The sequence below is a fragment of the Amblyomma americanum genome, chromosome 8 (genome assembly GCF_052857255.1).
Source record: "Amblyomma americanum isolate KBUSLIRL-KWMA chromosome 8, ASM5285725v1, whole genome shotgun sequence".
NCBI lineage: Eukaryota > Metazoa > Arthropoda > Arachnida > Ixodida > Ixodidae > Amblyomma > Amblyomma americanum.
Genome location: NC_135504.1, coordinates 32,793,749 through 32,937,927, shown reverse-complemented (window position 1 = coordinate 32,937,927; position 144,179 = coordinate 32,793,749). Strand labels below are relative to the sequence as shown.

The 144,179-nt window shown below is 46.3% G+C and overlaps 7 protein-coding genes across 8 annotated transcripts in view; 3 read left to right on the top strand and 4 right to left on the bottom strand.

The window, feature by feature from the left end:
- The first annotated feature begins 11,970 nt into the window (after window positions 1–11,970).
- LOC144102292 (speckle-type POZ protein-like) lies at window positions 11,971–13,041 on the top strand. The gene has a single exon (XM_077635595.1). The coding sequence runs from the start codon at window positions 11,971–11,973 to the stop codon at window positions 13,039–13,041; it is 1,071 nt and encodes a 356-aa protein (XP_077491721.1).
- Window positions 13,042–23,623: 10,582 nt separating this feature from the next.
- Window positions 23,624–25,509, bottom strand: LOC144102291 (fatty acid synthase-like). The gene is made up of 2 exons (XM_077635594.1): window positions 25,307–25,509; window positions 23,624–23,860 (listed from the first exon to the last, which is right to left on the bottom strand). The coding sequence occupies exons 1-2, from the start codon at window positions 25,373–25,375 to the stop codon at window positions 23,624–23,626; spliced, it is 306 nt and encodes a 101-aa protein (XP_077491720.1). The 5' UTR covers window positions 25,376–25,509.
- Window positions 25,510–26,784: 1,275 nt separating this feature from the next.
- On the bottom strand, window positions 26,785–80,623 carry LOC144101266 (eukaryotic translation initiation factor 2-alpha kinase 1-like). Of its 2 annotated transcripts, none has more exons than XM_077634362.1 (16): window positions 80,490–80,623; window positions 80,310–80,368; window positions 77,152–77,271; window positions 77,056–77,084; window positions 73,192–73,323; window positions 72,594–72,622; window positions 65,545–65,653; window positions 65,363–65,440; window positions 62,632–62,744; window positions 53,064–53,178; window positions 52,065–52,173; window positions 49,556–49,656; window positions 44,139–44,348; window positions 38,391–38,528; window positions 32,251–32,364; window positions 26,785–27,523 (listed from the first exon to the last, which is right to left on the bottom strand). In XM_077634362.1, the coding sequence occupies exons 1-15, from the start codon at window positions 80,498–80,500 to the stop codon at window positions 32,257–32,259; spliced, it is 1,461 nt and encodes a 486-aa protein (XP_077490488.1). In that variant the 5' UTR covers window positions 80,501–80,623; the 3' UTR covers window positions 26,785–27,523; window positions 32,251–32,256. The 2 variants fall into 2 exon arrangements, with proteins under 2 accessions (XP_077490488.1, XP_077490487.1); XM_077634361.1 differs by having other exon boundaries at window positions 26,785–27,473; window positions 32,269–32,364.
- Window positions 80,624–91,640: 11,017 nt separating this feature from the next.
- LOC144102290 (speckle-type POZ protein B-like) lies at window positions 91,641–92,711 on the top strand. Its single transcript, XM_077635593.1, has one exon. The coding sequence runs from the start codon at window positions 91,641–91,643 to the stop codon at window positions 92,709–92,711; it is 1,071 nt and encodes a 356-aa protein (XP_077491719.1).
- A 7,611-nt stretch (window positions 92,712–100,322) lies between these two features.
- Window positions 100,323–108,328, bottom strand: LOC144100197 (fatty acid synthase-like). Its single transcript, XM_077633212.1, has 5 exons — window positions 108,006–108,328; window positions 106,353–106,556; window positions 104,226–104,498; window positions 102,144–102,246; window positions 100,323–100,933 (listed from the first exon to the last, which is right to left on the bottom strand). Exons 1-5 carry the CDS (start codon window positions 108,315–108,317, stop codon window positions 100,737–100,739), a joined length of 1,089 nt encoding a protein of 362 aa, XP_077489338.1. The 5' UTR covers window positions 108,318–108,328; the 3' UTR covers window positions 100,323–100,736.
- Window positions 108,329–117,523: 9,195 nt separating this feature from the next.
- LOC144102289 (speckle-type POZ protein-like) lies at window positions 117,524–118,585 on the top strand. Its single transcript, XM_077635592.1, has one exon. It carries the CDS (start codon window positions 117,524–117,526, stop codon window positions 118,583–118,585), a length of 1,062 nt encoding a protein of 353 aa, XP_077491718.1.
- A 13,254-nt stretch (window positions 118,586–131,839) lies between these two features.
- The window catches only part of LOC144101265 (eukaryotic translation initiation factor 2-alpha kinase-like), a 25,576-nt gene continuing 13,236 nt past the window's right edge, over window positions 131,840–144,179 (bottom strand). The window contains exons 7-10 of the mRNA XM_077634360.1: window positions 143,716–143,824; window positions 143,534–143,611; window positions 140,247–140,359; window positions 131,840–132,022 (exon numbers count right to left, since the gene is read on the bottom strand). Of these exons, the coding sequence (XP_077490486.1) occupies window positions 131,983–132,022; window positions 140,247–140,359; window positions 143,534–143,611; window positions 143,716–143,824 (340 nt within the window). The 3' untranslated portion in view covers window positions 131,840–131,982. The remainder of the gene's footprint in view (window positions 132,023–140,246; window positions 140,360–143,533; window positions 143,612–143,715; window positions 143,825–144,179) is intronic.

Here is a 144,179-nt window from a genome sequence, read left to right as displayed (position 1 = left end):
CCACTTCGGAGGAGACTGAAGAGGCCGCCATTGCCCTAGCCATCACGCGCACGGAGGCCCGGTATATACTATCAGACTCTAAAACTGCAATACTAAATTTTGCTCGCGGGAGAGTTCACGTCCCTGGATTTCGCACACTGAACTCCCACGCCGCACAACCGCCCCGCCACATGGGGCTCATATGGGTGCCTGCCCACTCCGGGAATCCCGGAAACGAGGCTGCCAACGCTTTGGCCCGAAATTCAGTGAACTGACGCAGGCCTGTAAAGCCGAGCGTCGGCTCTACCCCCTGCACCATCCCTCCCTCGACAATTATCACCAGACACTTTGGAGCCGGCTCCAAACACGCACCTTACCCTCCCCTTATATACGCTCACGCTATTACCAAGTCCACACAAACCCCTCCTGTACCCTCTGCCACCACCCCAAAGCCACTCTCGATCATATCCTTTTCCTCTGCCCGGCGGATCCTCCCCAGCGGGGCCTGGAGCACTTTACCACTTGGGAGGCTTGGGAGACCCTGCTGCGCTCTGAGGACCCGGCCAAGCAAGCTATCGCCACAGGCCGGGCTGCCAGCGTCATGAGCCTCTGGGACATGAACGTTTGAGTGCAGTGGGGCCGTGCGGGTGCCCAAGGACCTGCGTGTCCTAACTCCCCTGTGTCCATTAAAGTTTTCACCACCACCACCTGTGCTTCCAAAACATATATATTCTCTGTTGTAAGGAGCCATTTTCTGATTTTGTAATTACCAACTCTACCTCTGAATCACTGCTCTATAACTAGAAATTGATTTTTGGGGAAAGTAATGGCACAGTATATGTCTCACACATCGGCGGACACCTGAACCGCGTCGCAAGGGAAGGGATAAAGGAGGGAATGAAAGAAGAAAGGAAGAAAGAGGTGCCGTAGTGGAGGGCTCCAGAATAATTTCGACCACCTGGGGATCTTTAACGTGCACTGATATCGCACAGCACACGGGCGCCTTAGCGTTTCGCCTCCATCGAAACGCAGCCGCCGCGGTCGGGTTCGAGCCCTGGAACTCCGGATCAGTAGAAATGATGAGGGAGTCGAAAAACATGTCGAATGCTTTATTTATTGGACGTCCCACTCAGCTGTAGTGAACATAGTGTTGCGCGCGCGCATGTGTTTCTATCTCTGTCATTAGCATATCACGCGTGCAACCTGGACACATTTCTTATTGTGTAAGTGGTTTGTGTATTACCTCTCCTCTTATCCTCCCATCCTGTCCCCTCACCTCTTCCATTTCATTTCTCCATCCTGCCTGCTATCCTTTATTTCCGCTGCCCCAACTCAGGTGCTTCAGTATCGACGGCAGATGCCGGGGCTAGGAAACATCTTTTCCTTCCTTTTTACTATTATTTTAATAAAAAAACCACTACCACTACCACGGTCGGGTTCGAACACGGGAACTCCGGATCAGTAGCCGAGCGCCCTAACCACTGGGCCACCGCGGCGGGCAAATCGGGTTACCATGGCGGACAACCTGGGCCCGCTGCTGATCAAGCCCTCAATTTTTACCTGACTGTTCGACGCTGATGATCAGCTGTGTAGTGTGACATGAGAAAAGGCATTTTGCGCCCTTCTCGGCTACGGAGAACTTCGGAGTGCACTCGATGCACATAGCTCGACGAAAGCGAACCGATGGTTAACTGGTTGTGGCGTAATCTGATGCGGGAATAGCGGCTTCAATCGGGAATTAAGCCCAAGTACTCATCACTTTGCCATAATAAAGTTTATTGCTACTATCAAACAGTGCGCAGAGAAGGCGCCATTAAAAAAAAGGATCATTTCGCCAAAACCAGCCAATCGGGTATCTATGCGAGTGTCAGAACTGCAGCCAGGCGATGCCCCGCCGCGGTGGCTCAGTGGTTAGGGCGCTCGACTACTGATCCGGAGTTCCCGGGTTCAAACCCGACCGCGGCGGTTGCGTTTTTATGGAGGAAAAACGCTAAGGCGCCCGTGTGCTGTGCGATGTCAGTGCACGTTAAAGATCCCCAGGTGGTCGAAATTATTCCGGAGCCCTCCACTACGGCACCTCTCCTTCCTTTCTTCTTTCACTCCCTCCTTTATCCTTTCCCTTACGGCGCTGTTCACGTGTCCAACGATATATGAGACAGATACTGCGCCATTTCCTTTCCCTCAAAAAACCAATTATTATTATTAGCCAGGCGATTCTCCAGGCCGCCGGCAGAAGTGACACTGCTCTCTTTTTACCGAAACACTTTTGTGAAATGGCTTTGGCACCGAACAACAATGATCCAGGCGTAACAAACAACGCTCTGTTACATATAGATCAAATCTTGCCACATTTTGCGACTGTATTATTACAGCTACATCTTAACATAACTCTGATAACACTTTTATTGTTCTGTCTGGGCCAAACAGGCACGCAAAAAAAATGCCGCTCTTGGGCTTATGTTAGAAAGCATTAACTGCTGCTTCAGTTGTGACAATTGGACATAACCTAACCATGCCAAAATTATGGAGGTGCAATGGCGATTAAAACAAAACCATGCGGCACTAAGTGTTTTTACACTTCGTGGTGGTAATAATAATTGGTTTTTGGGGAAAGGAAATGGCGCAGTATCTGTCTCATATATCGTTGGACACCTGATCCGCGCCGTAAGGGAAGGGATAAAGAAGGGAGTGAAGGAAGAAAGAGGTGCCGTAGTGGAGGGCTCCGGAATAATTTCGACCACCTGGGGATCTTTAACGTGCACTGACATCGCACAGCACACGGGCGCCTTAGCGTTTTTCCTCCATAAAAACGCAGCCTTCGCGCTCGGGTTCGAACCCGACCGCGGCGGCTGCGTTTTTGTGGCGGTACTAACTGGTATTGCTGCCATCAAAAATGTTGCGATATTCGTACTTTCTCAAAAAGAGACAGTGCATGAGGAACGAGGGCCCAGTGAGGCCAAAACTTCGTCAATAAATGTTGCGTATCGACAGAACTCCAGCAGCAGTTATGTCACACTTCTTGAACGGAACACTAAATGCATTTTCGCGCATTACTTTTAGCATATTTTTCATTTGCATTAAAAGGAGTGTAGGTGATCATACTTGTGGTGTTACTCATTATCGCAAGAACCAAGTACTGAATGCCAGCAAGCGTAGAGACTTCGTCTCCACCAATAATAATAATTGGTTTTTGGGGAAAGGAAATGGCGCAGTACCTGTCTCATATATCGGCGGACACCTGAACCGCGCCGCAAGGGAAGGGATAAAGGAGGAAGTGCAAGAAGAAAGGAAGAAAGAGGTGCCGTAGTGTTGGGTTCCGGAATAATTTCGACCACCTGGTGATCTTTAACGTGCACTGACGTCGCACAGCACACGGGCGCCTTGGCAAGTTTCTCGTGATGTCATTTCTTAGTCGCTTTAACTACTGTTCTACGATCTTTGATTGAGAATTTGATTAATAAAGAACTGTTAGGTGAGATACGTCATTTCATCGCTTCCGAGAGCTCTATTTGAGGCGAGAACGACTTTCACGATGTCAAACATGTTCGCCTTTCTGTCTGCATCTTACAAAGACTGTTAATGTTGTCTGAATAAAAAAATACTTTGATGTGTTGTCGGGGCTTAGGAGACAATGCCAGCTCTTTCAAGGCTTGGGATCAACTCCATTCTTCTATCAAAGGACTGCATGGGTTCTTTGCGCGTAGAGATAAGCCTGCTGAAGGATGCGGTGAAACTGGAGTCGTCCGCTCGAAGTTCGCTTCAGATAGAGGGGGAGTCAGCAGACCGTCGTTGCTTACCCCACCCCCTCTATCTTGTGGTGCTATCTGTGGACCCTCCATTAGGCTCTATGTATGGTAACTGTACAAAAAATTAAGAAAAAAGCTGCAGTTGCGGCTTATACACATTTATTTATCTATGATAAAATGTGTAACAAATGATTGAAATAGTGAACTGCGCTGAGACTTTGTTAAAGCTGAAATCGCCTCATTAACAAGTAAACAACTATAAGCTGGGATTTTCCTTTAGTCTTGGGATTTTCGGGAGTCCATTTTAGGGCTAAAACGTTGACCTAAGTTGGCATATCACTGCTAGGGAGGCTTTCCCGTTTTTCCGCCTGTATCGGAGGTGGTAGCAAGGTTGGTGGTAGAGGCATGAAGTACTAAGTAGTCGACCAAATGAGCTACATTTGCGCGCAAGTTGCTCGAAGTGGGTTGGAATCCGCTAACTGCTTGTGTCGCTGTTTTAGGTCGTGCTCACAGGCTGACGTTCACGCCTTTCATATTGCATTGTGGAATTCAGTGCAAAGTTCTCGTTGTCACTTATGTGAACTCTGTTCATTACGTGCTCGCATTTAAAATAACTTGTCGACAGCAATCGCGTGGGCGTTACGTCTACTGCGGCACTGCTCGTAACATGGCGGTGGTTACAATAATATACCCGTTTGTACTTTGTTTTGTAGCGAGAGCTACACTACGCTACCCAGCCGAGCATTTCGCCGTAAGCCTGGGAGGCCGATAGTGGGCATGCGCGAAACAACAGAGGAGCAACAGTTGCGCGGCGCATGACGTCAAAGTTCGCCGAGCGATACGTGTTATCTTTGTGGGGTGACAGGCGCCCTCGAGCACATATGAGAATGCCTGTACTCTCCTGGGAGGGGGGGGGGGGGGCATATTGTAGGTAGTACGGAAACCTGGGAGACCTTGCTGTGCTGCTCGGACCTCGAGTTCCAGCTCCTGCTTCTCCAAATGGCTGAAGAGGCTGTCGGGACTCAAGACCTCCCGCCCATCTTCTAAAGCGGCACCCCCTGCCCCGCCGGCCGCGTGCCGCGGGGTTGGGGGGAGTTGCCTTTCTCTGTTGGACAATAAAAGTATTCACGACTAGTTTTTCCAGGCATGCGCTGCAGGCCCATAGGTGCGTGATAATGCAGCGCTTGTAGACACCATTTCTACGTTTTCCTAGCTTCTAACAAGGCCACGGTGTTAGAATGACCACGGGCACTGAAAGAACAAATTCTGAGTATCCGGCTTGAAAACTGCAAATAAAAAAAATTAATGTGGATTAGCCCAGCTAATTCAGGATATACAATGATGATGAATCAACATTTGTTAAGCCCGAAATAAATCCGTGGTGCACGCAGGCACCAGACGGGGTGGTACCCTAGTTACGGGACCCATATGTTACCAGCAGCTCCTGGCCCCTGTCCGCCAGAGCGAGCTGAATCGGTAGGCGAAAGCGAGATTGAGGTCTCCACTTACCCACGGAGCCGGTTGTGCGCCTTTCCTTTTATGAAAATGAACGGCTTTTGCAAAGTTAACACCAATGAATTCTATAACGCCATCGGCTCACTTGTTTTGTTTGGTTTTTGAGGAAAGGAAATGGCACAGTAACCGTCCCGCATATCTCGATGGACACCCGAACCGCGCCGTAAAGGAAGAGATAAAGGAGGGAGGGATAGAGGAAAGAGTAAACTGAAAATTGAAAGTTGGATTTTGAGGAAAGGTGCGGCGCTGCGCAGCGGCAGAACACCTGTGGCTCGGTGCTACTAGTGGCGCATGCGCAATTGGGACTAGGAAGCGAGAGATCGAAATGCGCCGTGTGTCGTCACTGCTCCTCGCGCATGCGCAGCACGGCTCTCCAGGAATAACGCGAAACTGCTCAACCTGCGGCTAGTAAAGCGTTCGCATTAAAAATTAAAATCTTTTGGGGGAAAGGAAACGGGGCAGTATCTGTCTCACTTATCGGCGGACACCTGAACCGTGCCGTACGGGATGGGATATAGGAGGGAGTGAAAGAAGAAAGGAAGAAAGAGGTGCCGTAGTGGAGGGCTCCGGAATAGTTTCGAGCACCTGGGGATCTTTCACGTGCATAATAATAATAATAATTGGTTTTTGGTGGAAAGGAAATGGCGCAGTATCTGTCTCATATATATCGTTGGACACCTGAACCGCGCCGTAGGGAAGGGATAAAGGAGGGAGTGAAAGAAGAGAGGAACAAATAGGTCCGTAGTGGAGGGCTCCGGAATAATTTCGACCACCTGGGGATCTTTAACGTGCACTGACATCGCACAGCACACGGGCGCCTTAGCGTTTTTCCTCCATAAAAACGCCGCCGCCGCGGTCGGGTTCGAACCCGGGAACTCCGGATCAGTAGTCGAGCGCCCTAACCACTGAGCCACCGCGGCGGGGCTTCACGTGCACTCACATTGCACAGCACACCGGAGCCTTAGCTCGAAAATTGAAAATTGGTTTCTCAGGATCGTTAACGTGCACTGACCTCGCACACCACACAGGCGCCTTTGCGTTTCGCCTCCATCGATACGCTGCCACCGCGTTAAAGATCCTCAGGTGGTCGAACTGGGGTAGAAATTATTCCGGAGCCCTTACCTGATACAAATACTAGCACACAAAACTAACAAAACTAACACAAAACAAAAATGTTATCAGTACACACGAGCCGGGAACACTGCTATTAGCGTCTACTACTACTACTACTACTACTACTACTACTACTACTACTACTACTACTACTACTACTACTACTACTACTAGCATTCTACTGTTAGCGGTCGGCGTTCGGGCTCACGGTTGGTTCGGTGTGGATGCGGCGTTGCATGGGTCCAGTAGCCGGAGTCCAGGTGGCGTTCGATGTGCTCAAGCTGGTGGCGTCGTAGGCTGCGTCGTACAAGCTCCGGGTCCAAGCGCCCGTGGAGGTGACGACAGTGATGTTGGAGTTGGGGGCACCACCCGAATGGGTGGCAACAGCGCTGGAGGCACGCCTGGCCGTAGCAGGTGGTAGCGTCCTCCGTTGACTCCCCGGAAAGGGCTCAGGAACGGCAGGAAGTCCACGGTGCGAAGCCGCAGAACTCTAGCTCACCGGAGCAGTAGCCGGCGTTGCTCTCTTCCAGCCCCCCCCCCCCCCCACCGTGCCTCGCTCTCCCTCGCGCTTTTATAGCCTTGGCGTTAGTCCACGTAATCCTTGTCGTCGTCCTCTTCTCTTCACCAATCATCTCTTCCCACGTCACCGAATACTTCTTTATTCTTCGGTTAGTCCACGTCATCCTTATCGCCATCCTCGTCGTCGTCTTCAAACCTCTTTTGTTCATACTTTTATTTCACACTCCCTATTATATGTGACAATATATTACCTCTCCCCCTATCCTCTCCTCCTGTCCCCTCACCTCTTTCATTTCATTTCTCCATTCTGCCCGCTATCCTTTATTTCCGCTGCCCAAGCTCAGGTGCTTCAGTATCGATGGCAGATGCCAGGGCTAGCAAAAATCTTATCCTTCCTTTTTATTACTATTTTAATAAACCACTACTACTACGCCACTACAGCACCTCTTCCATCCTTCTTTAAATCCCTCCATGATCTCTTTCCTGATGACGCGGTTCAGGTGCCCGCCGATATGTGAGACCATGGAGGAAGGAAAACTAGTTTTTCCTTCCTTAGCGTTTTTCCTCCATAAAAACGCAGCCGCCGCGGTCGGGTTCGAACCCGGGAACTCCGGACTACTGATCCGGAGTTCCCGGGTTCGAACCCGACCGCGGCGGTTGCGTTTTTATGGAGGAAAAACGCTAAGGCGCCCGTGTGCTGTGCGATGTCAGTGCACGTTAAAGATCCCCATGTGGTCGATACTGCATCCCACAAATAAGGAAAACGGCAGAGATCATTCTCATCCCAAAGCCAGGGAAGGCACTCAGCCTTGAGAACCTCAGGCCCATTTCGCTCACGTCTTGTGTAGGTAAGCTCATGGAGCACGTAGTTCATACCCGCCTCAACCGGTTTATGGAGGAGAACGAGCTGTACCCTCCAACCATGATTGGATTTCGACCAAAACTTTCTACGCAGGATGTAATGCTTCAGCTCAAACATCAGATTATTGAGGCAAAAACGCGGGACACCAGAATAATTCTTGGACTTGACCTGGAAAAGGCCTTTGACAATGTCAGACATGATGCGATCTTGGAGAACCTGCATGAACTCGGGGTGGGAGCCCGCACCTTCAACTATATCCGCGACTTTCTCTCAGGTAGAAAGGCGCATTTTCAAGTAGGAGGTCTCCACTCGCATGACTTCCCCCTCGGCAACAAGGGCACCCCGCAGGGATCGGTCCTATCACCATTTCTCTTCAACGTTGCAATGTGGAAACTTCCACACCAATTAGCGCAGGTTCCGCAACTCCACCACAGCCTCTATGCTGACGATATCACCTTGTGGACCACCGAGGGCAATGATGCCGAAATCGAGGAGAGACTACAGCATGCAATAGATATCGTGGGGAACTATGTAGACCCTAGGGGGCTGCGGTGCTCTCCAGCCAAATCTGAATTTCTCATATTCCGCAACATCAGATCCCTTGCGCAAACCCCACCGGCCATCGAACTCAGTATTCGCGGAGTCCCTATTCCTCGAGTGCCCAAAATTAAAATCTTGGGCCTAATTCTACAAGAACACGGCTTCAATGGTGACGTAATTCGGAAGCTTCAGGGAACCTCGCAGCAAATTATGCGACTCATTCGCCGCATTAGTAACCGCCACTCGGGCTTGAAGGAAAGCAATACTCTCCGTTTAGTACAAGCCTTTGTGATAAGCCGCATAGCTTACGTATGCCCTTACCCACATCTCAAGTCAGCAGAAAAAGAAAAAGTGGAGGCCATAATCAGAAAATGCGTCAAACAGGCAGTTGGGCTACCCATGCACACAGCGACTGAGAAAGTGTTAGGTCTCGGTCTTCATAACACCCTAAGCGAGATTATTGAAGCGGTAACCGTCTCGCAGTACGAACGACTATCGGCCACACCAACTGGCAGACACATTCTGTCCACACTAGGCATAACATACGAACGACAAGGCGGACCCACAACTGACCTTCCCAAACATATACGCCAGCTTCTGGTCATTCCTCCACTACCTCGGAACATGCACCCAGATTTCCACGCTGAACGTCGTACAGAGAGAGCCAAATCATTAGGCAAACGCTTTATTAATGATACCTCTGTGGTATATGTAGATGCGGCAGATTCTTCGGCTGACAAGATGGTAGCTGTGGTCACCACGGAACGTGGTACACTCATAACTGGGGGCACTATACGCACTCAGCACACACATGTTGGAGAAGAAACAGCCATCGCTCTAGCCATTGTGGGATCCTCGGCAGAAACCATTGTCAGCGACTCAAAATTGGCTATACGTAACTACACGTTTGGAAGAATCTCCCCACAAGCAGCACGGATTCTGCTAAAGTATCAGCCCACGCGGCGCATTCGCCTAATCTGGACGCCTGCTCATGCTTCCCTTGCTGGTAATGAGGCGGCTCATAACCTAGCTCGAGAACTGTCCCGCCGAGCTGGGCCGTGCAGCCCACCCGCCATATACTCTGGCAAGGACAGGTTGTTTTCTTACAGAGAAATCCTGCAGCACTACAGGCTTGCAAGACTCAGATTCCCCCCAGCAGATAAAACGCTCTCCAAGCAACAGGCCAAAGCCTGGCGTAAACTTCAAACTAACACCTATCCAAATCCCCAATTGTGTAGCTTCTATTCGGAAGGACTCTACTCAAACAAATGCAAAAATTGTGATGCGAAAGCCGATCTAAATCATATGATCTGGAACTGCCCGCAGTCCCTACCCGCGAGTCACTTCATTACCGACTCTGCTCATTGGGAGGCTCTATTGCTCAGCCCCGACCCGGGGATACAGATCAAGCTCCTCCAGCTGGCTGAAGACGCCGCCGCTGCCCAAGGGATAGCGGCCGCCGTTTAAGCGGGGGGCGACTTCGTGTCGCTCCTCTATATCCGCTGGAAATAAAGTTTCACAACCAACCAACCCATGTGGTCGAAATTATGCCGGAGCCCTCCACTACGGCACCTCTTCTTCCTTTCTTCTTTCACTCCCTCCTTTATCCCTTCCCTTACGGCGCGGTTCAGGTGTCCAACGATATATGAGACAGATACTGCGCCATTTCCTTTCCCCCCAAAAACCAATTATTATTATTCTTCCATGTGTGAGACAGATGATGCACCATTTTCTTTCCCCAAAAACCAATTCATTTCATTTCTATTTGATCAATAAGTACGCATTCGACGTCTTCTGAGGCAGTCTACTCTCCCCTCTTCAGCGTCCCCTCTAAGGTTCACTTCTAACCGCTTTTGCCTGCGTCGTCTGTGTTTTCCCAGTTTAATATCTCTCATGCTTTGATGAATTAAATGCGATTCGGCAGTGCGCTCTTATATCAGACAAATTCGAATGAATTATTTTGGCAAGAATTTCAATCTATCCAGCGATTCCGCCTGCGTTTTCTGACATGACCTTCAGGCTCCGGTGAAATACCGGGAGGCTTGTCCGATACCTGTTATATCTGCTGGGGTCGCCCATTAAACTTTTTGTAGTAATATAGCGGTGTGCTTGGCTTGAAGCACGCTGGCACGGGTCGGCCTGGGGCATATTAGCGACCGCATTTTCTTTCTATCTTCGATATCTTATCCTTTGTTTGGCTTGAACCAGTAGACAGGCCCGTGATCTTTCGACCACACGAAGTTCTTTAACGTGTACCGACATCGCGCAGTACACGGGCCTCTAGCATTTCGCCTCCATCGAAATTCGAACGCCACGGCCGGGATTGAGGCCGCGTCTTTCTGGTCAGCAGCCGAGAGCCATATGGCAACCACTGAGCCAACGCGGCAGTTTCAGAGGAAATTGCTATCAAATGCTCGTAACAAACCAGTCAAATTCAGCTATATACTTCGAAATTCGCATTATCCTGATTGCGGCTTCTGCGGTGAAGTAGGTAACTTATACCACATGGCATGGGAACGCCAGAGCAATACAGATATTCCGAGAAATCAACAACCCACTAACAGGACTAGGAGGCGTTGCTGACTTGCTCACTTCCGGAAGACCAGCACGGCTGATGAACCGGGCAAGAGCGATGGCAACGCGCAATAGTTCTCTGGATTGAGGGCCGACCCAACTAACCTCCATTTATTCTATCCATTAAACGTCTTGGTTCCTCATTTTCCCACAACCTCCGCGACACTCCCAATGCTGTGCTTGCCTTGCATTCGGCCTGCGTTAATGTCGTGCTCTTGATGACTATGATCGGATGGTCGCGCCCTTTGTAGCGAGCGGGCATCTCAGACCATTGCCTGTATTATTACAATAATTTTATTTCTAAAAATTCTTATTTGGCTTACAGCCATATTCTTTTGTTTTAAACTTGCTTAGCCTGCTATACAAATACGCGGTGTTGGCAGAGGCTTTTTTTTAGTTAATTTAAATTGCCTCATTATAAAATTTGTTTAGATACTAGAAAGCTTGCCGTGACGGCACTGCTATTAAACCGCTTCATCTGAGACAGCTATGATCGCGTTTACGCCGCAAATACGCACAGTTCCTGACATCACAGGAGACAGCTACTATTGAAAGTGCGGCCAAAGCAACGAATGCGGAAAAAATCGCTACAAAACACAGCCCTTAGATGGGGCTCTTTTGCCGTCAATGTCATGTTTTAAATGACTCTTCTTCTTCTTCTTCTCCTCAAGTACTCATTAAAAGCTCTTCAACTTTCTTTTCCGTCTCGTATGTGAGGCAGATAACCTAGTTTTTTGATTGTGCGTCGGGAGGCCAACATTTTCTTGGGATTTTCGAATGCACAACGAAGAGAACAACCTGATGTCCTTTGTTGTAGAAAATGTTTATTCACTCCAATTTGAATAAAACAAAAGCACCTATCCCGGGGGTTTGGAGGAACGAGATCGTTGCTGAAGAAGTGGAAAACGAAACGGCACCCCTGCGCAGCACCGGCAGACACAACAACAACAACAACAACAACAACCGGCAGACAAGCCTTGCCGTCCGGATTCCTTCGAGAAGTAGACCGTGGCTGAGGACTGCGGTTTACTAGTGCGGTTGCAGTAAGCCACCCGGCTCTACAGACACGCGGTAAGCAGGGCTTCTGAAAAGCTTCCGACGACTGCCCTAAGCTTAGCCACAATGTCCTCAATGGAGATCGACTGCGTAACTGAACCCAAAACTGAGAAGCTCTCTTTCCTCTGGGTCATAAAAGACATCCACTTGTTCTCGCAACAGATGACTGACGGGATCTACAGCTCACCGTTTCCCTCAGAACAGGAAGGCGGCGATAAATGGTACCTCAAGATTAGGCAGCGCACGTTCGATATGAACGAACAATATCTGTCTCTGTTCTTGTTTTATACAGGCGCCTACGACGTACTTGCCGAGGCTGTATTTTGCGTCATCGACGCAGCCGATGAGGAACAGAACGCAAAACGTACAAGCCTCAAATCATTCTCAAGGCATAGAGGGGGCTGGGGTTTCGATAAATTCATCCCTAGAAGCGCCCTGGAGTGTACCAGTTGTCACAGTTTGAGGGAAGGTGACCTGGCGATACGTTGTGTGGTGACAGTCATTGGCAGTTACGTCAGCACGCCTGAAAGTCGCAGAAGCGGCAGCGCCATAGTACCCCAGTCCCGGCTCTCCGAGGACCTCCACTGGCTACATGACAGCGCAAGCCATTCCGATATCACCATTAAGGTCGGCGGAGGCGCGTACCGCGTACACAAGGCGATCCTGGCCTCCCGGTCGCCCGTATTTCGAGCAATGCTTAGCCACCAGATGCTGGAAGCTCAGGAAAAGGAGGTCGTGGTTTCGGACATTGACTACGATGTGTTCGGTGAGCTGCTCTTCTTCATCTATACCGGGCGTACTCGGAAACTACGCGACATGGCGGACTCTCTACTTGTAGCGTCTGACAAGTACGGCCTGCGGACACTCCAGGACTTGTGCGAAGGGGCCCTCATCGAAAGCATGGACGTCGACAATGCCACATCTACACTCATCCTCGCCGACCGCCATAACGCCGGCGTGCTCCGCCGCAGTGCCATTGACTTTATCTGTGCCCACGGCAGTGAAGTCACTGAAACGGCCGGTTGGAATGCACTCATGATGTACCACGCCGACTTAGCGGCGGACGTCGTCCGTGCGCTTTGCGCTCGCTGCAACAACTCGGGCATGCCACCAGCTAAACGACGGAGAACCGTCTGAAAAGACGAACTGCCAGACGCTGAGGTCCTGTCTACTGCTACTGTTGGAGTGAGTCCTCAAGACCTGAAGGAATGGTGTTGTTTCCTACCTTTTCTTCTGCACTGGCAGCATGGTTTAGAGCTTTGCTTCTGGACTCGCCTTAGCACTGCTTCGCTTGCGTTCTCATCATGCGCCTAAAAGTCTACCTCTGCTGTTTTCATTTTTGGAAAAAACCAGACCTAGAAAATGAAAAGCAAAATGGCGCCTATCTTCGTCTATTGAAAAAATTACCGGTGTTCTAAACGTACAAGTGGGGACAAAAGTAAACGGAGCAGCCTATTGCTACCCAACATTTTTCATGTTTTTCGTTATTGTAATCGGCAGCTACGGTGGCTTGCACAAGTCCGCCGCAGTGGCTCAATGGTTAAGGCGCTCGGCTACTGATCCGGAGTTCCCGGGCTCGAACCCGACCGCGGCGGCTGCGTTTTTATGAAGGAAAAACGCTAAGGCGCCCGCGTGCTGTGCGATGTCAGTGCACATTAAAGACCCCCATGGGGTCGAAGTTATTCCGGAGCCCTTCACTACGACACCTCTCTTCCTTTCTTCTTTCACTTCCTCCTTTGCCCCTTCCCCTACGGCGAGGTTCAGGCGTCCAACGATATATGAGACAGATACTGCGCCATTTCCTTTCCCCAAAAACTAATTATTATTAGCCATGGTAAGCGCATGCTGGTAGTGGAAGTCATTGCGCTTTCTCACGGAAAAAAAAGTGTTTCTTCGTTTCCGATTGAGAAAGCATGGTTACATTAGAAGGGAACAGCGTGCTTCGTTTACTTATGTACGCAACCGTACGACGGTTTGCTATGTCGGGATATACTTCTCGCACTGTTTTCGGTAGCGCCCCCTGCAGAACCATCCGCAGCAGTCACTGGCACAGTTGAGTCAGTTGTGGGGCCAATATAAATTAAGTTTGGTTTGATACGAGCTTTTCAAAGCGATTTTTTTTAAAGACTTGCGATAGTGTTGAGTATTTCTTGAAACGAAACCTGCATTGCTTTATTGGCAGAATCGCAGCTATTAACTTTCCGTTCTCCGCCCCTTCTGTAACCCCCGTACCGCATGAGGCCTACTTGCGCTCTTAGAAGACATGACGGATGAGGGTGAATTTCCAAGTGAGCTCAACTATACTAGGGTACAACTCAAGAACGCAGCGACTTTGCACCGTCAAGGGATCCCCTTCCAGTCAGTGCCGTCGGCCAATTCCCTGGCCCGTGCTAGCGTGACAATGCCGGGAGCGACACCACAACGAAAAGAGGGAACAGTCCCGGATCTCAGAGGGGAGGGATTATCCACTTTCACCTACCATCCCCTGCTTTGTCACACTAGTACTGTCATCAGAATCGGCCGACGTCACTGGCTGGAAGGGGGTCCTTTGAGGGGGGAAAACACGCTGCACTCTTAAGTTGTATCCGACTGTAGTGTTCTAGCTGGATGACATGCTTACTGACCACCATTTGAAGGTGCCTGTTATTCGGCGTACGTGAACGAGTACTCTTCTTTCGCCTTTATTAAGCATGGAAGCGTTGTGCCTTTTCCGGTGGTGGAATGCAACAAAGTGGCGACGATTGCCCCGTTTGCAAAGATTCTTCCAGGAGGGTCTTCATTGACCCTCCTGCCAATAAGCTTACGTTGACAATAAGCTTACGTTCTGCTTATTCAGTGCCGTCATGAGCATGCGATAGAGTTATTCTTCCTCACACAGTTGTTTACATCACCTCCGCTCTGTTTCTGCGGTTCCGCCAAATGAAAAAGCTGTGCCACATCGGCTCGTACTCGCGACAGAAAAGTAAGAGTTTCGCAAAGAACATCGCAGAACACGCTGAAAGATGGCGCAGAACAAATTATGTGTTAAACGCGCTCCAAATACCGCGCCGAAAGGTCGAAACTGAAGGCATCTTTGAAGCGCTGGCATCGTGAAACTTTTGTGTATTAATTATCGCTAGGAAGAAATTTGAATGGCAGTGAGTTATATGAACTTATAAACTCTGAAATTATCTGGATCCTGTTGACAACGCCCCGCATGAGCATTTAATGGTTACTGCGTAGATTTTCACGCAGAATGGCCTCTGATTGGCTGCATTTCTGGAAGCGTTAACATTAGTTTGTCGGCCGTTAACGACTTCCGGCAATGTATGAGTACAAAGCAACGAGCATGCAGCAATGTTTTGCCTTTTGTTTCTAAACAGCGAACATTAAACACGGGAACCTCCGCGGCTGAACCCGACGTAAATTGGCCACTGCCCTGCTCATGAAGAATCTTTCATGCACAATGCTCATCTTCACGGTTCTGCACCCTCATATTATGGTTGTTGGCGCCGCGGATATCGTGACGTCACCGGTTCACTTCCGAAGTGCGGAAGATGGGGCAGTAACCGGTGCTCCGTGCGAACGCATGAGAGTCCTCCAATCTCCTGGCGGCTTATGAAACAAGCACAAGTAATCCGCGGAATTTTCGTGAGTTTTGTCGCAGAAATGTAGGCTTGCCCTCCACCTCGAAATTTCTCAATACGTCTGGTGATTCTGTTTTAGTTCATTGGCTCGTAATGTACCGCTGGGACATAACGATGAACGGGAACCAAGTCTATTGAGAAGACATGCTTACACGGTTCAGTTACCGTGGGTCAGCTTGTAAGTCAGAGGCGATGGATACTGCGAAAACAAAATGCTGCGAGACCAAGGGAATAAGGGAATGTGCGCCAAAAACTGCAGCGCCTACTGTTCAGGTAAAGCACTGTGTTAGGTAAATCAAAACGCCATCATGTCACAAGGTGGCGATTTGATTTTTTTTTTTGATACAGCGATCTACAACAAGATCATAGCCGGGTGGCTATACACATCAAACATACAAGCATATAAATAGACTCAAATTCTTAACATCTGCTGGAAGTTTTCAAACATTAGTAAATAATTCTCGGTAGCAACTCGCTGTTAAGGTTATTCCAGTCAGTATTTGGCCTTGGAAAAAAATGAATATTTAAAACAGTTATTCCGTGCGTCCAAAGGGGTTAATGTTAGAACATTCCTTCATTTCGTGTTATAACCCGATGAATGGGCTAAAAATTGGGCAGTATTCACCTTATAATGACCGTTTAGGAGCTGGAAGAGAAATTTTAATCAGAAGACACGATTGTTCGCAGTCACTGGGCATAATCCACTGCTCGCTGACGAGGTGTACAGCCGTATGAATTAAAACAAAACTAGGTACCTTATGCTGCATTCGTTCCCGTTAATTAATGTTGGTTAAAAGGAAAGAGTCCCACATAATTACGGCATATTCCACGAATGAGTGAATACGGGAATTGTAGGCTAAAAGAGGAACACTAGGCGTTGATGACTTCAGTGAGCGTTCAAGAAAACAGCTTACACAAAGAATATGCTACGACAGTATGTATGTATTTCGTCGACGAAAGATGGCTATTTACCCGCATATATCTATTCCAAAAAGCGACCAGGTTTTGTGGCGCAGATTTCAAACGGCCACAGTCTCGAGCTCTGTCCTTCTCTTAGTTATAACCAGCGGTGAAACCTCTCCTCACTGCCACTTGTGTCCTATCACCAGAGCCGACTTTAGTCACACCTTTCTGACCTGCCCGAACAAATCCAGTCCCTCGTGGCAAAGGTCAGGACACCAGGAGCCGTGGGAGGCTGCTCTGCGCAGCTCGCTGCCGGAGATGTAGCTTCTGACAGTGGGCTGGGCCGAAGGGGTCGCCCGAGCACAAAAGTGCTCGGCCATCTAGAGCGGCCCGAAGGCCCGTCGTCGTCCTGATTCCTCTCCCCCCCTCCCCCCTTACTTGGTTCTTTCCTGAATCATTAAAGTTGTTACTAACCTACCTACCCACAGGTTCAAAAAATTGTACTGTGTTACTTCAGACGATGATATGTTGTCAGCACGATACACAAATGAAGAGGCCCGTCCCTGTGTGTAATTTTCAAACGCTTTTTTTTTTCAGAATTAATGGACATTAGAAACGGCCTTCGTCAGGTCGTTATTTAAACGCATCTGATCGTCAACTTCTGCCGCCCCCTGCTACACTTGCCTTCTCTTGGAATTCACTCCGTTGCCCTTAAGGACCAGCGGTTATCTGCCTTCGCATTACATGCATTGCCCAAGCCGATTTCTTCCTCTTGATTTCGACTAGGATGTCATTAACCCGCGTTTGTGGGCGCAGCTGGCAAAAAACAGGGTTAATTGGAGAAACATGGGAGAGGCCTTTGCTCTGCAGTGGGTGTAGTCAGGCTGATGATGATGATGATGATCGTCAACTGGAGAGACCTCTTCGTATAAAATACAGTCGTCTGCGTAAAGCTTCACGCGGACTGAAAGGCCAGCTACAATGTCAAAAATAAATAACACAAACAAAATTGGTCTCAAAATGAGTCTCGGGGGGGGGGGGGGGAGGGGGGTGTCAGACTAAATCTGGGCACGGGTAGAAGTGTTGTTTAAGGTGACGAATTGGTAGGCTGTGATCATTATGTCTAGTCGCTTTTATTAATCATAATTTGTGCATTATTTGTTATCACATACCTTGTCGCATGTTTTTCGAAGTGTCATGATTATAGCGTCTGTTTGTTTACCTCCATTCATAAACTGTGCGAAGTCGCACACTGTGTCAGTAAATGAGCGCTCGTAGGAAACCCGCGCTTGAAACTATGTAACAGAATATATGAAGAACCTTGTGCTCATCTAAGAAACCATATATATGTGAATTATCTACTCCAGAATTTTGCATGATGTCGATGTCGGTGATACATATCACTAATTTTCGATGCGATCTGTATCATTGCGTGTATAAAGCAATGATAGTTGCTAACTCGTCTTCCAAATCCTTTGATTCTTACTGTCAGGCCATCGACCTCTTCTTCAAGTGCTCTGTTTTGCGAGAATGTCACAGACAGACGAGGTCAGGGTGTTCTGACAAAAAATAAGCTGCTAGAGAATTTTCTTTTCTGACACGTCTAGGCCTGGTTCTTATTCGATATCACCACAATTTAAAAGATCCTCTTGGAAAGTATATGTCGCTAACACATTCCTTATACGCAGTGGACAGAGCAGCGGGAACAAAAGAAAATTGGTTGTTGCTACGACAGCAATAGGCAGATAAGTAGTCACTAACATGCTCAATGAAGCAAAGTGGGTTGCTGAGTACTGTGCCTGATGTGCTGCTGTCAAGCCTGTTTGGTGCAAGCGGCGATGGAAACATCCTTATATGGGTGACAATGTCGCCGTGATGTGACGTTGCAAAAGAGGGCAGAGTCGTAGAAACGGTGTCGGAAGGCATAATGAGGTCGTTGATCAAGCAAAGATCGCCACGTGCTGAAAGCTTGGAATGAAGTACTTACTCTCAGCTTGCCGGAAACGCGAAGCTATAATTCGCTTTTAACAAGTGGTAGGCGCAGAGTCGAACTCCTGTTTTATTTCTTTGACAATTCACTGCGCAATTTTGAGCTACATATCGCAGTTGAAAGGAAGACACAATCTGTGCAGAGTAAGTGATAGCAGGCGAGACACTTGAGGCACACAACATGACGCCAGGTAAGCACGGAGTATGTGTGAATGCCTCGTCTCCGCCTCCCATCGGCACAGAAAGCGCAGTGCGAAGTGAACGCTTGTGCAGAAACACAGCAAAAGTTGCAAGCATATCTTAATAGAGCAAAACCTGCTTCCTTTAGTGGGAATCCTCCACTGTTGCATTTCTGTCTAGCTCCGCACTTCTATAAATGCTATAAGCACGTATCACTGTTAACCCTTTTGTGCACCCGTGTGTGTTTGCTCCTCGGTGGATTTTTGATAAACCATATAAAATATTTCAGAGTGCATTACTTCTTTTCGTCTTGTTTGCCCACCGATCCGTCCGACTTGCTTTCGAGCATCCTTGGAGAGACCGGGACTGCGCCATAAAGGTGGATATATTCAGTTTTACAATGAAACTACTTCCTGGTAGTGCGCTCAAGAATAGGTACGCCTTCTCGTTCAGACATCGATGGATTGTTTCGGTTGCACGCCGATTCTGAAGAATGAAGCGTTCCTCAAAAATTTCGAAATATAGAACCGAACGCGGAGTTGTCGAGCGGTACGTGATAGCAAAAAAAAATTTCTAACTCAGAATCGACCCCCAAGAAGCCGAACGCGATCGTGTTCAAAGTAAGTTAGCCTTCCTTCACAACACCACAGACACCGTTACGCTACACACGAATAATTTTGTAGCCTTTTCCTTTTTACACAAACCAAATGCTGACTCGACTGAGAAGCTCCTCTACCTTGACAGCCACTTCAAGAACCCTGTCATATGACTCGGCGCACCAACCACGGAGCAGTTGCAACTTTTCACATGTCATGACTGCAGCGCATCTGGCACTGCGCCAACCGCTCATCCGCCTTGACAACTGATGAGCGGTGTCTCCCTGTCGTTGGTTGATTGTGGTGTGACGTCACGAACTCTGTTGACCGATCCTGAATTTGTGGTACAACGAGCACGGGTTTTCCTTCAGAACGTCCGTTTTAATGTTGTCGCCTTAAAAAAAATCTGGTCTGACAGCGCAGCTTGAATGCTTCTTAATTTTAAGGAATAATTCTTGGACGGGTATGTGCGACATCACGTGGAATTCATTAGAAGCAGATATTAGAACGAAGGCTGCATCGAAATAAACGTTCTTAATGGCGGTATTGTAGGGGCCGTGCCTTTTTTCGCATCTTTGCCATTGTTCGAACTGAAACTTTTATTTTCTATAAGCCACAGAGTCAGGTTTTGTAGGACCTGAAGCAGCATACGGCATGAAAAATAAAAGAACGTTCGCAGACTCCGGTAGCCGACAGCTGTTTCAACATCTGCTGAAGCCACTTGGCTACCGCCACCCGCTGATAGTCGGGGGAAAACATGGTGCTGGTACAGCGGGAGGCGCACTATAGGAAGTAATTTGCGCGGAAAAAAATTATTGCGCAACTGTCACGTGAACCAACTGTCTGCAATGCCTAAAGATATGAAGGGCCTTGCATAGCATATCATATCCTCTATTGCGACGGGGATGCGAGGCAGGCCTGCAATACTTGTTTCTATGAGAGCATGCATCTCGTAAATGTCTGCTGCCGGTAGTGCATGCACCTAGCAGTGTATAACGCTCACATCTTTATGGGGACGTAAAGAGAGTAAAGAGTTTGCTGACTGAATTCAATCTTGCAGTCAATCAGCAATGCTTAGGTTAGTATTCAGATCGTGACGGCATCTAGGAGCGTTTAACGATATACCATAGTATGATAAAGTGTTTCTGTGCCCCGAAAAGCGTACGAGACTGTCTGCCCTTTGTCATCCTTGAAACCATGCATAGTAATCGCTTATTTATTCACCGCCGCAAAAAAGCAGAGGCTGCGTGGTTACCGTACCATTTGCTTATTGGCCGCCTTTATTGCATGTGAGATGTAACAATGGTGCGCATTAGCAATAAAAAAACTCCAGTTCTGCGGTGCCCTCACCATCACACTCTCACCAAACGTCACAAGAATTGATTAGAGTTATTTCAAGGAAGGCGGGGTGCGTGGAGATGTTCGTGGAACCTAAACTTGTTCCCTGTCTTTTCAGGCTGCCTGGCGGGTACCTGTGCGGCCACTGATCTCTAGCAACGCGTTAATAGTGCATCGCTGAACCTCCTGCATGCACAGCACGACTCCACAGAATCGCTCGATCGCGTGCAAAACTTCGACGCCCATCCCGGAGTCCATGCCAAGGTCCACGAGACTGATGGTAGGGTTTATCGACGACGGGTCCTCGAAGCCTGCGGTACGTCAACGAAAAACAGTAATTTATTAAATGCTGCAAACTGAGGCTTCTGCTAAGACACAACAAAAAATCTCATGTGCTGTAAAGTGCATTCCATTTAACAGAAAGGGATTAGATGATGCCTGTCCTGCAGTCGACGCTTTAGAGAATTTTTTGCCTGCCGGCCCAATCTTTCTAAAACAATTAAAGCGAGGCAGTTTTCTTGTTTTAACACTAAGTACTTTGTACAGTGAATGCTGCATTGAATTTTGCTTTGCTGTAATAAAGAACACCACTGTGAGGGTAGAACAGGGAAGATTAGCATAAGAGTACGTGGTTAGAGAGCATTGAACCGAACATTAATGCCTGCAGAATTAACTGCGAGTAGCCGCATTTTCTAGCTTTAGTGAAATAATCCTCATTCATTTTTCTTCTTGGGCCGGTTGGTGCATATCGATCTTTTAAAAAGTTTAGCGCAAATAGGGAGAGGCCACTAGAAAGACGGCACCCATACTTTGTCGTGGTTTGTCCCTGCTTGCGGTAGGACGTTTTATAGGATCGATTAATTAAATAACAATGCCTAGTGCTTCTACACTACCAAAGCAGCGCTGAGTCTGGCGTATTCGATACCTACACGAGGAGCTTACCAATTATTTATCCCGTCTGTTTTATTTTGTTTTCTACCAAGAGTAGATTGGTTTCCAAGCCTCTCTGGCGGTCGCTCGGCGTCCACTTTTCTCATTTCACATCTATCGGGCTTTTATTTCGTATGATGTTCAGTTCTGGGCTATTCTAGCCGTCATAAGGTCGACGCTGGCGGGGCAACGACTATGGAACGAGGTAAGATCTAATGCATTGTAAACATTACTCAATTTGTATAGGCGATATACTGATCTTGCACAGACCACAAGCACACAGAGCAGCTAGGGCAGATTGGGCAGGATTCGCCATAACCATAACCAGGCCATAACCAGGCGGTGACTGCTTGTATTGCAAATTGCATGCGGCAAACATAGGATGACCTAAAAAATTGGGCAACTCAGTTTACGTGACATAGGTGGTTGAGGGTGGTTAAGGATAAGTTCGCGGGTGATCAGCGACGAAAAACGCCTGGTGATTCGTCTTTATCGCCTTCTTACAATGCCCGCTGTGGACGGCACTGCGGACTCCGACGACGGAGCGAAAAAAGCTGAGGATCGAGCTAAGAATGCTCTGAAACAGCTGGTACGTACCAAGAATGCGTGCCACGGAATGGAGAAGCGCTTCCTCGGGATTATTTTCAGACGTGGAGTCTTCGTCTACCTCTTGGACATCATTACGGATGACAGTTTCACTCTGAAAGAAAGCAGAAGCATGCACTTACAGTCATAAAGAAAAGCCTTTTAGACTGTGAGGCGGATATCCACCGCCTGTTGTGTGTTTGCCCGACGCTGAAGCCGACGAGAATTCGGCACCTGGCGGCGGTGGGTCTCTCACCGGACAATCACCGGTCTCTCACCCGACTCTGCTATCTGAGCGGTGGCAGACCGATCGTAGGAAAGAAAAAAGAAAGGATTGCAATAGTCATTGCCACAGTAGTCGCTATTTTCAGCGCAACGCGTTCAAAACGCCTTGCAAATAGCCTCGAACTAGTCAGCTAAAGTTGGAAAGTAATCAAAAACTTGGATTGACTTATTTTGTGTGAGTTCAATGCTCATAACCGTAAGAAAATCTACATAAAGTATGGAATAAGCAACAGGGGCTGCCATCCTGAAGATTTTTGACATCCCCCAGGCCAGTTTCTGTGCTGCTCAACCTCTTGTCATTTGTACCGTTGCCGTATGTATGTTAGCAAAGCGGATCGAAGATGAAAAATTATCTATTACACTTGAAATGCCGCATTTGAAGGGTGGTCAAGTGCAGATCACGCATGAAATTATTTCGTAGACTGACGATTTTCGGGTTCATAATCGCAGTGAAGAATGACATCATCAGGTAAACTGGTAGATTTCCATGGCACTTCTTTACAAACTGAGCCGCCTATACAATTCCGTCCCGCGGCAGCAGTTTCGGTAAAAATGTGGCCGAGAGCCATGCGAACTGAGGTTTTTGTGCTCGTAATAAAGGCGAAATCTTGCTGAACGTCATTGAAAAAAAAATGACCAGATTATGCGTTCGTCTTTTCACGGGCCTGAGAAAGCGTTCTTGCAACTTTCTAAAACAGAAAACATGATACCGAAAAAAACAGCGCACACAATACAGGGACGAAGAAAGGAAATGACAACACGAGCGCTTCGTCGCTGTATAGTGTGCGCTGATTTTTCAGTATGAGTACATACCAACTCGCCCAGTCTTCTACTTTGAGAAAACATGACTTTGTCAGTTACGTGGATAACAAGAAATTCGTCCGATGCTTTCAATGTGCATAACAATTCAGAACAACGAAAGCCTAATTTAAACCACAAATTTAAGCGTTCCTCGAAATTAAAATGCGCAACACTCTTTTACAAGTCACGGCGTCCAGCGTCATCAAAGTTTTATGGAACATCAAACCAATTCCAACAAAAATTGCTTCTATACTAGTAGTTATTTGCCAATCGTAAAGAAAAATTTAGCACTCAGAGGAGTTAGAAGTGTCCAAGAAATCATCACACACGAGCCAACGAATTTGATCAGCAGGAATCGCTGGATAATATCCTCTAATGATTACACATAACTATGTATGCAGTTAGAACAATGTTAGGTATATTCAAGGCAACTCCACGGTACACAACTGCTAGATTCACAAAACCTGTCCGATCATTAAAGAATGACTAAGCGCCTACTATGATTAAGGCGAACACTACCTGCAGCAGACAATGAGGCGCAATCTCCACCACGATGGCGTCCGGTGGCACATGCCGCAGGGCCTCGCAGAAGAGCACTGGATTCAGGAAGTTGTTGACGAAGTAGTCGGACGAGCACTGGTTGACGGCGGCCTCGTTCCAGCGACTCTCTGGAACCGACGAACTCACCCAACGCTTGGTGCGAGGCTTAGCTTCTGGAAGCACCTGTGGCATGGTTAAGCAAGCATTGTGCACTAAGTGTAGGTGCCGATAATCACATGCTTCTGAGGTTATCGGCAATACCACCTGATTACTTCACTGATTGCCCGCATTGAGGAAGCTTCTGCGCCTGACTGCGCTTGCGTACATGCCCAATAACTCTTCACGCTTCTGAACATGGCATCAACTGTTTTTATGCGTTTGAACATAACTGTATTAACCTCCTAACTCAGAAGCCACGGTTGTCGTTTTTGCTAAATTATTCATGGTACTTTGATCTTATGCACTTCCATGTGGCAGAGATTTAGAGGAGTGTTTTTCTCCAGAAGTTACAAGCGTGCAAGATATATCAATAGTTTTAACTAATAATAATAATAAAATCGGTTTTTGGGGAAAGGAAATGGCGCAGTATCTGTCTCATATGTCGTTGGACACCTGAACCGCGCCGTAAGGGAAGGTATAAAGGAGGGAGTGAAAGAAGAAAGGAAGAAAGAGGTGCCGTAGTGGAGGGCTCCGGAATTGTTTTTGGCACAACATGGCATGCGCAGTAGAACACGTTCCAGGGCAAGTTGTGCGCTTCATCTATTTAAGCTATGGCATGTGCAGAAGATGGTGGTCCCGTGCTCCATCCTAGTGGCCAAATTTCATCCTCACCAGGCGGCAGTAATTGCCGTTACTCATGATTGAGGTTTGTTTGCTTTGGTTTATGAAGGTTTAACGTCCGAAAGTGACTCGGGATATGAGGGACGGCGCAGTGAAGGGCTCCAGAAATTTCGACCACCTGGGGTTCTTGAACGTGCACTGACATCGCACAGTACACGGGCCTCTAGAATTTCGCCTCTATCAAAATTCGACCACCCGGGATCGAACCCGCGTCTTTCGAGTCAGCAGCCCAGCGCCATAACCACTGAGCCAACGCGGCGGCGGAATGACGTTTGTCATGACTTGTAAGATATTATTGGCAAACGGGATTTTCCATAGAGAACCGTAACCAGCTTAGGCCGAGTTACAAAACAACAAACTCAATGCTTTTTTGGTTATATTTTGTTACCGCTACAGATAATGCAACCAGTAACTGCTCCATACTAGGTGGATGCTTTAGTAATGCGTTACTGGTGCAATGGCCCTGGGAGAACTTGGTCAATGAAAACAATGAAATCTCGCATTCTTATCGACAATAATGTCTTCTAGAATTTGCCTATAGTCGGATTTTGAGAAGATCGCTGATTGAATAACGGCATTCGTGAAGTTAGATACAGGCCCAACTAATGTTCGCCTTGCTGAACTTTTACCTGCATCAAGGTGAAAGGTCGAGTTCGTTGGCGACAACAGTCTTCTCGAAGATGAAGCAGCGTGGAAACGTAAGAAATAAGTTAAGAAGGAGCACGTGCGTGTGTACGGCGTTGTATAATACGTAATGCTAAAGCACTGATGTGAGAGTTTGTTTTTCACCTTTTTGTACTCTTCTCTTAAAGCCGGCGCCACGCTGCTTATCAGCTTGCTGTGGAACGCCACGCCCATGCTGTCCACCTTCCGGGCGAACACGTTCTCAGCTGTGAGATCTTCGACCAGCTTGGCCACGGCCTGGGCTGGTCCAGACACGGTGACCGAGTCCACCGCGTTGTGACACGCAGGTTGCACTCCGTCGGAACACCGCTTCTTCAGAAACTACTTTTCCACCAATGTTCTTTTTTCATTACTTTGAAATGTATTTTAGCCTGAAATAGCGATAACATTCTTACTTTTGTGCTTCTGTGCCTAAGTTTGATGTAACTATATTTTTGCACCGTTTTGTACAAATGATTTTTCTATATCGTACTAACAATTTATTCATATTGTTTGTATCAATCACTCTTTTAAGATTTGGAACATTGTGCACTCAATTTAACTTGATGCCCCATTCTTCAAATTTTATTTACGCACTGTAGCCAACAGGAGATCCCGCTTATGGTCACCATGAGACCTCCTTCTGTAGTTTTCGCTTTAAGCACTTCACATGTTCTGAATCAAGAAAGATACAAAAAAATGAAACCAGAGCAAACAAACCAGGATTTCCGAGATATTGGAATTTGCAGCTGTCGCCGTAAATTTGCACTTCCCAACAGAAACTGACCAATGGCCGGTGGTTAGTAAGTCGCTGGGAGTTGGTAGCAGATGTGCTAGCATTGGGCAATGGCTGGCCAACTGCTGTGTCGGCTAGTGGTTGGCAAAAGGCAAACAACTGAACACTGGCATAAGTTGGCTGCCGATGCATAGGGAAAGCAAACAAAGGCAGGCACCAGGCACCCCCTGGCCACCAAACACGTGTTATATTTTGAGACAGTTGCGCATAACTAGGTCACAGCTCCGATAGTCTAAACGCTACATGCCATATCTTGACCGTATGTATAACAGCCAACAGAACCTTTTAAAAATATACGGGAATATCACCTTCATGACACGCGCATAGCACATGGTCGTGTTTGAAAAAACGTTTTGTTACGTTTGCACGAGCCCTTCTGGTTTGTATAGTGCTTTTAGAACTTTACCTGTGTGTCGTATCTGCATGCCATTAGACGTCAGTCTTAGTGAGCGTGATAATTTTACTATTCATATTTCACCCATAAATATGTCGGCACTTGGCCAATCACCTACTCCGTTGTTATCAGCTCCAGACCTTTTTTTTTACGTCTAAATTACGGAATATGCAAATTAGGCTGTCAGATTATTTTGCATGTATTTTGTACAGCTGCCATTCTATTGTACTCACTAGCAGTACAAAGGGTCATTTATTCTTAGGCCGTTGTAGGGCAGAGCATGGCCCGGCATCAGCAAGTGAGGATCGGCTCTTGTAAGGTCAATGTCAATCCCCAACCATAGCCCGAGCTGTTTGCTCGGGCCATGAACAGCCTGCTTGGACAATAAATACAAGTTGGTCACAACTCGAAACGTCGCGGATAAAACTTTATTTTTCACAAATGTAACACAGAAAAGGAAAAAAAAGCATGAAGTAGCTTGGTTGAAAAAGCAATGTTAAAATTTGTTTCTTTGGTCCCAAGCCAGTTTATTTAGATATTTAAAATACTGTGGTCTTAAATATAACATGGCAGCTGGGTATACACACACTTGCACAGTAACACAAGACAAAAAGAAAAATACAGCAGGTGAGACCAAACCAACTACAAAATTACCACACCATACAACAACAGTAGTCAAACATTAGAAAACGAGAACACAGTGGTGCCATCCTGCTTATGCCTTCCTACACCCTCACCATGCCCTCCTCCTTCCACGGTAATCCCCAGGAATGGTTCCAGTGGTAACCACCTACCGGTTACGCATTCCGCTGCTCACGTCATACCCTAATCCTTCCATGGTAAACACCCTCCGAGTGCTTCCTATGGCAACGCACCCGCCAGTTAGGCTGACTATCTCGTTTGAGGCACTTTCATCTAGTTCCCTCTACCCAGACTGTCCAGCTCCAACATTCCTTCTTCCAAGGCAGCACTCCACCCGATCCCCGACTATGCCAGCGAGCCTGAGCCTGATGAACGAGTGGGAGTCCAGCTTCGCTTACTGGGAAGCTGGCTGACGTGTTGCACCAGTGTGATCGGCTTGTCACTTCTCAGTTCTTGGGCACCTGCAAGTGATTGAACATGTGCATGGTTTGTAGCACATAAACAGCAAGGCCTTTCACATCGCCCCTGCCCCCCACACTAGATTAGAAATTAGAAATACCTGCCTCTTTATAATGAAAGCTGCAAATTTAGCGCGAATCCGGCAACTATTACCGACATTGAATCGTGCAGCAGATGCTTTTCTTTTTAAGAAAAGTACCTGTACAGTCAAGTGGTTGCTGCTGAATAATGTTTCCACGAAGGCTTAAAGGGGTTGTGAAATAAAAAAGGAGCTGCCTGGCTGTAACTTTAATTGCTTTAATAAGCGTTAGACATGCTGATTCCTAAACGTTTCGGCACAATACTGTAAAACCACGTTAATCCAAAGTCAATGAGACCCCGAAAAATATTCAAATTAACTGACCACTGCAAAACAATCGAACCCAGGCAAAAAATTTCTTTGTGGAAATGCCCTACCTGCGCTAGACGAACATTGCGATTACCGTATATTGCTGCATAACAGTCAAACATTCAGCCCGTAGCCCTTGCTGACCAAAAAAAAGTTAACTCCAAATATAAGTTGACGCATACCCCCTCCATGCCCTGTGCTTCGGCCCGTCGCTGCATTTTGTTTTGTAGTTTCCCACATGATGGCATCATGGCGTGCGCACAACTCCGCACGAGAAATTCGTAACGATGTAATCACAAGGACAGAAATTTGAAGCCGCAAATGGAAATCAAAAGCGAAAAAGCTGCTTTTGCACCCTGCCTCCACACTTGCGTAGTCCTGACTGACTAGCGGAGAACCGAACTGCAAACGATCCTGTAGTTTCGGATGGCATAGCGGTGCATGCCCTGGAGATTATCAAAATCGGAAGCTTGCTCTCAAGCAACCTACCGCTCATCCGAGGAAGCGACCAGCAATGCGAGCAAGCCGGGTAAACGGCGAGCAATTCCATTTTTTTTTTTCAGCGGAACCGATCTGCATACGAATGAACTTTTTTTGAAGCATGCGGCCCGCCAGAAACATGCAACTGCATGGAGCGCATCTACCTGCTGCTTGAACACTACCTTACACCCCGCAAAGAGGTCGGCTCCGGGTAGACTGACCCTAATTTTAGGAAGGTCATTTTTTGAAAAAAGGTCGACCGAACCCTTTAATCATGGCACACTACTCAAAAAAACAGCACAGGCCTGTATAGCATTCAGACAACCTGTTGTGGGGCACGCATTGACGCTGTTGAGGGTGGGAGCTGCTTCGCTGCTAGTTTCCAAATTGCAGTAAACCTTGGTCAAGTCATGGAAATGAACATTTTTACGCGAGACAGGGTTTCATGATAAGCGAAGCCAGGGTGCTGAATCCTGAGATGCATTTCCCCCATTGTCGTACTCTGCACTCATTTCTATATTTTTCAACAATGCTCTGGTAAACATGCCCCCTTTTCTTGCTATAAAAGGCGAGCTCGTGCAACAAACTACAGTTGCAGTAAGCGCCTTGTCCGTGTTCGTTCTTCATTTGTCCTGTATATTTTTGTGCCTTGCATCTTCGAGGCATGTTTTAGCCATGAATGTGCTGTGCTGTGTAGGGTTTAATGGCGCATAAGCAACCAAGGCTATCATGCGCCAAGCTCAAGGTATCAGGAATTGGTTTATGCAGATTTTTACAGATAAAATCTTATGGCTAAGTAGATAGCTTGAAAAGGTATTTTAGCCATGAATGTTAAGTAGAGAGTGGCCATCTGCATATATGGGAATTAACACTTTACACTATTGCACCATACCCTTAAGGCAGAGCTTAAGTGTCCCCTACAATGTTTCTTCGATATGTCGAGGTAGAGAATATGACAGCAACCTCATATCTGTGTTCTAGACCACACTTTTTAGTTCCACACACATACTCGTTTCTTGACTAGCTCTCCTCTCCAGTACACCGCTCCAGGCGTGTGGCACCACCGACCCACTCATCGCACAGCACACTTCACAGCAGCTGCCGCAAATAGACCGTGCTACATATTTCTGCTCTCCGAGCACTGTCCTGCTTCCACTGTAACCCTCCTCCTTCCAGAGTGCTTATCTCAATTACCATTGCAACCACCTTCCTCTTGCACCTTAAGCTGTTTGCCATACCTTTATCCTTCCATGATAAACTTCCTCCTGTTGGCAATTCATCCGCACTTCCCACATTCTCCTTCCATGGTAACCACTTTTCAGATGGTTGCCATGGCAACCACCCATCAGTTGTGCCTTGTTGCGTTCTCACCATTTCTCCCACCCTCTGGAGAGTTCCAGTGGTAACCATCCATCGGCTACGCATTCCTCCGCTCACGTCATACCCTAACCCTTTCATGGTAACCATCCTTTGAGTGCTTTCCCAGAGCAACGCACCCTCCTGTTATGCCAACTACGACATACTTCTACTACTATAACAACATGACACCCCAGAACGGACGTTTAACAGCTGTCACTGTAAAAATAATTTTGCCAGCAGGGACTGAACACTGGTCTTCTACGTGCAAAGCGCATCCACTAACCACTACACTACAGAGCATTCCCGCTCCGCTGTCTCCAAAAAGGCATCCAGGGAAAGCTAATACATGCAGCGCTCCAAGCAGAAATGACTTTTTTTTGGCCCCAGTTTCAGGCTCTCATTTGTGGCACTCTGTTCCAATTCACTCTCACCAGACTGACCAGCTCCAAAACTCCTCGTCTTCCGGGGACAGGCGTCCATCACCTCCCTGGCTGCCACACTGACTAGCGAGCTGCCTGAAGCATTGCAGCATTGTAAACTGGCTGGCCGCTCGTTCCGGTGCTTGGGCTTTGTACGTGCGACTGATGGAACACGTGCATGGTTTGTTGCACATAAGCAGCAAGGCCTTTCATACCCAATGCACTAGGTTACGAATGCCTGCCTTTTTACAACTAAAGCAGTCTTAGCTTCATTCCAGACATTTAGGGGGCAATTGAACAATCGTAACGCGTGTACTCTCTCTCGTTGACAGGAGACGGTGAAACACGGAGTACCACGTTCGTATTCCCCGTGCCACCAGGCTTAGAAGATATATGGCCGCCGTGGCACAAAGTCAACACAGGACACATTATAATTTGCAGGGACTTCTCATGGAGCAGTGGGCGTCTAAAACCTCTGGACTATTCTCTAGGTCCCGCACCGCATTCATGCCTGAGATGTTGCTTGAACGAGTTACAAAAGTTATTGTTCCCAGTTTGTTCTGAGTGTTCGTTCACGTTACCTCCGAAGTTAGCCATATCAGCTGTGCAGAAGCCTGATTGATTACTTATAACGACGTTGTGAAGGTGGATACACAGGGAACCACGGATGCAATTACAGTGAGCTTCCAAATTACAAGCGGAGCGCATAGCTCTGGCGGAGATCGCTCCCTCCCATTCTATGAATGGAACGCGTGCACTTCCGCAGGAGTACTTAGTGCAAAAAAAGCTTTATGTTCAGGCAACATGGCGGCAACTGTCAAAGCGAGGATGGAGGCGAAATGCTAGAGGCCCGTGTACCTCACGATATGAGTGGACGTTAAAGAACCCCAGGTGGTCGAAATTATCTGCAGCCCTCCCCTATGGTGTTCTTTCTTATAGCTTGAGTCACTTTGGGACGTTAAACCCTTTGAAACCAAACCAAACCGAGCAGGTACAGGTGAGCATGCAGCAAAGAAGCTTTAAGAAGTGTCATTCGATCAATCCAAGTCTGCTAACCCGAACAGCAGGTGGGTACAAAGCAGGCATTACCCATAATTGCGGGGAGTCTGCTTTTCGACCTGGCTGCGCGTTGCACGCGTGCCGCGGCAACTAACAAACACACCAGAGCCACCGAGCGCTTAGGCTGTGACGACCATCCACGGGCTCAGCACGCGCCACCATGGAAGCTTACGCAACGATCACCGCAAGAGGTAGCAAACCCCAACACAAAAGCCTGGTTTTAGCAGAACTTGTTCATGCATCGTGCCCACCACAAAGTGGAAGCAGAGAACCTAACGTTCACACACTGAGATTCGCTCTGGCAGCACAAAACAGACAAACACAGCTTGAAATGCCATCGAAAGCCGGGTACACCGCTTAGCCGCGTCCGCTGTTATGCAAATCGTTGGCCAGGATGTCGCAACGCCTCCGCACCACTGTGGTCGGCACATGTACTAGAGCACTAACATTATCTGCGTGTGCTCTCCGCTGTGGCGGCCGGTCAGCATCAACATTCATATATATTGTTACACTGTGGTTTTATCCTACTATATAGAATGAAAGGTCAGGGTTCCAAATACATGTCGTTCAAAATCATCGCAAAACATTTCATGACCACTTATACATGTTTTAAGTCTTTAAAACATCAAAAACGTTGCCCATCAGTAGTCCTTCAGATGAAATTGTCGGGGCTGAAATGCGCACTGTAAACCATCACAGCCACTGTCACAGCCTTACCATACAAAGTTCGGACAGTCATTCCTTCTTGAGCTCATATTTTGGACAGAATGTATGCAGCTTTATTTTGCCTTTGACCACTCAGTTCGAGCGCTGTAGTCAACACAATATTTTGTTGCTTTCACGTTTTCTGCCAGCATGTTGTGCTTTACAGTGCATATGGATATTCTATTGCCCTTTTGCAGCAGTTATGTGCCATGCCAAATGCACTGCTTGACTCAGCTAATTTGAACAGAAGCTTGGTGGGAGATGCTGGACCAAGCTGGGCGTATCAACTCACATGTGGTACAGGTGGCGGCCATATGGCGGCGACGTCGTACGTGAATTTTGTGAACAGAGAGATTTGATAGCATTTACTTCCAATCAAGGACTCACCTTGTCCTTGTCAACAAACAGAGTTGAATCCAGAAGCTTTTTTGCACTGGGTCTTTTTGTAGGATCACTGTTGCATATGGCCAAAATTGCAGACTTCTGTAACACAAAAATGCACACAAATGTTGAAGCCTCCAGTTTTCTTTTTACTTGGCGACTTCAATGCGCATATGTTACACACTTTGGTATTAGTATTTGTATACTAGCCATACCAAGCCTTAAAATCACTTGATCTTTACCCCTAGTGAGAGAATCAAGCACTTTTCCAATACATGGACCAGTCTCTACTAGAACACCCATTTCATATTTTGGATAAGCTGTTCATGATAGTCACTGTGCTAGTGGATGACGGCTTGGAAGAATAGAGGCTGGCTTAGCTTAAATGAGTATAGACACCTAATTTTGGTGGCATGGTTATTTCTCAACAATGATGCGGTAGACACTACTGCACATGAATCACCATGTGACATTCGCCTATGACCACGAAATAATTTATAATTGCATTTTTTTCTGTCATGCTGTTTCGGTTTCAACAGCCGAACGATTGCTCTGACATTAAAGAGTGCTTTTCTGTCACGTGAGACATGGAAAAATGTGCATATAATCGCTGCTTCATCATTCTGATTTACTGCAGTGCTGAAGCCAGCCTTCCTCAAGAGCCAGAATGACAACGAATGTGGAAGCAGCGATTATATCGCAGTTTTTTCATGTCTCACATGACCTGTGAGGATACGTTGACGTCACAGTCCTCATTCGGCTGTTGAAACCAAAACCGAAACAGGACGAGAAAGAACTGGGATTATAAATTATTTAGCGGTCGTAGGAGAATTCCAGGAGGTAATCCATGTGCAGTAAAACCTCGTTTACCTGGATCTCGATAACTTAGAAATTCGGTCAACACGGACATGCACCGCGGCGGCAAAAATGTGTGTAGTTCAATGGTGTTAAACGCTTGTTAACTCGGCAGCATTTAGCCGCGTATCGGTTAACTCGGACAACCCCGGCGAGAGCTATCACAATGCCCATACTCGGCGGCCCGGACGTTCAAACACCCCTAACAGACGACAAAGCCGGAGCAGCCGAGGAGAGCCGCGCAAACAAACAAGACGAGAAACGGCCGCAGGACGCGGGAGATGCGATGATGATAGTGAGAGACTGATCAGTGGCCTGGTGGCGCCAGCCACCACCCAGCGAACTGGTTGAGCATCCAGCAACCACTAAAAGCTGCAAAAGATTATGGGACGGCTTGGTAGGCTTACTTTGTCACCGGGGCTACGCGCATGCTGCCCATGCTATGCTGACACTGCAGCTACGTTCTTTTGTGTTGCGAGTGTGTGAAAAGTCATGTTGTGTGCGGACTCGTGCCCGTTGCGTTCGACTGCCGGTGCGTGCTGTCACTGCCGCTAAGTCTACGCCGACGCTGCAACTGCTTTGTTGCGAGTGTGACAAGCCGAAATGCGCGTGAACTGGTGTGTGCTGTCACTGCACTCACGCTTTGCTGTGATGGCGGCTGCTAACTCAGCGAAGCGGCAACAGCAGCCGGCCAATAATTTAGAAACGAAGGTGGAGATATTAAAGGGGGTCGGTGAAGGCGTTTCTCGGCAAGAGATAATGAAACAGTATGGGATCAAGAGAAGCACATTGAGTGACTACATGAAGAACAAAGAAAAAATTCTCGAAGCATTTAACAGCGGCAAGTTAACCGGAACAAGAAAAAGGCTCAGGACGGCAGCGCACCCGGCGTTAGAAAATGCACTGCTACGATGGATCGCAGGCATGCGCAGCGGGCAACTTCCTCCGAGCGGGCCACTGATCTGTCAGCAGGCTGAGAGATACACAGCGAAAATAAACGTTGACTTTATCAGTGCGTCTGAAGGGTGGTTTGCATGCTTCAAAGAATGACATGGATTGGTCTTCAGGAATGTGTGCGGTGAGAAGGCAGCGGTGGATGAACGTTGCATCACTGATTGGAAGTCGACCGAGCTTCCCTGATACCTGGCTCGTTATGACCTGCCGTCTTCAACGCCGATGAAGCGGCACTTTTTTTCAAGGCCTTGCCAAAAAAAATGATCACGTTCAAGGGTGACCCGTGCTCCTCGCCACAAATATGTTGGGCAAGAGGCGCCTACCACTTCTTGTAATAGGCAAAGCCAATCACCCTAGGTGCTTTAAGAACGTTCACCGTCTGCCTGTAGAGTAAAGAGCAAACAGAAAGGCATGGATGACCACGGAAATTTGTCAAACCTGGCTGCGGCAGCTCGACCGCCGCTTCTCCGCCAAAAAACCGCAAGGTTTTGTTTGTCGTGGATAACTGCAGCGCACACACCAATGTGACAGGGCTGGAATGCATCGAGCTTGCATTCCTGTCACCAAACACGACACCTGCTCTACAGCCGCTGGACCAGGGCATTATCCACCACATGATAGAAAGGATGCTGCTCAGCGAGAATACGAAATAAACCTCCTCAGCGCAGTCCATATCTTAGCACATGTCTGGAGCAACATGTCGGCGGAGGTCACTGCGAACTCCTTCAGGCACAGCGGGTTTGTCCGCCCTGACGACTGTGATGTAGATGTGTCTCCCGAGGGCGCTGAAAGGATGGGTGACGAAGTGACGGATGACAGGAGCTTGGAGTTTCTCCTGCCTACTGATGTCCGACTACACTGCTATTGATGATGGTGTTGCTGTTGCTGCCCAGCTGACTGACGATGATATCATATCGGAAGTGTTCGACATAGAGGAAAATTTCCGATGATGACAATCGAGACCAGCCACCGTGACATCGCACTGTGCAGGAGGCCGCCGAGGCTCTCGCCGTTCTCTAGGAATTCTGTGTACTAGAATCCCGCGACAGTGAGCGTGCACACCATCACCTGATGGGGTTGAAAAAGATCGTTCTAGCGCAGATTCCGGCAATGAAGCAAACAAAAATAACTCAGTTTTTCAAAGCAATAAAAGTATGTTCACGCTGCGTACATTTTTTTCGCGTTTTCATGGTACATTCGATAATCCGGAATTCGGTTAACTCGGACATTTTTCCCACTCCCGTGAGATCCGGGTTAACGAGGTTTTACTGCATAATAATGCCATACGCATCATTACAAACAAGAAAACACACTCAAAAGTTAGGTCTCTACTCCTTTAAGGAAACCATCCTCCAATCCACAGTTATAAGAGGAGGCATACAGTTGAACCTCGTTACAACGAAGTTGAAGGGGTACGGCGATTACTTAGCTATAGCCGTAGTTTCGTTATAGCCCGTGTTGGCCGAGCTTCCGAGAGGAATCGTCATTCGCTCGTTATATCCATTATTTCGTTGTAACGAGGTTAGAGTGTATACGAATGAAGGGACAAAGATGAAGTTCAGAAAGAAAAAAAAAAAAGGTGCAGCAGACTTATTTTTCCATGCAGTCTGTTGAAAATTTTTTTAGATGTTAGAAATGGTTTCAAAGTTCACAAAATCTTAGCATTATACCTGAACTTTTTCTACAATTTTTTTTTCTCCTACGTTTTGTGAAAAGCCTGCAGAGTATAAAATATGGTAGAAGAATGGTTGAACATTTAGAGCATTTCTAAACGCATGCGATGTGAGAGGACAATCTTAGATTTTTTTTTCTGCAACACAAATATTTTCGTTTTAATTTTCTAGAAACCAATTGGTATAGGCTTTCTCCACTGCTGTCTTGATTTTTCATTAACGCAGCTCGTTCATCTGCCTACGCGATCCACTACTAGTACTGCTAACATTCTGGACCTTGTGTTGACAACCAATCACAACACCTGCTCCTACTTAAATCATCTAGACAGACTTTCTGATCACGCCATTATAACCGGCAGTCTTTCTTGCTCTTTTAATCAAAAGAGGATAATAACCAAGCAAATCCGATGCTGCAACAAAGGCGACTACGCAACTACTAGTAACAAGCTGCAGCTTTTTCTCTGCAGTTCCTGGATGATTATCTCATTCTGTCAAAGATAACTGGACACCTTTCAAAGATACCCTGACTAATCTTATCAATACATTTATTCCAGTAGTTACAATGAAAGAGAATAAATCTGCACCTTGGTTCAATAATCAGCTTTTTTTTCTTCTTTGCGTGCTGCAAGAATGCCAAATAAAGTAACAGTAAATCTTGGTTGCTGCTAAAGTTTGTCTTAACATAAAATTATGTGAAGTGGTCCTGCCCCCCTTAAAGTTCATGACAGCTCAACCAAATGCCAAATGGTTACCATGTTCTATATTATATCCAAACAATGGCCTGTGGGGAGAGCTGGTTTTGCATGATGAAACGAACGGCAGCACAACCTTTTCTTGTGCCGCTGTCGTTGCACTGTCGTTCATCTGATTATATCCGAGAATCTGTCTCGGCCAAGTTTGTCGCAACAGAAATGTATTGTAAAGACAATCCACAAAAAAATTTTCTGTGCCAACAGCAACACCATAACTCGTAGCCCAGCGAATGAAGTAGTCACATTACCTAGTAGGCAGGGGAATCAGCACTAAGCAGAATTCAGGGCTGTTTTGTGGTTCAATATGCCAGATCTACACGCAGCATGTCTCAGCATGACCTGGCCATAATATGCACTCCAAAATATCAAAAGCTACGAATAGCTTGCATGCAACATTGCGGAACCCAACATGTTGAAACCTGGAGGGCCTTTCTCCAAATTCAATTTGATTCAGTCCAATCTAAACACTGCTTTTTTTTTTTTTTTCCTGGCTACCATGTGTGCTTGTGACTACATCACTGAGTTAAAACTTCCTTAGCCCACATGTGCTGAAACTTCAAAAGTTAGAAAAAATTAATTTTTTTTCCGTTTATATCACTTCAGAATCATTCTTTTATTGATGGAAATATTTTTCACAACACCGAATTTTGAGCCGTCCTGCAACACAGCGCACTAGGAAAATTTGCTACTACCGGTTAGGTGTGTTAAAGCTTCCAACATTTGACATCGACATTAAAATCACATTTCTCCTCACATGTGGTGGTTGCCCTGTGACATCGTGCAAAAATTATTTGTTTCTCTTGCAGAATTACAATCTAGTCGATGGGGCCGAATTTAAAAAAATGGCATCCAGAGAAGACTGGTAGATCTTTCTGAATGCACAAAACACAATCCTTGAACAGGAATAGTTCAGACCCTTTTGAACCTGCGCTAGCGGGCGAAGCCTTTATGCAATAAACTTAGATTTACTGCACAAAAAAGCGGTGCCCTACATGTAGGACACTAGGCATATATCGGTTAACCAGCTATGGTGAAGCTGTCACTCGTTAAGCAAAGAATCAACTACACTGCACCTTTGAGCAGAAACAGTAACAGCTTTTTGCAGTTTCCTGGCTAGCTGTAGTGCCATGTCATCTGAATGCTCTTATCCTGACTACAGCACTTCATGGGCCTTGTTCTGAGGCACAAGCCCAGCTCTCCAAGCTAGACACGAGGCATGGCCCAGGCCTGGCCCATTTTTGCAGCAGCTTAAGAGGTAAACTGCTCTTTGCGTGGACGTAGACTTTTATACATAAGTGAAGATGTGGAAGGCCTCTGCCTGGTTCTTCTTTCCCAAAGTGCGATAGGCACAGAGCTGCTTGCATGTATTTGGTCAAGAGGTAGTTGCCAAACAGGAGGGCTGCCTTTCCCTTAGGCTGTCCTCCAGAGCAGCGTAACCAGGCACAGCTATCAGGAGACGACGCGGCCTGAGCGCTTTCGCGCATCGATGCAGATCGATTGCGCACCCTCAGAGTTCAGTATATCCAATGTGCGGTTCATACTTGAAGGTATGTTTCACATGAATAATGATGAAACAACTTCAGGTGTTCGATATAAATTGAAATTTGTTCTACCCGGGTTCGTTATAATTGCGCTGAATGTACTTACTTCACCAAGCAATACTGAATCAAAAGCCGGTCACAGGCATTCTATGCACAGGCCCAAGGCCAGCAAGGGGCCTTGCAGCTTCAAGGCCAGCCCCGACCCAGGCCCTGTGAAACTGCATTTTCCAGCCCGGCCCTTGGATTTTAGGCCAGCCCATACGGTGGTTTAATCACGACAGTAAACATGTTTTAAAATCATCCACCTGAGAGAGAAAAATCATCAATGATTCAGTACAATGCAAATAACATACCACATGTTGCGAGTGTTCCTCTAGTGCTGTAGGTAAAGTGTCGTTACGAAGTTTTGAGAGCTCCTTATAGCGTTCACAGTCAGTTGAGAATGAGCACAGGAGCTCAGCAAGCACAACACCTAGGCTGTATATGTCCACCTGAAAATCAAGGAAAGGCTAAAAGTAAAAACACTGCACACAGGAAGATAACACGTGTGAATCTGAATTACTACAGCACAGTTGGCGTTGGTGTTGATGCAAACACAGAATCTACACGCTCACTTTTCACAAAATTAGATCGTAATGCATCCGCTTTCTCTTAAGTTTCCGCACCATTGTCTCTGCTTTCATTTCTTATCTTTCACTGTGCTATGCCCAACTGTCTGATTCATATCCCTTTCCTTTTTCTTTATATTGCACACGTAACATCATTTCTTGCTTACATATTTTAGGAACTACGCCCTGTATCGCGTGCATTGTATTGTGTTAGGCTCTTACCTTTTGCATTTCATGTATAACACCCCAACATTGCCGTCTATATGTATGTATCCTGTACAATACTTGTTGCCGCATTGAGTGTTCTTCCTATATTTTTTCAATGCTGCTGAACTGTACCCAAGGAGGCCGGGCTTCGTCAAGCTACGCATGTGCAGTTTTTTTCCGTCGCCCCCTTTCTTCTTCTCGGAGAAAATAAATTTGACTCTGAATTTGACAGTTAAATAGAGTAGCCAACCAATTTTTTGAACTCCAATAATTCAGACTTGAGTGATATTTGTGACTTCATTGAAGAATCATCATGAGGGAGGGAGCTAGTAAGCGTGGGAGCCCAACCACAACAAAACAATTATGTCCAGCAATGCGCGCAACATGAAAGCTAAGACCTGCACAGCAAGCAGCATGAACAGCAAGAACTACGTCTTTAGTATCGAGCTCTTGAGTGAGAGAGCCGAACTGCAATAAAACAAATACGTCCAGCGATGCACGCAACATGCAAGCTAGACTTGCACAGTGAGCAGCGTAAACAGCAGGGCTCAAACAACATAAAGCGCAACTTTTGAGCCGAGCCTGCAAACGAACTGATATGCCATGCAATGCACGCAACATCAAAGCTAGGCCTGCAGAGCCTACCAGACACAACATGAAAGCTAAGACCTGCACAGCGAGCAGCATGAACAGCAAGAACTACGTCTTTAGTATCGAGCTCTTGAGTGAGAGAGCCGAACTGCAATAAAACAAATACGTCCAGCGATGCACGCAACATGCAAGCTAGACTTGCACAGTGAGCAGCGTAAACAGCAGGGCTCAAACAACATAAAGCGCAACTTTTGAGCCGAGCCTGCAAACGAACTGATATGCCATGCAATGCACGCAACATCAAAGCTAGGCGTGCAGAGCCTAGCAGACACAACAGCGTGAACGGTGGGGCTAAGAAATGAGAAGCACGGCTTTTGTAGCCCGCGAGCTAACGAGTCCATTTACAACCATGCCAAATGGCACTTACTGCGAGGAAAAACTGCAGTCGGTCACGCTTGACACCAAATTCCGAAAAAAGACAACTGATAACTGAAGAATGTCCACTTACAAAGGCGCGGATACAGCAGATTATCAGGGTTTGCCTGGCAGATCCCCCAGCCAAACCTTTTGGCAAGCCGCGTCGTTTTTTTTTCTGGACAGAATGACCAACAGTCTTTTCCCATTGCCTCCTGGATTGTTGCACCCATAAACACAACAAAAGCTCGGAATCGCCGCAACGTGCAGACGCCGTAAAGGCTGGCAGAATGCTTCCTGCCAAAACTATCGCACAAAAGGAAAACATAGCTTGATATCTACACCAAGCAATGGCACTGGTGCCTGCTGCAGAGGAAAAAAGCGCACACCCACTATAGCAACTCACTGGTGTGAGGTGCACAAAAGATCCTCGGAGAATTTGTGAACGCGGTGCATCGAACAGCGGAATGCTGCGTGTGCCAGCCCAGCGTTGCGCATGTGCGCGTGCAAAGGGTGTGTGCGAGGCGACGGCAACAAAGAGCGTGGCAAGCATGAGGAGCGGTGAGCTGACGTGTCAGAAAACAGAGATGTTAAGGAAGACAGCGCGGCGGAGTTCGTGGCATTCAAGTGTTGAGGTGGCAGCCGTCGGACGTTGGGTCCATGCTGCCGTGGCCTCCCTTGGATCACCGACGTAAGCCTCCTGCGTTCTTTGCAAGTGTGAAGGTGGCAGCCGATGGACTGAGGGTCCGTGCTACGGAAAGGCACTCTTGGATAACCTGCCTGAAGACTCTGGCGTTTCGTGACGCCGTCGACGGAATCTGGCTACGAATCTCCTGCTGCTGCCAAGTTCTTCGGGCTCTTGACGGGAGACCACCGGCATCTCTCTGTGTTCCTCTCCGCTCCTAATACCACCGGGCTCTGTTTCACTGCTTCCGTTGACGCAACGCCAGCGACGCATAGCGCTACATCCAACCAGCGTTCCGCCCTGTACCTAGTGAACTCTTTATTTTTATTCTGTAGTGTTGTACGCGTGCTGAGTGTGTGTTTTTCTTGTTTTCGTGTGCGTTTCTTATTGGCCCCTTTTCCTTTAAATTATAAATATAGCTTCCTTTTGTTTCATCTCTTCGTTCTCTTGTCTTATTCGAACCTGCACGCGATAGCGTTCCCCTTCGGAAAGTCGGGGACGCACTACCAATTCGCGACAACTGGTTGCAGCTGTGGTAGCTGCGTGACGTCTGTAAGCATACAATCAATAGCTATCTCTTAACCAATATACGCAGATGCGCGACAGGAGAGAGAGAATTTCAAAAAGTCGCCGTAAAGGGCTCGCCAACTGTATTTCAAGCGATTGTGGGTTCTTTATTTCGTGCAGAAGCGTATTCTTTGGCTCAGGTATTCATGAAAACACAATGTATTGATTTAATGAGTTTAAGTACTTTCCTCAGAAGGTGTTTCAGGGTCCCTTTAAATCAAATCAGCGACATTGTGCAGAGATGTAGCAATATGATGGGATAAACTGATAATGGCTGGGTTTCATTGCAAGATGGCACTTCTGTTTGTTAATTTAATTTTCGGTGCCAAATTAAAATTATATATCCTTATTTCTTTGGCACTGCATTGCTCAATTTTTACAATATGAGGAAGAATCTTTTCAGAATCCACCACAATTTCAAGATTCGTTTTGGTCAGTGGTCTGTCTCTTAAAAAAAAAAAATCTCTTTGCTGAAAAAAAAAAGCTTGAAAAAAATTGCAGGACGGTTACGAGCAAGTAACGCAAATGTTTCAGTGTTAGCTGTGGTGTGACAGCAAATAATTTTTCTTTATACAGTAAAAGCTCGTTAATTCGAACTCGACAGAGACCGGAAAATTGTTCGAATCATCGAATGGGCGCTAGAATGAGCAGTCATAATGCCCCGCCACACTGGCAGAACCCGCACCAGTCACATCTAGACTCGTTATTGCGAGCTAGGCTCTACTACACGTTTGTGGTGGGCATATTCTGAAAAGTTAATTCATACGGTCCTAATGGCAAATTAAATAAATTGATCGGCCAGTTATGTGCCAGAAACAAGTACTGGAATGCATTCACGTGAGCAGCAAGCTGTAGGGCTGGAATATATGACACTATTTATGCTCCAAAACATGTTTATTTACGGGGAAGGGTTGTCAACATTTTAAAAGTAATCGGCGAAGTGCATTTGCTTGCGTTTCTTCTGCCGAGACTCCATCAGCATCATCTGCAGTTTGCCCAAATCTCCTGCGCAACGCCAGAGTTCTCATTGACAGAGAAGTGGCGTGCTACAACATCGAGCGCCGATGCTACTTCAACTGCACTTGGCGGTGGCATAGTCTCGTCGCTGCCGTCGGACTCATCATTGTCAGCTATATTCACCGCATGTGAGCCTTGCGACGTCTGCTGGCAGCATGCAGACTCAATTATATTGGCGTCACTCAAGGGCTCCAACGTCTCCACGCTGCTGTCCATGTAGCTCGCACTTACGGCACCAACAAAAGCCGTCATCGCCCGAGCCGCCATACTAGGATGCTTACACCACGTGATCGCGACCCAGCAACCGCGGCACAATGAAAACGTGGAACGGCTCACGCTGAAGCATTATGCTCCGAAGCACCAGCGGTGCAGGCGAGTGCTCCGGCAGCGAAAACCTGCTACGGCATGCACCGGAACGCAGGCTCCGTGAGCCTCGTGTACTCGGCTTTTCTTTTCTTTTCCTATGTTTTACATCGCTGGTAAATTTGGAGCGTGTTTTACTTGCTATGGGTCAACTTCTATCTACGAGGAGCGGTGTCAGCCAGTTGCTCCTAATTCGAATTAACTGTAGCGGATGCCAACTTGTTCGAATTATTGGGAGTTTTCCCCCATTGAAATACACAGGGCTGTGCCGGGACCCGGACGTAAGTTCGAGTTAACCGTAAGTTCGAATTAACCAAGTTTGAATTGACGAGCTTTTACTGTATCGCAGAGTCAGACAGCCGGTGGTAAATCTAGACTTCCCAGAACTGCGGCAACAATCTGAAGTGAACTTCTTTCGAAAGATCGCTTACAGCAGCGACAGTCAACCTGCCTGTCTGTTTAGACATGCTGGTTAAAGTGTATGAACTTGAGCTTAAACCCCCAGTGTGAACATAGTAACACGAACCACCTTTGCAGGCTGAGGTGCTCGAAACTGTGCTTGGCAGGGCTCAGAGGGGTTTGTGAAGCCACTTCCAAGTGCGCTCCCTAAACAAAGCCGGGCGCCGATCCACAGATGCTAGCACTAATCCTAGTCCAAATGTGGCCTTCGAACCTACCCCCCTCACACAGCCAAGGAGGATTCCCAAGCCACTAGGCCATCCGAGCAGAAAGATAGGTGGGCGGATGACATTAGGAAGTTTGCGGGGATACGGTGAGTGCCGCTGGCACAGGACAGGGTTAATTGGAGGGAGAGATATAGGAGAGGCCTTCGTCCTGCAGTGGGCGTAGTCAGGCCGATTATGATAATAACTATTTATTGGAGATAGCATTTCCTTCTTCCAGCACAGCTGTAAGTGCTTTGCCAGTAAAAATGACCACTTGAGCATTAATTCCTCCTAATTCAAACGCTCAGGCTGACAAAAATGCTGAAGTAAGTCCAGGTGACCTCTAACCACACAAATATACTGCATCATAACAAAAAAAATCCTCTAATTTATCCACAGAATAATTGCCAATACAAAAAAAAACAAACTGTGTTTTGAAATGAACACCGAAAAAAGCACACCAAGTTGCGAACAAAGCCAGAGGATAAGATGTAAAGCTGAAAAGATGAAAAAAAAAAAATGAACAGAACACGCACATTTCTGCACACTACTACTAAGCCTGACAAGGCAGAAGCACGAATGGAATGCCCAGAAATGAAACCAAAAGTGCAGCAAAGAGATGCGGTGCCACAGCAATATGCTGCCAAAAAGAAAGAAAAATGCGAAGGGGATCATATGATGTGCTGTGACAATCTGTGTCAGCAGTATTCATTTACTTGTTTTGCACTGACCGCCTTCCCATTGCACCTTTCAACTTGATTTCACAATCAATTTTTCATTTCGATGCTGCAGAGGCTTCTGGGGATGGGTGAAAGCTTGTAAGGGGGAAATGCATTTTTATCAGTGGGTGCCCAGACGTGCATCTACTGGAGGGTGTGTCTGCAGGGTGGAAGCTTAACATAACTGCCTTTTTGCCGAAAGAGGACAAAACTGCTGACGACGTAATAGCCGACAGGATACAGATGCTAAAGCAAAAAGACAAACCTTATTGTCATAGGAGGCCCGTTCCTGTTGACCCTCCTGGCCCAATTGCTCTGGCGCAGCATAGAGGCTGGTGCCCACACCCTGTGAGTGGCCCGATCCAGATGTTCCTAGGGAGTGGCCTGACGGCCTCGATTGATTACTCCATGTGGCTAGGCCAAAGTCTCCGAGTTTCACAAGTGAACCTTCTTTATCAATCAGGATGTTTTGAGGCTGCAAGAAATGAGGGAAGAACTTGTTTACACTAGCATTTTCACAGATTCTTAATTTGTAGAGAGAGCATTGTGTTGGTGTTATGTTTTTTCCTTTGGAATAGTACACGAGACTATGCTACCCATGGACAGCATCGATGTGTACCTGTAATATATAAAGATTACTTTTCATTTGTTATCATTTCAGCTTGTCCAACTGGCTGGCTTTGGCTGAAGAGTTGGACGAAGCAGCAGTTAAGCTGCACCTTTTGAATAGCCCATGTAACCTCAAGTCTTCTAGCACGTCACAGCCACCGCTCAGCTGTTGAAACCAGAACAAACACGAGAGGAAATTCCAGTTGAAATTATTTAATGGCTGTAGGTAAATCCCACCACTAGCGGCGATCCATGTTTACCAATGTCTTGAGCATTATTCCAAAAAGAAAACACACACTACTCTTTTAAGCAGTGGTACATCTGGAACTACATAAGCAGTCTCTCAGTTCTAGATTTAAGAACACTTGGGAACCTAGAACTTCAAAGACAAAGTGTTAAAATGGCTTCACAGCAGAGGTCAGCTCCATTTACGTAAAATTACGTGGGAGGCAATAGGCCAAGGCAAGGTGCACAAGAGAACAGCAGCAAAATCCAGGCCACAGAGCACACATGCCACCAAGACCCTTTGTTCACATTGTAACCATACACATTAACTACAGTGGACGCCCAATAAACGAAACTCGGTTAAATGAAAATTACGGATAAACAGAATTAGGCAGGGTTACTTGGTTGGTTTCGTATATCTGCCACAGTAAAATTCTTCAGTTAATTGGAACACCACTAACGTGTTACCCTCGGCTAAACGGCACAAAAGGTAAAAATTTGCAATCCTCCCGAGCGTATTTGTGCTCGCATATGTCAGCGGCAGTCTCGCAACCAGGAACAAATTCTTCGCAGCAATCCAGTAAGTCGTTTGATCAATTTTGTTTTTGTTGTCCTTCTGCGTTAGGCCTACGTGCGATCAGTGTTGTCGGTGTGTCGAAGTGATGGAGAGCGTTAAGAAATGGCCGCACAAAGCGCTCTCGCTTGAAAAGAAGTTACAAATTCTGCAGGAGCTTGAGTGAAGTTCCCTTTCTAAAACAGAAGTAGCGAAGAAGTTCAACATCCCGAAGTCAATGCTTTCGCGGATCACGAAAAACAAAGACACCATTCAAGGAGCTGTCAAGTCTGGGGCCTTCGCTTCAAACCAGATGCATATGAGGACGATGCCGTATGAAGAACAAGAAAAGGTTCTTTTTCTGTGGTTTAAGAGTGCGCGGAGTGTCAGTTTTCCCATAAGTGGACCCATTTTGGAGCAGAAGGCGTGGGAGATAGCCCTGCAAATGGGGGTTGAGAATTTCAGCGTCAGCGATGGATGGCTTAGCAGATATAAAAAGCGCCATGGCCCAGTCTTCAAAACCATCTCAGGTGAAAGTGCTGCAGTGAATAGAGAAGTCTGCGCTGACTGGCAACGCGGGCGGCTGCAGGAGACTTTAAACAGCTATGAGCCAAGAGACGTATTCAACGTCGAAGAGACGGGCCTCTTCTACAAGGCGCTTCCATCGAAGACTCTCGCCTACACAGGCGAAGCCTGTACAGGTGGGAAGCGCAGCAAAGAGCGCATTACCGTGCTGGTGGGCGCTAACATGGCAGGTGATGAAAAGCTAAAGCTGCGGGTGGTAGGAAGATCGAGACACCCATGTTGCTTCAAGGGCATTCGAAACCTTCCTGTGGCGTACACTGCGAAAGAGAGAGTGGATGGCAATGGCTGTTTTCAAAAATTGGCTGTGGGAGGAGGACGCCAGGTTTACGAGGCAGGGCACGAAAGTTGTCTTCATCGTAGATAATTGCCCTGCCCATGGCCAGGTGGAAGGGCTGAGGTCCATCAGCCTTGAATTCCTCCCTGCCAATGCAACTGCTGCCATCCAACCAATGGACCAAGGTGTCATCCAGAATGTCAAGGTCCACTACCGCCGCCAACTGCTTCACCGCATGCTGCTCTGTGCTGACAGTGGAAAGGATTATATCATAGACTAGCCGTCTGCTATCCAGATATTGGCCCACGCCTGGGAACAAGTTCAGGCAACAACAGTGCACAGGTGCTTCCACCATGCAGGCTTCGAAGCTCACGATCCAATAGCCCAAGAAGAGGCAGGTACTGCTGATGAAGAAGCAGACACTATATTTAATCAAACAGTGGCCTCTGCCCCTTTCTCACGACAGGACCATAAGGACATGGATGCAAATGTACGCACCTGCCGCGAGGAAAGCTTTGAAGAAATTATTGCAGAAGTGCAAGCCGAGGACCACTCTTCCTCCAGTGATGAGTGCGAGGACACTGTGCCCAGTGCAGTGCCAGACAGCGCAGCTAGGGATGCAGTTGCACTTTTGCAACACTACTTTGAGCATGAAGGGTGCACAGAATTTTTGCAAAGCCTTTCAAATATGAACAGTTACTTTGTGAAACTGAAGAATGTAAAACAGGCCACAATTGATTCCTTTTTTTCTTCACGCCCAGATCAGTAAGGGCTGGTGCAATGTAAAGAAAAATTTCTTCATGAAATATGTGTGCTTTGCTTAAATGAAACTACTGATAAATGAAACACTTTCTGAATCCCCTTCAAGTTCCGTTTAAGAGGAGTCCACTGTATCGCAAAAACATTGTTTCTGTTAAGATTAGGGCATTGCAAAGCATGATGAAAGGTAGGGCATGAAGCGAGAGACGTGTATACTACATGATGCTGAGTCTGATGGGAGGTGGTCTCTGAGCAGGACAAACCAATTTCGCAGGTGAGTGCCGATTTGGAGCAGCACATGGTACGGGACAAGATAATGAGACAGAAGTTTTTCAGAGTCCGATGCAGTGAGATAGCATCAACAGCAAAACGAGGAACCCAGGGGAAAAGTCGGCCACGCGGCGACGGCAGTTATTGGATTCCTACTTTGAGGCCTGCGAGGATAGTAGCTGGGAGTGTGCTAGTTGGTCAGTTCAGTTAGTACGGGCAATTGCGTCGTGGACATATTCAGAAGGTGGAACATCAGGGGAAGGAAGCATCATGTCCGGCTCGCGGCCACATCACAGGTAGAAAGGTGAGCAATTGGCAGTGTCATGGTGGGAAGAGTTTGCAAAGCCCCAGATGTCATGAGATAAGATGGACGTGAAAACGTTTCCTCGCACCTGGCACAGCGCAAGCTGCGCGCCAGAGAGTGGGATCTGAACATCCCTCTGCGTGAAATCCTTGGCAACCATTCCATGTCCAGCTTGGAGTGCGCAAAAAAAAATAAAATGGAAGATGAACAGTGAATGGTTGCTAAGCGTTTCATGCTATCATGTTCGGATCTCAATGGGGATACGAATGAGTTGTCACAGTTTCCGTAGCGTCACACCAAGGGGAACTGCAACAGTGTATGTTCAGAATCAGAGCAAAACAACAGGACGTAGTGAAGAGGACAAGGGATGAACAGTGAGCTCAGCTGTGAAACTTGCTTGGCGACTTTACCGATTTTTACAAGCAAACCTCGTTATAACGAACATGGATATTATGAATTAGTGGCTAAATTGAACCTGCACCTCCCCCCCACTTACAACGGCGTTGTGCGAGATGCAGTGATGACAGCGAAGGATGACGACTACGATGATGATGATGATGGCGGTGCTGCTATGGTCACATTATCGTCATGATCACAAAATATTTGTTTCCTTTTTTAGGACTTCAGTCAACAGCTGTGAAACTTGCTTGGAGACTTTACCGATTTTTACAAGCAAACCTCGTTATAACGAACATGAATATTATGAATTAGTGGCTAAATTGAACTGTTTCTAAATATATTTTTGATGAATACATGCATTTCTTACCTTACGTATCGAATGCGGTTTGCGATAAAATGGATATATCGAACTGCAAAGCAACAAACTGTGCTTGCTCGGATGGCAGGCGGCAGGCTTTCCTTCACTACACGGGTGACTGGTGGCGGTGCGGCAAGCATTCGTGCCATGGTTGACGCTTAGTATCGCAATGGCCAACAGTGTCACATAAGATAACGGTGAGATCAGCTGGTCACCAGGCAGACTGCCTGTGTTTGCGCCTCTTGCACCAGTTGATAGTGCCCCTAAATCTGCAGCACTTTTGGTTGTTGTAGCTGTTCAGTAGCCATCCTCTGCTCAAGTCGACTGTCATGGAGCGGAGGCGGTGAAAATGGCAATAGGTCTCGTCGTGGAGTCTGATTTTGTATGCGAGACAGCTGTATTGCGAGAAAGCAACCCTAGCTGGCATTCGACCTGCCATCGCTGCACGCTGCGGTGCTGTGCAAGGAAGCCAACCTAACTGGCATTTGCCTCTCGGTTTCTTGCGGGCTCCACAATCACCGTGAGCAGCTCCGAAACTGTGCTAAGACTATGCAAAAGGACTCCCTCAGCTCCTGTTCTTTCGCTACTAAATTTCACTTCTCCAGCGCGAGTTTTTGACGAAATTTTATGTTAAAAATTTTAGCTATGTTAACTGTTTTAAGATTTTTTACCATTCACTATGACGAGGTTTCACTGTATTTCATTTCATTTAGTTTCTGCTTTGAACTGCATGTAACGATAATCTGCATGCAATTAAAAATCGTGGACTTCTTTCAATTTCACTATATAGTCAGATTCAAGTTTACTGAGGCTGCAATCATGGCAACTTTCCACAGGGGTCTTCCACAATGGCTAAAATGATGTATGCATCGATATGTGAGACAACATTTGGCACCTTCTTTACTGTGCAGAATCACAACAGATAGCTTTCATTGAATACACAGCTGTTCCAACAGGTAATTTGTTTATACAAGAGTTAAGTCACATTTAATTGTAAAAAGAGATAGAGAATACGAGCAGCTACACAGTAAAATCTCGTTAATTTGAACTTCGAGGGACTGGGGAGAATGTTCAAATTATGTGAAGGTTCAAATATATGACAGTGGCATGATCACTTACTACGTCGTTCATACAGCAACACAACCTCCAGTCGGAAGTGCATTCGAATTGACCGGTGTGGGCCAAAGAGCGTTTGAATTAATGAACATCCAACACCATAGGCTTACACGGCCGTCGGCCGGGACTACATCAGCAGTCCGAATTATCTGGATTTCAAATTAAGGGGGTTGAATTAATGAGGTTCTACTGTATATATAAGAGCAGAAGAACTAGCCTGTTCAATTTACCTTAATATCTCTGTGAATATATCCTTTGGAATGCACATAGTCTACAGCTTTCAAGACTTGCTTCATGATATCCATAACCTTTGAAAAGGCGTCACTACTACCTGTAAGTAAAAAGAATTACCACATCAGTTTTAGAGGCAGAAGGATCCCAAAGTTACACAGTTCATCATGATTTTACAACAGCAGTATGAAAGGCTACAAACATTGAAATTAGGAAATGTTACTCGACTCCGCACTGTCAGATTCAAAAATATAATGCAGGAACACAACAATGTGCCCCATTTGTGAGGCTGTGTAACTAGTATGTACCATCGTTACTAGGTTAGGGGCTCAATATTACCCAATATTTCCACCCGGAACATATTTCATGATAATTGGGCTAAACGCACTTTTTACCCGTAAATGCGATGTGACAAAGAATACAGAGGCTTTCTGAGCATTTTACGGGCAAATAAAAAGGAAGAAAACTTAAGGGGAAAAAAGACAACGAACCACTGTTCTGTGAGTGCCTGTGATTTACAGCGGTTCTGCATAAAAGCTTTCTCCTTCATGGCTTATTGAAATCAAAACTAAGCGAAACCGCAACACACCGTGCTCCATGTACCATGCGATATTCTCTGCCGCATCCGCTCTGCGGTGCTCGCCACTTCCCTGCTCCAGCGTGCACATTGTTCAGTCGCTGATGAGCGTCACCTCGGGCGAACGGCCGGTACGCTTACAGTCCACGCTAGTCTGGCTCCATCCGTGGTGAGGGACACACACCTTACCGATGACTTCATTGGCAAGCAGACACTGCCGTGCAACCTGCCTTTACGCTCCCACCATACCCTCCTCCGTTTTCCTCCTCGCCCTCTCTTCGCACAGTGTCTCATCCTCCGCTGCACTTGGGGCTAAGTCACACCAATGACGGTGATGCTCCAAGAATTTAGATATTTCGAATTATTATTCTGTGCACCCGATTTTCCTATTACATCAGATTAAACGCATCAGCTCTCGCCCCCCTTTTTTTTAACTGACCTCCAAAAGTAGCAGTCAACCAATGCGCTGAGTGCCCTTCAGCCAGTCGCATGGCGGCTTGCCGCTCTGCGATCTGCGGAGTGATATGTTGTGTTGTGTTTAATGGCACATAGGCAACTGAGGCCATCATGCGCCAAGAACAAGGTATAGGAAAAGTCTTTTGTTGAATATTATAGAAATGTTAGAATCATCCCTGCTCTAGCGGCCCTCAAACATTTATATTACCCAGTGAACACATACACAAATTTTATAAATGGCTACAAGTAAAAGCTTTAAAGAGGGCCGGGTAACCTCAGTAGCCTTCCTTGGCTGCGGAAGGATATCGTGGCCCCCAACCAATCAAAATAAAATCCTCAGCTTTCTTCTCAGGCATTAGAAATTGGCTGAGGTGTACTAAAATTCAAACAAACCAGTGGGTAAAAAATTTATAGTCTCTTGAGAAATCCCGTTTCGTTAAGAAAGCTAAAAACACATGATATATCAACAATTGCATCATTTCCTAAAAGCAGTGCGGGATGAAAGGGAATGCATTTATTATAAAATTCAGTAAAATACGTTTTTCTTAGTTCTTCCAGTTCCACACAAGAGAATAAAGTGTGGCTAACCGTGAGTTCATCTCCACATTCTTGGCAAACAGGTTTGTCTTGTTTTGTTATTAGGAAGTTGTGAGTAAGGTGCATGTGGCCTATTCGGAGACGGCATAAGATCACTTCCTTGAAACGTTCTTGGTGCACACACGACTTAAATTCACCTAAAATTGGTTTTACCAAGTGTAGTTTATTTTTGACCTCACTGTTCCAAGCCGACCGACATTTTTTTCTTAGTTCCCTTGCTACTAATTTCATGCAATCATTAAACGGCATATTTACTTTCTTTATTTCTTTGCCACGAGCTTTACCAGCACACAAATCTGCTCTCTCATTGCCTTTTATTCCCACATGACTCGGGACCCAGCACAGTTTTATATTTTGTCCTTGAGCTGTGGCAGTTACTATGTTGTGTATGATGTCACCAAGCAGAGGGGAGCTTGCATTTTTAGAATGGAGAGATCTAAGTACACTAGGAGTTATATGCAGTAATACGCAGAGTGATGAGCAAAAGCAAAGAGTCCAAGCGTATTTTTATTTCCATGGGACTGATTTGCGGCTATGTTGCCTGGGACAAACTATTTATTCACGAAAACCTAAAAACAAAATAAAAGCGAGAATGAAGCAGCCACGCGACTTGCTGAAAGGCACCCCAAACGTTGGTTGACTCCTCCTACTTTCAGAGGTCAGGCTAAAAAAGAAAAAAAGGCGGGAGCCAGGACGTTTAATCCAATTTAATACGAGAATTGGCCGCACAGGACAATAATTCGAAGTTTGTAAAAATGCTTGGAGCGTGTAGGTTGAGTTCCCACGGTAAAAAGATGAGCTTAGGATTCTCTTTAATGCACCTCTAAATTTTGTCAATGCACATGCTTAAGAATGGAAAGTTGGTAGACAAGTCTCACCTGATACTTCAACTTTAAGTTCAGCTAGTTGCTGGTTACGCTTTTCCAACCACTCGGAAAGATTCTGCTGACACAGCTCCATTTGGATGTACAGCACACAGCCAATGTTCTTGAATTAAAAAATCAACAGTGCAAATAAAATGAGACATTTTGGCACGGCTGATAGACGCACTAATTTGTTGCTCCTACCAACAAGTTTCAGCCAAACTACTGAAAAAGGCTCACGACTCGCGTAAAGAAAAATCCATTTTGCTCACTAATCAGCAAAAAAATTTTTTTAGTTTGCACAAGAAAATTCAAACTGCCCACCGGGCACAGGAACATGCCGATAGGAGCCTTGTAAAGTATTCCGCATTGTGGCATTTTCAGTTACAAGGCAGTGTTTGCTAGAGAAAAGCTGCGTCAACAATTTGAAAAAGGCAAGGCATTCTCGGAACCAGATCACATTTACATTCTCTACATAGCACAACCAAAAATGATCATCAGTGACATGTACGTTGGCAAATAACTGTGTTATTTTATCATGATGTTAAGCCTGGCACCTAACATTACAATAACAAATGAAAAGGAAGGCCTAAGCCTTTTCGGGACATCTGGCTGCGCAACACTGACAAAGTGCTATCCGTCAATTAATGAATTCCTAAACAGAGTTCAATTCCTTTCTTTGATTCCTGCTGAGATTGATCGTTAACTTCCCGACATGTTATTGTTTTGCTTTCTAACAATGCAGCAATGTTTTCTGTGATGTTAACTTCTACCCAAGTACTGAGCGAGCCCAGTACTTGGGCAGAAGTTAACATTTACATTTTCAGTACACAGAAAACATTGCTGCATTATTTTCTTCTTTCACACCCTCCTTTTTCCCTTCCCTTAAGGCGCGGTTCAGGTGTCCAACGATATATGAGACAGATACTGTGCATTTCCTTTCCGCAAAAAACCAATTATTATTATTAACTTCTGCCAACCTCCCTAAGGCTTTGTCTGTTTGTGAGAACTCACCTCTTTTGCAGAACCACCAAGTGCTGCCTTGCAGCCAGAGCATAAGCTGTCATTGGGGCCCAAGCAGGCGTTGTAGCCCGAGCCGTCGTCAGAGCCCGAGCCGTCGTCATCACGGCTGTGAAAAGAGGGAGAGACACCCGTGTAGTCTTTTCACACACAACTTCACATTGCCAACAGAAAGCAGCATGCCGGTGTCACCAAAGACTAAAAATTAAAAACCAATTTGGCAGAACCCGCTTGTAACGAAATTACAGGACGTGAAGGATACACTTGTTATGTACAGCAGTTCTACGCAGCCAAAGCTGCATACCTTGATCCTTTGTTAAGCAGGAAAAGGCAAAAAAGGTTACATACATTCAAAAAGTGCATTTGTAGCAAACAGTACGGCTTCTGGAGCTGCGTGTGCATGCAGCCAAAATACAAAAACACAACAAACACAACAAACATGAAATGATACTCTTGTGTTGGGTTCTGGGTTTATGGCAAGGAGGCAACTAAGGCCATCATGTGCCAAACACAAGGTTTCATATGTTTATTTGGTGGGAGGGAGTTAAAGTCTTAAAAATGCTGCAACTGGTTTAGAAGCTTTGAGTCTTTAAGAAGATGCAATGCAGAAAATTTCAGAAAATGAATTTTCTCCCATGAGTAATCTAGGAAGGAATGGGATGTGTTTATAAAAAATTGTGGGAAATGTTTTTTCCTCTCGAGCTGTGTACATGAACGCAAAATGTGAGTTACGGTGATAAAATGGTGAGAAAACATTATATCGCGGAAGAAAGTTTGGCAAGAGTGAAATTCGATGCTTGGTACTAATTAAGTGCTTAGCCATTCAGAAAGAAACTATGGCACCAGGATAAAAGGCACAAGTGTAAATCGCAATACCGTAGACTCCCATGAAAACGAAAAGTACACCTTGGCGCAAATAAATTCACACAGACAAAAGAGACAAGAAGACAACGGACAGGCGCCAACTTCCAACTGTTTAGTAACTTTTGTAGGGACCTGCAACTGCCGAACCTGGCCAATGATATCGCGAAAAGTAAACGGAACTCTCTTTCAGTTTTCTTTACTGCTGAAACCCACAAACCTGACATACCGTTCCGGACTATAGTGAGCGAAAATGGTTCCTGGCAGCATAATGTTAGCCGTTTCTTCCAAAGGAAGATTAACTTTCTTAAACTGGATGACCCTTTTCGGGTAAAGAACTCACTGGAGGTTGCTCATTATTTTAAAACACATCCAGAAATTAGATCCGCATTTTCAGTAGGCATAGAGGATTTGCTTCATTCCGTCCCGCATGCTGAGCTGCTGGCATCTGTTATGTTGTGTGTTGAAGGTCCAGGTGAAATGGCCTTCCGGGATGCTGCCGGCATGTCTATGGAAAATTTTTTGAATTTATTCGAGTAATATCTTAAGGTCACTTTTACAGTTTTTAATCAGCAACTCTACTTACAGAGAAAAGGTATATGTATTGGTTCCTGTGTCGCCCCTGTATTATGTGAAATTTTTATAGCTGCTTTAGACAAGGAACTTGCACAGTTGTTTTTAGGAGGACCTGTAAAATTTTTAGATATGTTGACAACTTTTTTATCCTTTTATCCACTGGTTTTGGCAATTCTTTTGAAGCTAATGTGTCCAGGATTTTAAGTGTTTTTAACCTCAAAGGGCATGACCTAGTTTTTACGCATGAACTCCCAAGGAAGAAAAAAGCTGCAATTTTTGGACCTAAGCTTATTAGCGTTCCGGGAGGACCATTTATGCTGGGGTTACTTTCCCCGTACTAGCAAAGAACTGGTGCCCTTCAATACGGCGCATTCAAAAATTGTGAAGTGCACCGTCGCCTTTTTAAGCATTGAGTCCTTGCTTTCAAAGTCCTGTCTACACCAAATGCACGATAGCCTAGAAAATCAAGTTGGTCGCCTTTTGGCTGCTGGGTTCCCCTCGGTGGTGTTGACTGCCCTCGCTGAAACCCTCCTCCAAAAAACAAAACACTGTAGCTGTCCAAAGAATATAGAAGAAGGGGGCCCTGCGGTAAAACCTGAAGTTATGCCTTATGTGCACTAAGTGTCACACAATCTGAAGAAGGTGGCTAACAGACACAAGGTACCGCTGGTTTTTTCAGCCCCAAACAAGTTGAATGAACTTATACCCCGGATTTGTGGCACTAAGCACCCTGGGTGCAGTATAAAACATCAGCGCACCTTCATCCGCTGTATGAAAAAAGTGGTGTACGAGATACCCCTGGCCTGTGGAATGTCCTATACAGGGCAAACGGGGAGGTGCATCAACAAACGCCTTTGGGAACATGGCAAAAAGTACAAAATAATAAACATAAATATGCCAATTTGGTCAGCCATGTTAACACGTGCAAGTGTGAACCTTGACTGGAAAAGGCGAGGATTGCAGGCAGGAGCAAGGTTAAGCAGGCGAAGCTGTTATTGGAAGCCTTTCACATAAATAAAAAGGCAGCCTTGTGTGTGAGTGATACTTCAGTTAAGCTGTATGCGGCGGAGTACGATTTTCTGTGTGAAGCTGATAATGCGAGGCGATAAGTAATGGCTGTGATAAGGAACGTGGAGTGAAAAAGGTGGGCGCAGCCTGAGGCTATAAATCTGTGCGCTTTTCTTGTGCAATAAACAGTGGCAAGTTGGCGCCTGTCCGTTAGACGTCTCCTTGTCTCTTTTGTCTGTGTGAATTTATTTGCGCCAAGGTGTATTTTCCTAGTTTCAAAATGCTAAACCAATTAGCCCGGCAACGAGCCTTACTAGCCATGAAAACAAACTCTTGAAAATGAATTCTTGGATAGAAGAACAATAAGATGACATTTGGTTGGTTTCCCACAGACTTCAATGAAGAAAAAAAGTGTTTAGGAGAACTGTCTCACATGCCCTTCGGAAACGACAAACTTTCCCAGTGACCGTGACCTGTGGCGACTCCGCGCAACAGTACTCACAGAGCGTCAGTGGGACATTCTTGAGGCAACACAGAAAAAAGAAAAAATTGAGCGAACACTTCTTCGCAAGTAAGCATGCCCCTTAAAAGCCCTGGATGCTTTCCTGCATCCAATGCTCATCCTTCACAATGCGCCATTCCCATGCTTTCATGCAAAGGTGAGAGGAAGCATTCTTGCGGGTAGGAAAGGCAGGCACATTAGCGCCGGTGTCCATGTGGCACAGCGATCGACTTGGCCAGATCTCAACATTGTGCGCATGTCACGTGCTGCATACTGCGTCTGCTGAACAAAAAAGGCACACAGCCACAGAGCAAACCTGCTAGTCAACTTAGTGCTTACAGAATTAGAAGTCGAATTTTAAACTCGCCCTGTGGCTGCGGAGGACAGAAACATGAGGTGCTCGTCCCTGTATGTGACAGTTCATACTTGGTCATCTACATCCATACCTGATAACTGCAGAAATGGGACAAGCAAAAGAGAGAGAGAGAGAGAGAGAGAGAGAGAAAGAAAGATGGGTACATGTCACTGACAAGTTGAAAATTATTTTGTTGTCGTATCCTTTGCACAGTTTGAAAGAATTGCATAAAATCGGACCAGTGGGTTGCATTTAACTCCAAAAGCTGGTGCTGCAACAATTGCTTCGATGCTTATGGCAAAACTATCTTCCATTGGCACAAGGACATGCTCCACTGCTGGAGTCACCTGCCGGAGTTGCACGCCGTGACAAATACATTGATGAGACAGTGGATGTGCGAGACGAGTCATTGTTGCAATGTTTTGTTTATGGTTTAGGGGGCTTTAACGTCCCAAAGAGACTCAGGCTATGAGGGACGCCGTAGTGAAGGGCTCCGGGAATTTCGACCACCTGGGGTTCTTTTATGTGCACTGACATCGCACAGCACACGGGCCTCTAGAATTTCGCCTCCATCGAAATTCGACTGCCGCGGCCGGGATCGAACCCGCGTCTTTTGAGCCGGCAACCGAGCCCCATAACCACTCAGCCACAGCGGTGGCTTCATTGTTGCAGTGTGATTTGCGAAACGGCGCGAGTCTTTTCTGTTTCACGACCAACTCGTGGATAGATAGTTCACACCGTACCACAGCTCACAAAAATGTTCACTGTGCCGATCATGCCGATACAAGCACTTGCCGACTCATTACCATTCCTACCTTCATTTTCAAAGATCCTTATCCTCTTTTCTGATGTGCTTAAGAATTTGTCAATGCTTTCAATGAAGCTAGGATGTACAGCCGACAAGTGTTAAAGCTGGCTCACATGCAAGCGAATGAGCAACTGAGCGGCATGTCGCAGCGAAACTTTAAAACTTGTTGGAACCTCGCCACTCGCCACCGCGGCGGCAGGATTCAAAAGCGTTTTAGCTGGCGTGTGAAACAGGTTTCAGAAGTGTCGCCTTCGTCAACGTTAGGCTTAGTTGCTGCATACAACTCCAATGCATGCTGCTATATTTTGCGGTAGATTACTTAAAGCCTCACTTCGATTGAAACTTCCCATATCGAAAGTCTCTCTTCTTTTTGGCAACCATCGAAACTAGAAGTAGAAAGATATGCGAAAGCTTGTGGAACATGTATGCGTAGCAGAAACAGCACATTGGCTATGACCACTTCCCGCGCTAGCAGCCAAAGGTAAGGCCGAAATCGCACCACATCATTTAAAGGTCCAGCAAAAGCAGTCGGCTTTGGCAGAGAAAACATATTACTTCTGGGAAGTGAGAAGTGGCAAAGCTGGCCTTGGGGAGAAAAAGCATAGGCCTACCAGCCTACATAAGCCCACTGGCATGCGACACTGCAATTTGATGCATCGCTCGCTCGAAAATGGGTCACATCTGCACCTCTCTCAGCTGCCGTACGTAATGCAACAGGGTTTTTAAAATATTTTCTCGACCATTTGTGGCTTTGATTTTTATAAATGAAAGAGAAGATCAAGGCTAATAAAACAGTCAAAAACACACAACTAATTTTTAGAATAAAAATCGCCATATTGAGCCCTCGACTCTCCTGGAGTCGCACACACAGACTTGTGAGTGGTTTGTGAATTTCCAATGCCTCTGGTGATGTGGTTGGTGAACCCCGAGATTGATAGGCGCATGCCTTAACTAAAATTTTTTATATGTGCCGCCTGCTACAAAGTGTGCGAAAGAAAACATAACTACGAGCATTTAATTCAAGAAAGATGTGCTGCAAAGAAAAATGCCGTAATTTTTGTGTTCAGTAAATGGAAGGGCTTACAGGTGTTAAGGTATAAATGCATATCATAGTCAAATTCCTGGCCTTTCTGCTATCTTGTGTTGTTGAAAGTCCATGCCAGTTTACGTTACCTATGACCCCCAAAATACAGTGAAACCTCGTTCTAACGAACAGTTAAACATAGGAAAATAGTTTGCTATATCCATAATTCGTAATATAAAATTTCGTAAAAGATACGTGCAAGAGCAGCAAAATTCAATCAGAGAAGGCACAAACTTGGAGGGTGCTTACTTGGATCACGTCCATTTATTTACGCCCAAAGAACTGCATTATTGTGGCCTGCTTTTTTGTGTTGACCGCGTTCCGTATCATGCCGTTCCACAGCTTGAAAACACTCAACAACGGCAAACCCAATGCCCTCAACAGCACTGCAGTGGCAGCGCAGTAAATCCAATGCAGCAAGCGCGTCTTGTGAGGTCGGAATGTTCTCATCGTCTGCAGGATCAGCCTGAGCTTCGCATGCGGGATGCTCAGAGACTTCTGTAGCGATTTCGGCGTCCGTCAGTACAGCCATGGTCGCTGCGATGTCGTCGCCACCTATGAAGTCTTCTACAGTCATTGTTGCGGGCATGTCACCAACAAAACGCGAAAAATTGTTCCAGGCCTCATCGAGCTCACAGAGCTCTGCTTCTGCTTTTGTCGGGATCGTCACCATCGTCACTTGATGCACGGGCCTCTGCTGGAACAAAACCTGCGTGCCGAAAGCGGTTGGCAATCGTTTCACCTTTCACGTTGTCCCACGCCGCTTTAAGCATCTGGATTGCTCCCAGCAGGTCAATCTTGAAGTCCTGCTTCATACGAAGCTTCACGAGAAGAGTGTCAATCAGTCTCCTTTTGTAAACTTCCTTGAAGGCCCTGATGACACCCTGATCTAAAGGCTGCACCTTGGCTGTAGAGTTAGGCGGAAGAAAGCGAACTTCAATGTTCTTGAGTGCGACATCTGTGTTGTGCGCGGTGCAGTTATCGAGGATGCACACTTTGCGACCCTTGCGCACAAGCTCGCAGTCCCAAGCATGCAGCCACTTCGCGAAAAGTTCATGCGTCATCCAATATTTCTTGCTGGAGGCATACTCTACGGGCAGTATGCGGCACCCTTTCATGCATCTTCGGGGTTTGAAATCTTCCGATGATGAAGGGTCGCAGTTTCACAGTGCCTTCCATGTTGGCGGCAAGCAAAACAGTGATCCAGGCCTTTCCTTGCTTCCCGCCATGGCACAGCTCTCCACGTGCGTCAAGGGTATGCCTGGGTAGCACCTGCCAAAATAGGCCTGCTTCATCCACATTAAAGATGTCCTTGGGCTGACATTTTGCAAGGATTGGCGGCTGCTCCTCTTCCAACCACTTTCTGATGCTCTCGCAGTTAGCCGTCTCACTTTCGCCAGAGATCATTTTGCCCACGATGTCATAGCGTGCCTTAAACCTTTGCAGCCGTCCGGAGCTGGTGGCGAAGTTTTCGGCACAGAGGATACAGGCAAAGTCTTTCGCTTTTTGTTGAAGCATCGGTCCCGACACTGAACGCAGGGGGCCGAAGACGCTGTGCACTTGTCCGCGTGGTCTCTTGCTCTTGTGCCTTGATGACAGCTTTGTTCTTCAGAATGGTACTTAAAGTGCTCCTTGGGATGCCAAATAAGTCCGCAAGAACGCACTTCTTTTTGCCGTTCTCCACACACTGAATTATCTGGAGCTTGGTCTTTAATGTCAGTGCCGCTCTTTTTTTCACGTTCACCACCAGCACAGCACTACGCAAACCCGTGCACCACACTCGACATGACCACCGACAGAGCCTCCACAGAACGCTACGACGGCCACACCGCTGCTAACACTAAAACGCAAAAGTGACATTCGATCCCGCCGCTGCCGAAGCGGTGCTGTCAGCAGTTGTGAGATGCGGACGTCGTCTTTGGCTGTCAACTCTCAATGCCGGCGTGGCATCTGTGGCGCTGTCCACGCCTGTGAGGTAGTCCTGAATGTTTTCTGCGCTGCACAACACACTTGTAGTGCAACGAAGCCTGCTGCCTGCTGTTAAAGCGAGGTAGGGCTTGGCGTCGCGAAGTTTGTTACAGTTGAATCACGCCACAACGAAATCGACGGGACGCGCGAGAAATTTCGTTGTCGCGAAATTTCGCTGTCGAGAAATTTCCAGCAAAACATAGTTTTATTGCCAGAAATCTGTCAGCTTAGCCTGCTTGCGTTTCACTGCCAGCAGCAGCGTCACGTGACTCTCGCACTCTGTTAACAGCGACATCGCAACGTCGTCATCGTGTGTGCCTAGGAATTTTCTAATAACGTCGAAGGCATCCAGTACCTGCGATGAGGCTGCAGGGGCAGGTAAATCTTGAGCGGAGTCGTCTTCATGATCGGACGGCTCTTCCGGCTCGCGAACACATTTGATGATGTCTTCATCGCTTCGTTCCTTGTGGACAATCACGTCCGCGTCAGCGTCGAGGAAATCGTCCAGCGCTATGTCAGCAGGGACGTTTCCAGCTTCCTGGAGCGATTTCCAAGTAACGTCAATCCCCGGAGTCGATGACGATGGTACACTTTACGCGGCTGCAGTCATGCTGGTCGCCTTGCTGTCGACAAACCCGGCGTGCTTGAAGCAGTTGCGGATCACGCTGCACCGTGTTGCTCTCCATGCTGCAGACATCATTTCTAAAGCCATGAAAAGATCGAATTTCGTCTCTCTACCAGTGTCGGTGTTCAGGAGAAGCCGTTGGATCAACCTCTCCCAGTAGGAAGACTTCATGCTCCGGATGATGCCTTGGTCCAGGCGTTGCATGACTGAGGTACAGTTCGGCGGGAAGAACTTCAGCACCATACTTGAAAGTTTGACGTCGTCAATGCGCTGCGCTGAACAATTGTCCAAGAGTGAACAAACCTTTCGATTTTGTCTGCTCATGTCACTGTCAAGTGCCACCACCCAGTCAGCAAAAATGGCACGGGTCATCCACGACCGACTGTTTGCCACGTACTGTTCTCCTTGAAGCAGCGCGGCTTTGCACTTTTGCCAATAACCAACGGGGGGCGTTTGTCAGACCCATCCACATTTGTGCACAGCAGCACAGTAACTCGTTTCTTGCTATGTTTGCCTCTGTGGCAACGCTGCCCTTTAAAATCAAGCCTCTTCGCTGGCAGCATCTTATAGAAGAGGCTCGTCTCGTCTGCGTTATAAATATCAGACAGAGCGTAACTGCTCATTATGTCAGTCATGTTGTCCGCCGCCCATGCTGATGTGCCGTCAACATCCACAGATGCCGATTCACCGCATAAAACCTTGCCGACGATGTTATGCCTTTCTTTAAAGCGATTCAGCCATCCTATGCTTGCCTTAAAGTCGTTCAGCCCTAGCAAACAAGCATAATTTAGGGCCTTCTGCTGTACAATTTTACCGCTCAGGGGCATGTCTGTTGCTCACGTATCAACGAACCAAGCATAGACAGCCTTGTCAAGTTCTTCATACATTGGTTGCGTCACTTTCTTGTGCTGCACTGAAGTGCCCGATGAAAGCGCGTCCCTAATGCTGTCCTTATTCTTCAAAATCGTCGATAGCGAACTCGGCGCGATGCCAAAATCTACGGCAATAATTGCCTTTTTCTTCCCGCTTTCCGCTTCGGCGATAATTCTTTTCTTTTCTTCTAGCGAAATAAACTTTTGCTTCTTCGTTGGCAGAGGCGATTGACGAGATCAGACTGCAGCGAGAGATCGACGATCGGCACACACCGACACTCGAGAAAATGGTGGCAAGGGCTACGGAGAAGGCGGGAAGGGGAGGCTGGCGACCGGGTTTGGATTCGTCTTTGGCCCTCGTACGGCCGGCGGCCTTCGCAAGGCGCCAACAAGTCCCCTCGCTGCTTCCCTATGACGAATAAACGACTCCCAATCAAATTTTTTCATAAAGAATACATGAAAATGTAATAAAAATACATTCCGTGCATTATTTAGCTGCTCCAAGCCACTGCTTTAGCAGGGAATAATCTCGTACAGGACCAAACTTTTGAAGAAAGGCGGGCCACAGACCGGTGAAGGCTCGCGAAAAATTCGTAGAAGCGAATGCGTGCTCACAAGGTAATTCGTTTTCGAGAGAATTTTAATACATTAACTCTTATGGGGATTTCGCGGGGACTGAAAAATACTTCGCTGTGGTGAAAATTTCGTTGAAGCGGCATTCGTTGTGCCGGGATTCAACTGTATATCCGTTTTATGCCGAACCGCGTTCGCTATAGGAAGTAAAAATACATGTGTTTGACAAAAATATTTCGGAAGAGTTCGATATATTCAATAATTCGTTATATGCGTTTTCGTTATATCGACGTTTGATTTGCATAAAAATGAGCAAAATGGCCTTGTTACCTTTCTGAGGTGCCTGCGACAGAAGAATCTGTTCCACTCTCAATCCATGCAGATTTGTAGGACACAATATTTGGATGAGACAGACAGGCGAGAAATTGTGCTTCTTTCAGGCTCTGGCAAAAAAAAAAGAGAGCAAGAAACAAGCGCAGTTGGAAAGCACGCTCAATGAGAAACTGCACAAGGCAATTCTGTGCATAGCAAGTACCTTTGAAACTGCTGGCTATAAACTAGTAATCACATGATGTAACACATATGATGACACCAGTCAATTATCTACAGTAAAACCTCAGTGATATGATTACGCCTGATACAAACTTCAGCGCGATTCCAATTCTTAGAACTACTCCATCGATGTGCATTATGCATTCTATGCTGAATTACAAGTGTGTCCAAGCCCATGCTACACCACTAAACACCATATAGAGGTAAACCATCTCAATATAAAGGAGCCTGTACAATCCGCAGTTGACTTCATAGCATAGAAATCTCCCTACAGTGAAAATTAGACTCACAGCAGACAAAGAATACTTCAAAGCACATTGCACACCACCCACGCGAAAAACTTTTGAAAGCGGTGAAAGTAGTCCGTCACTTCTGCTACTTCATCACTATCAACAACAGCGTTACACGTCATTCATGTGTTCACAGATTGCATCGCACTCTTGCTGCAAGCTCGTGAACCACCTTGAAATGTCTATCACTGTGAGCCGCTTGTGGCCAAGGAGAAAATGTGCCTGTCCTGAGTTTTCGTTTCTCTGTCATCAATGCCTTCTTAATTGCGAATCTCCGAGCATATTGCTGATGCAACAGCACATTTTACTGCCGTCGTCACCGAGGCCTGTTGGAAGGAAGACCGGGAAACAAAAGGAAGGCTGATGTAAGGAGCAAGAAGGGCAGCAGTAGCAGTTCAGGCCGGCTTTCCTCTCCTCATCTTTCACCATGGGGCAAGAATGACAGAAGTGTCCCCTAATCAGCACTCAAGCATTCCTGTGCCCATCGCTGTCACGGCAGCTAAACATGTCCTCGATAAACACCACTTGGCAGCTGGAAGCTTCAGACAGACGCCGCCGTTGCAGGACAGATTTCGCCTTAATGGCCCTCCTGACGCAATCACGTTAATTCATTCATTCCTGCATGCAATGCGCAGTCACTGCCAGTCTTCGAAATTAAGCAAATGATCCTCGGCAAGTACGACTAATATAAGTTGCGCTTGTCGAAGTACTTTGCGCTTTTAAAAGATTTGTCTCCGAGAAGTCTACGAGAAATGTGCTGAGAGGTCACAGTAGCAGACTGGCAAGTTCTCAATTCACAAAAAAATTTGTTCCCTTCTTTCACATTTCAATGCATAGGTAGCACAGGCTTTTGCTGAACAAAGCCAGCTTGCTGCGTAAATGGCTCCAAGTGACGGGGCAAACCGGCTTCTGGCAGAGCAGGCACCAGACACTGTGCTCAGCTCACCTCGAGCGCCATTGAATGCTTCGGAAATCAAATAAACGATGTGTAACTGGATAACTACACCACCACAAAGTGCACAAAAATCCAATCCATAGCACAGTCAACAAGCCGATCCGAAATTGCTGTCTTTCCGGCATGCCTCGGGCGTCCATGGTGAAAAAAGCACAGAGCCGCCAGCTTTCCTCTAGTGAATAGTAAGAAACTCTATGGTGTCTCTCAAGCAACTGTACGGAGCAACGTTCAATATATCAAACGACTCTCTATGCCTCTCCAAGTCGTGCTTCTAACTGCTCTCCCGCAATGACTTTATGAACATAAACAGAGCCGCATCACTAGGTTGCCGAGCACGTTGGGAGAGAGGCAAGTAAAGCAGCACTGCCTGCGCAGCCTTGAAAGTAGCCTTCAGTCTGGCATGACCACTTTCCAAATGACACCCCTGTCATCCAGAGAAACACGTTTGGAGTACTGCTTGTCACGCTGTGAAGCCAACCTAGATGACCTAGCCCGTGAATCCAACCTAGCCTGCCCTGTTTCACCGTCAAAGCATCACAGAAACAAATAAAATGAGTGATCATTGTGTCCACAGTGAACTGGCAACAAAATTAGACCTCTTCGGACATGTGGCGACTAGTTCCAAAGCACTGTCTGCTTAAAAAGCAAGGCACAAGAAGCAGCATTTAAAGCACCGACCAATACAACTCAAGACCTTTTACAGAAAACTCACTAGTTGGGCATTCGACAATACTGGCTGGTAGCCAGTTCCATTCACAAATGGTATATCATTATATAAAAATTTTCAATAATGTCGAATCCTTTCGTCCAATTTTTTAAATAGTACTAAACAGACAACTGATAGTCTCTTCTACATTCGAAGCCAAATTTCATTGAAATTTGTATTCTAAAATTCACACACCTCTACGTTTATCATTATAAAGGTGCAAAAAATCTGCTTATTGAGGCTACTACAGTCACATCGAGGATGATGTCACGAACATACCAAGGACGTGAGAAATAAGAATAGCCTCATTTCTCATAGTAAATGCATCTGAAACACGACCTGGCATGAATGCAGTCTAGAAGTGTTGAGCTTTCTTTGTGAAAGCAAATATAGGATGTATAAAATTGTTTCCAGTGTTCCTACACCACAGATTCTCCTCAAGAGATCCCATAGTAATTTCATTCTGAACATACTATAACAGTAACCACGCCGGTGTAAAGAAATTGCAGCATACCAAGAAGACTGCCGCAGCAAGGCAATTGCAAGTCTCAAGCTCACCTTCTCCGCATATCCGCAACTGAGACAGAACATAATCTTCTTCACAGCATAAACCTTGTTGTCTACTTTTTCCTTCACCTACAAAGTTATCAACAAAGAACACAGAGCAAATGATACAAAGACAGCATTAGATAACTCTACTAACAGACCAAACTGAGTTAAGTGGCATACCAACCACCTACCTTGTAACAGGTGCCAAATCCACCTTTACCAAGCCTTCTTTCTTGTATAAAGTCACGTCTGTACTGTTTTTCAGCTTGACCAGTACGAGGTGTGGGATCTGGCGGGGCTCTGAAGGCAATGTCAGAGAAATTAAAAGGAGAAATAATTTTACCTAACACAGCTTAATCCAATCTGATTCTGTGACATAAACACTGGAAAGCAGCAACTTGGTGAAAATGCACTTGAGAATGACAGACAAGATAAGGGGACGACATGACTGCACATAGCACTGTATAATTATTGGCTCCTGCACATGCTTTCGGAGGTGTAGACTAGCAAAGAGGAGAAAAATAGCAAAAGTAAAAGCGTTACAAACAGTAAAAAATCATTCCATTTCCTCATCTGCAGTAACACTATGTCCCTGTTGGCCTTTAGTGCAATAGCCATGCTCCCCCATTGTGAGTTGCCTAACTCCCACGTAACCCGAACTGTCATTTGAGCACTGAACTTGTGTGTGTGGCAGGGGCACCTAACGCTGACTGCGACATCCTTACACAACCTCAATGTTTTTTGCCACACAATTCCTAACAGCTAACGACTGATTGCAGCACTATTTCAGGTCACGTGCACCGCAACATCTTATTGTTCAGTCTGTCATCCTCAAAAATTAACTTCCAGATTTCTTTAGTCCATATATTGGATTCTTTGCAGCAATTGATCAGATTTTTTCTAGCTGTGAGACACTATACAGATCTAACCTTAACAAGATATCTAGGCAAGGACAAATATTCAAAAATTTCAAACCTAAATCGAATATTAGCACTGAATATTTGTATTGAATTCAAAACCTCAGTCTCCTGTAGATTTCTGAAGTTCAAAAGGACACAAATATACTGTTAAAGACTGATTACCTAAAAGCGTATTCACAAGCATTTGCCTTCTTTGCAGGCAAGGCCAGGTGTGCTCCAGAGATGGCAACACAGCTGCACGATGGTTCTGTGCAGTGTTTTACTCATGAACCGTTTACTTAAGACATTCTTAACATGATGTAATATTTACTTAAGCTCCTCCTTAAGCGTATGACGATAGTGTAAGCGACAGTGTAATGGAGTAATTCTCATATATGAAGGTCATTCTCTACTTTATGTTCATAGATCCCTGCGATTCCTCATGCCCATCCTGGCATAGTGCTGCAACAGTTAGGCAATCAGCCTATGCCCTGTGATGGCAGGTGCTCCCAGCGGTGGGCCTTGTGCGACACAGGTTGCTGTTCCCGAGCGACCAATCATTAATTTAACTACCACCTGCCACGGTGGGCAGTTTGCTCACTATCCAGTGGACAGGTTGTGATGACGCCGCAAGGTCGCGTGACCTAGGGTAGCCCACCTGCCTCCTAGGCTGCGCTCTGAGGACCACCTGCCAAAGCCATGCTCGTTATTTTTCGCTCACAACATCGTCACCAGATTTTCTGGCAAACGGGCCAGCCTTTAACGCTAAAAGGGCAGACCTTTGAGCGTATAAAAGGAAGCCTGTGAGTGTCACAGGCAGCATTATTGAAACAGGAAAATAAATTTCCCATAAGAGCCACAATATACTGAATGCTGTTGGAATAGAGTTCGATGTGCTGATGAGTTCGGTGAGTATGTTATGGCGCTGTAGTGAAACTGTATAATCTATTGATGGGTGCGTCTACGTCGACCCCATTCACACTGCTGAGTGTACTTTCAGGGACTTAATGCCATTAAACGTGCCAGTGTGGCACGTGTGCTGCAGTGTTTTGTCCTCCGGAAGGGGATGCCTGTAATATGTATGGGAGATATGGGATTTACTTCCCCAAAGCAATACGTGGGCCATGAGAGATGCCATAGTGGATGGCTAAGCATGAATTAAGGCCAACGCAGGGGTTCTTCAACGTGCACTGACACTGAACAATACTTGGGTGCCATGCTTTCGCCTTCATCGAAACGCGTCTGCCGCGGCCGGCTGGGGGATTAAGTTTCAAAATGCTGTATGCCACGTAGCCTGTGGCAATTCGAATAAAATCAAATCTTCTAAACATCTCTAATAATATGCTCCTTGCGAAACAATGAGAACAGCTTGACGGCTGTACGAGCGCTTTTTGAACAGACGACAGAGCACGAAAGTGCAGAGGACAACCAAAGAACATGTGCGAGCGATACATGTTTATTTCAATGTATCGCCACTAATTTTTATGCCACATTAGGACGAGCTGCTGTGAGCAGATCGAAACCTCGGCTAGTGGTTTTCAACTTCATTAACTGAGCTTCCAGGTTATGCGTGCAGATAACTGTATGCCACATATGTATTTTTTTCTAGTAGTTTTTATTGATGAGCAAGAGAGCGCCAGAAATGTGAGTGAATATCCAAACTGGCTGAATTGTGCACACTGAAGAACAATTCGTTCGTGATGTAAATTTTTGGAAAGTTTTTACTGAGGCCAAGTTATATGCTGCCACATTTTTCTTTAAATCCGTTCTTGCAGGAGAAGTGTTTCATACTCTCATCTTTTTGAAAAGTTTAGGATGAAGCGAATTTCCGCAAGTGTATCTCATCTCATAATTTTACCTCTGTATGCTGCACACGCACACATGCACAAAAAAAAAACGCGAAGCGTGCACATGAAACTGCAGGCAACCGGTAAACATGCCACTGCTCGCGGCTTTCGGGTGAAAGGCACACTAGCGCCACCAAGCGGCAGCTCAAGGTTTCCGTGGTTTCCACCTCATTGATGCCGCTGCTCTTCGGCCTCCCTCACCCCACTACCCCTATCTAGTTCACTATATACTCTCAAGCGAGCTACCCTTTCCCCGCCAACGTGCCTTCCAACTTCCAAGATTGTCTTCCCGCCCCTTCTCGCAACTCCACTCCCCTCTCCTCACTCCCTTGCAAATTCGCGTGAGGCCACGCTTTGTGAAGCAGGCCTTTCATGGGAGCCATGAGGTGGCTGCACTGACACTCACGGACACCCCTCATTGGTCTCTCTGCTGGCGCTGTGCATCTGTATCTTTAGCTTGAGTGGTTTGATTGCCGCCCATGTACATTGCACGTCTTGTCTACCCCATCGCGCGCTTTTGTCACTCTTGTTGCGGTGCGGACGTTTCATTGGTTTCGTTCAAATCTCTGGCCCTGGTTTTAATTTGGGATGGCGGACGGGAACACCGTGCCCATTTACATTGTATTCAGCGGGTAGAGATGATGAAAGCGGCCTGGGCGGAGGTGACGGCCACTGGTGTGCGGAACTGCTTCCGCAAGGCCAGCTTCGTCGACACACTGCCTGATGCCGAGCCTGATACTTCGGAAGATGACCAGCCCGGCGGCGATTTATGGCAGCGCGTCGTCGAATCCGAGATAGGGGGTCATGACATTGGTTGTAATGATTTTATCTCTGTCGGTGACGACGCCGATACCACGGAACCGTGCACGGACGAGGGCGTTGTTTCTGAAGTGCGGGACGAGAGTGGCGCGGAGGAATCAGATGAGGATGAAACTTCGGAGCCAGCATCCGTAAGCGCACCTGTAGCAATGGGCTACATAGAGAGCCTCAGCGAAGAGCACGCTTCTGCTTTAAATAAACTAGAAACCTCGCTCATCGGATCTGCAAAAACAGGTGTCCATCACGGACTTTTTCACGAAGAAAAAATTTTGTGTTTTGACAAGCAACTGTCTTTACAGCTGTGGTCCACTTACTACGAACTTCAGGATATAACGAACAGACGCCACGTGACGCTCATATTCGTTATAAGCGGGCTCAACTACAATTCGATATTTGAACTGATATGAACTGAACTAAATTCATAAGAAAAAAATGTGATATCTGTACATGTGTAGAAAAAAACAGTGTGCGCAACACTTCTAATGCGGTGCAATGCTAATAAATGTAATCTAAAGTCAACTTCATGAATAATTCGATGCGTCATAACTGTATTTATAATGCTGGAACAAGAACATCTGAGCGTTCACACAGCCACTAGTCTCCCCTAACAGCAGTGTACAGTATAACCTTGTTACAACAGATCCGTTTTCAACAGATATACCGTATAAACGCATGTAAGGGCTGCGCCCCTGTATGGGCCGCACAGTATTTTCCAGAAGGAAATAATAGAAAATATAATATCCTTGTAAGAGCCGCACCCATACTTTCCATACGACCCATGTGTGAATAGCCTTCGAAATGCACACGCAGTGACCTCCGCGATCAGCTTCGGCTGCGAGCAATGGCCCACTTCATTGCGGAGGCAACGCATGCGGACAGGAGCTTCCAGGTGCCGCCCATGGATGGCACCAGAGGCCGCGGCTCATCATCATCATCAACTTTTTCCTCCGCCGCGAGCTGCCGCTTTTCATATCGGCATCAGCTCTAGCGTTTGGTTGCTGTCAGAGACACAGGTGTTAGTTGTGGCTTTCGCGTGCTGCTGCGGAGCGTTGTAGTTTTAGCACGATAAGGCAAGCACCTTAATAGCTACACGGCTGGGAGTTTGCTATCGAACACGGCAAGCGTGCGGCGGACAGGAAATTCGACGTAGCCGAGAAGTGCGTCCGACGATGGTGCAACCAAAAGGACGCATTGAGGAACACAAGCTGCAAAAGGCGTGCTTTCCGAGGCAAGCCATGCAAGTTTCCTGAACTGGAAGAAGTGCTGCTCTGCTAAGCGATGGAAGCGCGCAACAACGGCTACGCATTGACAGCGGACGTGCTGCGCAACTTCTTGTGGGATGAGCGTGCACCGGCCAGCTCGCAGTGGGAATACACCGCGAGTGGCAATTGAACGTAGAATAAATGCTGCTGATTTCCTCATTGGTGTGTTTTTACTTAATTTTTTTTTTTTGTAAATCGCCTGTATGGGCCGCACCCCAAATATTGGCCCTCAAATCTGGAAAAAAAAGTGCGGCCCTTACACGCGTTTATATGGTAACTAAGGGCTGGGCTTTTCGATTTTTATTGTTCGAAAATTCAGCGGACGTTTTTCTATGTTTAATTCAAAATCTAATTTTCACCTTTCGGTGATATACGTGGTATTTCATTAAAGTCACAAGTTATGTATAGTTTAACTTTGCTTTATTTTTATCATGAGCAACTGATGTACCATCGGGGCAAAAGTAACAGACACCCCCTTCAGGTTCTGACCCTTGCTGCCTGACCAAGCACTTCTAGTGTAAAAATGGACCCACTGCGCCGGTCTTGACACCAGAAGTGTTTTGTCAAGTGGCGGCCCCATGCAGAGTGGCACGGGCCGGAACTTGGAGAGGCGGGGTCTGTTACTTTTGCCCCCGACGGTACCTGTCATATTTTAGAGCTGCACTTGAAGAAAAAGCATTACTCTGGGAGTCAAGTGATCGGACCATTACATAAAGACGTATGTGGAATTCTATTTCTCTCCATATGGTTGCAGAACACATGAGTCGAGCTACATGCATATGTGCTTTGCATGGTTGGACATGTGGAATGAGGTCTTTCTACGAGCCCCCTTGTTGGAACTTTTTTATCTTGCTCAAATAAATCTTCTTCAATATCTTGTTCAAAAAAGTACCACCTCAGGAACGAACTATGAAAGGTGCAACTGCTTCACAAGAGTTATGCTCGTGAATACAATGAAAGAAAAGGCGATCGCCAGCAGAAATCGAGAAGGAAGAATAAGACTGCACATTATGTAATGGCAGCTGCGATGGTCCCCTACCACTGAGCCGCCGAGGAAGCAAAAATGTTTAATTGCGGGGGTTAACATCCCAAAGCAGCACCAGCTATGAGGGACGCTGTAGTGGAAGGCTCAAATAAATTGGACCACCAAGTGCACATGCACTGACATCATACTGCACATGGGCATTTTTGTATTTTTTTTACTTTAATTAAACTGGTGCGGTCAGGATCAAACCAGCAACCTTCGCATAAGCAGTCAAATGCAAAAGCAACGGAGCCACCGTGATTAGTGTTCAGGAAACTAGGAAGTTAACTGTTCAGTGCTACTGGCCCCCACTCGTGTTGCGTATATACAGGGCCCTTCGTTTTCGGATAACACCCAATTTTGCCCGACTCTTGCATCCTGAAAATATTTCTCAAAAAGCGGGTTAGGCCCGATTTATGCCCAAAAATGCACCTCACCGCAAACGTGCTGGACAGTAAAAGGCAGGCCTTGATTGTAGACAAGGCAACACCACCACTTTTCGTGCAAATGAAAACAGGCTCACTCCCCCTTAATCTGCGTGAAATCCAGAACGTCAAAGCTGCCTTCAATGTGGTTGGAAAAGGAGAGCTGTCAAAAGGTAGAATGGTTTTTAGCGAAAATCAGATGGAAAGTGCAATCAGCTCCGGCCCGATTCCTGCCGGTCCGCCCTGCTAGCCAAAGGAAGGGTCATTCGTTGTTAAAGCCGAATGCATGCCCATAATTGGACTTACTACAAGCAGGCCCTTGTCTTTAAATTTAAAAAATAAATGTGAGTGAAGGAACAGCTTCTGATTGAGATTTGTACGAATGGTGAGTTTTTGGTTTTTCAAGAATGGGCTTTTTTCTGTGCACCCCCCCCTTTTCCTGTCAAGATTATAACTCGAAAAAACAAATTCTGTAGGAACCTCTGAATAAGACCGATTTCTCCCTGAAAATTCTGAAAACAAAACACTATTTCTACACTCCAAATTCTGTTCTGCAAAAAATAAAACTCGAAAGCGAAGGGCCCTATGTATATGCCTATACACTGTATAGCCATAATACTGCAATGCATACAGGTGCGCAAAAGTTAATACAAGATAAAACACAAGGTTGTATTCAGCAAGGTGTGATAATATGTAACAATGGTGGAACCAGCGGAACGGACACAGGACAAAAGGAAGTAGGTACACACACAACAATGCTGGTGTTGTGTGCGTGCCTACTTCCGCTTGTCCTGTGTCCGCTTCACTGGTTCCACCATTGAGCATTATGAACCAACTAGCCCAGCAATTTACTCTATTGATAATATGTAACTGTGCCACAAGAAGTTCAGTGCTTGGCTAAGATAAAGAGTCAAGTGCGGCACAGCATGCCAACTTTTTTGTGAGAAATAAAAAAAAAACTCACCCAGGCAAGGCAACCGGGCGGTCGTTACTCTGAAACAATTTATATATATATATATATATATATATATATATATATATATATATATATATATATATATATATATATATATATATATATATATATATATATATATATATATATATATATATATATATCAGTCAAGAAACATAATACGTCTGTGCAGCGAAATGATCAAGTCGCATACCTCAGCAAGGTGAAGAATATTATCAGTAGCATGATAATTTGTTTACTATAGCAAAATTCCACCAATAAGTGCTGTTTTTCTGCATGGGTATTCAAAACAGATCGTGCCCCTGAGACAAATATAACCCACTGTGAACACAGAGCTATGCCAGCATATATGTAAACAATCACCATGTATGAACATTTAAAAAACAAAAACAAAAGAGCAGGCCAAGTCTGACAGCATCTTTTTGTCAAGAGCCTTAAATGTTCTTTCTACTAATGCTGTCCATAGAGTAAATGCTTCATTACAACAACGTGGAAAGCGTGAAACCAAAGAGAACCGTAATTAAGTAAGCCACAGCAAATCACTGGCCCAAATGTAGCTCTAGACAACGAGTGTGAAGGATCTCACCTGAATACTGCCGGCGTGACGATAGTTCAGTAACGGCTTATAGATGACTCTAAGGTGCGACGGGGTGGCTTCCCAAACGTGCGACGCGGTGACTTCCCTACTGTGCGACAGGGGTGGAGTAGAACTCCAGTTCTGTAAAATAATTCCACAAGAGCATAGGTGCTAGGCACATAATCTGGCACTTCTGAGCAACTATAGAGCTTTATTGGAGCACTTTAGAGCACATATACAGGGTGTTTCACAGAAGACTTTACACAATTTTTAAACATAGGCTTTTTGAGTCGGAAGAGCGCTTTTTTCAGCACAGCTTTGTCAGCAGTGTAGTACATCAGAATACAGCTAAGATGCGCTAACTAGCAGGCTGGTTAACTAATACTGCATGGTTAACTTTTTAACTATTACTGTTAGGGTCCTAATTATTGAGAGGCGTGTAGCCCATCATGAGGACTATTCATATCAGTTTATTGAATTTCGAAAACGCGGTTACTTTTGCCACAGTGGACACACAAATTTTGGCTATTTTCGACAAGTTACGTGCACTGGAGAGGTTGCTTTGCCTGCAAGCTCCACGAAAGCGCATATATATTGGCGTGATGTAGCCAAAATTTGTTGGGCCGCAGCGCCACGGGTAACTGCGTTTTCGAAATGATAAAAACTGATATGGATATTACTTATGGTGGGCTGCACACCTCTCAGTAATTAAAGTGCTTAACACTAATAGTTAGAAAGGTAACTATTCATCATTAGTTGACCAGCCTGCTAGTGAGCACATCTTTGCTCTATTGTGATGTATTACACAGCCGACAATGTTATGCCGAAAAAAGCTCTCTTCTAACCCAAAAAACCTAGTCTTAAAAATTGTTTTAAGTCTTAGGTGAAACAGCCTATATACCATACCGACTCACATAATCGATGCATTTTTTTTTCTCTCCTCGTCTCCTTCCTTGTGTCCCATCCTTCCCGCTGTGTGAAATATGAATGTTAACCAGCAAGCCTAATCCACAACACTTGTGCATTTTTTCCCCCCAAATTTTTTTGAATAGCTTGGGGCTGCATTCATACATGGAGGTAAAATATTCAGGAATAGCTGGAAGCAGGCAAAATGAGGTAAAGTAGGCTCATGGAATAAATACTTCAATAGGTACGACTAAACTTTCAAATAAAGCAAAGCACTCTCTTCAGCACAGTATTAGTGTTCGAGAGCATAGTCAACAATTTTTATTTTATACCTGCATGTATAGCTCACATAGCGGCCATAATGCTATCCAAAGCAAACACAACTACAACTGACTGTAGGCCTACTCCCACTGGACCACTGCTTGAAGGTCAGAGAATTTTCTTGCAAGGGTGACGTCTTGCGTTATTCTTTTTTTGTTAGAACTGTTTGGGACTGGAACAGTTTGCCATCGAGCATTGTATGTATTACATCTAACGAAGCATTTTTCCATGCACTGCAATAATTGCTTTATACCTATAAATGAAGTCTGTACCCCCCTGCTGTAATGCCCTGCGGGGCGATGCAGGTAACTAATAAATAAATAACTAATAAATCATCATCATCAGCCTTACTACACTCACTGCAGGGCAAATGCCTCTCCCATGTCTCTCCAATTAACCCTATCCTTTGCCAGCTGCATCCACCCTTTGCCTGCAAACTTCTTAATCTCATCCGCCCATCTAACCTTCTGCCGCCCCCTGCTACGCTTACTTTCTCTTGGAACCCACTCCGTTACCCTTAAGGACCAGCGGTTGTCTTGCCTTCGCATTACATGCCCTGCCCAAGCCCATTTCTTTCTCTTGATTTCGATTAGGATGTCATTAACCCGTGTTTGTTCCCTCACCCACTCTGCCCGCTTCCGATCTCTTAAGGTTACACCTATCATTTTTCTTTCCATGGCTCGCTGCGTTGTCCTTAACTTAAGCTGAACTCTTTTCGTTAGCCTCCACGTTTCTGCCCCGTAGGTGAGTACCGGTAAGATTATGCTGTTGTACACTTTCCTCTTGAGGGAAATTGGTAAACTGACCCTCATGATCTGCGAGAATTTGCCATATGCGCTCCACCCCATTTTTATCCTTCTAGTTATCGCCCTCTCATGATCCGGATCAGCTGTCACTACCTGCCCTAAGTAGACGTATTCCGTCACAATTTCTAGGCTCTCGCTGCCAATTGTGAACTGTTGTTCCCTTGCTAGGCTGTTGAACATTACCTTGGTTTTCTGCATGTTAATTTTTAGACCCATCGATCTGCTCTGCTTGTCTAACTCATTGATCATGATTTGCAGTTCACCTCCTGAGTGACTCAGCAAGGCAATGTCATCAGCAAATCGCAGATTATTTAGGTATTCTCCATTTATTCTTATTCCCAACTGTTCCCAATTCAGTCCTCGGAATACCTCCTGTAAACATGCGGTGAACAGCATTGGCGAGATCGTGTCTCCTTGCCTGACGCCCTTCCTTATTGGAATTTTATTGCTGACTTTATGGAGGACTATAGTAGCTGTGCATTTGCTATATATATCTTCCAGTATTACTCCTCCCATACTTCAGCGCAAAGCCCAAACACGAGTTGCTACAATCCTTAATATGGCAGATGGAACACTATCATCAACACTATCAGCAGACTGTGTGTTGTGTTTTACGGCACATAGGCAATTAAAGCCTTCATGTACCAAGCACATCAACCGACTGCATGCAAAAATAAAGGGGCACGCTTATTACACACAGGAAAAAGGTTGCACATTTTCCACATTCATAGCACGAATAAATATGTTAATAGTATTTTGGAGCCAGCTGTGCTTTATTTATCAAAGCGAACTGCCGATCAAGCAGAGAATTTAGAAATAGATAATTAAACTATGAAGAAGTTGTCGCTTGCGGTGTTTTTAACGTCCTGAAGTGACTATGACTATGAGAGAAGCCGTAGTGGAGGGCTCCAGATTTATTTAGACCATCTGGGGTTCTTTAGTGTACACCGACATCACACAGCACATTGCCATTTTTGTATGTGCCTCCACCAAATATGGCCACCATGGCCAGAATTGAACTCACTACCTTGGGATCAGAGCCACTGAGCCACCCCGGCAGGTGCTTTGACGAAACTGAATTCTGGCTGACATCTAACTGCTTTAAAGTAACCCATCTTCAGGACATGGTAAAAGCCAAAGGTGGCCTTCAACTTAACAAAGCATACAAGGGCCATCAACAATGCACACCAATGGTACTGAAGTAATGGTTTCATTTAAAATAAATAAAATAGTGGAAGACTATTCTCTCCTAGAGGAAGTTGTTTGTTAGCTGTTGTTTGTCAGCTGATGCAAATGCGGTGAGTAGCCCAAGGACTAAGCGCAGAGGCACCAGCAAAGCTTGATTGAACAGCTCATAACAACACACTTAGCCTCCACTCCCCCCACCCCTGTTCCCTGCTCAAAGAAAAGAAAAAGGCTATTGTTAAATAACTTACCAGTGCGAATACAAGCTAGATAGAAAGGTATACTTTGTTTACAGTGACTGAGATGGCATCAACAAAGCGTGCCCACAAGGTAGCCACCAAAAAGCTACTTTGCCCATAGCAAGCCCGGTAACTACTGCCACCCAAATAGCACAAGATACTGCTCTCTGTCATGGAAAATTCGAGCATAATTTTGATCCAATGCGAAGGCATTGCTGTTGATCAAAAGAATGCAAGTATTTTTGGGTTTCACAGAGTTTTGCAGACAAGCTGCACTCTCTATTTTTCTTTTTTGCAATGTAAATTCACCAATTCATTTCTTATTGCAACAATCACAAAGTGGTTAAGTACCCTTAATCACAAAAAATATTATTAGTTACATAAATGCTTACAGTATAAGGGGTTTTTGCACTCACCTCAAGTTGTTTTGCATGCATTACCGATCCTGAAAAAGACAGTTCTCCTTAAAAAGAGGCAGGAATAGGACATATAACACACAACAGAAAGCTTGCCTTGTGAAGGATCTCGTGGATTAAATCCCCAGTCAGGGGGGCCACAGTTGCAATTCCCTTTCAAGAAATCATCCAATACAAAAGAGCCAAATGGCCGATGTCTGTCTGTTGGTGGACGATCTGAAATAAACCAACAGGGCAATGTTTTCAAGAGGCTAGCACAAATTAGCAAGACTCCTGTGAAATCTAAAAACATCTTCGGTTAATGGGATCAAGGCAGTTAGATTCAATTTATACTGAACATTTTAGTGTCTAAAGGAAGACTCATTACTTGAGCAAGTGTTCATGAAGCTATGTACACTTTTAAGAATATACAGTAACCTGAGCATTTGTTTTGGCAGCTATCAAAAACTCTCTCCTACTGCTTGTTTGTTCTCACACAAACTTTGCTCGGAGATGGCATTCTGAAATTATAGTAATGCAACACATAACGCAGCTCAGACAGACGTGGAGAATGAATGAGTTAAGATAGAGGATTAGATTGATGCTGGCTAGCATCTGTTGGGAAAGGGGCTGTTTCACTTCAGACTTTTGCTTTTTTTTATCCTCGCGGCCTAAAGACCATTCTGAAAGTGGTTGCCGCGAAGGCAAAGATGGAGTGGTCGCGTTCTGCAGCTACATCCATCCTGCTACAAGCAGTTTTCGTGTACGACACGTATCGTGGGGATTGGAAAGTGCAGGAGCACAGGTGCCTGTTTACAGGCATGGGCACCCTCATGAGAGTGTCTTCACCCTCACGTCATGAGAGCTTCGCTCAATGGGGTGAGGGTGAATTGGCGTAGAAAAATTTGTGAGGGCGAGGGTCAGGGACCGAAAGATGCACGGGTGGAAGGTTGGTCTCAGTATCAAAGTTCGTGCCTGACCTGGCCTTTCCCAAGTTTCTGGTCCAGGGTGCAGCCTATTCAAGCACACGTGCAGATGCAGGAATGACGACTAAACGAAAACAACTAAACCAGAACTGTAGCCTAAAGGCGGGCAGCACAATCTGTGCTCCCCATCAACTCCGAGCGGCATACAAACTACATGTGAAACCGTGACAGTAACCTAAAATTGGTGGTTAACAAAGTTCTAGCCTCGTTTAAATCTACTTTTAATAGTCAAAATTTTGCCACTGAGCTCCTTGAGAACTCATGTTTGCAATTCCTAGATTTGAGATAGCTTTTTTAATCACTTCTGTCAGGCATACATAAAGGTCTAAAAAGGTTTTTTTCACCCCACAATTTCTACCACTCCAAGCACTTCAAGGAGAACAGACACCAGATTTTGGTTGAGAGTTTTCATCTTTGTAATAGTACATTCCACACTACAGACTGTTCCGCAATTAAATGCGCCCCATAGAATGCTTCTCTCAGCTACACTGATGAATCGTTAGTGCTCAAATTTCCCACAGAAATGGCATTTGGTCGGCAAAATCGTTTTATGCTACATTTGCTTGGGGTACCTGCCTGAATCGATAAAAAAGTCGAACATTTGAGCCATTTGCGACGACAATGAAACAAATCAAGTTGTTATATCAGCTACTGCACCTGTGGCACCATTTAGCAAGTTGGCCGTGGAGTTTTGGCAAAGGAGGAGAGTGGCACTTATAACATACTTAAACACTGCTCCACCTTCCAATTCACAGGTACACACCTTAGCTTCAAAGCTGAAGCGTAGACAAATGAATGCGCAGTTAGTTGCCCCAGATGGGTATCATACAAAGGCTCTCTCAAACCAGTTCTCTTAATGCGTGTAAAAACAAAAGTGCTTCGAAGTCTCTACGCTTGCTGGCATTCAGTACTTGGTTGTTGCATTGATGAGTAACACCACAAGTATGACCACCTGCACTCCTTTTAATGCAAATTCAAAATATGCAAAGTATTCCGCAAAAATGCATTTAGTGTTCCGTTCAGGAAGTGTGACATAACTGCTGCTGGAGTTCCGTCGAGACGAAACATTTATTGACGCTGAAGTTTTAGCCACACTGGGCCCTCGTTCCTCATGCATTGTCTCTTTTTGAGAAGGTACGAATATCACAAGATTTTTGATGGCAGCATTGCCATTAAGTACCACCACGAAGAGTAAGAACACTTAGCGCCACATGATTTTCTTTTCATCGCCATTATATCTCCAGAGGTTTGGTATGGTTAGGTTATGTCCAATTGTCACAACTGAAGCAGCACTGTATTGCTTTCTAACATAAACCCAAAAGCGGTAAATTTTTTCCGTGCCTAGTGTTTGACCCAGACAGAACAATGAAAGTGTTACCAGAGTTATATGTTAAGATGTAGCTGTAATAACAGTCGCGAAATGTGGCAAGATTTGATCTAGATGTAACAGAGCGTTGTTTGTTACGCCTAGATCATTGTTGTTCGGTGCCAAAGCCATTTCACAAAAGTGTTTCGGTAAAAGGACAGCAGCGCCACTTCTGCCGGCGGCCTGGAGAATCGCGCCTGGCTGAAATTCTCCTTGCACTCACATAGATACCCTATTGGCTGGTTTTAACGAAATGATGAACAACCTTTTTCTTTAACGGCGCCTTCTCTGCGCAGTTTGATAGTAGCAATAAACTTTATTATGGACAAAGTGACGAGTACTTGAACTTAATTCCCGGCTGAAGCCTCTAGAGAACACAGCGCTTGCAGACAAAGGACCAGAACAAGAAGGACACACACCTGTACCCCAACAAGATGTACCCCAACCAACTCGCCCAGCAACAAACCTTGCTCAAGCCTCTAGTCCCGCGTCAGATTACGTCACAAGCAATTAACTATCGGTTCGGTTTCGTCGGGCTATGTGCATTGAGTGCACTCCGAAGTTCTCCGTAGCCGGGAAGGGCGCAAAATGCCTTTTCACATGCAACACTAAACAGCTGATCAGAGTCGAACAGACAGATAAAAATTAAGGGCTCGATCAGCAGCGGGCCCAGCTCACAACTTTAATAACAAACTCTGTTACTACTACTATGCAGCGTAGGGGGAATTAGCCATTCAGAGGGCAAGGACGGGAGGTTTCCAGCCCGGCGATTCCACGGCAGAATAGATAGGCAAAAAAGGGGCTAAATATAATATCGTACCGCCGTTAGGTCAACTCTCCACGCCGCCTCCTTGCATATAATAAGGCAAAAAATAAACATCAAGCACCTGTTTAACAATATAAAAAGTCGTACGAGCACTTACCGTCGCCTCCAACGCGCATATCATTCATCCGACGAATCAATGACAGGTCCCAGGATGGGCTGGAGAACAAAAAAAGACATTTGGAGGTTAGTTCTACCCAGGCACGAAGACTCGGAGTCAACGTAGTGGAGTGCCAAAAACGTCTCCGAGTTGAAATTAATGCCGAAGGATAGCACTGACTCGTATGCCATGGTAACACGGAGAGACAAGTCGAGAAGTGAATCAAACTTCGTGGATCTCAGGAACAGAATGCCGTGATTGGCAGTCGCTGCTCACGTGGGCAGTACTTGGCGCGAAGCGCAGGAACATGCTAGAACATACCAAAAAAACGCTAGGGAGCAGTGATGCCAACCTTAAAAAATCTTTCCCTAGATTTAGAGAATTTTTCTTTGCTTTAGGAATCTAGCGTCTTTTTGTGAAATTTAGATATTTTATAAGGCCGTACAATTGCCTAAAGGCAAGCATGCCTGATTATTTTTTCTTCCGAACAGAAAAAAACTATAAAAAATGCTAATTACTGCTTCTTTATTTTTGGTGTTCTTTAAAGTCGATAGATGGCGACAGCAGTTCTGCAACGCGAAATTATCGGATGCTGCACAGTGAGGAAAAACGAAACCATATGACTTTACAAACTGTTTAATCGTGATTCGTGCGTGTAATCTCTGGCGCTACGAGTGACTGCTGCTCTACGAAAGAAAAAGTTGAATTTTGACTTTTAGTGTGTGGATAAACGCGCTACGTTTACGCTCACCGCGTACCTTCACCATTCAAATGTGCTGCATGTCAGATGAAAACTTCTGGACCAGGAGATTTTGAGGAAGGTGAGCCAAGCAGAAAGAAAGCGAAATCTTACGACAAAAAATATCTGACCAAATGGGAAGCGGATCCGAAGTACAGATTGTGGTTGTCAGCTAGTCTGGCGACAGTCTGTGTGCGTCTTCCTCTGGTCTTGCGTCTTTTCTCGCTGGTTTTTTTTTCACGTCAACATGTACCAACTCGCCCAACAATTCACGCTTCTGGAGTAAAAAAGGGCCCTTGTACTTTTCCTGCAAAGCATGCATGTCTGTTTGCAAAAAGATGGAAAATCAGAAATCGACCGCCACCTTGCAAGCTCCAAACACAAGAAAAGCGCTGCAAGCTTGCAATCGACCCGCGCGCTGCTATCCATATCATGTCATCAATAAGTGGGCAAACTCAAGTAGACATATCTGTCAGAGGCTGAAATCAGACATTTTGCCGCGTTTATCACGGAACACAATGTATACCTTTTAATACCATGGAGCACTTAGTTGATGTTGTCAAGGCGTCGTGTGACGACTCGCAGATTGCAAAGAACTTAAGTTGCCGCCGGACAACTGTGCGCTGCCATCATAAAGAATGTGCTTGGAGAGGAGAGTCGCGAAGAGCTCGAGCTTTTGCGCAAACAGAAGTTCTCCCTTCTGGTGTACGAGTTTACTGACAAGGCAACGGTGAAGCATCTGTCACTCGTCGCCCGAGTAATGAACGTCGACGGTGGCATAATGGATGCGTTTTTAGACTTAGTCAGTGATGCGACTGCCAGCCCTCTCTACATTAGCCTGAACCCAATGGGCACTGCAGCTCCCTTGGGTGTCCCATGGACGTCCTGGACGTCCACAGGACGTCTAAGAGAGTTTTGTGTCCATTGGGAAGGCAGGTTCAGTGCTGCGGAAATTCCGCGCGACAAAAATTTGATTGGTTTTGCGGCTGACGGAGCGAACGTGATGATGGGTGCACATCATTTCATCCCGTCGCTGCTGCAAGCAGATATTCCAGGCCTCTTCATTATAAAGTGCGTTTGCCATTCGTTCCACATATCGGCGAACACCTGAACCGCGCCGCGAGGGAAGGGATAAAGGAGGAAGTGAAAGAAGAAAGGGAGAGGTGCCGTAGTGGAGGGCTCCGGAATAATTTCGACCACCTGGTGATCTTTAACGTGCACTGACGTCGCACAGCACACGGGCGCCTTGGCGAGTTTCTCGTGATGTCATTTCTTAGTCGCTTTAACTACTATTCTACGATCTTTGATTGAGAATTTGATTAATAAAGAACTGTTCGGTGAGATACGTCATTTCATCGCTTCCGAGAGCTCTATTTGAGGCGAGAACGACTTTCACTATGTCAAACATGTTCGCCTTTCTGTCTGCATCTTACAAAGACTGTTAATGTTGTCTGAATAAAAAAATACTTTGATGTGTTGACGGGGCTTATGAGAGAATGCCAGCTCTTTCAAGGCTTGGGATCAACTCCATTCTTCTGTCAAAGGACTGCATGGGTTCTTTGCGCGTAGAGATAAGCCTGCTGAAGGATGCGGTGAAACTGGAGTCGTCCGCTCGAAGTTCGCTTCAGATAGAGGGGGAGTCAGCAGAGCGTCGTTGCTTACCCCACCCCCTCTATCTTGTGGTGCTATCTGTGGACCCTCCATTAGGCTCTATGTATGGTAACTGTACAAAAAATTAAGAAAAAAGCTGCAGTTGCGCCTAATACACATTTATTTATCTATGATAAAATGTGTAACAAATGATTGAAATAGTGAACTGCGCTGAGACTTTGTTAAAGCTGAAATCGCCTCATTAACAAGTAAACAACTATAAGCTGGGATTTTCCTTTAGTCTTGGGATTTTCGGGAGTCCATTTTAGGGCTAAAACGTTGACCTAAGTTGGCATATCACTGCTAGGGAGGCTTTCCCGTTTTTCCGCCTGTATCGGAGGTGGTAGCAAGGTTGGTGGTAGAGGCATGAAGTACTAAGTAGTCGACCAAATGAGCTACATTTGCGCGCAAGTTGCTCGAAGTGGGTTGGAATCCGCTAACTGCTTGTGTCGCTGTTTTAGGTCGTGCTCACAGGCTGACGTTCACGCCTTTCATATTGCATTGTGGAATTCAGTGCAAAGCTCTCGTTGTCACTTATGTGAACTCTGTTCATTACGTGCTCGCATTTAAAATAACTTGTCGACAGCAATCGCGTGGGCGTTACGTCTACTGCGGCACTGCTCGTAACATGGCGGTGGTTACAATAATATACCCGTTTGTACTTTGTTTTGTAGCGAGAGCTACACTACGCTACCCAGCCGAGCATTTCGCCGTGAGCCTGGGAGGCCGATAGTGGGCATGCGCGAAACAACAGAGGAGCAACAGTTGCGCGGCGCATGACGTCAAAGTTCGCCGAGCGATACGTGTTATCTTTGTGGGGTGACAGGCGCCCTCGAGCACATATGAGAATGCCTGTACTCTCCTGGGAGGGGGGGGGGGGGGGGCATATTGTAGGTAGTACGGAAACCTGGGAGACCTTGCTGTGCTGCTCGGACCTCGAGTTCCAGCTCCTGCTTCTCCAAATGGCTGAAGAGGCTGTCGGGACTCAAGACCTCCCGCCCATCTTCTAAAGCGGCACCCCCTGCCCCGCCGGCCGCGTGCCGCGGGGTTGGGGGGAGTTGCCTTTCTCTGTTGGACAATAAAAGTATTCACGACTAGTTTTTCCAGGCATGCGCTGCAGGCCCATAGGTGCGTGATAATGCAGCGCTTGTAGACACCATTTCTACGTTTTCCTAGCTTCTAACAAGGCCACGGTGTTAGAATGACCACGGGCACTGAAAGAACAAATTCTGAGTATCCGGCTTGAAAACTGCAAATAAAAAAAATTAATGTGGATTAGCCCACCTAATTCAGGATATACAATGATGATGAATCAACATTTGTTAAGCCCGAAATAAATCCGTGGTGCACGCAGGCACCAGACGGGGTGGTACCCTAGTTACGGGACTCATATGTTACCAGCAGCTCCTGGCCCCTGTCCGCCAGAGCGAGCTGAATCGGTAGGCGAAAGCGAGATTGAGGTCTCCACTTACCCACGGAGCCGGTTGTGCGCCTTTCCTTTTATGAAAAAAAACGGCTTTTGCAAAGTTAACACCAATGAATTCTATAACGCCATCGGCTCACTTGTTTTGTTTGGTTTTTGAGGAAAGGAAATGGCACAGTAACCGTCCCGCATATCTCGATGGACACCCGAACCGCGCCGTAAAGGAAGAGATAAAGGAGGGAGGGATAGAGGAAAGAGTAAACTGAAAATTGAAAGTTGGATTTTGAGGAAAGGTGCGGCGCTGCGCAGCGGCAGAACACCTGTGGCTCGGTGCTACTAGTGGCGCATGCGCAATTGGGACTAGGAAGCGAGAGATCGAAATGCGCCGTGTGTCGTCACTGCTCCTCGCGCATGCGCAGCACGGCTCTCCAGGAATAACGCGAAACTGCTCAACCTGCGGCTAGTAAAGCGTTCGCATTAAAAATTAAAATCTTTTGGGGGAAAGGAAACGGTGCAGTATCTGTCTCACTTATCGGCGGACACCTGAACCGTGCCGTACGGGATGGGATATAGGAGGGAGTGAAAGAAGAAAGGAAGAAAGAGGTGCCGTAGTGGAGGGCTCCGGAATAGTTTCGAGCACCTGGGGATCTTTCACGTGCATAATAATAATAATAATTGGATTTTGGTGGAAAGGAAATGGCGCAGTATCTGTCTCATATATATCGTTGGACACCTGAACCGCGCCGTAGGGGAAGGGATAAAGGAGGGAGTGAAAGAAGAGAGGAACAAATAGGTCCGTAGTGGAGGGCTCCGGAATAATTTCGACCACCTGGGGATCTTTAACGTGCACTGACATCGCACAGCACACGGGCGCCTTAGCGTTTTTCCTCCATAAAAACGCAGCCGCCGCGGTCGGGTTCGAACCCGGGAACTCCGGATCAGTAGTCGAGCGCCCTAACCACTGAGCCACCGCGGCGGGGCTTCACGTGCACTCACATTGCACAGCACACCGGAGCCTTAGCTCGAAAATTGAAAATTGGTTTCTCAGGATCGTTAACGTGCACTGACCTCGCACACCACACAGGCGCCTTTGCGTTTCGCCTCCATCGATACGCTGCCACCGCGTTAAAGATCCTCAGGTGGTCGAACTGGGGTAGAAATTATTCCGGAGCCCTTACCTGATACAAATACTAGCACACAAAACTAACAAAACTAACACAAAACAAAAATGTTATCAGTACACACGAGCCGGGAACACTGCTATTAGCGTCTACTACTACTACTACTAGCATTCTACTGTTAGCGGTCGGCGTTCGGGCTCACGGTTGGTTCGGTGTGGATGCGGCGTTGCATGGGTCCAGTAGCCGGAGTCCAGGTGGCGTTCGATGTGCTCAAGCTGGTGGCGTCGTAGGCAGCGTCGTACAAGCTCCGGGTCCAAGCGCCCGTGGAGGTGACGACAGTGATGTTGGAGTTGGGGGCACCACCCGAATGGGTGGCAACAGCGCTGGAGGCACGCCTGGCCGTAGCAGGTGGTAGCGTCCTCCGTTGACTCCCCGGAAAGGGCTCAGGAACGGCAGGAAGTCCACGGTGCGAAGCCGCAGAACTCTAGCTCACCGGAGCAGTAGCCGGCGTTGCTCTCTTCCAGCCCCCCCCCCCCCCCCCCCCACCGTGCCTCGCTCTCCCTCGCGCTTTTATAGCCTTGGCGTTAGTCCACGTAATCCTTGTCGTCGTCCTCTTCTCTTCACCAATCATCTCTTCCCACGTCACCGAATACTTCTTTATTCTTCGGTTAGTCCACGTCATCCTTATCGCCATCCTCGTCGTCGTCTTCAAACCTCTTTTGTTCATACTTTTATTTCACACTCCCTATTATATGTGACAATATATTACCTCTCCCCCTATCCTCTCCTCCTGTCCCCTCACCTCTTTCATTTCATTTCTCCATTCTGCCCGCTATCCTTTATTTCCGCTGCCCAAGCTCAAGTGCTTCAGTATCGATGGCAGATGCCAGGGCTAGCAAAAATCTTATCCTTCCTTTTTATTACTATTTTAATAAACCACTACTACTACGCCACTACAGCACCTCTTCCATCCTTCTTTCAATCCCTCCATGATCTCTTTCCTGATGACGCGGTTCAGGTGCCCGCCGATATGTGAGACCATGGAGGAAGGAAAACTAGTTTTTCCTTCCTTAGCGTTTTTCCTCCATAAAAACGCAGCCGCCGCGGTCGGGTTCGAACCGGGAACTCCGGACTACTGATCCGGAGTTCCCGGGTTCGAACCCGACCGCGGCGGCTGCGTTTTTATGGAGGAAAACCGCTAAGGCGCCCGTGTGCTGTGCGATGTCAGTGCACGTTAAAGATCCCCATGTGGTCGATACTGCATCCCACAAATAAGGAAAACGGCAGAGATCATTCTCATCCCAAAGCCAGGGAAGGCACTCAGCCTTGAGAACCTCAGGCCCATTTCGCTCACGTCTTGTGTAGGTAAGCTCATGGAGCACGTAGTTCATACCCGCCTCAACCGGTTTATGGAGGAGAACGAGCTGTACCCTCCAACCATGATTGGATTTCCACCAAAACTTTCTACGCAGGATGTAATGCTTCAGCTCAAACATCAGATTATTGAGGCAAAAACGCGGGACACCAGAATAATTCTTGGACTTGACCTGGAAAAGGCCTTTGACAATGTCAGACATGATGCGATCTTGGAGAACCTGCATGAACTCGGGGTGGGAGCCCGCACCTTCAACTATATCCGCGACTTTCTCTCAGGTAGAAAGGCGCATTTTCAAGTAGGAGGTCTCCACTCGCATGACTTCCCCCTCGGCAACAAGGGCACCCCGCAGGGATCGGTCCTATCACCATTTCTCTTCAACGTTGCAATGTTGAAACTTCCACACCAATTAGCGCAGGTTCCGCAACTCCACCACAGCCTCTATGCTGACGATATCACCTTGTGGACCACCGAGGGCAATGATGCCGAAATCGAGGAGAGACTACAGCATGCAATAGATATCGTGGGGAACTATGTAGACCCTAGGGGGCTGCGGTGCTCTCCAGCCAAATCTGAATTTCTCATATTCCGCAACATCAGATCCCTTGCGCAAACCCCACCGGCCATCGAACTCAGTATTCGCGGAGTCCCTATTCCTCGAGTGCCCAAAATTAAAATCTTGGGCCTAATTCTACAAGAACACGGCTTCAATGGTGACGTAATTCGGAAGCTTCAGGGAACCTCGCAGCAAATTATGCGACTCATTCGCCGCATTAGTAACCGCCACTCGGGCTTGAAGGAAAGCAATACTCTCCGTTTAGTACAAGCCTTTGTGATAAGCCGCATAGCTTACGTATGCCCTTACCCACATCTCAAGTCAGCAGAAAAAGAAAAAGTGGAGGCCATAATCAGAAAATGCGTCAAACAGGCAGTTGGGCTACCCATGCACACAGCGACTGAGAAAGTGTTAGGTCTCGGTCTTCATAACACCCTAAGCGAGATTATTGAAGCGGTAACCGTCTCGCAGTACGAACGACTATCGGCCACACCAACTGGCAGACACATTCTGTCCACACTAGGCATAACATACGAACGACAAGGCGGACCCACAACTGACCTTCCCAAACATATACGCCAGCTTCTGGTCATTCCTCCACTACCTCGGAACATGCACCCAGATTTCCACGCTGAACGTCGTACAGAGAGAGCCAAATCATTAGGCAAACGCTTTATTAATGATACCTCTGTGGTATATGTAGATGCGGAAGATTCTTCGGCTGACAAGATGGTAGCTGTGGTCACCACGGAACGTGGTACACTCATAACTGGGGGCACTATACGCACTCAGCACACACATGTTGGAGAAGAAACAGCCATCGCTCTAGCCATTGTGGGATCCTCGGCAGAAACCATTGTCAGCGACTCAAAATTGGCTATACGTAACTACACGTTTGGAAGAATCTCCCCACAAGCAGCACGGATTCTGCTAAAGTATCAGCCCACGCGGCGCATTCGCCTAATCTGGACGCCTGCTCATGCTTCCCTTGCTGGTAATGAGGCGGCTCATAACCTAGCTCGAGAACTGTCCCGCCGAGCTGGGTCGTGCAGCCCACCCGCCATATACTCTGGCAAGGACAGGTTGTTTTCTTACAGAGAAATCCTGCAGCACTACAGGCTTGCAAGACTCAGATTCCCCCCAGCAGATAAAACGCTCTCCAAGCAACAGGCCAAAGCCTGGCGTAAACTTCAAACTAACACCTATCCAAATCCCCAATTGTGTAGCTTCTATTCGGAAGGACTCTACTCAAACAAATGCAAAAATTGTGATGCGAAAGCCGATCTAAATCATATGATCTGGAACTGCCCGCAGTCCCTACCCGCGAGTCACTTCATTACCGACTCTGCTCATTGGGAGGCTCTATTGCTCAGCCCCGACCCGGGGATACAGATCAAGCTCCTCCAGCTGGCTGAAGACGCCGCCGCTGCCCAAGGGATAGCGGCCGCCGTTTAAGCGGGGGGCGACTTCGTGTCGCTCCTCTATATCCGCTGGAAATAAAGTTTCACAACCAACCAACCCATGTGGTCGAAATTATTCCGGAGCCCTCCACTACGGCACCTCTTCTTCCTTTCTTCTTTCACTCCCTCCTTTATCCCTTCCCTTACGGCGCGGTTCAGGTGTCCAACGATATATGAGACAGATACTGCGCCATTTCCTTTCCCCCCAAAAACCAATTATTATTATTATTCTTCCATGTGTGAGACAGATGATGCACCATTTTCTTTCCCCAAAAACCAATTCATTTCATTTCTATTTGATGAATAAGTACGCATTCGACGTCTTCTGAGGCAGTCTACTCTCCCCTCTTCAGCGTCCCCTCTAAGGTTCACTTCTAACCGCTTTTGCCTGCGTCGTCTGTGTTTTCCCAGTTTAATATCTCTCATGCTTTGATGAATTAAATGCGATTCGGCAGTGCGCTCTTATATCAGACAAATTCGAATGAATTATTTTGGCAAGAATTTCAATCTATCCAGCGATTCTGCCTGCGTTTTCTGACATGACCTTCAGGCTCCGGTGTAATACCGGGAGGCTTGTCCGATACCTGTTATATCTGCTGGGGTCGCCCATTCAACTTTTTGTAGTAATATAGCGGTGTGCTTGGCTTGAAGCACGCTGGCACGGGTCGGCCTGGGGCATATTAGCGACCGCATTTTCTTTCTATCTTCGATATCTTATCCTTTGTTTGGCTTGAACCAGTAGACAGGCCCGTGATCTTTCGACCACACGAAGTTCTTTAACGTGTTCCGACATCGCACAGTACACGGGCCTCTAGCATCTCGCCTCCATCGAAATTCGAACGCCACGGCCGGGATTGAGGCCGCGTCTTTCTGGTCAGCAGCCGAGAGCCATAACCACTGAGCCAACGCGGCGGTTTCAGAGGAAATTGCTATCAAATACTCGTATCAAACCAGTCAAATTCAGCTATATACTTCGAAATTCGCATTATCCTGATTGAGGCTTCTGCGGTGAAGTAGGTAACTTATACCACATGGCATGGGAACGCCAGAGCAATACAGATATTCCGAGAAATCAACAACCCTCTAACTGAGGACTAGGAGGCGTTGCTAACTTGCTCATTTCCGGAAGACCAGCATGGCTGATGAACCGGGCAAGAGCGATGGCAACGCGCAATAGTTCTCTGGATTGAGGGCCGACCCAACTAACCTCCATTTATTCTATCCATTAAACGTCTTGGTTCCTCATTTTCCCACAACCTCCGCGACACTCCCAATGCTGTGCTTGCCTTGCATTTGGCCCGCGTTAGTGTCGTGCTCTTGATGACTATGATCGGATGGTCGCGCCCTTTGTAGCGAGCGGGCATCTCAGACCATTGCCTGTATTATTACAATAATTTTATTTCTAAAAATTCTTATTTGGCTTACAGCCATATTCTTTTGTTTTAAATTGGCTTAGCCTGCTATACAAATACGCGGTGTTGGCAGAGGCTTTTTCTTTTAGTTAATTTAAATTGCCTCATTATAAAATTTCTTTAGATACAAGAAAGCTTGCCGTGACGTCACTGCTATTAAACCGCTTCATCTGAGACAGCTATGATCGCGTTTACGCCGCAAATACACACAGTTCCTGACATCACAGGAGACAGCTACTATTGATAGTGCGGCCAAAGCAACGAATGCGGAACAAAATCGCTACAAAACACAGTTCTTAGATGGGGCTATTTTGCCGTCAATGTCATGTTTTAAATAACTCTTTTTCTTCTTCTTCTCCTCAAGTACTCATTAAAAGCTCTTCAACTTTCTTTTCCGTCTCGTATGTGAGGCAGATAACCTAGTTTTTTTATTGTGCGTCGGGAGGCCAATATTTTCTTGGGCGGTATTTTCGAATGCACAACGAAGAGAACAACCTGATGTCCTTTGTTGTAGAAAATGTTTATTCACTCCAGTTTGAATAAAACAAAAGAACCTATCCCGGGGGTTTGGAGGAACGAGATCGTTGCTGAAGAAGTGGAAAACGAAACGGCACCCCTGCGCGGTCTGGGTACCTGGGCATTCAGGCGTCTATTTTAACGAGGTGGCTGATTTATTGGCAAGGTCAGCTCTCAGCGCACCTGTAATATATCCCGTCCCTCACCTCATTCTGTTAGCAGCTTCACGTTTCCAGCGGTTCCAACATATTTCAGCCACTTTGAGTGATCCGTTGCTGAATACCGTGGACTTTCAACACCTAAAGTACCCATGGAATATCCGGTGGTGTAAGTCAAGGCTTTGTGAAGTGTCCATGACGCTCCTGCGATGTAGAATCCCTCACTTAAACTTGTACTTATGCAGGTGCGGGTTCGCTGCGACAAACCTTTGTGTATCATGTGGGCAAGTTGAATCAATCGATCATTTTCTCCTCTCTTGCCGGCGGTTCGCGGTTCAGAGAAAGCAATATCTGGAGGTTCCTCTTTCGAGACTAGGACTGCCTCTGTCTCTTACAGTTCTTCTATCGTTCGGTGCGAGTGCCAAGGGATTCCCGTTAAGCAGTGTATGCGGCTACCTTCACGATTACATAAGTGCAACTAATCGATTATCCTGTTAGCTATACACAAAATTCTTTCGCATGTCCAAAAAGGCTAGATTGATTCTATTCCGGATGACTCATACCTCTTGAATTCATTTTATTTTTCCCAATTTTTTTTTATCTTGATTCAGTCTTCTGACGTTTCCTTCCCCGCGCAAATGCTTCATTGGCATTCTACCCTATACCTTGGCCAATCCCCCCACGTGGGTATGTGCCATATTACTTGAGGAGAAGAAGAAGAAGAAGAAGAAGAACCGGCAGACACAACAACAACAACAACAACCGGCAGACAAGCCTTGCCGTCCGGATTCCTTCGAGAAGTAGACCGTGGCTGAGGACTGCGGTTTACTAGGGCGGTTGCAGTAAGCCACCCGGTTCTACAGACACGCGGTAAGCAGGGCTTCTGAGAAGCTTCCGACGACTGCCCTAAGCTTAGCCACAATGTCCTCAATGGAGATCGACTGCGTAACTGAACCCAAAACTGAGAAGCTCTCTTTTCTCTGGGTCATAAAAGACATCCACTTGTTCTCGCAACAGATGACTGACGGAATCTACAGCTCACCGTTTCCCTCAGAACAGGAAGGCGGCGATAAATGGTACCTCAAGATTAGGCAGCGCACGTTCGATATGAACGAACAATATCTGTCTCTGTTCTTGTTTTATACAGGCGCCTACGACGTACTTGCTGAGGCTGTATTTTGCGTCATCGATGCAGCCGATGAGGAACAGAACGCAAAACGTACAAGCCTCAAACCCTTCTCCAGGCATAGAGGGGGCTGGGGTTTCGATAAATTCATCCCCAGAAGCGCCCTGGAGTGTACCAGTTGTCACAGTTTGAGGGAAGGTGACCTGGCGATACGTTGTGTGGTGACAGTCATTGACGGCTACGTCAGCACGCCTGAAAGTCGCAGGAGCGGCAGCGCCATAGTACTCCAGTCCCGGCTCTCCGAGGACCTCCACTGGCTACATGACAGCGTAAGCCATTCCGATATCACCATTAAGGTCGGCGGAGGCGCGTACCGCGTACACAAGGCGATCCTGGCCTCCCGGTCGCCCGTATTTCGAGCAATGCTTAGCCACCAATTGCTGGAAGCTCAGGAAAAGGAGGTCGTGGTTTCGGACATTGACTACGATGTGTTCGGTGAGCTGCTCTTCTTCATCTACACCGGGCGTACTCGGAAACTACGCGACATGGCGGACTCTCTGCTTGTAGCGTCTGACAAGTACGGCCTACGGACACTCCAGGACTTGTGCGAACGGGCCCTCATCGAAAGCATGGACGTCGACAATGCCACATCTACACTCATCCTCGCCGACCGCCATAACGCCGGCGTGCTCCGCCGCAGTGCCATTGACTTTATCTGTGCCCACGGCAGTGAAGTCACTGAAACGGCCGGTTGGAATGCACTCATGATGTACCACGCCGACTTAGCGGCAGATGTCGTCCGTGAGCTTTGCGCTCGCTGCAACAATTCGGGCATGCCCCCAGCTAAACGACGGAGAACCGTCTGAAAAGACGAACTGGCAGACGCTGAGGTCCTGTCTACTGCTACTGTTGGAGTGAGTCCCCAAGACCTGAAGGAATGGTGTTGTTTCCTACCTTTTCTTCTGAACTGGCAGCATGGTTTAGAGCTTTGCTTCTGGACTCGCCTTAGCACTGCTTCGCTTGCGTTCTCATCATGCTCCTAGATGTCTACCTCTGCTGTTTTCTTTTTTGGAAAAAACCAGACCTAGAAAATGAAAAGCAAAATTGCGCCTGTCTTCGTCTATTGCAAAATTTACCGGTGTTCTAAACGTACAAGTGGGGACAAAAGTAAACGGAGCAGCCTATTGCTGCCCAACATTTTTCATGTGTTGCCTAATTGTAATTGGCAGCTATGGTGGCTCGCACAAGTCCGCCGCGGTGGCTCAGTGGTTAGGGCGCTCGGCTACTGATCCGGGGTTCCCGGGCTCGAACCCGAACGCGGCGGCTGCGATTTTATGAAGGCAAAACCCTAAGGCGCCCGCGTGCTGTGCGATGTCAGTGCACTTTAAAGATCCCAAGGTGGTCGAAATTATTCCGGAGCCCTCCACTACGACACTTCTTTCTTTTTTCACTCCCTCCTTTGTCCCTTCCCCTACGGCGCGGTTCAGGTGTCCAACGATATATGAGATAGATACTGCGCCATTTCCTTTCCCCCAAAACCAATTATTATTATTATTAGCTGTGGTAAGCGCATAATGGTAGTGGAAGTCAGTGCGCTTTCTCATGAAAAAAAGTGTTTCTTCGTTTCGGATTGAGAAAGCATGGTTACATTAGAAGGGAACAGCGTGCTCCGTTTACTTATGTACGCAACTGTACGACGGTTTACTATGTCGGGATATACTTCTTGCACTGTTTTCGGTAGCGCCCTTCGCAGAACCTTCCGCAGCAGTCACTACCACAGTTGAAGCAGTTGTGTGGCCAATATAAATTAAGTTTGGTTTGATACGAGCTTTTCAAGGCAATTTTTTTAAAGACTTGCGATAGTGTGGAGTATTTCTTGAAACAAAACCTAGCTGCATTGCTTTATTGGCAGAATTGCGGCTATTAACTTTCCGTTCTCTGCCCCTTCTGTAACCCCCGTACCGCATGAGACCTACCTGCGCTCTTAGAAGACATGACGGATGAGGGTGAATTTCCAAGTGAGCTCAACTATACTAGGGTACAACTCAAGAACGCAGCGACTTTGCACCGTCAAGGGATCCTCTTCCAGCCAGTGCCGTCGGCCAATTCTCCTGGCCCGTGCTAGCGTGACAATGCCGGGAGCGGCACCACAACGAAAAGAGGGAACTGTCCCTGATCTCAGAGAGGAGGGATTATCCCCTTTTATCTACCACTCCCTGCTTTGTCACGTTAGCAGGGTCATCAGAATCGGCCGACGCCACTGGCTGGAAGGGGGTCCTTTGAGGGAGGAAAACACGCTGCAGTCTTAAGTTGCATCCGACTGTAGGGTTCTAGCTGGATGATATGCTTACTGACCACCATGTGAAGGTGCCTGTTATTCGGCGTACGTGAACCAGTACTCTTCTTTCGCCTTTATTAAGCATGGAAGCGTTGTGCCTTTTCCGGTGGTGGCATGCAACAAAGTGGTGACGACTGCCCCGTTTGCAAAGATTCTTCCAGGAGGGTCTTCATTGACCCTCCTGCCAATAAGCTTACGTTGACAATAAGCTTACTGCTTATTCAGTGCCGTCATGAGCATGCGATAGAGTTATCCTGCCTCACATAGCTGTTTATATCATCTCCGCTCTGTTTCTGCGGTTCCGCCAAATGAAAAAGCTGTGCCACATCGGCTCGTACTCGCGACAGAAAAGTAAGAGTTTCGCAGACAACATCGCAGAACATGCTGAAATATGGCGCAGAACAAATTATGTGTTAAACGCGCTCCAAATACCGTGCCGAAAGGTCGAAACTGAAGGCATCTTTGAAGCGCTGGCATCGTGAAACTTTTGTGTATTAATTTTCGCTAGGAAGAAATTCGAATGGCAGTGAGTTATATGAACTTATAAACTCTGAAATTATCTGGATCCTGTTGACAACGCCCCGCATGAGCATTTAATGTTTACTGCGTAGATTCTCACGCAGAATGGCCTCTGATTGGCTGCGTTTCTGGAAGCGTTAACATTAGTTTGTCGGCCGTTAACGACTTCCGGCAATGTATGAGTACAAAGCAACGAGCATGCAGCAATGTTTTGCCTTTTGTTTCTAAACAGCGAACATTAAACACGGGAACCTCCGCGGCTGAATCCGACGTAAATTGGCCACTGCCCCGCTCATGAAGAATCTTTCATACACAATACTCATCTTCACGGTTCTGCACCCTCATATAATGGTTGTTGGCGCCGCGGTTATCGTGACGTCACCGGTTCACTTCCGAAGTGCGGAAAATGGGGCAGTAACTGGTGCTCCGTGCGAACGCATAAGAGCCCTCCGATCTCCGCGCGGCTTATGAAAGAAGTACACGTAATCCGTGGAATTTTCGTGGGTTTTGTCGCAGAAATGCAGGCTTGGCCTCCACCTCGAAATTTCTCAATACGTCTGGTGATTTTGTTTTAGTTCATTGGCTCGTAATGTACCGCTGGAACCAAACGATGAACGGGAACGAAGTCTATTGACAAGACATGCTTACACGGTTCAGTTACCGTGGGCCAGCTTGTACGTCAGAGGCGATGGATACTGCGAAAACAAAATGCTGCGAGACCAAGGGAATAAGCGAATGTGTGCCAAAAACTGCAGCGCCTATTGTTCAGGTAAAGAGCACTGCGTTAGGTAAATCAAAACGCCATCATGTCCCAAGGTGGCGATTTGATTTTTTTTATTTTGATACAGCGATCTACAACAAGATCATAGCAGGGTGGCTATACACATCAAACATACAAGCATATAAATAGACTCAAATTCTTAACATCTGCTGGAAGTTTTCAAACATTAGTAAATAATTCTCGGTAGCAACTCGCTGTTAAGGTTATTCCAGTCAGTATTTGGCCTTGGAAAAAATATGAATATTTAAAACAGTTATTCCGTGCGTCCAAAGGGGTTAATGTTAGAACATTCCTTCATTTCGTGTTATAACCTGAGGAATGGGCTAACAATTGGCCAGTATTCACCTTATAATGACCGTTTATGAGCTGGAAGAGAAATTTTAATCAGAAGACATGATTGTTCGCAGTCACTGGGCATAATCCACTGCTCGCTGACAAGGTGTACAGCCGTATGAATTAAAACAAACCTAGGTACCTTATGCTGCATTCGTTCACGTTAATTAATTTTGGTTAAAAGGAAAGAGTCCCACATAATTGCGGCATATTTCACGAACGGGTGAATAAGTGAATTGTAGGCTAAAAGAGGAACACTAGGCGTTGATGACTTCAGTGAGCGCTCAAGAAAACAGCTAACACAGAGAATATGCTACGACAGTATGTATGTATTTCGTCGACGAAAGATGGCTATTTACCCGCATATACCTATTCCAAAAAGCGACCAGGTTTTGTGGCGCAGATTTCAAACGGCCACAGTCTCAAGCTCTTTCTTTCCTTCTCTCAGTTATAACCCGCGGTAAAACCTCTCCTCACTGCCACTTGTGTCCTATCACCAGAGCCGACTTTAGTCACACCTTTCTGACCTGCCCGAACAAATCCAGTCCCTCGTGGCAAAGGTCAGGACACCAGGAGCCATGGGAGGCTGCTCTGCGCAGCTCGCTGCCGGAGATGTAGCTTCTGACAGTGTGCTGGGCCGAAGGGGTCGCCCGAGCACAAAAGTGCTCGGCCATCTAGAGCGGCCCGAAGGCCCGTCGTCGTCCTGATTCCTCTCCCCCCCCGCCCTCATCACTTGGTTATTTCCTGAATCATTACAGTTGTCACCAACCTACCTACCTACAGATTCAAAAATTTGTACTGTGTTACTTCAGGCAATGATATGTTGTCAGCATGATGCACAAATGAAGAGGCCCGTCCCTGTGTGTAATATTCAAAGGCTTTTTTTTTCAGAATTAATAGACATTAGAAACGGCCTTCGTCAGGTCGTTATTTAGACGCATCTGATCGCCAACTTCTGACACCCCCTGCTACGCTTGCCTTCTTTTGGAATCCACTCCGTTACCCTTAAGGACCAGCGGTTATCTTGCCTTCGCACTACATGCCCTGCCTAACGCGATTTCTTCTTCTTGATTTCGAATAGGATGTCATTAACCCGCGTATGTGGGCGCAACTGGCAAAAGACAGGGTTAATTGAAGAAACATGGGGGAGGCCTTTGCTCTGCAGTGGGTGTAGTCAGGCTTCTGTTGATGACGATCGTGAACTGAAGAGACCTCTTCGTATAAAATAAAGTCGTCTGCGTAAAGCTTCACGCGGACTGAAAGGCCAGCCACAATGTCAAAAAGAAATAACAGAAACAAAATTGGTCTCAAAATGAGTCCCTGGGGGGGGGGGGGGTGCAAGACTAAAACTGGGCACGGGTGTAGAAGTGTTGTTTAAGGTGACGAATTGGTGGGCTATGATCATTGTGTCTGGTCGTTTTTATTAATCCTAATTTGTGCATTACTTGTTATCACATACCTTGTCGTATGTTTTTCGAAGTGTCATGATTATAGCGTCCGTTTGTTTACCTCCATTTATAGACTGTGCGAAGTCGCACACTGTGTCAGTAAATGAGCGCTCGTAGGAAACCCGCGCCTGAAACTATGTATCAGAACATATGAAGAACCTTGCGCTCATCTGAGAAACCATATATATGTGAATTATCTACTCCATAATTTTTCATGATGCCGATGTCAGCGATACATATCACTAACTTTCGATGCGATCTGTATCATTGCGTGTACAAAGCAATGATAGTTGCTAACTCATCTTCAAAAACCTTTGATTCTTACTGTCAGGCCATCGACCTCTTCTTCAAAAGTGCTCTGTTTTGCGAGAATGTCACAGACAGACGAGGTCAGGGTGTTCTGACAAAAAATAAGCTGCTAGAGCATTTTCTTTTCTGACACGTCTAGGCCTGGTTCTTATTCGATATCACCACAATTTAAAAGATCTTCTTGGAAAGTAAATGTCGCTAACACATTCCTTATACGCAGTGGGCAGAGCAGCGGGAACAAAAAAAAATTGGTTGCTGCTAGGATAGCAATAGGCAGATAAGTAGTCACTAACATGCTCAATGAAGCAAATTGGATTGCTGAGTACTGTGCCTGATGTGCTGCTGCCAAGCCTGTTTGGTGCAAGCGGCGATGGAAACACCATTATATGGAGGACAGTGTCGCCGTGATGTGACATTCCAAAAGATGGCAGAGTCGTAGAAACGGTGACGCAAGGCACAATGAGGTCGTTGATCAAGCAAAGATCGCCACGTGCTGAAAGCTTGGAATGAAGTACTTACTCTCAGCTTGCCGGAAACGCGAAGCTATAATTCGCTTTTAATAAGTTGTAGGCGCAGAGTCTAACTCCTGTTTTATTTCTTTGACAATGCACTCGCAATTACGAGCTACATATCGCAGTTGAAAGGAAGACACAATCTGTGCAGAGTAAAGCGATAGCATGCCAGATACTTGAGGCACACAACATGACGCCAGGTAAGCACGGAGTATGTGTGAATGCCCCGTCTCCGCCTCCCATCGGCACAGAAAGCGAAGTGCGAAGTGAACGCTTGTGCAGAAACACAGCAAAAGTTGCAAGCACATCTTAATAGAGCAAAACCTGCTTCCTTCACTGGGAATCCTCCACTGTTGCATTTCTGTCTAGCTCCGCACTTCTATCAATGCTATAAGCACGTATCACTGTTAACCCTGTTGTGCAGCCGTGTGTGTTCGCTCCTCGGTGGATTTGCGATAAACCATATAAAATATTTCGGAGTGCATTACTTCTTTTCGTCTTGATTGCCCACCCATGAGTCCGACTTGCTTTCGAGCATCCTTGGAGAGACCGGGACGGCGCCATAAAAGGGGATATATTCAGTTTTACAATGAAACTACTTCCTGGTAGTGCGCTCAAGAATAGGTACCCCCCTTTAACTTCTCGTTCAGACATCGATGGATCGTTTCGGTTGCACGCTGATTCTGAAGAATGAAGCGTTCCTCAAAAATTTCGAAGTATAGAACCGAACGCGGAGTTGTCGAGCGGTACTTGATAGCAAAAAAAAAAAAAAAATTTCTAACTCCGAATCGACCCCCATGAAGCCGAACGCGATCATGTTCAAAGTAAATTAGCCTTCCCTCACAACACCACACGCACCGTTACGCTACACACGAATAATTGTGGAGCCTTTTCCTTTTTACACAAACCAACTGCTGACTCGACTGAGAAGCTCCTCTACCTTGACAGCCACTTCAAGAACCCTGTCATATGACTCGGCGCACCAACCACGGAGCAGTTGCAACTTTTCACATGTCATGACTGCAGCGCATCTGGCACTGCGCCAACCGCTCATCCGCCTTGACAACTGATGAGCGGTGTCTCCCTGTCGTTGGTTGATTGTGGTGTGACGTCACGAACTCTGTTGATAATAATAATTGGTTTTGGGGGGAAAGGAAATGGCGCAGTATCTGTCTCATATATCGTTGGACACCTGGACCGCGCCGTAAGGGAAGGGATAAAGGAGGGAGTGAAAGAAGAAAGGAAGAGAGAGGTGTCGTAGTGGAGGGCTCCGGAATAATTTCGACCACCTGGGGATCTTTAACGTGCACTGACATCGCACAGCACACGGGCGCCTTAGCGTTTTTCCTCCATAAAAACGCAGCCGCCGCGGTCGGGTTCGAACCCGGGAACTCCGGATCAGTAAACTCTGTTGACCGATCCTGATTTTTTTTTAAGGCGACAACATTAAAATGGACGTTCTGAAGGAAAACCCGTGCGCGTTGTACCACAAACTCTGTTGACCGATCCTGAATTTGTGGTACAACGCGCACGGGTTTTCCTTCAGAACGTCCGTTTTAATGTTGTCGCCTTAAAAAAAATCTGGTCTGACAGCGCAGCTTGAATGCTTCTTAATTTTAAGGAATAATTCTTGGACGGGTATGTGCGACATCACGTGGAATTCATTAGAAGCAGATATTAGAACGAAGGCTGCATCGAAATAAACGTTCTTAGTGGCGGTATTGTAGGGACCGTGCCTTTTTTCGCATCCTTGCCATTGTTCGAACTGAAACTTTTATTTTCGTTAAGCCACAGAGTCAGGTTTTGTAGGACCTGAAGCAGCATGCGGCATGAAAAATAAAAGAACGTTCGCAGACTCCGGTAGCAGATAGCTGTTTCAACAGCTGCTGAAACCACATGGCTACCGCCACCCGCTGATAGTTGGGGGAAAACATGGTGCTGCTACAGCGGGAGGTGCATTATCGGAAGTAATTTATTGCGCGGAAAAGAGATTATTGCGCAACTGTCACGTGAACCAATTGTCTGCAATGCCTAAAGATATGAAGGGCCTTGCATAGCATATCATATCCTCTATTGCGACGGGATGCGAGGCAGGCCTGCAATACTTGTTTCTATGAGAGCATGCATCTCGTAAATGTCTGCTGCCGGTAGCTAGCAATGTATAACGCTCACATATTTATGGGGACGTAAAGAGAGTAAAGAGTTTGCTGACTGAATTCAATCTTGCAGTCAATCAGCAATGCTTAGGTTGTTCATCACCCATTAAGCGTTCATTGCGAAGTATTCAGATCGTGACGGCATCTAGGAGCGTTTAACGATATACCATAGTATGATAAAGTGTTTCTGTGCCCCGAAAAGCGTACGAGACTGGCCGCCCTTTGTCGTCCTTGAAACCATGCATAGTAATCGCTTATTTATTCGCCGCCGTAAAAAAAGCAGAGGCTACCTGGTTACCGTACAATCTGCTTATTGGCCGCCTTTATTGCATGTGAGATGTAACAATGGTGTGCATTAGCAATAAAAAAACTCCAGTTCTCCGATGCCCTCATCATCGCACTCTCAGCAAACGTCACAAGAATTGGTTAGAGTTATTTCAAGGAAGGCAGGGTGCGTGGCGATGTTCGTGGAACCTAAACTTGTTCCCTGCTTTTTCAGGCTGCCAGGCGGGTACCGGTGCGGCCACTGATCTCTAGCAACGTGTTAATAGTGCATCGCTGAACCTCCTGCATGCACAGCACGACTCCACAGAATCGCTCGATCGCGTGCAAAACTTCGACGCCCATCCCGGAGTCCATGCCAAGGTCCACGAGACTGATGGTAGGGTTTATCGACGACGGGTCCTCGAAGCCTGCGGTACGTCAACGAAAAACAGTAATTTATTAAATGCTGCAAACTGAGGCTTCTGCTAAGACACAACAAAAAATCTCATGTGCTGTAAAGTGCATTCCATTTAACAGAAAGGGATTAGAAGATGCCTGTCCTGCAGTCGACGCTTTAGAGAATTTTTTGCTTGCCGGCCCAATCTTTCTAAAACAATTAAAGCGAGGCAGTTTTCTTGTTTTAACACTAAGTATTTTGTACAGTGAATGCGGCATTGAATTTTGTTTTGCTGTAATAAAGAACACCACTGCGAAGGTAGAACAGGGGAGATCAGCATAGGAGTACGTGGTTAGTGAGCATTGAACCGAACATTAATGCCTGCAGAATTATCTGCGAGTAGCCGCATTTTCTAGCTTGAGTGAAATAATCCTCATTCATTTTTCTTCTTGGGCCGGTTGGTGCATATCGATCTTTTAAAAAGTTTAGCGCAAATAGGGAGAGGCCACTAGAAAGACGGCACCCATACTTTGTCGTGGTTTGTCCCTGCTTGCGGTAGGACGTTTTATAGGATCGATTAAATAACAATGCCTAGTGCTTCTACACTACCAAAGCAGCGCTGAGTCTGGCGTATTCGATACCTACACTAGGAGCTTACCAATTATTTATCCCGTCTGTTTTATTTTGTTTTCTACCAAGAGTAGATTGGTTTCCAAGCCTCTCTGGCGGTCGCTCGGCGCCCACTTTTCTCATTTCACATCTATCGGGCTTTTATTTCGTATGATGTTCAGTTCTGGGCTATTCTAGCCGTCATAAGGTCGACGCTGGCGGCGCAACGACTATGGAACGAGGTAAGATCTAATGCATTGTAAACATTACTCAATTTGTATAGGAGATACACTGATCTTGCACAGACCACAAGCACACAGAGCAGCTAGGGCAGATTGGACAGGATCCGCCATAACCATAACCAGACCATAACCAGGCGGTGACTGCTTGTATTGCAAATTGCATGCGGCGAACATAGGATGACCTAAAGAATTGGGCAACTCAGTTTCTGTGACATAGGTGGTTGAGGGTGGTTAAGGACAAGTGCGCGGGTGATCAGCGATGAAGAACGCCTGGTGATTCGTCTTTATCGCCTTCTTACAATGCCCGCTGTGGACGGCGCTGCAGACTCCGATGACGGAGCGAAAAGCTGAGCATGGAGCTAAGAATACTCTGAAACAGCTGGTACGTACCAAGAATTCGTGCCACAGAATGGAGAAGCGCTTCCTCGGGATTATTTTCAGACGTGGAGTCTTCGTCTACCTCTTGGACATCATTACGGATGACAGTTTCACTCTGAAAGAAAGCAGAAGCATGCACTTGCAGTCATAAAGAAAAGCCTTTTAGACTGTGAGGCGGATATCCACCACCTGTTGTGGGTTTGCCCGACGCTGAAGCCGACGAGAATTCGGCACCTGGTGGCGGTGGGTCTCTCACCGCACAATCCGCATTCCTATATTGCCTGGACACAGGGTCCATATCATCGTTCACTACTTGATTTCATTAGATCATCCCACCTTTTTTCATTTATTTAAGCATCTTCCTCATCTCTCATTTCATAACCTCTATGCCCTGAGGCAATAAACATCGCTTGAAAAAGAAAAAAAAAAGCCTTTTAATGCGGAAGCATTTCTTGTCTTATGAGTGGCGTGTACAGAACCTGTTGAGTGTGGTGAACTGTCAATCATCCATTATAGAGAGAGTTAATAGAACAGTTCGATAAATAATTATGTAATAGCATGAACGAATATATAAATCACCAAAACGGTGTATTGAGTATTAATTAACTGAGCGAAATAATTAATCACCCATTTAATATACCGTTTGGTGGTTATGATTAGTTGATTTATTCAATTAGTCGACAAATAATTGATAATTTAATCTAATTGATGAATGAGTTAATGACTGAAATAAATAAATAACAATTCGTGTTAATCATAATCAATTAAGCCACCAACAAACGAATTGACGTAATGGTTTCAATTCATTCCATTATTGAATCACCTCACGCATTCATCGGTAATTAAGTCGAATTGAATAAAACATTAATGAATAAATTAATTATTGCTTTGATATTCTTACTAGACGCTCTGGCAACTGGACCCACGTCTTCGGATATGGTATAACTGGGGTTAGGGCGAACACGCGACTTACAAACGGCAAAGCCATAAAGAAACGAACACGCAGCAACATAATCGGCAGCAGTAAGAGAAATGTTTTCGCATTACTGCACCTAAGCAGACAGCTTAGGATTGCCTGCAGAGTTTAAGTCGTCCAGGTACAAAAAAGAAAAACATTTCTCGAGGGAAAATGACGCTGCAGGAATCTCTTAGTGACTTCGACTTGTTACCCAGTTTGTTCTCTACTTTTCTGCATGCGCTTTCTTTGTTCTTTTATTTTATCTACAATTCGTACACTTTCTTTGTTTAACGAAATAAGCCACTTCCACACGCACCCCGTGCACCTGATCACATTGAATAGGCTTCCTGGTTTTGGGATCGCGTGAGAAGGCAGAAATAGAGGTTTGGTCGAAAAACCCCTGTGTGGTTGTCCGTGGAAGATGCATGCTCTTGGCAACACATTTAGGGTAGCTACAATTACGTGAATAGGGGGTAGCCAGGAACACACAACGGCATGAAGGGCTTGAGCGCAAGTGATTCCTCATAAGTAAAAAAAAAGAGAAGGAATACTTTTGTATACAGAAGTAAAATTAATTTCAGGCAAAATAGCGATATATATATATATATATATATATATATATATATATATATATATATATATATATATATATATTAGCTGTTTTCTTTTTAAAATACATTTGTTTCTTATTTTTTGCTTATTGCGCCGCGCTTATCACTTATCAGCAGCATATCGGAATCAACGCGGTCGACGATACTCTTGCATTCAAAACTTAAGAAGACTAGTCGCTCTGGAGCACGGACTGTTGGGCGAGTTGGTGCATTGCAAACACGTACAAGCGCACAAAAAGATCTGATTAGGAAAGTGGGTGTGTCATGCGTCAGCGCACCATCTGGTGCACTGACAGCCAAAGAAATTAATTTTCTGAGTGTGGCCAACTGAGGTCGGTAGCGCGGTCAGATGACGTCATGCAGCAAGGTCGATTTAATGTGTGTCTCTGTCAATAAAGTTTTCAGTTGGAAGCAAGCGCCCGTGGTGTCTCAGTCTCCTACTTCGTGTCTTTGTGCGCTTGTACGTGTTTGTAGTCGCTCTGTTAGACGAGCCCAGAGTTCTACTTGCGGTTCGGCAATACCCACAAAGAGGTCGCGTCCCTCCGGCAAGGTAATGCAGTCCTTCCATCCGACGACGCCCCAGCGCTGTGAATGGTCCCAGGCTACCAGGTGGCCGATGCTTGGAGTGCCCCGGGGCACGGGCCAAGGAACCGGTGGGTACAGTGGCGAAAGGTCCATCTGAACGCCCAGGGTGTGCAGCTTTCCCAGGGAGCTCAGGAAGAAGGACAGGTTGTCCACGTTGCGTTTCATGAGGCCCACGACACTGGCCCGAGCGCCTGTACCGCGTCCTAGGACAGACTGTAGACATAGACAGGGTGGCAGTCCAAATAAAGGCCGTGAGAAGCAATATAATCTTCAATGAATAATGCTATCAACAATGCTTGTGCCGCGATTACTTGGTACACGTCACCCTTAAAGCCAGGACTAAGAGCCTACCATCATTGGTTTCCGCTATCCAAAGCATGGGTGACCAACACAGAACTGCGAAATAATGAACCGGGTAAAATGACATCACGGACTGTAGGATCGTATTTTCCGCAGTTCTTTTCGGGGTGCGCGTCTTCTCCTTTGTTAATTTTGCTTACCTTTGTGACGTCACGACGAATAGCCTGGCAGCGATGCCTGACGCCAGTTTCGGCAACAAAAGGCGCGAGCGATAGACGACAGATAGCAAAAAATGACTCAAGAAAAGAGGTACACAGGTGTGGCGGCCGCATTTTCTAAGGATCGTCTTCTGGGTTCGATCTTTTATCTTTCTGTATTCGGTTTCTGGCATTTGTAACATCACGGCTCGTGGATACGAATAACTCAGTCATCGACTCTTCTATCCGAGCGGTGGCTGACCGATCGTAGGAAAGAAAAAAGAAAGGATTGCAATAGTCATTGCCACAGTAGTCGCTTTCTATTTTCAACGCAACGCGTTCAAAACGCCTTGCAAATAACCTCGAACTAGTCAACTAAAGTTGGAAAGTAATCAGAAACTTGAATTGACTTATTTTGTGTGAGTTCAGTGCTCACAACCGTAAGAAAATCTACATAAAGTATGGAATAAGCAAGAGGGGCTGCCGTCCTGAAGATTTTTGACATCCCCCAGGCCAGTTTCTGTGCTGCTCAACCTCGGCCTCTTGTCATTTGTACCGTTGCCGTATGTATGTTAGCAAAGCGGATCGAAGATGAAAAATTATCTATTACACTTGAAATGCCGCATTTGAAGGGTGGTCAAGTGCAGATCACGCATGAAATTATTTCGTAGACTGACGATTTTTGGGTACATAATCGCAGTGAAGAATGACATCATCAGGTAAACTGGTAGATTTCCATGGCACTTCTTTACAAACTGAGCCGCCTATACAATTCCGTCCCGCGGCAGCAGAGTTTTGGTAAAAATGTGGCCGAGAGCCATGCGAACTGAGGTTTTTGTGCTCGTAATAAAGCCGAAATCTTGCTGAAGGTTATTGAAAAAAATGAGCAGATCATGCGTTCGTCTTTTCACGGGCCTGAGAAAGCGTTCTTGCAACTTTGTAAAACAGAAAACATGATACTGAAAAAAACAGCGCACACAATACAGGGACGAAGAAAGGAAACGACAACACGAGCGCTTCGTCCCTGTATAGTGTGCGCTGATTTTTCAGTATGAGTACACACCAACTCGCCCAGTCTTCTACTTTGAGAAAACATGACTTTGTCAGTTACGTGGATAACAAGAAATTCGTCCGATGCTTTCAATGTGCATAACAATTCAGAACAACGAAAGCCTAATTTAAACCACAAATTTAAGCGTTCCTCGAAATTAAAATGCGCAACACTCTTTTACAAGTCACGGCGTCCAGCGTCATCAAAGTTTTATGGAATATCAAACCAATTCCAACAAAAATTGCTTCTATACTAGTAGTTATTTGCCAATCGTAAAGAAAAATTTAGCAATCAGAGGAGTTAGAAGTGTCCAAGAAATCATCACACACGAGCCAACGAATTTGATCAGCAGGAATCGCTGGATAATATCCTCTAATGATTACACATAACTATGTATGCAGTTAGAACAATGTTAGGTATATTCAAGGCAACTCCACGGTACACAACTGCTGGATTCGCAAAACCTGTCCGATCATTAAAGAATGACTAAGCGCCTACTATGATTAAGGCGAACACTACCTGCAGCAGACAGTGGGGCGCAATCTCCACCACGATTGCGTGCGGTGGCACATGCCGCAGGGCCTCACAGAAGAGCACTGGATTCAGGAAGTTGTTGACGAAGTAGTCGGATGAGCACTGGTTGACGGCGGCCTCGTTCCAGCGACTCTCTGGAACCGACGAACTCACCCAACGCTTGGTGCGAGGCTTAGCTTCTGGAAGCACCTGTGGCATGGTTAAGCAAGCATTGTGCACTAAGTGTAGGTGCCGATAATCACATGCTTCTGAGGTTATCGGCAATACCACCTGATTACTTCACTGATTGCCAGCATTGAGGAAGCTTCTGCGCCTGACTGCGCTTGCGTACATGCCCAAGAACTCTTCACGCTTCTGAACATGGCATCAACTGTTTTTATGCGTTTGAACATAACTGTATTAACCTCCTAACTCAAAGCCATGGTTGTCGTTTTTGCTAAATGATTCGTGGTACTTTGATCTTATGCACTTCCATGTGGCAGAGATTTAGAGGAGTGATTTTCTCCAGAAGTTACAAGCGTGCAAGATATATCAATAGTTTTAACTAATAATAATAATAAAATCGGTTTTTGGGGAAAGGAAATGGCGCAGCATCTGTCTCATATGTCGTTGGACACCTGAACCGCGCCGTAAGGGAAGGTATAAAGGAGGGAGTGAAAGGAGAAAGGAAGAAAGAGGTGCCGTAGTGGAGGGCTCCGGAATTGTTTTTGGCACAACATGGCATGCGCAGTAGAACACGTTCCAGGGCAAGTTGTGCGCTTCATCTATTTAAGCTATGGCATGTGCAGAAGATGGTGGTCACGTGCTCCACCCCAGTGGCCAAATTTCATCCTCACCAGGCGGCAGTAATTGCCGTTACTCATGATTGAGGTTTGTTTGCTTTGGTTTATGAAGGTTTAACGTCCGAAAGCGACTCGGGATATGAGGGACGGCGCAGTGAAGGGCTCCAGAAATTTCGACCACCTGGGGTTCTTGAACGTGCACTGACATCGCACAGTACACGGGCCTCTAGAATTTCGCCTCTATCAAAATTCGTCCACCCGGGATCGAACCCGCGTCTTTCGAGTCAGCAGCCCAGCGCCATAACCACTGAGCCAACGCGGCGGCGGAATGACGTTTGTCATGACTTGTAAGATATTATTGGCAAACGGGATTTTCCATAGAGAACCGTAACCAGCTTAGGCCGAGTTACAAAACAACAAACTCAATGCTTTTTTGGTTATATTTTGTTACCGCTACAGATAATGCAACCAGTAACTGCTCCATACTAGGTGGATGCTTTAGTAATGCGTTACTGGTGCAGTGGCCCTGGGAGAACTTGGTCAATGAAAACAATGAAATCTCGCATTCTTATCGACAATAATGTCTCCTAGAATTTGCCTATAGTCGAAGGATTTTGAGAAGATCGCTGATTGAATAAAGGCATTCGTGAAGTAAGATACAGGCCCAACTAATGTTCACCTTGCTGAAGTTTTACCTGCATCAAGGTGAAAGGTCGAGTTCGTTGGCGACAACAGTCTTCTCGAAGATGAAGCAGCGTGGAAACGTAAGAAATAAGTTAAGAAGGAGCACATGCGTGTGTACGGCGTTGTATAATACGTAATGCTAAAGCGCTGATGTGAGAGTTTACGTTTTTACCTTTTTGTACTCTTCTCTTAAAGCCGGAGCCACGCTGCTTATCAGCTTGCTGTGGAAAGCCACGCCCATGCTGTCCACCTTACGGGCAAACACGTTCTCAGCTGTGAGCGCTTCGACCAGCTTGGCCACGGCCTGGGCTGGTCCAGACACGGTGACCGAGTCCACCGCGTTGTGACACGCAGGTTGCACTCCGTCGGAACACCGCTTCTGAGCCTCTTCCCATGATAGCCCTGCAACCACGATCTTAGTTTGAGACCCTCGGGCACTAACAGCCCGAAGGCCGTGTATCGCGCACCGCCTTAGTTCTGCCATAGGCGCCTCAGTTTCGCAGGTGATTACAGAATAGACTCTGGTGTCATTACCAGATCACGACACAGGGGAGTGTAGTTGGGATGAGATGATGATCTGAAACATGTCTGAATATCTCAATATATGCGCATCAGCTGTGGTGCTTTACAGAGCACAGGAAGCGTAACCTAAAGGATTGTTAAGTTTATGCGAACGTTTTGGGCCGCATATGCATGTTGAGGGCAAGTGTTGCTTTTCAACGGGAGTACACATATGGTTAACTAGTCAGTATGGATAAGAAACTGCTTTTCGGTAGTTTATTACGTCGCTGTCCACAGTACGATCGCTAGATTCTGTTCCTAGTGTTTAATTATAACAAGCGATACTAAATACAACATTAAGCTTTCAAACATTACTACAAGCTCGTTGTTTCTACTGGGACTCGGTGTGAGGCCTTGGCTACCGACATGGCTACATTAAACAGAAATAGTGATAGGACAGAGCCCTGCGGCACGCCCATGTCCACCGGGCGAGGCTTGGAGAGCTTACCCCCTACTCGTACGCGCATGGTGCGCCCCCTCAGGAAACCATGAACGTATCGCAAAAGGCGCCCGCTCACACTGGCCCCCTCAAGCATGCACCGCGAGGATTGGTGCGCGCTGAACGTTGTCAAAAGCGCCCGAGACGTCCAGTAGTAGCAGCAGCGCAACCTGGCCTGCCGCCCTGGCATGCTCCAGCGCTGTAACAACGTCCGATATAGAATCAGCCGTGCACCGCATCCCACGGAAACCCGTCTGCCGCTCATCAAACAAATCAGCCTCCGCAGCCCGCTCGTTCAGACGCTGTAACGCCATATGCTCCATGAGCTTACCTGCCGCCGATGTTAATGCCACTGGCCGGTATCCGCTCAGCTCCGTAGGCGGGCGCCTTGCCTTTCGATTGGGACAAACGACCGCGGTTCGCCAATTCTCCGGTAGCTCCCCGCGTTCCCACACCAGGTTGATCTGCTGCAGGAGGATCTGTCGTTGCTGCGCATTCAGGTTTCGCAGCATCTGGTATGTACCTTCCGAGGCGACGGGCGAGGGACTGGCGTCGCTTCTGGGGCTCTCAGGAGCAGCTATGTTAGCTGCTTTTGCGGGGCTGGGCGGCGCGAACCGCTTCCGCTGTCCTACCAAATGTGGTGTGTTTTGAACATTGTACTTTCATGCTATTTTGCATTTTATATACCTGTATGCCACTCCTGCTTGGGCGCTTAGCCTGCACTACGTTGTAAATAAATAAAAATAAACTTTTATCAAAATCTTCCACATCTATATTGAAAACAAGGGAGACGTGGAACCGGAAGCTACTTACTGTGGGAACTATCTGGAGGGTGGTTACCGTGGACGGAGTACAGTTACCGTGGAAGGCCAGTTGGCGACCTCGGAGTGCGATACCGGAGGTTGCTTACTGTGGAACAGGCCCCGTACATCAAGCTTGCACAAATCTCCACAGGCCGGTATATCCTGGAGTCCCTCGGAATCAGAATACCGGCCAACGACCCAACCCTCCTTCGCATTCCTCAACACCTTAACCGAGCTGGTTATCAAGCCGCTGTTGAGAAATATATATTCCTCCCACAATGAGTAGCGCTGCAGAGCCCGTGCGAACGCACTCCACCGAGTGTACGGCTCCGAGCCGGGCGCCGTATGGGTGGACGCTGCCTGTACGGGTGATGAAGCAACCGCAGCCGTGATGGACTGCTCTTCATCCACCCTCCTCACACCACCTCTCCCTCCAGACACCTCCAGACCCGCTCTCTGTCATCCCCTCAGCTGTTATCTCACTATTGTGGCACATCCCCTGCATGTTCCCTATGCGGTGACCCTCACGCCACACTTTCCCCATCCTTTTCGGCTGCCCTGCTGACCCTCCCCCCAGACACAGCACGCCATTTCGAGCTGGGAGGACTGGGAGGTCCTGCTCACGTCTACAGACCCGACATCGCAGCTTGCTGCGGTGGCTCGGACTGCCGACGTCATTTCCCGACATGACCTCCTACTTGATGCAGTGCGGGACCGCGCAGTGGCCCAGGGACCCAGCAGGGCCTAATACTCACTTGCGAAATAAAGTTTGTCTGTCTGTCCAGACACCGCCCCAGAGGCTGCAGAGGAATCCGCCATCGCAATTGTCATCACGCGCACCGTAGCCGGGTACATTTTCAGATTCTAAGACTGCAATTCTAAATCTTGCGCGAGGCCGAGTCCACGTCCCTGCTTTTGGCGTACTGAGCTCGCCCGATGCACCCGCACCCCGCCATGTTAAGCTTATATGGGTGCCTACGCACTCCGGGAATCCCTGAAACGAGGCCGCCAACCTTTTTGCCCGAGGTTCTATAACCGGGCTCAGGCGGCCTCGAATCGGGGATTCGCGAAGGAGCGAAGTCATCGTTCACAACTTGATTTTATTAGATGAGCCAACCTGTTTTTCATTTATTTAAGCATCCTCGTCATCCCTCATTTCATACCCTATTATGCACTGAGGCATCAACATCGCTTAATAAAATTGCCGCTAATAACTATAGGTAGGGATATTTATCTTCTATCGAAGACGCAGAAAAGGAGCGCGCGAAACACAAAAGATAGAGATAATACTCTAGCATAACTGAATTACTAAAATAAGGGTAGTTGCAGTTTCATTTAACCCTATACGCGGTCGTGGAGAATTAACGTCGCTGTACGTAGTCTGCCAGACAAGTCTGATTTTAATTGTTAGGAATCAAAAGCCGTCTTAAGAACGATCTTAAGACACATTTTCTTGACTGTTTACCGTCCATATTCCTCGTGCTTTTAATCCTGATTTTAATAGAGAGTCCTGTTCTGCATGTTTGGCGTGATTAGTTCCTCTGATGTGTTATTTATTATGTGTCGGAAAGAGTGCACTATAGGGGATTTTCAAAATTACGCAAGTGCGCTTTCCCGCATACCAACGTTGCCCGAGACAAGATCGCCGACCATGCGTTTCCAGCTGAAACAAAGCAAGTAGGAGTAGTTTTCGTTTGATTCTTCCAAAATACTTTACTTAGATTCTACCCACACCCTTTGCGCTTGTTCTATAACCCCCCGCAGTTTTTTTATAGAGAAGTCGGCCATCTTGTACTTGGCTACAAGATATGTGGGAAAGCGCACTTGCGGATTTTTGAATTTCCCCTATTCGCTGTGTTGTTCCTTTCTGCCCGGTGTATACATGCTTTGGGTGCTGATCTCATTGTCAGGTATGAATCTTGCGTTTTTCCGCAGCACCTGAGACAATTATATGCATCAAAGGAGAAATAAAGGTAGACAGGAAGATGATTGATGGAGTGTGCTCGAGCTATATGTTTGTCCAGTCGGGTGTTCCACAGGGATCTGTTCTTGGGCCCCTTTTCTTCCTAGTTTTTATTAATGATATTGTTAGTGTAGTACCCGTGAAAATAAAACTTTTTGCTGATGATTGTATTATTTATCAAGAAATTAAAAACTCGAATGACCAATCTCAACTAAATTTTTCGCTAGCTCAAATAGAAAACTGGTGCTCAACGTGGCAAATGAAAATAAACAGGAAGAAAACATTAACAATGACAGTAACACGCAAAAGAAAACCCCTCCTATTTCCCTATTCCGTCAATGGACAAACTTTATCTTCCGTTAAAAGCTCTAAATACTTAGGTGTAATCCTCACCTCAGATCTCAGATGGAATGAACATGTTTCATACATTACAAAAAAGGCTATGCAGAAACTAGGTTACATGAGAAGAACCCTGCGCAATTCTACACAAGAGATAAAACTCCTTGCCTTCAAAACTTTTATCAGACCTGTTCTTGAATACGCTTCTGTAGTCTGGGATCCGTGCACTCAATTAAACATTGCCAAACTCAAAAGCATCCAAAAAAAGGCAGCTCGATTCATCTATAACTCATATAGTTGGCGTACCTCAGCAACTGCACTTGTGGAAAAAGCTAATTTAGAACCATTACAATTGCGACGGTATTTTGAACGAATGAAATACATGCATCTACTCTACAATAGTAAGCTAGGTATAGATAGTAGCATTTATATCGAACATGTTATACGGCGATGTACACGATCAAACCATTCCAAAAAATTAAAAGAATATATGTGCCGAACAGATACCTTTCAAAATTCTTTTTTTCCGAGAACCGTCCGTCAGTGGAACGCTTTGCCTTGTGACGCTGTGGAATGCCCGACTGTCGAATCTTTCTTATCAAAATTGAAGTGCATAAGTTAACTCAACCTAAGCGTTTTTGGTTCCCGCTATTGATATTGCTTTGTGGTTGTGATTATTGTCATTGCTGATGGATCAGCGTATGTCTACCGTTAGTGTTTATTTACTAAAGTGTGCTATTGATGCCAGTGTTCTTGTGTTATGTGCCAGTGTTGTTTCTATATGCCTGAACAGCGCGAGCTTGTACAAAGCATTTTTCTTTCTTATTTTTTCTTTTTTTTCTTCTCGGTGTTAATCTGCTCAAGCAGGCGGATGACACCACTGTTATCATTACCATATCTTGTAGCGCTTTCTTGTACTTTCTTCACCATGTATGCTCACTCCTGCCAAAGGCCTTCTGCGAAGGCTGGCAGTACCTTTGAAATAAATGAAATAAATAAAGAAAGAAGGAAGGAATGAAGGAAAGAAGGAAGGAAGGAAAGAAGGCGGGAAAAGAAGAAAGAAGGAAGGAATGAAGGAAAGAAGGAAGGAAGGAAAGAAGGCAGGAAAGGAAAGACAGAAAGAAGGAAAGGAAGGAAAGAAAGAAAGGAGGGAGGAAGGTGAGAAAGAAAGGAAAAAATGATGAGTACCAGCAGCAAGCAGTGAGGTGCGTTTTCCTTTGAGCTGCTGCCCAGTACCGTATTATTTGAAGCTACTAGAAAGAGCTGCTTTCTTTTTTCTCTACCCAAAGCAGTCGCTGGTAATAAAGATGCGTTCGCGGCAGGCGCTTCAAAGCTCAGTGTGAAGAGTTGCGTACTATTGAAGATTTCACCGTTTCCTAGGCGACGTAAGCATGAAAGACGCGTTAGTACAGTTGACGTACCTCCAAAGCGGTAAAACTGGAAAAATCCCGAATCCATCGCATTTAGCTCCACGCAAAAATCTTGCTCTTTCTCGGACCTTGCAAAAAAACAAAAAAAGTGAAGATATAAGTATGCACGACAAAGCAATTAAGTAAGTTTAAGAAAGATGCAGATTAGCCAAACTAGATGTGCCGCATTTTTAGGCAAAAGGACCAACTGTATTAGTCCTTCTGACATTGACCAACTACATCTAAAGCCTTAACTGCCTTAACTTATGACACCTCGTGTCGAGGTGTCATAAGTTCCGCTTCCGGCGCTAGCAAAACCGTATCACAAATTTCCTGTTTAAAAATGGGGAAACTAAGAAAATATCCAACTTAACTAAACGAAAAAGCCTTATTTCTGCTTTTAGGAGGAACACAATGCCAAAAGTCCTCCGGATAAAGTCAGAAAAATAATCGTGCTCGAAAAAGTTAACACGTATCTCCGCTTTTTGTTGTCTGGGAGCAAATTTTGAAAATTCGCAGGCGTACATTTGCTGCTGACTGCGATCCACACTGCTTACTAGCTATAAGTCGCCATAAGCTACTGAAGCGGCCAGAACGAGTAGCAGCACCGGAGAGACCGTACAAAGCGCCATCTGGGAAAACTGGTAAACAACACTCTAGGGCTACAGTCCCGTTTAAATACCAGCCCAGATGTCACGTGAAAACTAACATCAGAATTAAGCGAACTCTTTAAATGACGTGCCTCTATGGCGCACACTTGTGTTCGCTTGCGCAAAAAAAGGGGGGGGGGGGGGCGGGCCTTAATCTATCCGGCGGACATATACGTCACGTAAATTCTTCCGGCCCGTACCGGTGTGGCGTCTCTGCACCACATGCGCAGTGGAACAGGAGCGCAGAATCTGGACTGCACGTGTCGAGTAGGGAACCTATACATGAAAGATGAGATCGTCGGTATTTGTAACCACCTGCGCGAAATAATTGGCTGGACTAATGTGTTTGCCGTAGTCCGGCTTGGCTGGCATTTCTCCCCTGTGCGATTAGCACATGAACTGCTGAAGTCTACACTCCGTTTCATACATAGCAGGCAACGCTGCGTGCAAAGCAAGCGCGTCTGTTCACGCTCGCTAAGTCCGCACCCGAAAAATAGTTCGCCCTACAACCACAATGAACACAAGGATATTTCGTCGCAACGGATCTCAAGCGCCATGAATGACAGTCTCCTGCACTTCGTTTTACTTCTTGCCACAATTTAGCCTTCCAACTGATTGAAACTTCGAGAACTAAGAATGACTTTGGCGGTCTGATACGTGGCTGATAGGGCGAATCGCCCTTACTGCTTCCGCGCCTAAAAAGTAGTTCACACTCAGTGTAATATATAGCCAGGGGGTCCAAGTAAAGAACGCCCTACAGCTTCAGCCGTTTTATAGCTGCCACTTCGTTTTATACCGCTCTTTGTTTTCGTCCAAAATATTACCGAGGCTTCGAAAAGGATGCATTATACTTGGCGGAGTAATACGGTTTCGCGGACGCATTGCTTCCACGACTTCCTCGGCGTTGCCTGCTATGTCTGAAACAGAGTATAGCATCGGTACTGAAAACGGATCATGTTTAGCAAACCATGCAGAGAGAAGCGGATTGCGATTCAACCCGAACTTGTGGTGTATATGCAAGAGATCGCTCATAATTAAAAAAAAGTGCCGGATAGGCATTGCTTATCTGTCGTTTTTTTTCTTCTCTGTGTTGAGATGTGTAGTGTTGGGTTTTATGGCACATAGGCAGCTAATGCCATCATGCGCCAAGCTCAAGGTATAGAATTGGTTTTCTGTAGATTTTCTTCTCTTTGCATATTCTCGCGCAAAATGTGCTTGCACATTGCAGCTACACGGAAGACGGAAGGGATGCCACATAAACGTGCCACATAAACTTCCCAGAGCCGTTAGTGCGCGTGTGCGTGTCTTACAGTCGCCTCTTATTTCGCGATATCGGTCATGAAAGGGATGCCAAACACTATGCGAAATGCTCCATAAGGGTCGTTCATGAATTCCGTCGACATGTGGGAAGGCCTGGTTAATAATAAATACAGACCGTTGCATTAAAGTGGGATGGGTGGGGACTTTTTAAACGGCACGGAATAGGTATATGTCACATATATGTCTATATGCCACAACATGATTATGTCTTACTTTCATAGTTTTTACTGTTGTTGTCTGTTGGATCACCTGCATTTTAATTTCGCGTATTTTTCACCCTCTTTACTCAGGTTTATTGTTGGGTTCCTTACTTTTTTTCTTTTTTTTAATTTTCTTGACGTGGAGTGTCTGGGGACATGCTGACTGAGTACTCTGGGGTGGTTTATCGGCCCTGCTGCAACGTAACAACTTCATCAATGTGGTCTAGGTTTTAATCAGTACATGTGTGAATGAATGACAATGATGGTTATGTGCTAAGGTTTATTCCTTATATAGCGTTTGCCTTTCGGTCTCGAATAAACAGTTGGAAGTCTGCGCCTGTGTTGTCGGGTTTGTTCCTCTTCTCCTGTCGTGTCTAATTCGCGCAGTACTAACCTTTTTTCTGCAATGACCCAACTAGCCCGCAAGAACATTCTAGTACGGAAAAGGTTTTGTGGCTTTATCGGGTGTAACGTCCCAAAGTGACTAAGGCTATGAGAAACGCCGTAGTGAAGGGCTCCGGAAATTTCGACCACACGAAGTTCTTTAACGTGTACCGACATCGCGCAGTACACGGGCCTCTAGCATTTCGCCTCCATCGAAATTCGAACGCCGCGGCCGAGATCGAACCCGCGTCTTTCTGGTCAGCAGCCGACAGCCATAGCCACTGAGCCAACGCGGCGGTTTTAGAGGAAATTGCTATCAAATACTCGTATCAAACCAGTCAAATTCAGCTATATACTTCGAAATTCGCATTATCCTGATTGCGGCTTCTGCGGTGAAGTAGGTAACTTATACCACATGGCACGGGAACGCCAGAGCAATACAGATATTCCGAGAAATCAACAACCCACTAACTGAGGACTAGGAGGCGTCGCTGACTTGTTCACTTCCGGAAGACCAGCACTGGCTGATGAACCGGGCAAGAGCGATGGCAACGCGCAATAGTTCTCTGGATTGAAAGCCGACCCAACTAACCTCCATTTGTTCTATCCTATAAACGTCTTGGTTCCTCATTTTCCCACAACCTCCGCGACACTCCCAATGCTGTGCTTGCCTTGCATTCGGCCCGCGTTAATGTCGTGCTCTTGATGACTATGATCGGATGGTCGCGCCCTTTGTAGCGAGCGGGCATCTCAGACCATTGCCTGTATTATTACAATAATTTTATTTCTAAAAATTCTTACTTGGCTTACAGCCATATTCTTTTGTTTTAAACTTGCTTAGCCTGCTATACAAATACGCGGTGTTGGCAGAGGCTTTTTTTTAGTTAATTTAAATTGCCTCATTATAAAATTTGTTTAGATACAAGAAAGCTTGCCGTGACGGCACTGCTATTAAACCGCTTCATCTGAGACAGCTATGATCGCGTTTACGCCGCAAATACGCACAGTTCCTGACATCACAGGAGACAGCTACTATTGATAGTGCGGCCAAAGCAACGAATGCGGAAAAAATCGCTACAAAACACAGCCCTTAGATGGGGCTCTTTTGCCGTCAATGTCATGTTTTAAATGACTCTTCTTCTTCTTCTTCTCCTCAAGTACTCATTAAAAGCTCTTCAACTTTCTTTTCCGTCTCGTATGTGAGGCAGATAACCTAGTTTTTTTATTGTGCGTCGGGAGGCCAATATTTTCTTGGGCGGTATTTTCGAATGCACAACGAAGAGAACAACCTGATGTCCTTTGTTGTAGAAAATGTTTATTCACTCCAATTTGAATAAAACAAAAGCACCTATCCCGGGGGTTTGGAGGAACGAGATCGTTGCTGAAGAAGTGGAAAACGAAACGGCACCCCTGCGCAGCACCGGCAGACACAACAACAACAACAACAACAACAACCGGCAGACAAGCCTTGCCGTCCGAATTCCTTCGAGAAGTAGACCGTGGCTGAGGACTGCGGTTTACTAGGGCGGTTGCAGTGAGCCACCCAGTTCTACAGACACGCGGTAAGCAGGGCTTCTGAAAAGCTTCCGACGACTGCCCTAAGCTTAGCCACAATATCCTCAATGGAGATCGACGGCGTAACTGAACCCAAAACTGAGAAGCTCTCTTTCCTCTGGGTCATAAAAGACATCCACTTGTTCTCGCAACAGATGACTGACGGAATCTACAGCTCACCGTTTCCCTCAGAACAGGAAGGCGGCGATAAATGGTACCTCAAGATTAGGCAGCGCACGTTCGATATGAACGAACAATATCTGTCCCTGTTCTTGTTTTATACAGGCGCCTACGACGTACTTGCCGAGGCTGTATTTTGCGTCATCGATGCAGCCGATGAGGAACAGAACGCAAAACGTACAAGCCTCAAATCATTCTCCAGGCATAGAGGGGGCTGGGGTTTCGATAAATTCATCCCCAGAAGCGCCCTGGAGTGTACCAGTTGTCACAGTTTGAGGGAAGGTGACCTGGCGATACGTTGTGTGGTGACAGTCATTGGCGGCTACGTCGGCACGCCTGAAAGTCGCAGGAGCGGCAACGCCATAGTAACCCAGTCCCGGCTCTCCGAGGACCTCCACTGGCTACATGACAGCGCAAGCCATTCCGATATCACCATTAAGGTCGGCGGAGGCGCGTACCGCGTACACAAGGCGATCCTGGCCTCCCGGTCGCCTGTATTTCGAGCAATGCTTAGCCACCAGATGCTGGAAGCTCAGGAAAAGGAGGTCGTGGTTTCGGACATTGACTACGATGTGTTCGGTGAGCTGCTCTTCTTCATCTACACCGGGCGTACTCGGAAACTACGCGATATGGCGGACTCTCTGCTTGTAGCGTCTGACAAGTACGGCCTGCGGACACTCCAGGACCTGTGCGAAGGGGCCCTCATCGAAAGCATGGACGTCGACAATGCCACATCTACACTCATCCTCGCTGACCGCCATAACGCCGGCGTGCTCCGCCGCAGTGCCATTGACTTTATCTGTGCCCACGGCACTGAAGTCACCGAAACGGCCGGTTGGAATGCACTCATGATGTACCACGCCGACTTAGCGGCAGACGTCGTCCGTGCGCTTTGCGCTCGCTGCAACAACTCGGGCATGCCCCCAGCTAAACGACGGAGAACCGTCTGAAAAGACGAACTGGCGGACGCTGAGGTCCTGTCTACTGCTACTGTTGGTGTTGTTTCCTACCTTTTCTTCTGCACTGGCAGCATGGTTTAGAGCTTTGCTTCTGGACTCGCCTTAGCACTGCTTCGCTCGCGTTCTCATCATGCGCCTAAAAGTCTACCTCTGCTGTTTTCTTTTTTGGAAAAAACCAGACCAAGAAAATGAAAAGCAAAATGGCGCCTGTCTTCGTCTATTGCAAAATTTACCGGTGTTCTAAACGTACAAGTGGGGACAAAAGTAAACGGAGCAGCCTATTGCTGCCCCACATTTTTCATGTGTTGCCTAATTGTAATTGGCAGCTATAGTGGCTCGCACAAGTCCGACGCGGAACGGAGTTCCCGGACTCGAACCCGACCGCGGCGGCTGAGTTTTTATGGAGGAAAAACGCTAAGGCGCCCGCGTGCTGTGCGATGTCAGTGCACGTTAAAGACCCCCAGGTGGTCGAAGTTATTCCGGAGCCCTTCACTACGGCACATCTCTCTTCCTTTCTTCTTTCACTCCCTCCTTTTCCCCTTCCCCTACGGCGCGGTTCAGGTGTCCAACGATATATGAGACAGAGACTGCGCCATTTCCTTTCCCCGAAAACCAATTATTATTATTATTAGCCATGGTAAGCGCATGCTGGTAGTGGAAGTCAGTGCGCTTTCTCACGGAAAAAACAGTGTTTCTTCGTTTCCGCTTGAGAAAGCATGGTTACATTAGAAGGGAACAGCGTGCTCCGTTTACTTATGTACGCAACTGTACGACGGTTTGCTCTGTCGGGATATACTTCTCGCACTGTTTTCGGTGGCGCCCTCAGCAGAACCTTCTGCAGCAGTCACTGCCACAGTTGAGTCAGTTGTGCGGCCAATATAAATTAAGTTTGGTGTGATAAGAGCTTTTCAAAGCGATTTTTTTGAAGACTTGCGATAGTGTGGAGTATTTCTTGAAACGAAACCTGCATTGCTTTATTGGTAGAACCGCGGCTATTAACTTTCCGTTCTCCGCCCCTTCTGTAACCCCCGTACCGCATGAGACCTACCTGCGCTCTTAGAAGACATGACGGATGAGGGTGAATTTCCAAGTGAGCTCAATTATACTAGGGTACAACTCAAGAACGCAGCGACATTGCACCGTCAAGGGATCCCCTTCCAGCCAGTGCCGTCGGCCAATTCTCATGGCCCGTGCTAGCGTGACAATGGCGGGAGCGGCGCCACAACGAAAAGCGGGAACTGTCCCTGATCTCAGAGAGGAGGGATTATCCCCTTTCATCTACCACTCCCTGATTTGTCACACTAGTACTGTCATCAGAATCGGCCGACGCCACTGGCTGGAAAGGGGTCCTTTGAGGGGGGAAAACACGCTTAAGTTGTATCCGACTGTAGTGTTCTAGCTGGATGATATGCTTACTGACCACCATGTGAAGGTGCCTGTTATTCGGTGTACGTGAACCAGTACTCTTCTTTCGCCTTTATTAAGCATGGAAGCGCTGTGTGTTTTCCGGTGGTGGAATGCAACAAAGTGGCGACGATTGCCCCGTTTGCAAAGATTCTTCCAGGAGGGTCTTCATTGACTCTCCTGCCAATAAGCTTACGTTGACAATAAGCTTACGTTCTGTTTATTCAGTGCCGTCATGAGCATGCGATAGAGTTATCCTGCCTCACAGAGTTGTTTGCATCATCTCCACTCTGTTTGTGCGGTTCCGCCAAATGAAAAAGCTGTGCCACATCGGCTCGTACTCGCGACAGAAAAGTAAGAGTTTCGCAGACAACGTCGCAGAACACGCTGAAATATGGCGCAGAACAAATTTTGTGTTAAACGCGGTCTAAATACCGCGCCGAAAGATCGAAATCAAAGGCATCTTTGAAGCGCTGGCATCGTGAAACTTTTGTGTATTAATTATCGCTAGGAAGAAATTTGAATGGTAGTGAGTTATATGAACTTATAAACTCTGAAATTATCTGGATCCGGTTGACAACGCCCCGCATGAGCATTTAATGGTTACTGCGTAGCTTCTCACGCAGAATGGCCTCTGATTGGCTGCGTTTCTGGAAGCGTTAACATTAGTTTGTCGGCCGTTAACGACTTCCGGCAATGTATGAGTACAAAGCAACGAGCATGCAGCAATGTTTTGCCTTTTGTTTCTAAACAGCGAACATTAAACACGGGAACCTCCACGGCTGAACCCGACGTAAATTGGTCACTGCCCTGCTCATGAAGAATCTTTCGTGCACAATGCTCATCTTCACGGTTCTGCGCCCTCATATAATGGTTGTTGGCGCCGCGGTTATCGTGACGTCACCGGTTCACTTCCGAAGTGCGGAAGATGGGGCAGTAACGGGTGCTCCGCGCGAACGCATAAGAGCCCTCCGATCTCCGCGCGGCTTATGAAAGAAGTACACGTAATCCGTGGAATTTTCGTGGGTTTTGTCGCAGAAATGCATTCTTGGCCTCCACCTCGAAATTTCTCAATACGTCTGGTGATTCTGTTTAGTTCATTGGCTCTAATGTACCGCTCGAACCTAACGATGTACGGGAACCAAGTCTATTGACAAGACATGCTTACACGGTTCAGTTACCGTGGGTCAGCTTGTACGTCAGAGACGATGGATACTGCGAAAACAAAATGCTGCGAGACCAAGGGAATAAGGGAATGTGTGCCAAAAACTGCAGCGCCTATTGTTCAGGTAAACCACTGTGTTAGGTAAATCAAAACGCCATCATGTCACAAGGTGGCGATTTGATTTTTTTTTATTTTGATAGCAGGGTGGCTATACACATCAAACATACAAGCATATAAATATACTCAAATTCTTAACATCTGCTGGAAGTTTTCAAACATTAGTAAATAATTCTCGGTAGCAACTCGCTGTTAAGGTTATTCCAGTCAGTATTTGGCCTTGGAAAAAAATGAATATTTAAAACAGTTATTCCGTGCGTCCAAAGGGGTTTATGTTAGAACGTTCCTTCATTTCGTGTTATAACTTGAGGAATGGGCTAAAAATTGGGCAGTATTCACCTTATAATGACTGTTTACGAGCTGGAAGAGAAATTTTAATCAGAAGACACGATTGTTCGCAGTCACTGGGCATAATCCACTGCTCGCTGACAAGGTGTACAGCCGTATGAAATAAAACAAACCTAGGTACCTTATGCTGCATTCGTTCCCGTTAATTAATGTTGGTTAAAAGGAAAGAGTCTCACATAATTACTGCATATTTCACGAACGGTTGAATCAGGGAATTGCAGGGTAAAAGAGGAACACTAGGCGTTGATGACTTCAGTGAGCGCTCAAGAAAACAGCTTACACAGAGAATATGCTACGACAGTATGTATGTATTTCGTCGACGAAAGATGGCTGTTTACCCGCATATATCTATTCCAAAAAGCGACCAGGTTTTGTGGCGCAGATTTCAAACGGCCACACTCTCTAGCTCTTTCTTTCCTTCTCTCAGTTATAACCCGCGGTAAAACCTCTCCTCACTGCCACTTGTGTCCTAGCACCAGAGCCGACTTTAGTCACACCTTTCTCACCTGCCCGAACAAATCCAGTCCCTCGTGGCAAAGGTCAGGACACCAGGAGCCATGGGAGGCTGCTCTGCGCAGCTCGCTGCCGGAGATGTAGCTTCTGACAGTGGGCTGGGCCGAAGGGGTCGCCCGAGCACAAAAGTGCTCGGCCATCTAGAGCGGCCCGAAGGCCCGTCGTCGTCCTGATTCCTCTCCCCCCCTCCCCCCTTACTTGGTTCTTTCCTGAATCATTAAAGTTGTTACTAACCTACCTACCCACAGGTTCAAAAAATTGTACTGTGTTACTTCAGACGATGATATGTTGTCAGCACGATACACAAATGAAGAGGCCCGTCCCTGTGTGTAATTTTCAAAGGCTTTTTTTTTCAGAATTAATGGACATTAGAAACGGCCTTCGTCAGGTCGTTATTTAGACGCATCTGATCGTCAACTTCTGCCGCCCCCTGCTACGCTTGCCTTCTCTTGGAATCCACTCCGTTGCCCTTAAGGACCAGAGGTTATCTGCCTTCGCATTACATGCATTGCCCAAGCCAATTTCTTCCTCTTGATTTCGACTAGGATGTCATTAACCAGCGTTTGTGGGCGCAGCTGGCAAAGGGCAGGGTTAATTGGAGAAACATGGGAGAGGCCTTTGCCCTGCAGTGGGTGTAGTCAGGCTGATCATGATGATGATCGTCAACTGGAGAGACCTCTTCGTATAAAATACAGTCGTCTGCGTAAAGCTTCACGCGGACTGAAAGGCCAGCCACAATGTCAAAAACAAATGACACAGACAAAATTGATTTCAAAATGAGTCCCTGCGTGGGGTGTCAGACTAAATCTGGGCACGGGTAGAAGAGTTGTTTAAGGTGACGAATTGATAGGATGTGATCATTGTGTCTAGTCGCTTTTATTATTCCTAATTTGTGCATTATTTGTTATCAGATACCTTGTCGTATGTTTTTAGAAGTGCCATTATTATAGCGACTGTTTGTTTACCTCCATTTATAGACTGTGCGAAGTCGCACACTGTGTCAGTAAATGAGCGCTCGTAGGAAACCCGCACATGAAACTATGTATCAGAACATATGAAGAACCTTGTGCTCATCTAAGAAACCACATATATGGGAATTATCTACTCCAGAATTTTGCATGATGTCGATGTCAGCGATACATATCACTAATTTTCGATGCGATCTGTATCATCGCATATCTGCCTATTGCTGTCGAGGCACAACAATAGGCAGATAAGTAGTCACTAACATGCTCAATGAAGCAAATTGGGTTGCTGAGTACTGTGCCTGATGTGCTGCTGTCAAGCCTGTTTGGTGCAAGCGGCGATGAAAACATCATTATATGGATGACAGTGTCGCCATGATGTGACGTTTCAAAAGATGGCACAGTCGTAGAAACGGTGACGGAAGGCATAATGAGGTCATTGATCAAGCATATATCGCCACGTGCTGAAAGCTTGGAATGAAGTACTTGCTGTCAGCTTCCCGGAAACGCGAAGCTATAGTTCGCTTTTAACAAGTGGTAGGCGCAGAGTCTAACTCCTGTTTTATTTCTTTGACAATTCACTGCGCAATTTTGAGCTACATATCGCAGTTGAAAGGAAGAGACAATCTGTGCAGAGTAAGTGATAGCAGGCGAGATACTTGCGGCACACAACATGACGCCAGGTAAGCACGGAGTATGTGTGAATGCCCCGTCTCCGCCTCCCATCGGCACAGAAAGCGGAGTGCGAAGTGAACGCTTGTGCAGAAACACAGCAAAAGTTGCAAGCATATCCTAATAGAGAAAAAACTGCTTCCTTCACTGGGAATAATCCACTGTTGCATTTCTGTCTAGCTCCGCACTTCTATAAATGCTATAAGCACGTATCACTGTTAACCTGTTGTTCAGCCGTGTGTGTTTGCTCCTCGGTGGATTTGCGATAAACCATATAAAATATTTCGGAGTGCATTACTTCTTTTAGTCTTGCTTGCCCACCCATCCGTCCGACTTGCTTTCAAGCATCCTTGGAGAGACCGGGACGGCGCCATAAAGGTGGATATATTCAGTTTTACAATGAAACTACTTCCTGGTAGTGCGCTCAAGAATAGGTACGCCCCATTAACTTCTCGTTCAGACATCGATGGATCGTTTCAATTGCACGCTGATTCTGAAGAATGAAGCGTTCCTCAAAAATTTCGAAATATAGAATCGAACGCGGAGTTGTCGAGCGGTACTTGATAGCAAAAAACAATTTCTAACTCCAAATTGACCCCCAAGAAGCCGAACGCGATCGTGTTCAAAGTAAGTTACCCTTTCTTCACAACACCACAAACACCGTTACGCTACACACGAATAATTGTGCAGCCTTTTCCTTTTTACACAAACCAACTGCTCACTCGACTGAGAAGCTCCTCTACCTTGACAGCCACTTCAAGAACCCTGTCATATGACCCGGCGTGCCAACCACGGAGCAGTTGCAACTTTTCACATGTCATGACTGCAGCGCATCTGGCACTGCGCCAACCGCTCATCCGCCTTGACAACTGATCAGCGGTGTCTCCCTGTCGTTGGTTGATTGTGCTGTGACGTCACGAACTCTGTTGAGCGATCCTGAATTTGTGGCACAACGCGCACGGGTTTTCCTTCAGAACATCCGTTTTAATGTTGTCGCCTTAAAAAAAAAAATCTGGTCTGACAGCGCAGCTTGAATGCTTCTTAATTTTAAGGAATAATTCTTGGACGGGTACGTGCGACATCACGTGGAATTCATTAGAAGCAGATATTAGAACGAAGGCTGCATCGAAATAAACGTTCTTAATGGCGGTATTGTAGGGGCCGTGCCTTTTTTGGCATCCTTGCCATTGTTCAAATTGAAACTTTTATTTTCAGTAAGCCACAGAGTCAGGTTTTGTAGGGCCTGAAACAGCACACGGCATGAAAAATAAGACCCGCCGCGGTGGCTCAGTGGTTAGGGCGCTCGACTACTGATCAGGAGTTCCCGGGTTCGAACCCGACCGCGGCGGCTGCGTTTTTATGGAGGAAAAACGCTAAGGCGCCCGTGTGCTGTGCGAAGTCAGTGCACGTTAAAGATCCCCAGGTGGTCGAAATTATTCCGGAGCCCTCCACTGCGGCACTTATTCCTTCCTCCATTCCCTCCTTTATCCCTTCCCTTACGGCGCGGTTCAGGTGTCCAACGATATATGAGACAGATACTGCGCCATTTCCTTTCCCCCAAAACCAATTATTATTATTATTATTATTATTATTATTATTATTATTATTATTATTATTATGAAAAATAAAAGAACGTTCGCAGACTCCGGTAGCCGACAGCGGTTTCAACAGCTGCTGAAACCACTTGGCTACCGCCACCCGCTGATAGTCGGGGGAAAACATGGTGCTGGTACAGCGGGAGGCGCACTATAGAAAGTAATTTGCGCGGAAAAAAATTATTGCGCAACTGTCACGTGAACCAACTGTCTGCAATGCCTAAAGATACGAAGGGCCTTGCATAGCATATCATATGCTTTACCGCGACGGGGATGCGAGGCAGGCCTGCAATATTTGTTTCTATGAGAGCATGCATCTCGTAAATGTCTGCTGCCGGTAGTGCATGCACCTAGCAATGTATAACGCTCACATATTTATGGGGACGTAAAGAGAGTAAAGAGTTTGCTGACTGAATTCAATCTTGCAGTCAATCAGCAATGCTTAGGTTGTTCATCACCCATTAAGCGTTCATTGCGAAGTATTCAGATCGTGACGGCATCTAGGAGCGTTTAACGATATACCATAGTATGATAAAGTGTTTCTGTGCCCCGAAAAGCGTACGAGACTGGCCGCCCTTTGTCGTCCTTGAAACCATGCATAGTAATCGCTTATTTATTCGCCGCTGTAAAAAAAGCAGAGGCTACCTGGTTACCGTACAATCTGCTTATTGGCCGCCTTTATTGCATGTGAGATGCAACAATGGTGTGCATTAGCAATAAAAAACTCCAGTTCTCCGATGCCCTCATCATCGCACTCTCAGCAAACGTCACAAGAATTGATGAGAGTTATTTCAAGGAAGGCAGGGTGCGTGGCGATGTTCGTGGAACCTGAGCTTGTTCCCTGTCTTTTCAGGCTGCCTGGCGGGTACCGGTGCGGCCACTGATCTCTAGCAACGCGTTAATAGTGCATCGCTGAACCTCCTGCATGCACAGCACGACTCCACAGAATCGCTCGATCGCGTGCAAAACTTCGACGCCCATCCCGGAGTCCATGCCAAGGTCCACGAGACTGATGGTAGGGTTTATCGACGACGGGTCCTCGAAGCCTGCGGTACGTCAACGAAAAACAGTAATTTATTAAATGCTGCAAACTGAGGCTTCTGCTAAGACACAACAAAAAATCTCATGTGCTGTAAACTGCATTCCATTTAACAGAAAGGGATTAGAAGATGCCTGTCCTGCAGTCGACGCTTTAGAGAATTTTTTGCTTGCCGGCCCCATTTTTCTAAAACAATTAGAGCGAGGCAGTTTTCTTGTTTTAACACTAAGTACTTTGTACAGTGAATGCTGTATTGAGTTTTGCTTTGCTGTAATAAAGAACACCACTGCGAGGGTAGAACAGGGAAGATTAGCATAAGAGTACGTGGTTAGAGAGCATTGAACCGAACATTAATGCCTGCAGAATTATCTGCGAGTAGCCGCATTTTCTAGCTTGAGCGAAAAATCCTCATTCATTTTTCTTCTTGGGCCGGTTGGTGCATATCGATCTTTTAGAAAGTTTAGCGCAAATAGGGAGAGGCCACTAGAAAGACGGCACCCATACTTTGTCGTGGTTTGTCCCTGCTTGCGCTAGGACGTTTTATAGGATCGATTAATTAAATAACAATGCCTAGTGCTTCTACACTACCAAAGCAGCGCTGAGTCTGGCGTATTCGATACCTACACGAGGAGCTTACCAATTATTTATCCCGTCTGTTTTATTTTGTTTTCTACCAAGAGTAGATTGGTTTCCAAGCCTCTCTGGCGGTCGCTCGGCGTCCACTTTTCTCATTTCACATCTATCGGGCTTTTATTTCGTATGATGTTCAGTTCTGGGCTATTCTAGCCGTCATAAGGTCGACGCTGACGGCGCAACGACTGAGGAACGAGGTAAGATCTAATGCATTGTAAACATTACTCAATTTGTATAGGAGATACACTGATCTTGCACAGACCACAAGCACACAGAGCAGCTAGGGCAGATTGGGCAGGATTCGCCATAACCATAACCAGGCCATAACCTGGCGGTGCCTACTTGTATTGCAAATTTCATGCGGCAAACATAGGATGACCTAAAAAATTGGGCAACTCAGTTTACGTGACATAGGTGGTTGAGGGTGGTTAAGGATAAGTTCGCGGACGATCGGCAATGAAGAACGCCTGGTGCTTCGTATTCATCACCGTCTTGCAATGCCCGCTGTGGACGGCGCTGCCCACTCCGACTACAGAGCGAAAAGCTGAGGATGGAGCTAAGAATACTCTGAAAAAGCTGGTACTTACCAAGAATTTGTGCCACAGAATGGAGAAGCGCTTCCTCGGGGTTATTTTCAGACGTGGAGTCTTCGTCTATCTCTTGGACATCATTACGAATGGCAGTTTCACTCTGAAAGAAAGCAGAAGCATGCACTTGCAGTCATAAAGAAAAGCCTTTTAGACTGTGAGGCGGATATTCACCACCTGTTGTGGGTTTGCCCGGCGCTGAAGCCGACGAGAATTCGGCACCTGACGGCGGTGGGTCTCTCACCGGACAATCCGGATTCCTATATTGCCTGGACACAGGGTCCATATCATCGTTCGCTACTTGATTTCATTAGATCAGCCCATCGTTTTTTTTTCTCATTTATTTAAACATCTTGCTCATCTCTCATTTCATAACCTCTATGCCCTGAGGCAATAAACATCGCTTGAAAAAGAAAAAAAAAGCCTTTTAATGCGGAAGCATTTCTTGTCTCATGAGTGGCGTGTACAGAACCTGTTGAGTGTGGTGAACTGTCAATCATCCATTATAGAGAGAGTTAATAGAACAGTTCGATAAATAATTATGTAATAGCATGAACGAATATATAAAGCGCCAAAACGGTGTATTGAGTATTAATTAACTGAGCGAAATAATTAATCACCCATTTAATATACCATTTGGTGGTTATGATTAGTTGATTCATTCAATTAGTGGACAAATAATTGATAATTTAATCTAATTGATGAATGAGTTAATGACTGAAATAAATACGTGACAATTCGTGTTAATCATAATCAATTAGGCCACCAACAAACGAATTGACGTAATGGTTTCAATTCATTCCATTATTGAATCACTTCACACATCCATCGGTAATTAAGTCGAATTGAAGCATTAATGAATAAATGAATTACTGCTTTGATGTCCTTACTAGATGCTCTAGCAACTGGACCCACGTCTTCGGATGTGGTATAACCGGGGTTAGGGCGAACACTCGACTTAAAAACGACAAAGCCATAAAGAAACGAACACGCAGCAGCATAATCGGCATCAGTAAGAGAAATGCCTTCGCATTTCTGCACCTAAGCAGACTTAAGTGCAACGCTGGATTTTCGGTCTCAGTACAGCTTAGAATTGTCTGCAGAGTTTAAGTCGTCCAGATACAAAAAGTAAAGACATTTCTCGAGAGAAAATGGCGCTGCAGGAATCTCTTAGTGACTTCGACTTGTTACCCAGTTTGTTCTCTACTTTTCTGCATGCGCTTTCTTTGTTCTTTTATTTTTTTTTCTACAATTCGTACACTTTCTTTGTTAAACGAAATAAGCCACTTCCACACGCACCCCGTGCACCTGATCACATTGAATAGGCTTCCTGGTTTTGGGATCGCGTGAGAAGGCAGAAATAGAGGTTTGGTCGAAAAACCCCTGTGTGGTTGTCCGTGGAAGATGCATGCTCTTGGCAACACATTTAGGGTAGCTACAACCACGTGAATAGGGGGTAGCCAGGAACACACAACGGCATGAAGGGCTTGAGCGCAAGTGATTCCTCATAAGTAAAAAAAAAAGAGAAGGAATACTTTTGTATACAGAAGTAAAATTAATTTCAGGCAAAATAGCGATATATATATTAGCTGTTTTCGTTTTAAAATACATTTGCTTCTTATTTTTTGCTTATTGCGCTGCGCTTATCACTTATCAGCAGCATATCGGAATCAACGCGGTGGACGATAATCTTGCATTCAAAACTTAAGAAGACTAGTCGCTCTGGAGCACGGACTGTTGGGCGAGTTGGTGCATTGCAAACACGTACAAGCGCACAAAAAGATCTGATTAGGAAAGTGGGTGTGTCATGCGTCAGCGCACCATCTGGTGCACTGACAGCCAAAGAAATTAATTTTCTGAGTGTGGCCAACTGAGGTCGGTAGCGTGGTCAGATGACGTCATGCAGCAAGGTCGATTTAATGTGTGTTTCTGTCAATAAAGTTTTCAGTTGGAAGCAAGCGCCCGTGGTGTCTCAGTCTCCTACTTCGTGTCTTTGTGCGCTTGTACGTGTTTGTAGTCGCTCTGTTAGACGAGCCCAGAGTTCTACTTGCGGTTCGGCAATACCCACAAAGAGGTCGCGTCCCTCCGGCAAGGTAATGCAGTCCTTCCATCCGACGACGCCCCAGCGCTGTGAATGGTCCCAGGCTACCAGGTGGCCGATGCTTGGAGTGCCCCGGGGCACGGGCCAAGGAACCGGTGGGTACAGTGGTGAAAGGTCCATCTGAACGCCCAGGGTGTGCAGCTTTCCCAGGGAGCTCAGGAAGAAGGACAGGTTGTCCACGTTGCGTTTCATGAGGCCCACAACACTGGCCCGAGCGCCTGTACCGCGTCCTAGGACAGACTGTAGACATAGACAGGGTGGCAGTCCAAATAAAGGCCTTGAGAAGCAATATAATCTTCAATGAATAATGCTATCAACAATGCTTGTGCCGCGATTACTTGGTACACGTCACCCTTAAAGCCAGGACTAAGAGCCTACCATCATTGGTTTCCGCTATCCAAAGCATGGGTGACCAACACAGAACTGCGAAATAATGAACCGGGTAAAATGACATCACGGACTGTAGGATCGTATTTTCCGCAGTTCTTTTCGGGGTGCGCGTCTTCTCCTTTGTTAATTTTGCTTACCTTTGTGACGTCACGACGAATAGCCTGGCAGCGATGCCTGACGCCAGTTTCGGCAACAAAAGGCGCGAGCTATAGACGACAGATAGCAAAAAATGACTCAAGAAAAGAGGTACACAGGTGTGGTGGCCGCATTTTCTAAGGATCGTTTTCTGGGTTCGATCTTTTACCTTTCTGTATTCGGTTACTGGCATTTGTAACATCACGGCTCGTGGATACGAATAACTCAGTCATCGACTCTTCTATCTGAGCGGTGGCTGACCGATCGTAGGAAAGAAAAAAGAAAGGATTGCAATAGTCATTGCCACAGTAGTCGCTATTTTCAGCGCAACGCGTTCAAAACGCCTTGCAAACAGCCTCGAACTAGTCAGCTAAAGTTGGAAAGTAATCAAAAACTTGGATTGACTTATTTTGTGTTAGTTCAATGCTCATAACCGTAAGAAAATCTACATAAAGTATGGAATAAGCAACAGGGGTTGCCATCCTGAAGATTTTTGACATCCCCCAGGCCAGTTTCTGTTATGTTCAACCTCGGCCTCTTCTCATTTCTACCATTGCCGTATTTATGTTAGCAAAGCGGATCGAAGATGAAAAAATATCTTTATTACACTTGAAATGCCGCATTTGAAGGGTGGTCAAGTGCAGATCACGCAAGAAATTATTTCGTAGACTGACGATTTTCGGGTTCATGATCGCAGTGAAGAATGACATCAGGTAAACTGGTAGATCTCCATGGCACTTCTTTACAAACTCAGCCGCCTATACAATTCCGTCCCGCGGCAGCAGAGTTTCCGTAAAAATGTAGCCGAGAGTCATGCGAACTGAGAATTTTGTGCTCGTAATAAAGCCGAAATCTTGCTGAAGGTTATTGAAAAAAATGAGCAGATCATGCGTTCGTCTTTTCACGGGCCTGAGAAAGCGTTCTTGCAACTTTGTAAAACAGAAAACATGATACTGAAAAAAACAGCGCACACAATACAGGGACGAAGAAAGGAAACGACAACACGAGCGCTTCGTCGCTGTATAGTGTGCGCTGATTTTTCAGTATGAGTACATACCAACTCGCCCAGTCTTCTACTTTGAGAAAACATGACTTTGTCAGTTACGTGGATAACAAGAAATTCGTCGGATGCTTTCAATGTGCATAACAATTCAGAACAACGAAAGCCTAATTTAAACCACAAATCTAAGCGTTCCACGAAATTTAGATGCGCAACACTCTTTTACAAGTCACGGCGTCCAGCGTCATCAAAGTTTTATGGAACATCAAACCAATTCCAACAAAAATTGCTTCTCTACTAGTAGTTATTTGCCAATCGTAAAGAAAAATTTAGCAATCAGAGTAGAAGTGTCCGTGAAATCATCACACACTAGCCAACGAATTTGATCAGCAGGAATCGCTGGATCATATCCTCTTAATTATTACACGTAACTATGTATGCAGTTAGAACAACGTTAGCTATATTCAAGACAACTCCACGGCACAAAACTGCTAGATTTACAAAATCTGCCCGATCTTAAAGAGTGACTAAGCGCCTACTATGATTAAGGCGAACCCTACCTGCAGCAGACAGTGGGGCGCAATCTCCACCACGATGGCGTCCGATGGCACATGCCGCAGGGCCTCACAGAAGAGCACTGGATTCAGGAAGTTGTTGACGAAGTAGTCGGGTGAGCACTGGTTGACGGCAGGCTCGTTCCAGAGACTCTCTGGTACAGACGAACTCACCCAACGCTTGGTACGAGGCTTAGCTTCTGGAAGCACCTGTGGCACGGTTAAGCAAGCATTGTGCACCAAGTGGAGGTGCCGATTATCACCTGCTTCTGAGGTTATCGGCAATTCCAAATGGTTCCAGTTACATCATTGATTGCCCGCATTGAGGAAGCTTCTGCGCCTGACCATGCCCAAGAGCTCTTCAGGCTCCTGAACATGGCATCAACTGCTTTTAAGCGCTTGAACATAACTGTCTTAACCTCCTAACTCAGAAGCCATGGTTGTCCTTTTTGCTAAATGATTCATGGTACTTTGATCTTATACATTTTTATGTGGCAAGGTTTTAGAGGAGTGATTTTCTCCTGAAGTTACAAGCGTACAAGATATATCAATAGTTTTAACTAATAATAATAATAATAATAATAATTGGTTTGTGGGGAAAGGAAATGGCGCAGTATCTATCTCATATATCGTTGGACACCTGAACCGCGACGTAAGGGAAGGAATAAAGGAGGGAGTGAAAGAAGAAAGGAAGAAGGAGGTGCCGCAGTGGAGGGCTCCGGAATTGTTTTTGGCACAACGTGGCATGCGCAGTAGACACGTTCCAGGGCAAGTTGTGCGCTTCATCTACTTAAGCTATGGCATGTACAGAAGATGGTGGTCACAAAACACTGCAGCTGTCCAAAGAATATGGAAGAAGGGGGCCCTGCGCTAAAACCTGAAGTTATGCCTTATGTGCACTAAGTGTCACACAATCTGAAGAAGGCGGCTAACAGACACAAGGTACCGCTGGTTTTTTTCAGCCCCAAACAAGTTGAATGAACTTATACCCCGGATTTGTGGCACTAAGCACCCTGGGTGCAGTATAAAACATCAGTGTACCTTCATCCGCTGTATGAAAAAAGTGGTGTACGAGATACCCCTGGCCTGTGGAATGTCCTATATAGGGCAAACGGGGAGGTGCATCAACAAACGCCTTTGGGAACATGGCAAAAAGTACAAAATAATAAACATAAATATGCCAATTTGGTCAGCCATGTTAACACGTGCAAGTGTGAACCTCGACTGGAAAAGGCGAGGATTGCAGGCAGGAGCAAGATTAAGCAGGCGAGGCTTTTATTGGAAGCCTTTCACATAAATAAAAAGGCAGTCTTGTGTGTGAGTGATACTTCAGTTAAGCTGTATGCGGCGGAGTACGATTTTCTGTGTGAAGCTAATAATGCGAGGCGATAAGTAATGGCTGTGATAAGGAACGTGGAGTGAAAAAGGTGGGCGCAGCCTGAGGCTATAAATCTGTGTGCTTTTCTTGTGCAATAAACAGTTGCAAGTTGGCGCCTGTCCGTTAGACGTCTCCTTGTCTCTTTTGTCTGTGTGAATTTATTTGCGCCAAGGTGTATTTTCCTAGTTTCAAAATGCTAAACCAATTAGCCCGGCAACGTGCCTTACTAACCATGAAAACAAACTCTTGAAAATGAATTCTTGGATAGAAGAACAATAAGATGACATTTGGTTGGTTTCCCGCAGACTTCAATGAAGAAAAAAATTGTTAGGAGAACTGTTTCACATGCCCTTCGGAAACGACAAACTTTCCCAGTGACCGTGACCTGTGGCGACTCCGCGCAACAGTACTCGCGGAGCGTCAGTGGGGCATTCTTGAGGCAAGACAGAAAAAAAAAAAGAAAAAATTGAGCGAACGCTTCTTCGCAAGTAAGCATGCCCCTTAAAAGCCCTGGATGCTTTCCTGCATCCAATGCTCATCCTTCACAGTGCACCTTTCCCATGCTTTCATGCAAAGGTGAGAGGAAGCATTCTTGCGGGTAGGAAAGGCAGGCACATTAGCGCCGGTGTCCATGTGGCACAGCGATTGACTTGGCCAGATCTCAACATTGTGCGCATGTCACGTGCTGCATACTGCGTCTGCTGAACAAAAAAGGCACACAGCCACAGAGCAAACCTGCTAGTCAACTTAGTGCTTACAGAATTAGAAGTCGAATTTTAAACTCGCCCGGTGGCTGCAGAGGACAGAAACATGAGGTGCTCCTCCCTGTATGTGACAGTTCATACTTGGTCATCTACATCCATACCTGATAACTGCAGAAATGGGACAAGCAAAAGAGAGAGAGAGAGAGAGAGAGAGAAAGAAAGATGGGTACATGTCACTGACAAGTTGAAAATTATTTTGTTGTCGTATTCTTTGCACAGTTTGAAAGAATTGCATAAAATCGGACAAGTGGATTGCACTTAACTCCAAAAGCTGGTGCTGCAACAATTGCTTCGATGCTTATGGCAAAACTATCTTCCATTGGCACAAGGACATGCTCCACCGCTGGAGTCACCTGCCGGAGTTGCACGCCGTGACAAATACATTGATGAGACAGTGGATGTGCGAGACGAGTCATTGTTGCAGTGTTTTGTTTATGGTTTAGGGGGCTTTAACGTCCCAAAGAGACTCAGGCTATGAGGGACGCCGTAGTGAAGGGCTCCTGGAATTTCGACCACCTGGGGTTCTTTTATGTGCACTGACATCGCACAGCACACGGGCCTCTAGAATTTCGCCTCCATCGAAATTCGACTGCCGTGGCCGGGATCGAACCCGCGTCTTTTGAGCCGGCAACCGAGCCCCATAACCACTCAGCCACAGCGGTGGCTTCATTGTTGCAGTGTGATTTGCGAAACGGCGCGAGTCTTTTCTGTTTCACGACCAACTCGTGGATAGATAGTTCACACCGTACCACAGCTCACAAAAATGTTCACTGTGCCGATCATGCCGATACAAGCACTTGCCGACTCATTACCATTCCTACCTTCATTTTCAAAGATCCTTATCCTCTTTTCTGATGTGCTTAAGAATTTGTCAATGCTTTCAATGAAGCTAGGATGTACAGCCGACAAGTGTTAAAGCTGGCTCACATGCAAGCGGCATGTCACAGCGAAACTTTAAAACTTGTTGGAACCTCGCCACTCGTCACTGCGGCGGCAGGATCCACAAGCGTTTTAGCTGGCGTGTGAAACAGGTTTCAGAAGTGTCGCCTTCGTCAACGTTAGGCTTAGTTGCTGCATACAACTCCAATGCATGCTGCTATATTTTGCGGTAGATTACTTAAAGCCTCACTTCGATTGAAACTTCCCATATTGAAAGTCTCTCTTCTTTTTGGCAACCATCGAAACTAGAAGTAGAAAGATATGCGAAAGCTTGCGGAACATGTGTGCGTAGCAGAAACAGCACATTGGCTATGACCACTTCCCGCGCTAGCAGCCAAAGGTACGGCCGAAATCGCACCACATCATTTAAAGGTCCAGCAAAAGCAGTCGGCTTTGGCAGAGAAAACATATTACTTCTGGGGAGTGAGAAGTGGCAAAGCTGGCCTTGGGGAGAAAAAGCATAGGCCTACCAGCCTACATAAGCCCACTGGCATGCGACACTGCAATTTGATGCATCGCTCGCTTGAAAATGGGTCACATCTGCACCTCTCTCAGCTGCCGTACGTAATGCAACAGGGTTTTTTAAATATTTTCTCGACCATTTGTGGCTTTGATTTTTATAAATGAAAGAGAAGATCAAGGCTAATAAAACAGTCAAAAACACACAACTAATTTTTAGAATAAAAATCGCCATATTTGAGCCCTCGACTCTCCTGGAGTCGCACACACAGACTTGTGAGTGGTTTGTGAATTTCCAATGCCTCTGGTGATGTGGTTGGTGAACCCCGAGATTGATAGGCGCATGCCTTAACTAAAATTTTTTATATGTGCCGCCTGCTACAAAGTGTGCGAAAGAAAACATAACTACGAACATTTAATTCAAGAAAGATGTGCTGCAAAGAAAAATGCCGTAATTTTTGTGTTCAGTAAATCGAAGGGCTTACAGGTGTTAAGGTATAAATGCATATCATAGTCAAATTCCTGGCCTTTCTGCTATCTTGTGTTGTTGAAAGTCCATGCCAGTTTACGTTACCTATGACCCCCAAAATACAGTGAAACCTCGTTCTAACGAACAGTTAAGCATAGGAAAATAGTTCGCTATATCCATAATTCGTAATATAAAATTTCGTAAAAAATACATGTAAGAGCAGCAAAATTCAATCAGAGAAGGCACAAACTCGGAGGGTGCTTACTTGGATCACATCCATTTATTTACACGCAAAGAACTGCATTATCGTGGCCTGCTTTTTTGTGTTGATTGCGTTCCATATCATGCCCTGTTCCACAGCTTGAAAACACTCAACAACGGCAAATCCAATGCCCTCAACAGCACTGCAGTGGCAGCGCAGTAAATCCAATGCAGCAAGCGCGTCTTGTGAGGTCGGAATGTTCTCATCGTCTGCAGGGTCAGCCTGAGCTTCGCATGCGGGATGCTCAGAGACTTCTGTAGCGATTTCGGCGTCCGTCAGTACAGCCATGGTCGCTGCGATGTCGTCGCCACCTATGAAGTCTTCTACAGTCATTGTTGCGGGCATGTCACCAACAAAACGCGAAAAATTGTTCCAGGCCTCATCGAGCTCACGGAGCTCTGCTTCTGCTTTTGTCGGGATCGTCACCATCGTCACTTGATGCACGGGCCTCTGCTGGAACAAAACCTGCGTGCCGAAAGCGGTTGGCAATCGTTTCACCTTTCACGTTGTCCCACGCCGCTTTAAGCATCTGGATTGCTCCCAGCAGGTCAATCTTCAAGTCCTGCTTCATACGAAGCTTCACGAGAAGAGTGTCAATCAGTCTCCTTTTGTAAACTTCCTTGAAGGCCCTGATGACACCCTGATCTAAAGGCTGCACCTTGGCTGTAGAGTTAGGCGGAAGAAAGTGAACTTCAATGTTCTTGAGTGCGACATCTGTGTTGTGCGCGGTGCAGTTATCGAGGATGCACACTTTGCGACCCTTGCGCACAAGCTCGCAGTCCCAAGCATGCAGCCACTTCGCGAAAAGTTCATGCGTCATCCAATATTTCTTGTTGGAGGCATACTCTATGGGCAGTATGCGGCACCCTTTCATGCATCTTCGGGGTTTGAAATCTTCCGATGATGAAGGGTCGCAGTTTCACAGTGCCTTCCATGTTGGCGGCAAGCAAAACAGTGATCCAGGCCTTTCCTTACTTCCCGCCATGGCACAGCTCTCCCCGTGCGTCAAGGGTATGCCTGGGTAGCATCTGCCAAAATAGGCCTGCTTCATCCACATTAAAGATGTCCTTGGGCTGACATTTTGCAAGGATTGGCGGCTACTCCTCTTCCAATCACTTTCTGATGCTCTCGCAGTTAGCCATCTCACTTTCGCCAGAGATCATTTTGCCCACGATGTCATAGCGTGCATTAAACCTTTGCAGCCGTCCAGAGCTGGCGGCGAAGTTTTCGGCACCGAGGATACAGGCAAAGTCTTTCGCTTTTTGTTGAAGCATCGGTCCCGACACTGAACGCAGGGGGCAGAAGACGCTGTGCACTTGTCCGTGTGCTCTCTTGTTCTTGTGCCTTGATGACAGCTTTGTTCTTCAGAATGGTACTTAAAGTGCTCATGGGGATGCCAAATAAGTCCACAAGAACGCACTTCTTTCCGCCGTTCTCCACACACTGAATTATCTGGAGCTTGGTCTTTAACGTGAGTGCCGCTCTTTTTTTCACGTTCACCACCAGCACAGCACAACGCAAACCCGCGCACCACACTCGACATGACCACCGACAGAGCCTCCACAGAACGCTACGACGGCCACACCGCTGCTAACACTAAAACGCAAAAGTGACATTCGATCCCGCCGCTGCCGAAGCGGTGCTGTCAGCAGTTGTGAGATGCGGACGTCGTCTTTGGCTGTCAACTCTCAATGCCGGCGTGGCATCTGTGGCGCTGTCCACGCCTGTGAGGTAGTCCTGAATGTTTTCTGCGCTGCACAACACACTTGTAGTGCAACGAAGCCTGCTGCCTGCTGTTAAAGCGAGGTAGGGCTTGGCGTCGCGAAGATCGTTACAGTTGAATCCCGCTACAACGAAATCGACGGGACGCGCGAGAAATTTCGTTGTCGCGAAATTTCGCTGTCGAGAAATTAACCAAAAATGCAAGGCAATAACTCCAGCAAAACATAGTTTTATTGCCAGAAATCTGTGAGCTTAGCCTGCTTGCGTTTCACTGCCAGCAGCAGCGTCACGTGACTCTCGCACTCTGTTAACAGCGACATCGCAACGTCGTCACCGTGTGTGCCTAGGAATTTTCTAATAACGTCGAAGGCATCCAGTACCTGCGATGAGGCTGCAGGGGCAGGTAAATCTTGAGCGGAGTCGTCTTCATGATCGGACGGCTCTTCCGGCTCGCGAACACATTTGATGATGTCTTCATCGCTTCGTTCCTTGTGGACAATCACGTCCGCGTCAGCGTCGAGGAAATCGTCCAGCGCTATGTCAGCAGGGACGTTTCCAGCTTCCTGGAGCGATTTCCAAGTAACGTCAATCCCCGGAGTCGATGACGATGGTACACTTTACGCGGCTGCAGTCATGCTGGTCGCCTTGCTGTCGGCAAACCCGGCGTGCTTGAAGCAGTTGCGGGTCACGCTGCACCGTGTTGCTCTCCATGCTGCAGACATCATTTCTAAAGCCATGAAAAGATCGACTTTCGTCTCCCTACCAGTGTCGGTGTTCAGGAGAAGCCGCTGGATCAACCTCTCCCGGAAGGAAGACTTCATGCTCCGGATGATGCCTTGGTCCAGGGGTTGAACGACTGAGGTACAGTTCGGCAGGAAGAACTTCAGCTCCACACTTGACAGCTTGACGTCGTCAATGCGCTGCGCTGAACAATTGTCCAAGAGCGAACAAACCTTTCGATATTGTCTGCTCATGTCACTGTCAAGTGCCACCACCCAGTCAGCAAAAATGGCACGGGTCATCCACGACCGGCTGTTTGCCACGTACTTGACAGGTAGGCTCCTGTTCTCCTTGAAGCAGCGCGGCTTTGCACTTTTGCCAATAACCAACGGGGGGCGTTTGTCAGACCCATCCACATTTGTGCACAGCAGCACAGTAATTCGTTTCTTGCTATGTTTGCCTCCGTGGCAACGCTGCCCTTTAAAATCAAGCCTCTTCGCTGGCAGCATCTTATAGAAGAGGCTCGTCTCGTCTGCGTTATAAATATCAGACAGAGCGTAACTGCTCATTATGTCAGTCATGTTGTCCGCCGCCCATGCTGATGCGCCGTCAACGTCCACAGATGCCGATTCACCGCATAAAACCTTGCCGACGATGTTATGCCTTTCTTTAAAGCGATTCAGCCATCCTATGCTTGCCTTAAAGTCGTTCAGCCCTAGCAAACAAGCATAATTTAGGGCCTTCTGCTGTACAATTTTACCGCTCAGGGGCATGTCTGTTGCTCACGTATCAACGAACCAAGCATAGACAGCCTTGTCAAGTTCTTCATACACTGGTTGCGTCACTTTCTTGTGCTGCACTGAAGTGCCCGATGAAAGCGCGTCCCTAATGCTGTCCTTATTCTTCAAAATCGTCGATAGCGAACTCGGCGCGATGCCAAAATCTACGGCAATAATTGCCTTTTTCTTCCCGCTTTCCGCTTCGGCGATAATTCTTTTCTTTTCTTCTAGCGAAATAAACTTTTGCTTCTTTGTTGGCAGAGGCGATTGACGAGATCAGACTGCAGCGAGAGATCGACGATCGGCACACACCGACACTCGAGAAAATGGTGGCAAGGGCTACGGAGAAGGCGGGAAGGGGAGGCTGGCGACCGGGTTTGGATTAGTCTTTGGCCCTCGTACGGCCGGCGGCCTTCGCAAGGCGCCAACAAGTCCCCTCGCTGCTTCCCTATGACGAATAAACGACTCCCAATCAAATTTTTTCATAAAGAATACATGAAAATGTAATAAACATACATTCCGTGCATTATTTAGCTGCTCCAAGCCACTGCTTTAGCAGGGAATAATCTCGTACAGGACCAAACTTTTGAAGAAAGGCGGGCCACAGACCGGTGAAGGCTCGCGAAAAATTCGTAGAAGCGAATGCGTGCTCACAAGGTAATTCGTTTTCGAGAGAATTTTAATACATTAACTCCTATGGGGATTTCGCGGGGACTGAAAAATACTTCGCTGTGGTGAAAATTTCGTTGAAGCGGCATTCGTTGTGCCGGGATTCAACTGTATATCCGTTTTATGCCGAACCGCGTTCGCTATAGGAAGTAAAAATACATGTGTTTGACAAGAATATTTCGGAAGAGTTCGATATATTCAATAATTCGTTATATGCGTTTTCGTTATATCGACGTTTGATTTGCATAAAAATGAGCAAAATGGCCTTGTTACCTTTCTGAGGTGCCTGCGACAGAAGAATCTGTTCCACTCTCAATCCATGCAGATTTGTAGGACACAATATTTGGATGAGACAGACAGGCGAGAAATTGTGCTTCTTTCAGGCTCTGGCAAAAAAAAAAGAGAGCAAGAAACAAGCGCAGTTGCAAAGCACGCTCAATGAGAAACTGCACAAGGCAATTCTGTGCATAGCAAGTACCTTTGAAACTGCTGGCTATAAACTAGTAGTCACATGATGTAACACATATGATGACACCAGTTAATTATCTACAGTAAAACCTCAGTGATATGATTACGCCTGATACAAACTTCAGCGCGATTCCAATTCTTAGAACTACTCCATCGATGTGCACTATGCATTCTATGCTGAATTACAAGTGTGTCCAAGCCCATGCTACACCACTAAACACCATATAGAGGTAAACCATCTCAATATAAAGGAGCCTGTACAATCCGCAGTTGACTTCATAGCATAGAAATCTCCCTACAGTGAAAATTAGACTCACAGCAGACAAAGAATACTTCAAAGCACATTGCACACCACCCACGCGAAAAACTTTTGAAAGCGGTGAAAGTAGTCCGTCACTTCTGCTACTTCATCACTATCAACAACAGCGTTACACGTCATTTATGTGTTCACAGATTGCATCGCACTCTTGCTGCAAGCTCGTGAACCACCTTGAAATGTCTATCACTGTGAGCCGCTTGTGGCCAAGGAGAAAATGTGCCTGTCCTGAGTTTTCGTTTCTCTGTCATCAATGCCTTCTTAATTGCGAATCTCCGAGCATATTGCTAATGCAACAGCACATTTTACTGCCGTCGTCGCCGAGGCCTGTTGGAAGGAAGACCGGGAAACAAAAGGAAGGCTGATGTAAGGAGCAAGAAGGGCAGCAGTAGCAATTCAGGCCGGCTTTCCTCTCCTCATCTTTCACCATGGGGCAAGAATGACAGAAGTGTCCCCTAATCAGCACCCAAGCATTCCTGTGCCCATCGCTGTCACGGCAGCGAAACATGTCCTCGATAAACACCACTTGGCAGCTGGAAGCTTCAGACAGACGCCGCCGTTGCAGGACAGATTTCGCCTTAATGGCCCTCCTGACGCAATCACGTTAATTCATTCATTCCTGCATGCAATGGGCAGTCACTGCCAGTCTTCGAAATTAAGCAAATGATCCTCGGCAAGTACGGCTAATATAAGTTGCGCTTGTCGAAGTACTTTGCGCTTTTAAAAGATTTGTCTCCGAGAAGTCTACGAGAAATGTGCTGAGAGGTCACAGTAGCAGACTGGCAAGTTCTCAATTCACAAAAAAATTTGTTCCCTTCTTTCACCTTTCAATGCATAGGTAGCACAGGCTTTTGCTGGACAAAGCCAGCTTGCTGCGTAAATGGCTCCAAATGACGGGGCAAACCGGCTTCTGGCCTAGCAGGCACCAGACACTGTGCTCAGCTCACCTCGAGCGCCTTCGAATGCTTCGGAAATCAAATAAACGATGTGTAACTGGGGATATCGCACTTCTTTGCTTACTACAGAAACTAATATACAGTCGTCACGCGTCCACACTGCCACTTACACGCCCAATGCGCACTTCACGTCGCCTACATAATAATCTTAGCTTCCAACGCCTATTCGGCCGAACACTCGCGTTTAATTCTTCTGCTTTGCCACGTGCTATCAAGTGTTGGAATGGCCTTCCGGATTGCATTGCTACCATACGTGACCCATTAATCTTCAAAAACGAATTGACCACCTTCATGCATCCATGATATTGTACATAAATTGTTTTCGTATGTGTTGTCAAATCCATGCAGTGCCACTATTTGTTTGCTGTTTTTCCTCTGTGTCAATATATTACGTTTTTTTTTTTCATGTACGGTGTAATCATTGTTTGCAGTCCAATGTATTTAATATTGTTTATTTTTTGTTCTTTCCACTTTGTACCATCTTTTGTCTGCTAAATATTGTAACCCCTCCCCTCACACAATGTTCCAAGTGTGGAACCTGTGAGGTATTTGTATAAATAAATAAATAAATAAATAAATAAATAAATAAATAAATAAATAAATAAATAAATAAATAAATAAATAAATAAATCCATAGCACAGTCAACAGGCCGATCCGAAATTGCTGTCTTTCCGGCATGCCTCTTGCGTCCATGGTGAAAAAAGCACAGAGCCGCCAGCTTTCCTCTAGTGAATAGTAAGAAACTCTATGGTGTCTCTCAAGCAACTGTACGGAGCAACGTTCAATATATCAAACAACTCTCTGTGCCTCTCCAAGTCCTGCTTCTAACTGCTCTCCCGCAATGACTTTATGAACATAAACAGAGCCGCATCACTAGGTTGCCGAGCACGTTGGGAGAGAGGCAAGTAAAGCAGCACTGCCTGCGCAGCCTTGAAAGTAGCCTTCAGTCTGGCATGACCACTTTCCAAATGACACCCCTGTCATCCAGAGAAACACATGTTTGGAGTACTGCTTGTCACGCTGTGAAGCCAACCTAGATGACCTAGCCCGTGAATCCAACCTAGCCTGCCCTGTTTCACCGTCAAAGCATCACAGAAACAAATAAAATGAGTGATCATTGTGTTCACAGTGAACTGGCAACAAAATTAGACCTCTTCGGACATGTGGCGACTAGTTCCAAAGCACTGTCTGCTTAAAAAGCAAGGCACAAGAAGCAGCATTTAAAGCACCGACCAATACAACTCAAGACCTTTTACAGAAAACTCACTAGTTGGGCATTCCACAATACTGGCTGGTAGCCAGTTCCATTCACAAATGGTACATCATTATATAAAAATTTTCAATAATGTCAAATCCTTTCATCCAATTTTTTAAATAGTACTAAACAGACAACTGATAGTCTCTTCTATATTCGAAGCCAAATTTCATTGAAATTTGTATTCTAAAATTCACACACCTCTACGTTTATCATTATAAAGGTGCAAAAAATCTGCTTATTGGGGCTACTACAGTCACATCGAGGATGATGTCACGAACATACCAAGGACATGAGAAATAAGAATAGCCTCATTTCTTATAGTAAATGCATCTGAAACACGACTTGGCATGAATGCAGTCTAGAAGTGTTGAGCTTTCTTTGTGAAAGCAAATATAGGATGTATAAAATTGTTTTCAGTGTTCCTACACCACAGATTCTCTTCAAGAGAACCCATAGTAATTTCATTCTGAACATACTATAACAGTAACCACGCCGGTGTAAAGAAATTGCAGCATACCAAGAAGACTGCCGCAGCAAGGCAATTGCAAGTCTCAAGCTCACCTTCTCCGCATATCCGCAACTGAGACAGAACATAATCTTCTTCACAGCATAAACCTTGTTGTCTACTTTTTCCTTCACCTACAAAGTTATCAACAAAGAACACAGAGCAAATGATACAAAGACAGCATTAGATAACTCTACTAACAGACCAAACTGAGTTAAGTGGCATACCAACCACCTACCTTATAACAGGTGCCAAATCCACCTTTACCAAGCCTTCTTTCTTGTATAAAGTCACGTCTGTACTGTTTTTCAGCTTGACCAGTACGAGGTGTGGGATCTGGCGGGGCTCTGAAGGCAATGTCAGAGAAATTAAAAGGAGAAATAATTTTACCTAACACAGCTTAATCCAATCTGATTCTGTGACATAAACACTGGAAAGCAGCAACTTGGTGAAAATGCACTTGAGAATGACAGATAAGATAAGGGGACGACATGACTGCACATAGCACTGTATAATTATTGGCTCCTGCACATGCTTTCGGAGGTGTAGACTAGCAAAGAGGAGAAAAATAGCAAAAGTAAAAGCGTTACAAGCAGTAAAAAATCATTCCATTTCCTCATCTGCAGTAACACTATGTCCCTGTTGGCCTTTAGCGCAATAGCCATGCTCCCCCATTGTGAGTTGCCTAACTCCCACGTAACC

Coding starts and splice junctions, on each gene's coding strand:
- LOC144102292 (XM_077635595.1), top strand. CDS start 11,971: ATGTCCTCAATGGAGATCGACTGCGTAACTGAACCCAAAACTGAGAAG.
- LOC144102291 (XM_077635594.1), bottom strand. CDS start 25,375: ATGGGCGTGGCGTTCCACAGCAAGCTGATAAGCAGCGTGGCGCCGGCT. Junction 23,861..25,306: donor TAAGAGAAGAGTACAAAAAG/GTGAAAAACAAA, acceptor ACCATGCCACAG/GTGCTTCCAGAAGCTAAGCC.
- LOC144101266 (XM_077634361.1), bottom strand. Junction 77,272..80,309: donor TATGCGCGTTGGAGGCGACG/GTAAGTGCTCGT, acceptor GGTTTATTTCAG/ATCGTCCACCAACAGACAGA. Junction 65,654..72,593: donor CGCCCGGTTGCCTTGCCTGG/GTGAGTTTTTTT, acceptor CATTGCCTTCAG/AGCCCCGCCAGATCCCACAC.
- LOC144102290 (XM_077635593.1), top strand. CDS start 91,641: ATGTCCTCAATGGAGATCGACTGCGTAACTGAACCCAAAACTGAGAAG.
- LOC144100197 (XM_077633212.1), bottom strand. CDS start 108,317: ATGGCAGAACTAAGGCGGTGCGCGATACACGGCCTTCGGGCTGTTAGT. Junction 104,499..106,352: donor CGCCCCACTGTCTGCTGCAG/GTAGTGTTCGCC, acceptor CTATGTCTACAG/TCTGTCCTAGGACGCGGTAC. Junction 102,247..104,225: donor CGGAGGGACGCGACCTCTTT/GTGGGTATTGCC, acceptor GCTTTCTTTCAG/AGTGAAACTGTCATCCGTAA.
- LOC144102289 (XM_077635592.1), top strand. CDS start 117,524: ATGGAGATCGACGGCGTAACTGAACCCAAAACTGAGAAGCTCTCTTTC.